The sequence below is a fragment of the Toxorhynchites rutilus genome, chromosome 3, assembly GCF_029784135.1.
Source record: "Toxorhynchites rutilus septentrionalis strain SRP chromosome 3, ASM2978413v1, whole genome shotgun sequence".
Taxonomy (NCBI): Eukaryota; Metazoa; Arthropoda; class Insecta; order Diptera; family Culicidae; genus Toxorhynchites; species Toxorhynchites rutilus.
Window position 1 is genome coordinate 215719762 of NC_073746.1, and position 144179 is coordinate 215863940.

A 144179-nucleotide genomic window follows, 5' to 3' on the forward strand; every position below is an offset into this window, starting at 1 on the left:
GTGGTTAATGCTAACTCGATAACCATCTGTTAATAGCACTTGATTGAAACATATTTGGTCACAGTGTTACATGGATAGAAAACATTCAAATAAACTCTTTCACATGAATGTATTTTTAAATTCCTAGAGGAACTGGCAGATTATTTTCCGGATCTTTCTCGATCCAAACGGAAAGAATTCCGTGCGTGTATGTGTGTGTGTACCGGCTGCTTCGAGATCTTCCCGGGGAACCATTTGTAGCATCACTCTCCTCCTGATGGATTCCCTTCTGGCCTAAGGTGCACAAACAGGCTCTTGGTGACACCGTTCATCCGCGCTTTCATGATAAATGAAGAGCTTCACCACAACAGCGACAACATGCTCCAATCGCTGTTCAATTAGAACTGAGTGGATTTCCGAGCGGCGCTCGCTTATATACCGATTGGTGATTTCAATAGCCTATTTTGAAAGCAAATTTAAGACTATTGAAACAAGTTTTTGGATCAGAAAGAAACAAATATAGAACGCGTAGACATTTTATCTTTCGAATGAAGTGTTTATCATACCATTTCGTTCAGTTGTTTAGGAGCCATCAACACTCAAAATCTCGGTCTCCGGCGTAACGCTTTCGTTTTCGAAACATTGATTTTACACCCCGGTATAGAAATGAAAGACGTAGTCCTACGTCAAAAAGTTTCCCCCAAGAAAATAACTCAAATCCACTCCATTCACCGTTCAATTTCCTTTTGTTTCCCTGCTTTGCGATGGGACACTTTTCCTTTCCAGTTATGCGTGGCTATTTTGTGCTTTTAGTTGCATGTCGAAACGTGTTGCTGTTAGAAATCATGTCATGCAAAAACTTAGAAAAACTTAGAGCATTTGATGAGAGGAGGGGAATGATTTCAGAAGTGGATAATTTAGACGCAAATATGCTTTTTTCGCACTGAAATGCATATGAACCATCGAAAATAACTAAATGAACGATAACTTCGTCAAATTTGCTTCAATTCATACACCGCACAAAAAAATAAACCGCACAAGAAAAGAAAATCGCACAAAAGAAATCGCACAAAAAAAAATTCGCACAAAAACAGGTTTTACTGTACAGGAACAATCCGATAGGTCTCGTTGGCTGTGAAAAGTCTTTCATCTCAAAGGTGAATATGAAAACGACTAAAGTTTATTGTATATGGATGAGACGAAAACCAATCTCTTTGAATCGACTGGAAAACAGATGGTGTGGAGGAAACCAGGATAGGTGCTTCTGGTTCAGAATTTGGTTCCCCCAGCGGCTTCTAGAACTGGAACCTGCAGTCTCACGTGCCGAAATTGGGTCTCCCTCGTGATTACTACTTTCAACAGGATAATGCCCCGAAGCAAACTGACCTCATCGTGAGGGAGTGCCTGCTCTATAATGTCCCAATCAACACAAAGCGCCTCCGTAATTACCGGACTTGAACACTATTGAGCATCTATGGTGGGTAATCAAGAACCGTATGAAATATAAAATCCAGAGAACTAAGAGGAACTCAAAACGACGATTAGTGAGATCTGGGAAAGCATTCCGCCTACAGTGATCAGAAATCTCGCCTCGGCACTTGCAGGTAGTGCTGGTCGCTAAAGAGGGCCACTAGGAGATTGGTTTTTGTCATTTGATAGCATTCCTGAAATGCTTTTAATTTTCTTTTCAAGAAGAACTTGAAGTGTACACTCAATTTTGCCACGTCTGAATTGGAGATTTTTTGTTTGTTTTTTAAACATGAAGTATGAATGTGATCATTTTATTTTTTTTCTTAGCACTACATGAGAGTAAAATGGATCGATTTTTTAGATGAATATAAGTCGCATTTATTTATTTACTTTTAAACCTCGAAAATCTCAAAAATAACAAACCAGCACGAGGTGTATATTCAATTTTGCGATTGACTGTATTACATACCAAATCAGTTTTATTGTAATCTTCGTTCGCGTTAAGAAGTGTAAGATACTCGCAATAGGTTTGTTAACACATTGTGGACCGCTCACGAGATTTCTCGTTTTCGCGTTCCTTCTTTACGAACTTGTGTGAAATTAGCGGATAATAGTTTTTATTGCGTGCAAGGTTCTTTTCAACGTCTTGTTGGATTTAATGAATAATGAATTATTTCAATTGAAATAAATTGATTGTTTATCAAGTAACAACCATCAAAATCATGCTCATTAGATAGAGAATTGAATCATTTGTCTTTCCACTTAATTCATTTTTTTTCTTGATCGTGACAGAGAAAAGTTATAGAAAGAAACGTGAGCATGGGTCAATATAGGAAAATTTACAGAATTTTGAAAATTAAAAAAACGTTGTTCGAATAGAGTTATCGAAGTTATTTCACCTATCTTCCAGCCACAACTTTATTAATCGAAAAAGGGTATGAGAAAAGTTATAAGCCAAGTTGTTTGGAACAAATTAATTATGTTAAAGAAAATTTAAAAAAATTGATTTGAAAAGACTCAAAACACATTCTCGAGATAGTAATTATTCGATATAGAATATTTTAATTTATCTTTAGCAAAATTATCATTGATCGGAAAAGGGTCTAAGAAAAGTTGTAAATTAATAAATTTATCAAAAATGGAAATAGAACTTTTTCACACTCAAAAAAAAAATTAAGGAACAGAGTGCAAAGTCGAATTTTTTAGGCGATTTTTGAAATACTTTAAAATCGCGAAATATCAACGCATGAAGATGGGATATAAATGCGCTTTCAGTATTTTTCTCAATTTTTTATCTCGAAGCTATTGAAAATTTCGCTAAAAATTGAAAGGTATGTTTTTCACCATAGATCCTATGGTGCACCCGTGGCCGAGTGGTTAGTTCTGGGCGGGGGATTTTTTCGTCAAAATTTCCTTCGACTTGCACTGTGGTCACGCGTATTCTAGAGCTTGCCCTTCGGAATACATTCGAGGCGTGTTATTTGGCTTAAGAAATATCAACTAAGTATTAATAAATGACGCTAATAATTGCATACGTTGAGACGGCAAAACTTCCACAGGGAACGTTAACGCCATTCAAGTAAGTCCTATGGTGAATTACATAGGGATTCGAAAAATAGTCAAAATTTCTATACAATAGAAATTTTTACTTCCTTACCCAGCCAGACCCTTTCCCCCGTACAACTCTTGAACGTTTTGGCCAATAACTTTTCTCATACCCTTTTCGGATCAATGAAAATTTGGCTAAAGATAAAAAAAAATATTCTATGGTGAATTATATAGGGATTCGAAAAATAGTCAATAACTTCGATAACTCTATTCGAACATTTATTTTTTGATTTTCAAAATTCTGTATATTTTCCTATATTGTCCCATGCTTACGTTTCAGTCTATAACTTTTCTCTGTCACGATCAAGAAAAAAAAAAGAATTATGTGGAAAGATGAATGATTCAATTCTCTATCTGATGAGTATGATTTTGAAAGTTGTTACTTGATAAACAATCAATTTATTTCAACTGAAATAATTCATTACTCATAAAATCCAGCAAGACGTTGAACAGAAACTTGCACGCAACAAAAACTTTTATCCGCTAACTTCACACATAGAGGCGAATGAACTGCAAAGTTTAAAGCCCCTTAAAAACTTGCAAGCAAAGCAAGCAACTTCACACAAGCCAAAACGTGCGGTCCCAGCCGTATGTCTTACAGATTTCTTTCCGGTCCTTAAAGAGTTAAGATAAAATGATGCATGATGGTAGCTACGGTTGTTTTCTCAATAGTATGAATCTAAGTGGTGCGGACTCAATCCACTTCATTTTCAAGCAAATTCATGCATTTTTTCAAGCGATTTCTTGCAATAAATTCTCAGACCACCAGAGATGCCAGATTTACATATATGTTTGTAAATTTACAGACATATCTGTAAAATACTTTTGACATGGGGCTATGTCTTTGATTTTTATATAGGGGGTTCACTCTACAAAAAATATAATGATTCATTAAGTGTTTTCAAACGCATAATACTCAAAATCGTTATTGTGACATATATTGTGTTATATACCATTAAACAGGAAATTTATCCAGTATTTTATTGCTTGAAATAAACAAATATAGCAAAACAATTTGACTATTAAAATGGTTATGTTTTTTCGATTGCACTAACCACTCGCTTTCCTCCCCGACGGCTACATTCGGGCGTTAGCTCACAATGTGAGTCGGGCGTATCACAAGCTATTCTCCATTTTCGAACAAACAGGCATTTATTGTTGGCAGAATCAATGAAAGTATAATCTTGGAAGATAGTTTTACTCTATTATCCTCAAAGTTCAATCAATTCGGGCTCAATTAACGTCTTTATCGTGTAGGTCTTGCTACTAACAATTTATGTGATTGTGGTCAAGGATTTCATAATATCGAGCATGTTGTTTGGTTACGTAAAAAATACAATAAATGAATTTAACTGGCTGATGATTCAGAAATTCGAAAGGGTACACTCACGCATATCAGATTATAACATCTTGAGTAGTCGCGATCGTAATATTATGTTCTCTATATATGTCTTCCTTAGAAGCTCGAATGCACTTGCCCATTCTCCTTTCCCTTTTCTATACTTAAGCAGAACTCAGCATCCAATGAGATCAGTTCACTACAGCAACTACACGAACTTCCCAAGAGAGCACCCAATAGGATACTCAATATACATCACCTGGCCATAATGTTATTACAACCCCCTACAAATAATGGTAACGTGACAACGAAGGAGTAAATGCTATTATTATCCTTAACACATTTTTGTAGTCATAGATTTACTTGGATTAGGCTTATATTTATGAAGATCTTAACTATTTAGACTTGTGTTTAAAAATGATAAATGATGATGTGCACATTATTGAATAGAATGTGGTTTTGGATTCTACCACGTTATCTCATCTAATCCGTAAAGGATACAAGTTCAGTTTCAGGGCTTCCATTTGGTGTATCCAAATAGAAAAAAATACAAATTTTGAACAATAAAAAAAATCAATTCAAATGCAATTACTACACACAAACACAGGCCTATGTCAAGATCCCGTCCGTGCCCCTAGGCTCAGACCCATCAATGTTTTATTTTTGTTGCAGACTTTTTGGATATAACAATATTTCACAGGTTTCTGAAAAATGAGAGGCTCTACCCAGCAAACATTAAATCGTATAATTATGCACGTGCCAAGTCTTACAAGAAATCCGAATAAATCATAATCGCATATAATATCAATCAAAGTATGCATCGTGTATATTTGAAATCGCATAAAATGTAAAAACTCGATTTTATATACCATTATCAAATTAAGTCGCAATTCGCAACATCAATTTTATGATGTACATTGTCGTAAAATATATTTAATCCGCATCATATGCGTATATTACGCTGATGCAGTTTGTGTGTCGTATAAGCGTATAATTTAAATCGATTCAGTACTGTAGTAAATCGTGTTGCATGCTGAAGAAAATCATGAAACAGTAAATCATATTAGATCCTAAGAAAGAACAGTTTACATCATATTGAAATGTCAATGAAATGCTGATGCACTCGAAAGTTTTAACCGCTGTTGAATTAAATTTCAGATAGCCGCGCGATACAGCTGGTGGATGATAATTCAGACGACCGGAGTTCGAACCCACATCGGAGCAGTTTTCACCAAACATCAATCTGTGCCATTTTAAACATTCATATTCTACTCCCAACACAAGTCAATCAAATAATTATTATTTCTACAAACATAAATACTCATATATAAAAATGGCGATTTGTGAGGCTATAATAAACATTTCACGAAAATATTTTGGGCCATTTGTTTTTGTTTCTATGTCTTTAATAAATCGTATATGAGTATGGCAAAAGTCGTATTTGGTGCTTTGACAATTCATGAATATATTCATACTAGATCGCAATTCAATTTCAACATAATCGCTATTATAGCCGGTCAAAGTTGCATATTCATCCAAACAAATTCGGTGAGCATTTGTCATGTATGTATATGGCCTTCACTTTTGCATGCATATGCCAACCAAATTTTAGGGCATATGATGTTATATATACGCTTGTTATGCGATTTAATGTTTGCTAGGTATTCATCAAATCACAATATTTTACTCACTGTATGACATTTTTCATAGTTTTAATACATAAAAAGTTTTTATATTCAGTTTATATCAATACACATGACGTTAGTCCTATTTTTTGAGTCATTCATTATCATTTTGCCGCCCGGCGTAACGACAGTGGTTATGTGCTCAAAATAGGTCGCACCGCAGTGATGTCGTGAGCATAGCATCGCTCAGTGGCCGATGACAGTACTTCGTATCTTTTGCATTCTGTTGGTGTTTTGTTCGGTAACAATAGCCTGTACACGTCCTTGTACACAAACCAAGTAAACCGAATTAGCGCTGCCGGCGCCCAGCAAATCATTTTCTAGCAAATATGCGGATGGCACATGTTGCTAATTTCCTTAAAAATGACTCTCCTAGAGGGGTATCTTTTGAGCAAACGACAATGAGTTGATTCTCAAAGCCCTAACTGAACATCTTTGAGAAATATTAAGATTGACTACATCCAAGCGATAACGGAGACCGTTTCTTTCCAGTCCTTAAGCATCCCTTCAACCTCGCACTGTTAGCCTATATCTATCTATATAAATAAAAATGGAGGCCAAATCTATTCGTAAGCGGAAAACCCGAAAAAGGGATGGTCCGATTTTAGCCTTTATTTTTTTGTATTCATCTCTTCCCGTAGATCAATATAGTGGAGAGCAAAATCGGAAAATTTTCGGAAAAATCTGAAGGAATGTCGGAAAATTGAATTCCCATATGACCGAAAATTACAGCGTGATAAGCGTTGTTAGTCCATTCGATATTTGCGCTAGCGAAGTTGATCTTTGTTCAAAAGTGGAAATGGTTTTTCAGGCAAAACAACGAATTCCCATATCTTCTATCTATCCATATATCTATATAAATAAAAATGGAAGGCCAAGTGTGTTGTTAATCGCCAATTCCGATTAAGGAAAGGTCCCTTTTGAGTCGTCCCGACATTTTGTTGTATTTGTTGTATTCTGCCCATAGAACAATGCTATGATAAGAAAAAGTTTAGGAATTCGTTTTAACGAATTCATATCAAAACAATAATGTTGTGTGGGACGAAGTTAGCCGGGTCAGCTAGTATATATACAGCCATTCCATGTCAAATCGATAAAGTGGTTCTCAATGGGAAACATGATTTTTCGGACCACCGGTTAACTTTGAAAAACTATATCTCAAAAATGAAAAAATATTGTCTCTGAAACCGAAATATGTCATGTAAAACATCCTCAGCTTTCTAGAAAAATATGAAAAAATATAGAACCCTCTAGTCCAAAGCCACGAAAACAGTAAAAAACAACTACAATCGATCATTACGAAAATAAAATCCATTTTTTTGCGAGTTCAATATTTTTTTAATAAAGAGCTAGCTAATTGGCTTCAATTAGATGTGTCGATAATCGGTTCAGTGGGGAAAAACAAAAGATTTTTCGGACCACCCTAAAATGGAAATGGTCATCCTAACGAAAAAATTAAAAAATACGGGTCTAATATTTTGCGATAAAGAACAAAACTACCACTTTTCATCATAATCTGAGAACCACTATATCGATTTGACATGGAATGGCTGTATATATGCAAAATACACATATACAAAGTATACAAGAATATACAAAAAACAATCTTACGTGCATTGCGATGTACAAAGTATTAATGAATCTGTGAGAATCAACGTTAAGAGACATTTCTACAGATCCGTAACTTTAACAGACATTTCCACATTTTTAACAGACTTTCACATATGTTTACAGATATTTTTTTAAAAATCATCTGGCAACTCTTCGTTCCACTTTTCATCGAATGTTTTCAAAACGCAGGAGTAAACATTTACGTGACTTTGACTTCGTTTGTTTTTATTTCGTTCGGAAAAATATTATACCTGGGAAAGTGGACATTAAAAATGCGTTACTCAGTGAAGGCTGCCTGAAAACGAGTGAAACGTTTTTACAAACGCGTTCAGAAACGTTTTTACAGACGCGCTGGGTCGATTTTTGCGGAGATGACAAACTAGTTCCGAATAATGGTTCCCGTATCTGTGGAGTAAGTACGATATTTGAATTATTGAAAACCAAAAGTGTAGCAAACCTTTCGTACATATTTTCAGGATTATTTTGATACAAATACATCGTTACATTTCAACCGGAAAGGAAACCTCGTGAGAAACCGTAATGCCTTCTCCACTATTAAGCCGGTAGTTGACTCAGAAGATTAAGTCCATCATCAACACGAAGCGCAGATTGCTTCACCGTTACATTAATCACCAGCACTAGCGGATCATAATTACGTGGATTTCATTTGGCCAGCTTCATTAGCAAAGCTGTTTTCACCGACGTTAGAAAAAAAACGTCCCCAAAACATTTCACTATTGATATGTATGTATGTATCAAAACTCGCCAATGTCGAATTTGGCTCCCACATTAAAATCTTGGAGTGAACTAAGCGTTATTCGTAGGTTATGATATTATGTCAAGTTCTGATGCCTTGCAATATGAGATGCTCTTTCAGAAATGCAATGGTCGATTAAACAATTGACGGAAAAATGTAATTCGTTCATCTTAAAAGTTTAATTATTTTTGCCTTTGATAACAATACCTTTTTTATAGTGTTGATTATCATAAGAAAAATAACACTCCTGATCGTTGGATCTTTTTTGACATTTCAATTGGATCTTTTTTGACAGCCGTTTTGATTCAGTCCGCACTACCTAGGTATGAATATATTCAAATTGTGCTTTGGTGCTACTACATGGGCTGAATAGTCCCGGGATTATTCAACAGCTGGCGCCACTAAAAATGAACAAAATTCATTTCGATTTCATCTGTCACTAGATGAAGTCGAAATGAATCTTGTTCATTTTTAGTGACGCCAGCTGTTGAAAAATCCCGGGACTATTCAGCCCATGTAGTAGCACCAAAGCACAATTTGAATACAGCTTATGTGTGAAATTTCATGACTTTCCGTTTATTTCTTCACATACTACAGTTGTTTCTACCTGAGCATTCGTACAAAAATGGAAGAAGAGGAATATCATATTTTGATCAAACATTGTTTTTCGATAGGAAAACTCATGAACAATCAATGCAGTGGTTGACGAACTGTTATTCCACTTCTATTCCTTCGTGTTGATACTGGTAGCACTTCGGGTAACGGCATGAAACGTACGGTCATCGATGGCAGCCAACATTAGCTAAAACAAACAAATATCTGTCATTAAATGCAATTTATTGTCCGAAAAATTATAAAAGGCTATACAATTTGAAGTACCATTGAAATTGAAAATTAAAATTATTGTTCCTGTTAACACTACACAAAGCAGAAAAACTGTCCTAAAATTACCTGCAAACCGATTTATGTAGGTATTAAATAAATTATAAAAATGAATTAAAATTGAAACAAAAATGAAATGAAAATTACAGCAAAAGCTAGGTTACACGGAAAAGCAAAAACGTCGTAACTCGCTGAAAGAAAATCGGGATTCACATCAACCCTCAAAAGTTTCGGGAACACTTCAAGAACAACAGTTTATCGTTGGTTTAGTGAATTCAAAATGAGCCGTTCACGCACCGCAGATGCACCTCGCTCAGGAAGGCCAAAAGAGGTTACGAATCGCTAGAAATCGTGAAACAAGTGCATCGACTCGTGAAGTTACGCGAGTTAGCTGAGGCCACAGGCATTTCAAAAGAACGATTGGGATACATTTTGCACGACATTTTGGATATGAAAGAGCTATCTGCGCAATGGATGCCGCGTTTGCTGACCGTCGACCAAAAACAGCGGCGTGTTTATGATTCAACAGCCGGTTTGGCGTTGTTAAAGCGTAATCGAGTAGACTTCTTTCGATGTTTTGTGACAATAGATGAAACGTGAATCCATTACCACACTCCAGTAGTACTGATGCATATTTCGAAGACTTAGACGTTTCGTACTACAGAGAGGAAATCGAAATGTTGGAAACTCCCTATACCAAAAGTATTGACCTCGAAGGAAACTATGTCGAGGAATAAATACACCTTTGCCCAAAAAACGTTTGTTTTCATTAAAAATTCCGGGACTTTTCAGCCCATGTAGTACTTTAATTGCTCTTTTTAGACGACAAAACTTGGGGAATTTGAATTGAAACAATCAAAACGTGGAATTTAGCGAGTTTGTTTAAAAAAATATAATTCTACATCAGAAGTAAAAGTTGATAGAACTGTAAAAACGGTGGTGAGACTCGATGAAATTAAAGTGTCGATAAAGCTGAAAGTTCCAAATTGGACTCAAAATACGGCACTAATAATAGGTTGAGAGGTGCTGAAGTGTAAGGATATTAAACCGGACCGGGTTTATCCGACGTACTCACAGTACTTGCGATATCCCCTTTCTTCGCAATGGGATGGAGCTCCCAGTACGCACAAAGCATGGAGCGCAGTTGCTTTACGATTTCCCCAATACCTTCAACTGATAGCGCTGTCAAACTTCGTTTGAAAACTCATAGATGGCTGTGATTGACGATGCACAAGTGGTCCCATCACCAGTTGTTAAGGGGAACGCATGAAAAATTGGTAAAATTTGTCCAACATTCGAAAAAAACATGAAAATCCGTTATTTTTCGACCATCCAGAGTGTGGTATTCCCTTAAGGTGACTCCGTTGATGGCTTATTGCAAGTGGGTGTGGTTTTCTTGCGGTGTAACCTGATGACGTGAAACTTTGAAACGCTGATGGTTATATCGTTTACACGGCACAACGATACAAAGTTATCCAGTAACTCCGGCGACAATCGTCTTCGTTAACCTAAATAGATTGCTTCCGTGCCTTGAAGGGTTACAGAACTATCCTGAAGCGGATTATCCAATTTGGCCACAAGAGCTCTATATTGCCAAGATACGACTCAAGCCATTGAATAAATTTTTCGATGCACTCTTTTTGCGAGAAGAATGAGATAAATACAATGCATTGTCGGTAAAAATGGATGTATCCACTTGTTTACGCTGACCGATATTACAAAGATAGATCGAAGTGAACTCATTGAGATTTGAGGTTACACTTCTGCCGGGATATAAACCATGCTGGTTTGTAGAAATGTGACCTTTCATTTCTCTGAATGACGATTCAGTTTCTCTAACGTGACTGTGTGGCAAAATGCACTATATTATTGACAGAGAATGTCATCACCATCAAATTTTGCTTCTTTCGAAGAAAAAGTCAGTCGACATTTAACGATAACGCTCACTATTACCGGTAAAATCTGTGAGCTGCAGCGTGTTTGGAAGAGCACAGACCAGATTACCAAACTTTTGGTTTAATGGTGATTATTAAAATATTTTAGCCAACGTCATGCGTCAATCCTGAACAGAGATTATGTCTGATAATATTAGGCTGTCAAAAAAGTCCTGCGGTATTTCCGCGAGGTGTCGTTATAAGCGCGTAGTTCTAGTTGTATTCATTGTATCGAGTCATACTATAGCTTTATTATTCCTCTAGCGATCGATAAACCTCTACGCTTCATATATTACAAAAATGTCCATATTACCCCCACTATATGTCCATATTACCCGCATCGAAATTATTTTGTACTTTACAGTCTGTTTTAATTTCAGTAAAAAACATTGAAAAAGACTTTTTTGTAAAATATTTGGAAAATTAGATAAAAAAAACAGTGTATGGAATTGCAAGAAACTGCATCAAAGTTTTGGGAAACATGAGTTTCCAAAGATATAATTGAAGTTCTCCTTAACATGCCCGTTTTACCCCCACATCTCACACATCTGTCGTCGCGGATGTGTTTAATTTAATTTGCCTGATCCTGCAAATTGTGCATATTTTATACGAAAACCATAGTTCAATTCGAGAAACTAGTCGTGATTTTCGCAGGATATTTAGTTCAGCGATGAAGCTTATTTTTAGTTGAATGGCTACGTTAATAAATAAATCTGTCACATTTAGAGTGGAAAGGATCCTGTTTTATCTTGTCGTTAGGAACACAATAACGAGGGAGTGATCATGATGGTAATGGTATCCACTGCCCCTTTGTTCTCGACCCCCTTTCATAACCTTATATTCCATAAACCAAACTTCACAGTCCTGTCCCTACAACAGCTTTCGTTGGTGAAATGGCTCTCCTCGGCGAATGACCTTAAACGGCATGGTGGGGTGAAAAGTCCTGTTGGATACGCCACGAGTGACTAGTTCTTCTGGATGGAACCGTGGGCAAGTCAACACCGTAATCGACAGCCTTCAATTTTAAGATTGTCGGAGTTTGCTTTCCTCTATTGTAGTAAAAAAATTGTTGTTTCACGAGTGCATCTGTGAAACAAAGGAGGGGCATCAACGTGCCAACCAGAAGAGGTCGTGGGTGGATAACGATGATAACTGCTGAGGAGCCATCCGGTATCCACAATACGAGGCAGCTTCCCCTAAGACACCTGAACCTGATTGTGGCTAGACTCAACGTTTACACTGAGCGTGCGAAGAGCGATAAGGTGTAGTCAGTATTTCTTCCTCTGTGACTGTCAGTCCCAGTGATCCTCGCAAGAGCCGGGTGGAGATATCAGGCAATTGTCAGACTTGGAGTGTTTCACTGCCCAAGACTAGATTGTTACTACAGTTCTTATACTAATTTGGCTTTGTTCCTTCGTTCGTTACAAAAACGATCTTAGATATTAGAGAACAAACTAAAAAAAAATCGACAGAATTGTAATACGCTAAACTGCCAAGAACCACGCAAATCAACGATATCGAAAAATTATGGGGCAACAGCTGAGCAAAAAAAAATCTACTGTGCGAAGATTGGAGGTAAGCATTAAAAGAAATGTAAATAGAAACCAAAATACTCTTTTACTCATTGTTCGCAGAACAATACTTCTATATCACAAACCACAATCCCTTACAATTTCCCTATATCACGATCCCAATGTATGTCATCGTTACGCACTTTTACATGCTCAATGTATGTTCTCCCTCTTTCAAATTGAGGTAGATAATAAATTTAATTCATTCGTTCAAGGTCCCCTATCAATTCAGAGTCGTTTTTCTCGTAGGACCAGCTTCAATTCGAAATTTCCAAATATGTGTACTCAAACTATAATATTGAAAAAGAACTAATCTACCTATGCAGACAAAAATATGACTGTGAGTTGTCGTTTACTTAGAATTGGTTACAAGGTTGACATTATGTTTTTTTCCTCAATTCACACTTATTCACTTAGCAGACACCTTATTACGCATCAAGAAAAAATGCAAAATTTGTTCCAAACATTGTTGTTTTATATTCGGTGGGAACAAATTTCAAGATCATGCGATGGCCCTCGGGTGTAACTGTTTCATCATAATGCAGATTCCATTCCGAGTGAATTGCGAGACCGAACCGTCAAACCCATGGACAACACAAAAACCAGAACGCAAACTATCGCCTTTTTGTTTCCACCCACGTGTTTGCGAATCGGTGCGAACGCAGGCAGGAGGGAACTGTCTGAAAGACTTTCGGATATTAGTGCCGGCTGCTACCCATTCACTGTATCTCCGGTCGGTCTGAAGAATCAGCCGCGATCCGGTCAGCCACAACCACAGGGCTTGGAGAGTTTCTTCTCGATTCGCGAGATACAACCGTGGAACGCAGAAGCGCATTACAACATGCATTGTGGCCAACAGTTATATATAAGAGAGATGTTTCTTGATAGTACCTGTTACAGTAAGAAATTGATCGTTGTCTGAAAAACAGTTGGCGCGAAAAAAGTTCCCATAATTGTTTGTTTTCTACAGCAAGAGTGTAGGAGAGAAAGAGCAGTCATGCGGACGTATGTAAGTGTCGTTTTGAAAGAGTCAATATGGATTTGTGAATATTATGAAGTGTTCAGATCATTCTGTGAATTGGAAGTGAAATAATATTTACAACCATGGAAGTGAATAGTTTAAATAATTAAGATAGGAAAAATAGCTGAGAGAAGTTTATTCGAGTATAAAACTAAGAAGTGCAAGTGAATTCTAAACAAACGAATTATGGAATGATTGTGTATAGTTTTTTTTATTTACATATTTCTTTGTAATGAAAAGGACCTGTCGTGGATTGAAATAAAGTGAAGTAAAATAAGTTGATTTGTCGTCGATGTTGTTAACTGTACCATTACAAGCGTTCAGGACAATTCTTAACTGTTGAAGAGATGAATTGCTTGATTTTTCTTGAATTCAGGACATGGTAGCTGCCTTCACCTCACCGTCTGAGGTTCATCAATTACCCTTTAGATCTTGAGCAAAGACGAAAAATATAACCGCAGGGAGCAATATCCGGGGAGTAAAGTTGTGTTGAATTGGCTCAAACGATACTTTTCCCAGAGCTCCTACATTTTTGCTATTTTAATCGCAGTGACATAACACCAGTGCACGTGTCTATGCCTCGGCGTTCAAAGGTACACTGGAGGAACGCAGCGAGTTCGAAAACCACGTGCGTAGTCATGAATAATGTTCTTTTTCCAAATGACAGTAGACACCAAGTTCGCGCTCTGCAAGCATATGTGCATTACCCGCAGTACCAACGCGCATGTTCTAATTCTGATCTGCAAATTCTACAATATTCATGTAGCAAATGTACAATATTCATGCACCCTAGATGCGAATGTTAGATATGTCCTATTCGATCATAATTCAATGTGTTTTCACTATAGTTCAAAGTTAGCTGAAACTTAATCCAAAATGCATCTGGAAACACATTAATTTGCAGAGAAACGAGGCAGGGTTTCCATCCGTTATAACTTAAGAACGAGAAGAAAACCTCTACGATCACCAGCTTAAGTGATTTATTCCATCGGCAATTAAGCCGTGTTTTAGTTGATAATTGAATCAGCAACATTCTCATCCAAAAGACAGTTGGAAACACGCCAGTTCTATCTGGAATATTGATCCTCATCCAACTATCGATGCAGTGACTGTTCACTGCGCTTGTTCAAAATTAAAAGTGTCATCAAACAATGGACCTGACGGAATTCCATCCATAATCTTGAAACACTGTCTGATCATCTTTCTCTGCCATTAACAACGATATTCAACAGCTCTATTTAATCCGAAATTCTCCCCAAAGCATGGAAACAATAATTTTTTTCCTGTGTATAAAAAGGCTACAAGAGAAATGTGAAAAATTATCGAAGACTTGCATGCTTATGTGCTATGTCCAAGCTATTTGAGGTAATTTTGCTCGATTTCATGCACTACGCATATTAACAATATTAACAACAAAGTTGTAGAGCAACATGGATTCGTTCCAAAACGTTCCACGTCTACGAATTTGTTGCTATAGATCATTTATTTCAAAAGCACTGCAATCCACATCCCAAGTAGATGTTACCTACACAGATTTCTCGGCTGCTTCCGACAGGACCAATAATCAAATCTCAATTGCTAAACTGCATCGCATCGGCTTCAATGGACCAATACTGCATTGGCTTAAATCAAACACGACTGGTCGAACAATAAGCGTCAAAATAAGTGACTTCCTCCCACATCAGGTGTTCCATAAAGAAGTCTTCTTGGACTTTTGATTTTTGTACTGAGCTTTTCGGAACGGTACTCAATAGAGTCACATGCATAAAAGACAGATGTCTAAGTCTTTTATGCATGTGACTCTATTGAGTACTGTTCCGAAAAGCTCAGTACAAAAATCAAAAGTCCAAGAAGACTTCTTTATGGAACACCTGATGTGGGAGGAAGTCACTTATTTATTAGACGACATCCGCGCGACGAGCTGTGTGTACGAGCGTCGTCTTTAGACGACATGAAATTCATACCGCTCTTCGATCACATCAGCGCTATGTGCATACTTTTCGGCGCAGTGCTCCGTACAGGGGTAGCACTTCGGCGGAGCACACTGCCGTAATGAAAGGGTTAAGGATAATCAAGCAGTTTTCCCATTATGAAGATCTGTGGAGCAATTAAACCGATCTAAACTGCTTACCATCAACAAAACGCATATCCGACCACTGGGAGTATTCCTATTGGCAAAACTAAGTGACCCATTTCTAAATACTCTGAACTTTATATTTGTAAAATTTGATTGACTAAAAGTTGTCCTGTACCTCTCATACACCTCCTGTCGGCGCTATCTACAGGGTGGGCCATTTAAAGTGGAAGCATCTGGCAACCCCATAACTTTTGACAGAGATGTCAGATTAACAAATGTCATACCGCGTTGGAAGCGTCAGTACAATTTTAACCATGGAACAATACACACCTAAACAAAGCGCTGAAATTGTTCAGCTGTACATTCAAAATAACTTCTCAATTGTGGCTTTTGGCAAAAAATCATAATGTCTGATGAGGCGCATTTCAACTTGAATGGAGGAGTGAATAAACAAAATTGTCGGTTTTATGCTACTGAAAACCCTCAATTCATCGAAACGCAACCTCTTTACGACCAAAAAGTTACTGTGTGGTGTGGCATTTATGCCGATAAAGTCATCGGCCCGTACTTCTTTGAAAACGAAAATGAATTGGACAATTACTGGTTCCAACAGGACGGCGCTACATGCCATACAGCGGCTGCCACGACCAAATTATTACGCGAAATGTTCCCCGGAAGATTAATATCGAAAAACGGCGATTATGACTGGCCACCGAGATCACCTGATTTGACGCCTCCTGACTTTTTTTATGGGGATATTTAAAATCCAAGGTATACACTGGTAAACCAAGGACCCTGGCTGCGCTGAAAGACAATATCCGACAAGAAATTGCTGCCATATCGGCCGAAACATTGGGCAAAGTGATGGAAAATGCCGAAAAAAAGGCACATTTTGCGGTCAAGGCCAGAGGCGGTCATTTACGAGATATCATAATCAAAAAGTAGTTAGAACAAATCTCCTTGGACCAAAATAAATGAATTTCAAAAAAATTTTTTTTAAATTCCACTTCTTTACTTTACTATTGCAAAAACAAATCCTTCCACTTTAAATGGCCCACCCTGTACGATGGGATTGTTTGAACCTCATCATTAAGTGTACACTTTTTGATGTTATCTGATTTGAAGATTGAAAAAATAGGAATATAATGAATAGTTTCAATTTTTTTTCTCCCGATATTTTGAAAAATAAAATAGTAAAGATTCAAAAAGAACATTTGTTTCCAACTTCCAGTTTCTTCTCACGGTATTAGCATCTATAGTTGCTGTTAGTTCCGGACTGGGCTACGGATTGCTAGGAGGATATGGAAACAGTGGCGGCTATGGTGGATATGGAGGGTATGGTGGATATGGTGGATACGGAGGATATGGACGATACGATGGATATGGTGGATATGGTGGTAATTATGAAAAGAAAATCTCATTTTAAATTTACGTTCCTTCTCTTATAAAAAATTCAAACGATAAACTACGTTCAGCAAGCTTGTGTTATTACGAGTGTCGTTGATAAAAACAAACATCAATTTCTTTCGCTCGTCTCATTGCCAAAATTATACAATCAAATAAATGCGCGCTGTGTCCTCGTGTTCAGTTGCAATGTGCAATGTATTCGTAAGATTCCAATATATCTTACATACCACAATGTAGATCAGAAGCCAACTTCACAGAAATCCGGAGTTCTCCTAAAATGCGACCAATTTACACGGGAGCAGAGCATCAACTGAACTCGTCATTCGCCGCAGCGAAGCTATTTAGCAATTTATAACTTTTTGCTCCATCCCTGTCATTTAACTTCTATAAAAATATATCATCCAAAAATTTGAATCTATCCCTCGTTTGTCATCTGGTTCATCTATTTTTTCAATTTTTTTCTCTCAATTTTGAAGGTTATGGCATCGGTCATGGAGGTTATAGTCCATGTGAGTAGATTCGATAATATCTGTGAAAATGTTTTCTAAAATTAAATGAAACTATTTGTTCAGGGAATGCATATCCCGGATATGGTGGTTATGGAGGCTACGGATATGGTGGCTATGGCGGTAAGTGAGCAGCCAAATTCGTATCAGTTCTCTTACTGATCGAATGACCGTGAGCTCAATATCAGAAGGTTCAATCTGAAATAAAGCTGGGATTGCGGTATATTTACATATCAGCTGGGTTTGTGACAATTGGAGAATTATATAAATACATACAGAATCGTACAGAATTTTTTATGCAAATTCCATTCTATCATTCATTGCTCACCAACGTGCACTACTTCCCATTCATCTTGCTTCAAATCTTCTGCAAATATATATCAAAACTGTGTGTTCTAGAAGTCATTCATTTCCAACATTCAGCATGTTTGTCGAATAAACTACATGATATTCAGTTTCGCCAGTCTTGCGATCATGATAAGTGTTGTACACGAATGACAATTACGGCATCAAAACAATTCTTAGTCTAAAAAAATCTCATTTCAGGTTATCCAGGAAAATACGGAGGATACTATAACGGATATAGCCCTTACCCCTACAAACCGTATTAGTAGGAACGATTAGATTTAATCAATCTTTTACAAATTGTGATACTTTGTTGTTGAAAAAAATACTTTTGTCGTTTAACAGTCGTTTGTTTTGCGTAAACCAATCCGAACTATACTAATAGTATGCTTCAGATGAAACTCATCATTTCGAAGGTGTTGATCAATTTTTGAATTCCATCATAAATATGGTATCCCTTGTTCATTGCAACTATGTTTAGCTGTCTTTGGGGTTATGACTTTTTTGGTATATTCGGAAGAAATATTTATCAATTTTTTCTTCAAGTAGTTTTTAAAATCGTTATTTTTAGAAATATAATGGTTTCTAAATTTCCTACACAGATAACTTTCTCAGTTTTTTACTGGGATTGATGTCAGAAGATTGTGGAGGAATATAAATAACTTTTGAGTAATTGTAATGTAACCATGTGCGAACTCTATAAGTCTTGAGCTCTGGGTCTTTATCTTGGCAAAACTTGAATTCTCGATTCCATCCCATTTTATTGACACTTTGCTTCATATTTTCCTTCTGGATGTTCAAGTAAACATTCTGATCCAATACACCATCGATGAAAGCCAAATTGCTCATAGTTCATCGTAGGCTTTCTCCATACGAAACGATAACAATCGGAGCCAAAAATATCAAATTATGACCCATCTACGGAAACAACATCTTACCAGTAGGATATTGATGTGTTTCATGTTGTTTGGAATAATCAAATTGGAGTTACTGGTTTTTTTTTTGCTGAGAAACGGTTTGTCCCTCTGTGCTTGGGCATTCAAGTTGCCCTTCCTAAGCATATTACAAACTTTTTGTTTGCTAAATTAGATTTTTATCGATGGTGTAATGGATCCGAATGTTTACTTGAACATCCTGAAGGAAAATATGAAGCAAAGTGTCAACACAATGAGATGGAATCGAGAATTCAAGTTTTGCCCAGACAATGACCCAAAGCTTACATTACAATTGCTCAAAAGTTATTGATATTCCTCCACAATCTTCCGACATCAATCCCAGTAAAAACTGAGGAAGTTATCTTTGTAGGAAATTTAGAAACAATTAAATTTCGAAAAATAACGAATGTAAAAACCACTTCATGAAATCATTGATAAATATTTCTTCCGAATACACCCAAAAACTCGTAGATAAGGCTAGAGACAGCTAAAGATAGTTGCAATGAACAAGGGATACCACACTAATGATGGAATTAGCAAATTGGCCAAACGCCTTCGAAATCGAGTTGAGATTTCAACCAGCGTACGATTATGGGTTTGAGTCAATTTTCATACATTAGCACATACATTCGCTATTTGTAGAGAAATAGAAACCATTACTCTGAAAACAGATAGCAAACCTTTTAACTCTCGTATGACACTATGATTTTATGTAAATAGAATGTTCCGAAAGCTTGTTTTCGATTTTCAAAAGAAGGAAATAGAGATCTGCATGGTGAAGTACGATTACGGGTTTGAGTCACTGTATATGTAAAAATGCGTATGGATATGTGTGAGTATCATCACTCCTTGCAATCCTAGTACCCACAAAAGCACCCCCCAACGTAATGCAATTTCCGATCTCTGATACACTGTAAATAGCGCAACCTCGACCCAGTTAGAACACACACACACACCTATAGATTACACATACATATGAATCCCTACACTGTATATCACACACATACATCTTTAGATTTGTATTTACAAATTATAATGTACCGAATATCAATATAACGCCACCCTACGGTAGCTAACATAAAAACATTACAAACATCCGCAATAGAACGGTCAGACCGAGATCGAAATACGATCTGTAACAATAACAAATGCGGAATCCGCGTTAGCATGCTATCTTTTGTTTAGCTTACTAAGATCAGCTGGGTGACGTCTTTAGAGAACCCTCATTGAACTGACAGGAGCCAACATATTGGGTATCCCACTGACATTTTCCCTTTGTTTTCATATGAATTGGGTATCCCACTGACAGTTCTGCTTGAGATTTTGCTAACGATCCTAGCATCAATCATAGCACCCGGCTGACTAAGATAAGCAACGATCGCTAACCATGGGTGCGCGAAGAAATAAATTGAACAATAAAATCAGTTGAAAAACGGTCACTCATGAAGTCTGGTTTGAATACTAGATAATTGGCGCCCGAAAGTGAAAGTGTGAAAATTTAAGTGCAATCTGGAGGTACTGCAATCCAGATACAGTGCAATTAAAAAAATACTGCATTGTTCTAATCCCAATCGGAAGCCGGGTGAAGGTCTCGTTAGTAGCAAGCCAGCGAAAGCGACAACGACATCACTCTGAGAGGAACAAGTAAGTTCAAAAAGAAAAAAAATGTCGACACCACCATCACTTGAAAGTTTGAACGCAGCAATCAGTGTCCTAGCACAACAAGTGACACAACTAAATAACCAAGTTAACCCAACGCCGGAAGCTAATTTCGCGCCATTCGAAATTAGAAACCTCACGACGGGGCACATTGCTCAGGTGTCGCACGAGGATCCGTTGGCTCTTCTAAAAACTATAAACGACTACGATGGAAACCCGAATCTCCTTAACCATTGGCTGAATAAAGCGAGGAGGATCAACCAAATTTTTTTTGCAACGGATTCGGATACTCAACAAAAACAGGGTCATTATTACACATTTCTGCTTAGACTAGAATCCAAAATTATTGGACCTGCACAGGAAGTGCTTGCAAAAAATAATTACGAAGCAAATTTCTCACTAATGGAGAAGTTACTTATTGAGGCGTTCGGTGAAAAAAAGAAAATTGAGCATTTATTATATGAGATTATTACAGCGGAGCAACATGGAAAAAGTAATCACGAATTTTATGAATACATTACGACTCGACTAAACCAACTTATATCTTCTACAATTCTGAAATACGGCAATCAAAATGCAAAGCCATTAATTGAACAATACAAAATGCAAGCTGTATCGGCATATCTTCGTGGATTAAATGGCATAAATGGATTAATTATTACTGGGTATGACCCAAAGACACTTGAAGAAGCATATCATCATGTAATTACAATGGAAGCTAACACAAGATTGAAGAACGAAATTACGAACGTTCCACAAGTACCAGCAAGAAATTATCAAAGAAGATCATCCAACCAACCGAATAACAATTTTCAACAACAAAGACAAGATCAAAGATTTCAGTATCAACAACAAGGTACTTTATACCAACAACGACAACACCAACGAGATTTCCAACCGTTTCAAAGACAACAACACAGTTTTGAGCTACGAGAATTTCAACCATTTCAAAGACAACAACGAAGTTTTGAGCAACGAGAATTTCAACCATTTCAAAGACAACGAGGTTTTGAACAACGAGAATTTCAACCATTTCAAAGACAACAACGAGGTTTTGAACAACGAGAATTTCAACCACATCAACTGCGAGATTTACAACAATTACAACAACAACGAGAAGTCCAACCATTCCAACAACAGCAACATGAGAACCAACAGTTCCAGCAACAACTTCAGCGTGATCGAGAGCTAAGTAATAATCCGAGAGGGGAGCCGATGGAAATCGATCGTTCAACACGATCACGACATGTGAATTATGAAAACAGAAACCAGCTAATAAATAATATAGAAGAATGCGAGGAACACGGAAATGAGGCAAGTTCATGTCAACTATTTACCCTAAATAAAAAAGGCCTTCCATATTTGGAAATTCAAGGAAAAATAAAAACAAGAAAATTTCTAATTGATACAGGATCAAAATATAATTTTATCAAACCAGGAATTGTTGATAAAACATTTCTACTACGATATAGATTTCATGTTGAATCCATAAATGATGTAAATGTTATAAATGAATTTGCAAATTTAAATATTATACCTTCTGTTAACGAGAATCAAAAATATTATATACTTCCGCTTTTAACTAAATATGACGGGATTATAGGAATTCAAACCTGGTGCAATTATTAACACCGTTAATAACACTATTATACTCCCCAAAACAAAATTATTCCTCAAATACGACGAAAATGACTCTGATGCAATACATATGATCCAAACTTCCCATTTAAATGAGGAAGAGAAGTATAAACTGCAAGAAGTAATTAGCGAAAATTTCAAATTATTTCAAGATAATAATGAACCTATGAAAACCATTCCAGCAAAAATTCGAACTAAGGACGATTTTCCTATCTATACGAGACCTTATAATCCACCACACAATATGAGAAACGAAGCTAAAGAACAAATTCAAGAACTATTAGACAAAGGAATCATTAGAAAATCTCAATCACCATATAATTCCCCGTTATGGATCGTTCCTAAGAAGATCGATACCAGTCAGATTCAAAAATATAGAATGGTCATCGACTATCGAAAGTTAAACGATAATACAATCGAATATAAATTTCCAATGCCAGATATAAATAGTATATTGTCTCAGTTGAAAGGACAAAAATATTTTACAGTTATTGATCTAAAAAATGGGTTTCATCAAATTAAACTAGATATAAGAGATATTGAAAAAACAGCATTTAGCACAGGAACTGAGAAATACGAATTTTTAAGATTGCCGTTCGGCTTGAAGAATGCGCCGGCGATCTTTCAACACGCAATAAACCAAATATTGGGCGAACATCTGAATAGAATATGCTTTGCATATATTGACGATATCATCATATATGGAAAAACATTGGAGGAACATATACAAAATATACGTAAAATATTCCAAACTTTGGTTGAGCACAAAGTTACTATTCAAATTGACAAATCTCAATTTTTACAGAAAGAAGTAAATTTCCTAGGACACATTATTTCTACTGACGGAATTAGACCGGACCCAAAGAAACTACAAGCATTAAATGAGTATCCCGAACCAAAGACAATTAAGGAACTCAGAACATTTTTAGGATTTAGTGGATATTACAGAAAATTCATCCACAGATATGCACATATTTGCAAACCACTAACCAATTACTTGAAAGGTATTGACAACAGAAGAGATAATAACACAAGAATAGATCTCACCCATGAAGCTAGACAAGCTATCGAAACAATTAAAAACGCTATCTCTAACGACGCTACATTAGAATATCCAGACTATACGAAAGAATTCTTATTAACGACAGACGCGAGCAACATTGCTATAGGCGCTGTACTTTCACAAAAAACAGAGCAAGGCGAAAAGCCCATAACATTTATCAGTAGAACATTGAGCTCTAGTGAACAAAATTATTCCACAATAGAGAAGGAGTTATTAGCAATAAAATGGAGTTTGAAAAATTTAAGGAATTATATTTATGGTCAAAATATTATTGTTTTCACTGACCATCAACCATTAACTTATACAATATCACAAAATAATGATAACAGTAAGTTAAGAAGATGGAAATCGACAATTGAAACATATAATATAGAAATAAAATACAAACCAGGCAATACTAACAAAGTCGCAGATGCATTGAGTAGAGTTTCTGTTAATACAATGACTGCTCATAGCGCAGAAGACTCAGACGAATATTTTTTTCCAAGTTCTACTGCTCCTATTAATGTCTACAAATTACAAATCGTGTATATTGAGGGTGAAAAAGCTACGTATACAACACAAGATGGCAGAACACGCATCTATGTGAATTTTGAAGGAAAAACAGATAAACAAATACAGGAAGAATTTTTAATGATCATACAAGACAGAATAAAAACTGGAATCAAAGCACCTACGAGAATTATTGGATTATTACTAGAAACTTACAAGGAACATCTCTCTAATAGCAAAACAAAAATATACTACGCACCATTGGAAGTAAAAGAAATATTTGATGAAGAAGACCAATTGAAAAAAATTAAAGAAATCCACGATTACGCTCATCGCAATGCAAGAGAAAATGTTCAACAGGCACTCGAGCACTATTACTTCCCAAAATTAGGACACTATTTGAAAAATATGTAAAAACATGTAAAATATGTGTACTACAAAAATATGATCGTAATCCAATACAGGAGAAACTTACAAATACACCAGTACCAATGAAAGGAACACATTTACATGCTGATTTAGTCTTCATTGACAACAACATTATAATGAATGTAATTGATAAATTGACAAAATATGTTACATTCAGATTTCTAAACACACGTAACACACAGGATGTTGAAGAAGCTTTCATAGAAATGTTAAATGAGTTTCCTCAAGCTGAACATATCATGACAGACAACGAATCATCTTTCTTAACACAAAAAGTTCAACTTCTATTCAGAGAGCTTGGAATTAATCATACAACAACACCAGTGCATAGAAGTGAAACCAACGTCCAAATAGAGAGAGTCCACTCTACAGTAAGGGAGATTCTACGCTGTACAAAGAAAGAAAATAAACCAAGTAAAATGGAAATTGCACAAGCTTATCGAAAATACAATCACACGATTCATAAAGTCACCGGACATAAACCGATCGAGTTATGGTTCAATAACATGACAAAAGAGGACTTAGAAAAACTACAAGAGCAGTACAAGAAAGTATTAGAAGAATATCCAAATTTAGATCAAGGACAAGAAATATGGGAAAAAACAAACGATATAGACAAAAATAAACCCAGATACAGGATTAATTATGTAAAGGAAAATCACCCCTCATATATAGTTGATACGAATAACCGTAAAATCCATAAACGACCAATAAATTCAAAATCTTTTCAGTGAAACTCACGTGGATATTCCTAATAACCGCCATCCTAGGAATAGAAATAATCGACGTCAAGGATAAGGCGTATCTACTTTATGAAGAAAAGGAATGTATCGTCTCAAATGGTGAAGTTATTCTAATCCATCAAATCAACATTACACAAATAAAACATGTAATCGGGGAATACGAATACGTAACAATGACACGAGGTATTAATTCAACATTTAGTTATGAACTACAGGATAAACTTTCAAAATTAAAAGATTTATTTTTCAAAATATACACCCCAAGATTCAAAAGATGGGAAATTTTAGGACAAGTTTGGAAATGGCTATCAGGTTCACCTGATGCCAATGACCTAAGAATCATCAATAATACAATGAACAACATAATAACAGAAGAAAATAAACAAGTTATAATCAACGATCAATTGACGATAAGAATAAATGGCTTACAGATACAAATAGATGAAGTTATACAAGAAAAAAACATGATATATTTTTATCTCAAGCTGAGCCACAATCTGGAATATTTGATACAGGAATTAGTTTATATAACACAAGCAATTTCATTCACAAAACAAGAAATAATATATCCAGACATATTTACAAAAAATGAATTATTGAAAATAGAAAATAAGAGTAATTTATCAATCTCAGAGATAATTCACTTTGGAACAGTCAAAATTACTTCTAACAACAGAAATATGCTCTTTATATACAAAGTTCCAAGGAAAATAAATAAAATTCAACTTTATAGAATTTTACCTATCGAAAATATGAAAAGAGAGTACAGATTGATTGACAAAAATGGTACACTATGGAATAGTTGTACACCACAGGAAAAATATGAATGTAACCAATATTTACTAGCCCCTAAATGTACTGAGGACGAAGAAATCAATGAAAATATTTATACTGACACATTGATTATTATAAGAAAACCTACAAACATTACAACCATTCAAGGTCAAATTACAATTTTTCCACCTAAAATACTGAAAATAACAGAAGAAATGTGTATTGAAAACAAGACATTTATCGTACTCGAGGCACAATATCAATTTAAAATAATACAATCGAACAAAAACACAACCTATAACAAAATAATCAATGAAAAAGAAATTGAAAGAGAGAAACTAAATTATATTAAACTTAAAACAGAGAGCCTTCATTTTAAATTTCACATCGTATCATTTAGTTTGACAACCATAATAATGTGTCTAATCGTCACAATTATTATAATTAAAATAAAATTTGGACGCACAAAAATAGAGACTACTATAAAACTGAAAGATCTAAATACACAAATTAGACGAATAAGAGGAATAGACGAATGCCAGGAGGATTCGCCAATCTAAATGGGGAGGAGTTAGAACACACACACACACACACACCTATAGATTACACATACATATGAATCCCTACACTGTATATCACACACATACATCTTTAGATTTGTATTTACAAATTATAATGTACCGAATATCAATATAACGCCACCCTACGGTAGCTAACATAAAAGCATTACAAACATCCGCAATAGAACGGTCAGACCGAGATCGAAATACGATCTGTAACAATAACAAATGCGGAATCCGCGTTAGCATGCTATCTTTTGTTTAGCTTACTAAGATAAGCAACGATCGCTAACCATGGGTGCGCGAAGAAATAAATTGAACAATAAAATCAGTTGAAAAATGGTCACTCATGAAGTCTGGTTTGAATACTAGATAATTACCCCTTCCCCCCCCAACACGAAAAATGTACGTATAAATTCAAATAAAAAAAATTTTGGCGTAGGACTACGTCTTTCATTTCTGTACTGTGGTGTAAATTCAAAATTTCGAAAATGAGGGAGTGACGCTGCAGTGCAAGGTTTTGAACGGTCATACCTCTGTACTGGCTGAATGAAGTGAAATAATAATTTTATTCGTAAAATAAAATGTCAAAGAGTTATATGACTGTCTCTTATTGGTCCAAAAACTCGTTTAAGAGCTTAAAAATTACTTTGAAAAAAGGCGATTGAAATCATGACAATCTAGCTCATTGATGATGATTACCTTTGTGGTGATCGGAACGTTTTCCCGAACATGAACGCAAAATCAAGGCACTTGGAGAAACCGTCATCGCGAATACATTCAGGCTGTACTTTATTTAACTCGTTTGCAAATGACTCATTCCATTCTAGTTTTCATGTATAAATGACACGATTTCCAAATAGTAAACGCTGTCAAAGTAAAATAGAGAACATTTTCAACAATAATATTCAGTTGGAGAATATTTTACAGTTGAATTCGCTTGTTCCCAGCCCAATACTTTTGTGACGTGACAACACCTGTCTTGTTGCGGTTTCCGATTTTCGAACATTAATGTTGTATTTTCAGTTCCGTTCAAAACATACAAATAAACTTTGTTCTATGATTTGTCAACAAAAGATGAACGTGGATTCCTGTATATTCAGTTTTTCAAAAAAAAACTCGCGAGATCGGCATGCATTTTGTGACGTGACAACGCGCTCTGTGAGAAAAAAAACAGTCTCCACAAAGCGTTGTCACGTCACCTAATCTGTAAGTTGTATTAAATAAGAATTTCGTCGTATTGTGGCAAGCTATATACTATTTTTTGTGATTTCTATTATTCTGAATACTTCTCACTTTCCTCTGAGATCTCCCCTTCCTCTTTCAAACGTCCATCCTAAAGGGTGGTCCTAACGCGACCGGTGGTACTGAATCTACCCCCTTTGTATCTCAGGAACGATGCTTCCTACCGAATTTTTCAGTAGTGTCAAATGGAAGGGGTGTCACAATGCTGACAATTTAATAATATGGTGAATGTTTTCTGGCTCTCTTCATTCTAGCGTTTTAGCGCCATTTTGCTTTTCCATTGCTTCAAAAACATGTTTGACCTGTATATAAAATGAGTTCAATGTTCTTTTAGATTGCGGAATATTACAAAATAAGGCAATTTTAATTTCTTATGGTATGTTTATCGAAATAAGCTATATAAATTGAAACTACCTGTTATACTTTATGTGGGAAAAGTCGGGGTGGTCCTAAACCGACCCCCAGATTTTACACTGTGATTGTTTACACGTTCTCTCTGGCGCTTGCCATCAATGGCTCGCACACGCTTGGTTCATCGAGCTGCTCTCACCACCGGGGGAACGCATCTGATTTTGCTGTCAGATACTTCTGATAACCTAATACCCAAATCGTACATCTCGCTGGAATGGATCGTATATTTTGCATGGCGTGACAACAACTTCTGAAGACAGTAATTTTTTCTCTATTTTAGGACCGATCTTAATCAAATATTGTGGGTTGTCGACCCTCATTGTTTGCTCAGAGAAACTCAAGTATAAAAATGTTTGAACTTAGATTCATCTGATAAACTAAAAAAAAAAAATTTTGTGACGTGACAACGCTTCAGAACACCTGTTTTTCAAATCCATGTTTCTCACAAATTACAAAATGAAACCTAGGTCTACAAACGGTTCTTCAAACGAGTATTTAATTATCCATTCAATGGTATATAGACATTGAATTCGTTTCAAAACACTTATGATATAACTAGTGCTTATTCAAATAATTGAGTTAGCGCGCAAAAATGTTTGTTTTGATTTCACGATCGAGGAAAAGAAGACAAAGGCGCGGATTGCGTTAAGACATTTCAATATTCTGATAATGGTTGTCATAAGGTGCGTTGTTAACTGAAAAAATATATCTCGTCAATCCATCATTCCTTGGAAAAGTTATGGCTTCCGTTTTAACATATCCCGTATTTCAACTTGCCCCGGTGTACCTTATTGAAATAATGGTACAGATGGGGTGAAACGGACAGTTGCCAGTGGGAGTGAGATGAAATTGGTCGCTTGAATTTAAAAAAAAAGTTATTTTTGAAAAAAAAAACAAAAATGATTTTCGGACCACTTGAAACTGGAAATAACTGGAAACTGGAAAATATATAAAATACGGGTCTAGTATTTTGCAACCCACCGATTTTCAGAACAAAACCACCGATTCTCACGGAAATCTGAGAAACTCTTTATCGATTTGGCATATAATGGCTGATCATAGATAACGTGCAGAGTGGATAATATTGACCGAGTGAAAGCTATCGGTGCAATTGTCATAATTTTTCGAGTTGTAAGATTTGTTTTGCACATTCCACTCCATTCAACTTCTGTAAAATCAGTTCCAGAATAATATCTAGCACTGTAGACATACCTAGATTTGTTTCTATAATTCTAATAAATTATTTATGTTATTTGGTAATGCGAGAAACAACAAAACAACACTATCTAATGTGACTCGGCAAAATAATTTATTTCTGTCATTTATGTGTATAGATAACTTACCTACAATTTTAAACGCAAATATGTACACACCAAAACAGAATTTCAAAAAAAAACTTTTAAATTCCATTAAACTTAACAAACATAACAGAACCGTTCAAGTTATAGATTGCATCTATCTTGATTAGTTGGGTTGGTATTTCAGCAATTTCAAAAATTGTAAAGTACTAGTGCATTAATCTGACTCGTAATTTCTTCGTCGTAATCACTAACGTGCAACTATATCGCGCAAATGTTGGTGGGAAACTGTGGATTTCTTATGTAGTTTCAATGGGATAGTAAGGACTTAAAAGCTGATGATCGGTCTCTCCTCGTTGCGAGCAGCGTATCGATGGAAATGGATATAACTACGCTTTGTGCTTATATCGTGTAATTTGTGGCTGGATTTTCGACTCTCTACCACAGCGATAGTTGAAAATGTGATAATTGACACTTGATGTACGATCGAGATACACTTGATGCTGTAGATATTGTTGCGAAAGATGCCTCCTTCCCGACGCGAAAGGGCCTCGCAATTTTTTTTTTCGAAAACGGAAAACAACGTGAAGCGAATCGTTTTCACTACCGTTTAAAAATTTCACGCGCTGAAATTATTCCAACAAACACGGGTTGATCTGTTTTAAAAAAGCCTCGTTATCCTGGGAAGAAATGGTTGAAATGATTACCCATCTGTGACCCCAAATTTTACATAACTGATATGAATACTCACGCTATTCGCCGGTAGTGATTCAGCCATTCCTCCAACATTTGGGCGACTAAAAGCGGACGTTTATGCAGTCTCTGTTGTGCAACTAGAAGTCCTCCCTCAGTTTCGCATACATCAAGCCATTGTCGCATAATTGCCTCTTCTCGGCCAATCTGAAAAAATGGAGTTATTAAACATTCGAACCCAGCTGCGTGCTGAAATTTATTTACTTCATTGTTATTCAGAAAATGAATAGGTAGCAGCTTCATCTCACAATCCATGAGCGGTAAAAATGTGATGTCTTCTCGCTCATCGCGAGCCGCATCGATTCGTGAGTACGGTTCAGTTGGTACTAGGGCGCTGAAATGGCCTCTCGTATATCCTAGAGCTATTGGTGACGTTATGCAGAAGCTGTTCTCCCATAACAACGGTAAATACACTCCTTCGAATCGTGCATAGCCAATGTCTTCGCCTCGAAAGCTCTTAACATATTTTACCCCGTAAACAATTATAGGCCTGCGTAGAATGTGGGCCAGAGCGAAAATGTGCAGTTGTTCCAGCGATGATCCAGGCTGACTAGCGAGTGCCAGAAGAGTACTCCAGTCTTCTTCGAGCTGCGTTTCGGATACAGTATAGTGTAACATAGCGGCTTGCATGTCTTCGTTTTCCTTCCAACGGGGATAGAAACTACGGAAGACAGACGTTAAATTCAAACAAATAAGAGAATCAGAATGAATTCTTACAAATTTCCACATTGGTGCAAACTATCTGCGAGAGCTCTTCTCAACGTGTTATCCCGATCGAATACACCCCACGTGGCTTGCATCGCGGAATCGAGTAGACAATCGCCGGCGCTTCGATTCCATAGCACCATCAATCGGGATCCCAAACGTTCCGTGATTTCCAATGACCAATTTAACGCAGGTGGTTTCATTTCCAACTGCTTCTGAGCATCTCGGTCGAGAAGTTCCTCGTAAAGTTGCTCTTGCAAAGCCAGCGAAAGATCTTCAATATCAGCTGGCAGGGAGAATGTGGCGTGTTCATTTACGTACTGACAATTGAACGAAGCTTTGCGGATACGAAGTGATTGGGCAAAATGTCGTCTAATATCACTGGCTAGATCGGGAGCAACATATGATGGTACCCGTTTGATGCCGGGCCCCGAACCAGAAATTTGCGCCAACAGAAGGGGTAACATTTCGTCACGGTGAAATCGAATAGCCAGGTGAATTAGGGTGTGACCAGCATCGAACTCCATACCATCGTGATTCAGCGCATTGACCTCCGCCAGCGTTAGTGCCCGACCCGGATCCCCACCACAATCCAGATAGGTTTCCACAGCTTGAAAATTGTTCTCCGCAATTCCAACACACGCGTTAAGCCACTGCCAATCAGGTTGGCGCCTAAGCTGACGCATGTGCCTCTCTTGCTGGTAATTATCGAGATTATTCATAGCTTCATGTTCACGGCCATGTTGTTGATTACGTTTGTTATTAACCACAATGTTACTTGCAACATTCTCGTCATGCTCGGGAGAATGTTTGGCCAGGGCCTGATTCGTGCGGCAACTAATTGTTTCGCGTGGATTCAAACACATTGAGCATTTTATCGATTTCGGCCAATTTTCATAAGTACAAACGGAACAGAACCATTTCCCCGCGTTCGCAACAGAACGTGTATTCAAGGGAGAGGCCGCAGTAGGTGATGGTTGCTTACCTCCACTACTACCCGAGCTGCATTCCTTTGCATTATCTAGGGTTCGCTCTGTTGTCGTCGAAGCATTTCTAGTAATGGGTGAGTTGTTCCGCCGCCTTCTGTCATTGCTGCCACCCACAGGAAACGGTTCCAATGACTCCTCATCCTTCGAGCTTCGACAAATGTTAATCGCGTTCAATTTATCACTCAAACAGTCGTACTCTGATATCACTTTAGGTGGCGAGGATTTCTGAGGCTGGGTTTTTTGACTGAACAACTTGACGGGGAAGTCATCTTCCCGTTTATTATTACATTGCAAACAACGGCGCGATTGCGGTAAATTTAGATAAGTACAAGCAATGCAGGGCCACTTTTGATTGCTGTCCATATCGCTGAAGGAATTTGTCAGTGGTCCACTGGCAAGATTGGAGGTAGACCTTTTCGTTGTACTTAGCTGCTGTGTGGGGCTAAGCCTGCATAAATGAAATGAAAAACAAACAAATGAAATATATCCATCTCAAATTGTCATTTAAATTCACAGAACAGAGTATTTTCAGTTTATGCTTAATATGACTCATAGTTTGATTAAATTGCCTATTATTACATCAAAGCTGTTCAAACTCAGTTGATGGAAGCCGGGCGAACGCGACGGTTATGTGGGTTAAGGTACTAGGATCGATATAATTGATTATATTTACATCAGACTATTTTGTCATAAACGTTAAAATTCTTGACAAAGAGCATTACCGTTTATAAATAACTAGCTGACCCGACAAACTTCGTCCCGCCAAAAATGTATTTTTCGTTATCACATCCACGATTTCTTAATAAGCGCATGTTCATGTTCAATCGCAGGATTATTCATTGATTGATCTTCTAATCTACCCTTTAAAATAACCTTTTACTATAAAATTCCTAATACTTCTACCAAAACTCGTCATTATAATATCAGATTTTTCTACCACTTGCAAATAACATGTTTCTCCGTTACGTTACATGCCAAATTTGGTTTTAGTTGCTTGATTAATTCTCGAGTAATGAAGAATTTGTGTTTCATTTGTATGGCAATCACCTCTTAGAGAGCGGGAGGGTGTCCAACCACCATCGAATCATTTACTGCACCCTTAAAACTCTATAATTTGGTTTCATTTGCCTGATTAATTCGCGAGTAATGCAGAAATTTGTGCTTCATTTGTATGGCCAACATTTGACTATGACACAAATATTGGAAAACTTAACCGTGGAAGATAAGAGTTTCTTCGACCAACAGGAGAGCCGGAAGAGCCGTTGGCTGCATATCAACCTTTTCACCTACATTGTAGGTCCTGCAACATCGAGTTTCACACCAGATGGGCCAATCAGAAGTTGGATATCGCTGTTCTAGCTGTTCTGTAAAGACACGAATTTCGTATGTTTTTTCGAGCATTGAACAATATAGTAATTAATATTTCTACTATCCATTATTTTCTTATTTGTTTGGTCATCTTTTCAAAATATTGAAATAATTAAACGAATAATAATATTCGAAATTAAAAAGGTTGCAAGCTTCAATGGAAAATGTTTTTAGAAAAAATGATGAGATGTCGTATTCATATCAAATATGAAATGTATCGGTTCAGTATTCGAGGCAAACGCGTTCAAAATTATACTGTATCTCAAAGGTATAATTCCAGGCGATTCTTTAAATATGTTTTTTTATCGTAGTGCCCAACTCCAAATGGCGCTTTTTATATATTTCTGATGTAGGACTACGTCTTTCATTTCTATACCGGGGTGTAAAATCAAAGTTTGGAAAACGAAAGCGTTACGCCGGAGACCGAGATTTTGAGCGTTAATAGCTCCTAAACAACTGAACGAAATGGTATGATAAACACTTCATTCGAAAGATAAAATGTCTACGCGTTATATACTTGTTACTTTTTGATCCAAAAACTTGTTTCAATAGTCTTAAAATTGCTTTCAAAACAGGCTATTGAAATCACCAATCGGTATATAAGCGAGCGCCGCTCGGAAATCCACTCAGTTAAAATTGAACAGCGATTGGAGCATGTTGTCGCTGTTGTGGTGAAGCTCTTCGTTTATCACGAAAGCGCGGATGAACGGTGTCACCAAGAGTCTGTTTGTGCACCTTAGGCCAGAAGGGAATCCATCAGGAGGAGAGTGATGCCACAAACGGTTCCCCGGGAAGATCTCGTAGCAGTCGCTACACACACACACACACACATACACGCGCGGAATTCTGTCCGTTTGGATGCCATTCAACATCGAGAAAGATCCGGAAAATAATCTGCCAGTTCCTCTGGGAATTTAAAAATACATTCATGTGAAAGAGTTTATTTGAATGTTTTCTATCCATGTAACACTGTGACCAAATATGTTTCAATCAAGTGCTATTAGCAGATGGTTATCGAATTAGCATTAACCACTGGTGGGCTTCCACTTTCGAGGAAAATGTGGAAATATCTAATCGTTACTGAAAATAATCTGCCAGTTCCTCTGGGAATTTAAAAATACATTCATGTGAAAGAGTTTATTTTAATGTTTTCTATCCATGTAACACTGTGACCAAATATGTTTCAATCAAGTGCTTCAAGGAAAATGTGGAAATATCTAATCGTTACTGAAAATAATCTGCCAGTTCCTCTGGGAATTTAAAAATACATTCATGTGAAAGAGTTTATTTTAATGTTTTCTATCCATGTAACACTGTGACCAAATATGATTCAATCAAAGGCTATTAACAGATGGTTATCGAGTTAGCATTAACCACTGGTGGGCTTCCAGTATCGAGGAAAATGTGGAAATATCTAATCGTTACTGAAAATAATCTGCCAGTTCCTCTGGGAATTTAAAATTACATTCATGTGAAAGAGTTTATTTTAATGTTTTCTATCCATGTAACACTGTGACCAAATACATTTGGTTTTGTGATTTTTCAATCAATCGCAATTAACAGGATAGCTTCTGAAGATTATTCTTCCCCATCAGTAGGATATTTCCGTATCCAATATTGGATGCATAAAACCTTGTGCCTCCAACGTAACGCTCTCGTTTTCGAAGTCCCCCAAATATTCATTCATTCAGAATGAATTCAGATTCAATTTCAAACAAATGATCTATAAATCAACGATAGTCCTACGTCACCCTTGCGGTTAAACCATAGATATAACCCACTTCCTGTTTTTTATATTTCAAAGTTACAGAAATACTTTTTTTTTCATTAATGAGATATCTATACAGCGAAGCTTCGATATAACGTACCCTCGTTATAAAGTACCCTCGATATAACGTACATTTTACCTCGATATAACGTACACATTTCCAAAGTGTAAAGGAAGAAAATTTTCAATATTTTTTTTCTGATAGAACAATGAATTATCTGTATTGTGATGCTAAAACAAGTTTTGTACCTTCAATCAATCCCGAAATACAGCTGGTTTTGTAATTCCGGATTCTAAACGAATCAAGCTTTAATCAACAGTACGAAGGGAAACATCATGAGAAAGGCTGGTTTCGTCTTCTGATTGAAGTTATTCATTAACTTTACTAAAACAGCAACACAATAATGTATTATAGACTACGTTTGTGAGTACTTTATTATGCTTCGATATAACGTACAATGTACGTTATATCGAAGTTTACCTGTATTAGGGTGGCAATAGAAGTAAGGAAAAAAATTTCATCATCGAATCTCAAAAACCGATCATGTACAATTTGTTTATTGGCCCAAAAAAAAGATCTGTGCAAAATTTCAGCTCAATCGGACATGATTTAGGGGTGCCTCAAAGCACTCAAAGTTTTGATGTTTTGACTACTCATGTTAAGTCCGTTAACGGTCGATTTTCAGGCAAAAATTTTTTTCGAGGTAACACCAGATATCAACGTTTTATGCATTTTAAAGTCATTTGACAAAAAAAAATGAGTGAGTTATATCTATGATATAACCGCAAGGTTGACGTGGAACTACCTTAGCTTAGCAATCATTCGTTTCTATTGATTAAATTCTTGATTGAATGAAACAGTTTCCAAATTCAATTGAGTTCAATATATTTGCTCTGTGAGTGAAAAAAATGAACAAATGCCGTGTAAAGTCAATTCATTTATTGTGATTGATTGTTCTTCGTTACAAGTAAATTTAATGACGGACCTTTTACGTTTCGTATGATGACTAGAACAAAATATATGTACGGAAGAATTATCAAACGTTTGATGAACCAGCCTAAGGCTGAAAATCTTTCCAATAAAGACAAAAAAAAATTATCAAACGATTATTTTATTTTACATTTCCCTCTGAAGTTTACATCCCAAAAGTGTACATACTTCTCGAATCTCGAATTTGCTTGAAACTGGGAAGTTCATTCGCTTCTAGTGTCTGCACGATTTTCCCAGGTTCCTAAGTTTAGAAGGTCATGTTAGGACAGACATATTCCACTCTGCACAAAGGCAAGCGAGGACAAAAGTACTCGCAGTTTGCATTTATTTGCAGAGCCGATTTCCCCAGAAACCTCGGTTTTGAAGTCTGTGTTAGGGAAACACATTTCAATCAGAACAAAAATACCCCCGATTTGTATGAATTCGCAACGCCGATTTCCCCACGCTCCATGGATTTGAAGTCTGTGTTAGGGAAACACATTCCAGTCGGAACAAAAATACCCCCGACTTGCATGAATTTGAAATACCGATTTTTCCAGGCACCTTGGTTTAGAAATCTCTTTTAGGGAACACATTTCGGTGGGAACAAAAGCTCCCCCTACTTTCGTGTGTTCTTCTTCTTTTTGGCTTTAAGAGGGTTTAAACTTTTCAGTTCACTCGCCTCTAGGCTCTTTCGTGTGTTTGCAATGCCGATTTCGCTGCTTGGTTTTAAAGTCTGTGTTAGGGAACATTTTTCGATGAGAACAAAAGTCCCCCTACTTTCATGTATTTGCAATGCCGATTTCCCCAAGGCTGCTTGATTTTGATGGCTGTGTTAGGGAAACCGTAAATCGGGCCAATCAAAACGATGCAGTTAGGGCGTTTAGATAACGCCTAATATTTTAAAGTTATTCAATTGTTTATCTAATGAAAAACAACATTTTGTTAGTTGCGATAGATGCGTAGAAATATTCCCTATCAAGTGATGCAAACATCTTTCCTATCCAGTACGAAATGTTCGAGCTATAAGCATTCGAAATCTTTCATTTTTTCCTCCATGTTCTGTGTTTAGGTTTTCATTTTACCCTCCATATATTCCGGTTAGACGTAGTCCCACGTCAAAAAATTCAAAAGACTCAAACTATGACGGCTGTGCGACACTAGTAAATGAAGTCCGATTGAGCTGATTTGTTGCATATGGTAGTTTTTCGTGGAAATCAACACGTTTCATCAAGTTCCCTTTGCAAATTCGAAGATCCCTTTTTTTTAATACATCCATTGGCACTCTAATGGACATATAGTGGGGGGATAGCGTAGAAGTTTATCGCTCGTGAATGGAATGATTTAATCCACCTAGAAGTGATATTGTGCTTTTCAGCAGTATAAACGGAGAGACCTCCAACTATTTTTCTTTTAGTTCCAGTCAGTTTCTAGAGTTCTAGACAGTCCTCCTTTGGCAATTTGATTTCCGTTTATAGAAGCAGGATATTACTTAGAAATAGAATAAACAGATTTTTCAAAGATTTCCATCTCACTCCTACTGGCAACTGTCCGTTCTACCCCACCAAGACAATTATTTCAATAATTTAAATTTTCCATTCACAAATGAGTTTACTTTTTTTACCAAATTTGGCATGTGAAGGTGGTTCGTGGAAAATTCATTTTTTAAACAAATCTGACGATTGATGAAAAATGCATTCTATAAAGTGCACTTAAGGCGTGGTACACAAATTACGTAACGCTAAAAATGCGGCTTTTGGACACCTAAGCACCACCCCAACTATGGGTGGTCTTCCATCCACATTAATTATGATCACTGGCTTGATTATTCATCGATACCGAATAATCTCGAATTCAGATAGCTCGCCAACCCTTTTCATGTGCGTGCAACTTTTGAGAAAATGCGTTCGAAGAACAGAGCCTTCTTGAACGAACTTCAACATCCATTAAACCACTGTATTGAACTGCTTCAGCATGACCAAGGTTATTTTGCATCCTGTGATAACAGATGGAATAAGCTTATGTTCAGCAGCCATGACAAAACCATGATCTGGTAGATTGACGCGATATTCGAGGTGCCTGTTTACAAGCCATTACAACACGTGGTTTATCATCTCGGCTCAGGAAACACACCTTATTCGGTCCCAGAATCGAATCTAGCTGCTCAAGATTTTTTATAGAACAATTCCACCCCAAATCAACCGGCTGCTGACCCGACCCTCTCCGATTTTTTTGAAACTTGGTACTTATGATGGAAACTACCTAAAATCACTATTTTGACGTAGGACTACGTCTAACCGGAAGATATAGGGGGTGAAATGGAAATCTAGGCACTGAACAAGTAGGAAAAAATGCAAGATTTGGAACGCTTATAACTCGAGCATTTCTCAATAGATCGCAAAGGTTTTTGCATCAATTGATAGGAAATATATCTACGCGTCTATCATAACGAATAACATTTCATTTTTCTTGAGATTAATAATTGAATAATTGTGAAATATCAAGCATTGTTCAAATGCACTATGTGCCCATTTTTGATTGGTCCATTTTGTGCTCCTCAAATCGTACCGACCAAAACGGGCAACCAGAGCAGCAGCGAAATAGAATGAAGCACGATTGGAAAGGAAAAAGAAAAAATATGAACGAAGCATTGGTCGCAGTCTCACACATGCGTAATTCTCGAGCCAGCCAGTCAGCTTAAAAATCCCCGATCCGCTGCTGTAACGATCATCCTTTGTGTGGATACCGACTGGACAACATCGTTGCTGGACGAGCTGGACGGCGAGGGATCGAGTGCCTTTCTCAAGGCAAGAGGGCGGAGGTGGTGGCGCTGGAGTAGAGTAGAGTAGAGTTTTCAAAGGGCCTTTCTCAAGGCTAGAGACGAATGAACTGCAAAAGTTTAAAGTCTCTATAATACAATACCTACCTACCTACCGTAACGATCATTCTCATTCAAACCGTACACCACATCGGTTCGCAACACAACACATCAACAAACCAACCCAAGCAGCCATGTCTGGACATGGTAAAGTAAGAAAAGTGAAGGGAAAGGCAAAATCTCGCTCGAACCGTGTTGATCTGGAGTTCCCCGCAAGGGTAGCTAGGCCGAGCGCGTTAGTACCAGTGCACCAGTCCACCTAGCCGGCGTTATATAGTTTCGGCCGCCGAAGAGATCGAGTTAGCTGGCAAAGCTGCTCGCGACGATAAGAAAACCCGCATTCGGAACAGAACACATTCGGTTCGGTGGACATCAAGACAACAGGCAGTTGCAGCGAGTGGCGAGTGGCAAACGCAATCGCAAAACGGCATCAGGTAGCAGAAGAAAAAAGTTTGTTCTTTATACAAACTGCTTTAGTGGCAAATCCAGAACAAGGCGGCATCAAGGGCGTTCGAAATGGTTTTTTTCAAAATCACGAGTACAAAGTTTTCTAAATTGGAACCATTCCATATAACAAGGCGCTTTTCAGGGCCATTAAACCTTCCAAAAAAGAGTTTACGAAATACAGTTCAATGCTTTCTAAAACATTATCCAAAATAATAATAAAACACAAATTGATTTTTTCATAATTTGTTTGCCAGGATCTGATGAGTATGTGAATTTGCCAGTTGTTCTGAACTTATTGATAGTTGGGGACTTTCCTGATTATTAAATTTTCACCAATTCTTAAATTGTTTCCAGATTGAAAGTACAGTAATTTACAATTAGTTCGACATTTAGCTAATTGGACGGACATGTAATGCGACTTATTTAGTTGGACATTTTTGTAAACATAGAGATCCAAATTATGACCCCACATTGAAAGTCGACACTGTACCACTGTCATCGCAAATGTTCAATTACAGGTTAAAATCGCCTCCAATGCGACACTGAGTGGCGATTCGGCACGTCGCATTGAATGTAATTTACTGTACAACATGTCACAAAGCTGAATGGGAAGAAATTTTCCAACTGTGAAAGCTGTGGCGAGTGGCAAACGCAATAGCTAAACAGGAAGGTTTAACCGAACAAGATGGGAATATCGAGTGATAACAAAAACACAACACCAATGGTTCTTTTCAGAACCATCAACATATTCATAAAGAGTAAACAATAAACTAATCCATTTTTCAGGTAGATAGGTAGGTATTCACGTAGGAGAAGAAAATAAAACAATATATTTAAAATATATATTTAACAAAAGCTGTCCCTTTGTATAGTCCTACGTCACTCCGGTTATGTCCCCGACATTACCCACCCGTCTTTTTATTATCATATGACCAATTTAAATTACTACTGATTTTTTGAAAGGGCGTAATTAAAATCATTGATTTTTCATTCAAAAAAGCGTAACTCAAAATCCAGATGTCTGATTAAAATATGATGTTTGACAAAGTTGTTTGAAAATAAATCATCTATTCAATTAAAACTTATATCTCAAAACACATGTCCCCCCTCGATATTTTTTATTGTATATTTTTATTTGAAAGCCCTTTTAATTTAACAAAGTTTGACGTACAGTGGCGCCGTGGTAAACTCACCAAAATGGTAACCATTTAAGAAAAGTAACATAAAAGACGAAATCTACAAGCGATTCTACATGAAAAACTATATACAACTTTTTATCCTAGGACCGAGATATAACCAATTTAATATAACTAAAATCATGTTCGTGAAATATTAGAAAATACATACTGCTGCTCAACATTACTACTAAGGTTTCGACATCGTATTCACTAACATTGTTTTCACTATGAAGAAATGGTTATATCTCGAGAGCGGTTAGTCATAGGATAAAAAGTTGTATATAGTTTTTCATGTAGAATCGCTCGTAGATTTCATGTTTTTATGTTACTTTTCTTAAATGGTTACCATTTTGATGAGTTTTCCACGGCACCACTGTACTTCAGAATTTGTTGAATTGGAAGGGCTTTCCAATAAAAAATACACAAAAAAATATCGAAGGGGGAGTGTTTTGAGATATAAAAATTTTCAGGATTGAATTAAATTTTTGAGAAGGATTTTTTAACAGTATATCAAAAAATTTATTTTTTTATAAATGGTGCATCTATTTTCTAACAATTTTGTCGAACATCACGATTTTTTAGAAAAAGCATTCAATGTTTCTGCATACGCCTCTATAAAAAATATATTATATACAAATATTTATTCCATGAAACGGAGAAAGATGTTATTTACAAGTGAACCAAGAATCTTGAGCGAACATTGTGTCTGAAAATATATTTATATTATAATGACGAGTTTTGGTAGAAGTAATAGGAAAATTATATTAAAGGAAATTGAAAAGGGCCAGTTAGAAGATTAATCAATGGCGAGTTCTGCGATAGAACCCACGAACGTTTGCTTAGTAAGAAAACCAAAGAATTCATATAAAAAAAAATTAGGCGGGACGAAGGCGGACGTTTGCCCGATTAATTTACGTATATACCATATACATATTTTTGTAGCATTAAAAGTAGTAAAACACTGCAAAAGACAAGGCAGCAATAATACAAAAGATAATGCGAAAAATTAAATGGCCATCTAATGAGTTTCGGCTCTGCTGACGCAAATACGTAAGTAGCATACTCTCTTAGATGCTCTCTATTTTCGATAAGTAAATAGAAATTGAGCAATGTGAAGGATCCTAGATGGAAGATATGACATAACAGCGTCTGGATAAAGCGTTCATTGTTGCCCATATTTTCTCAAGAGTATACAATTAAAATCAACGAAATTATATATCTTTAAGAGTCTTGTTGGTGGCTTTCGTGACGGAAGTGACGGAACAATCGTTTGACGTTTTTTTCTTCTTCAACGGCACGAAGAAGAAAAAAACTTCGTCTTGACATATCAAGTTTCCAAAACAGCATATATATCATATAAATATTCAAGTTCAGTATAGACAGTTTATGCGTAAGGACATAATGTAAACTACTTGCACAAATGCGGATGTGAAATCAATTATCACCCCATTATATCTTTTTCATACAAAAAATGACAAATGAATGCATGGTTAATATAATCCTAATACACAAATAAGTAAACAATAATAGTGAAATTGTGTTTGCCACCGTATCACAACAAAACAATCAGAACAGAAATAATCTACGAAAAAATAAAAGTAAACATTCCCATTCCCTTCTATATCACTCACCTGAAAATGTCTTCGTTTAACAGTGGTTTTTGGCCTTTGCACATGGTGCATTTAAGCGAAAGTGGAAAATTTTCATATGTGCAATATTCGCATACCCACTTCGCTTGTTGCTGATTCTGTGTGTTGTCTGGTTGCGATTGCCGATGCTGCTCATTCTCGGGTTTATTTTCATCGTCTCTTTGGCTCGAAATCGAAGGGAATTCTGACATAGTCTTTCTTTAGTGATTTACACTTATTCGATTCTCAGTGGGTTGCGGTTTCCAAACCAAATGATTCTAATTAGCTGATGAGTCAGTTTTCCATTACATTTATTCCTGCAGATAATTCCTGTAATACGACATTGGGAAATACACAAAAGTGAAAAATAAACTCTTGTTTAGAATTTTGTGACAGAGCATTATTCACGAGAAACAAAAGCAGGCTTCCAAATTTTGGCACAAATACAATACACTGAAAAAGCGGATGGACAAGGGTAAAATTTCGCAATTCTGCGATCGTGTTTCTTCTACAGCTGATTCGGGACTAGTTATAATCGAGAAAGGGCACAAACAATGCAAGCAATGATCCACGCAAATTAGCGAATATTACCATTTATTCTCACTAAATTGGAAATTTTGTGAACAGAAAATATATCCACCGAATCCAGAAGAAGGTAAATATTGTTATTTTACACTTTGGTTTGGATTTGGCAACCAATCCTAGCGGACAATTATCAGTTCTCCGATCGTGACGAAATCTAAAATGTAAATAATAACCCGGAAATACACCATAATCGCGGTTCAATTGTTGTTAGAAAACAATCACCATTTTGACACAAAATCTATTTCTGTGCGACGTTCACGAAACACAAAATTTTCATCGTCTGACAGCTTTACGTAAGTTTAGTACATACACAACAAAAAACAAACTTATCGCGGGGAAATTTATTATTGAGCAATGTTGCATGTTTGCGCTCTTTCGTATGACAGACAGGGTGCACTTCACTGCTGCATTTGTAAACTTTATTGAATGCATTGGTAGCTTGAATAATCAAGTCTTATTAAAAATTCAAACGCGTATCGATCAAAACACAGATTTTAAAAAATACAGTAACATTATCCGTAAATACTATTTGTTGGCATAAAACGTGACATATATATGTTTAGATAGGGTGTTCTCTGGTCTAGCCATCTCGTTTTCTGGTCTTCTTTTTTCTGGTTCCCACCAGATTTGATGCGAATGTTATTTTTTAAGGGCGGCTGATGTCCAACAATCTAGCAACCTGACCCGTCCATGTTCGCCGTAGCCACGTGAAACGAGACTCTTCTATGCTGATGATTCTAAGGTCTACGTTATTGTCGAAGACATAAATGATTGTCATCATCTTCAAAGCTTGCTGAACATTTTTGAGACGTGGTGTGTACGAAATTGTATGACGTTAAGCGTCGAGAAATGCCAAGTTATATCGTTCACCAGAAAGCGGAATCCCATCAATTTCTCCTACATGTTATCCGGCAAAGCCATCGAGCGGGTTCAACAAGTGCGCGACTTGGGTGTAATGCTTGACAAGGAGTTCACTTTCATCTACCACTACAACGACATCATCTCCAGGGCAAACAAGCAGCTCGGTTTTGTTCTGAAGGTAACCAATGGATTTAAGGATCCGCTTAGCTTGAAATCTCTATACTGTGCGCTGATTCGTTCTATCCTGGAATTTGCTTCTGTTGTATGGTGCCCTTTCCCCAGCATTTGGAAAGCGCGCATTGAATCTGTACAAAGAAAGTTCGTACGTCGTGCTTTGAGGAATCTTCCATGGCGGAATCCAAGGGAATTGCCTCCTTACGAGGAACGCTGTAATCTGCTGCGAATTGATACTCTGGAAAACAGGCGATCTGCAGCACAAGCCATGTTTGTTGCGAAGCTGCTGAGGAACGAGATTGACTCCCCTTTCTTGCTAGCTAATCTAAACATGTATGCTCCAGAACGCACCCTACGTCATCGTGATTTCCTTAGGCTCGATTTCCGGAATAGTTTGTATGGCCAGCATGATCCGATGGAGTTTATGTCTGCTACATTCAATAGGATTTTTCACATCTTCGACTTTAATCTCGCTAGCAATGCGCTTCGGATTAGATTAAATTATTATTTCAGAATAAGTTGACACTCGCAATGCGTGTATTTGATAGTGACTTGGTTAGGTCCATTAAGACAATTTGATGTCAGATGGATTAAATAAAATAAAGAAATAAACTGATTTTTTTATATTTATTATTGTTCATGATGCATTGAGCATTCTATTTTTTGAAGTTTTAATAATTTATTTTAAATATTAAAATACAACCCTATCAACTTAAACTAACTTTAACCTAAACCTTAATCTAGCTGTACAGATTTCGCACGGTTTGATAGTTCGAGGCTTGGCAGTAACCCCTAAATCTTTCTACTAATAGTCCATTTTTTTCATCCAACGGCAAGATATTAGCCAACTCGTGTATCTCAGTGTTTCGTGTCCTAGGTGGACTCCTTAAGATCATACGAAGAATTTTATTTTGGATTCTCTGTAATCTTAGTTTATGACTATTTGCACAGCTTGGCACGCCATATACAATCACTGGAAAGAATGATGTTTAGTTTGTAGACAGTAAGCTTGCTCTTCAGTGACAGAGTCGAATTGTGATTTATTGAGGGGTAAAATGACCTTATTAGTGCATTGCACTTTGTGTTAATTGTTGATAAAACGCGTGCCAAAGAGCAGCTTGCTGTCTCTGGTGAGGTCAACCCTTGTAAATGATCGCGGGGTCATCTGCGAACAGCGATAGAACGCTATCATCCGGAAGATGAGGAAGGTCTGATGTGAAGATGTTGAAGAGTATTGGCCCAAGAATACTTCCTTGGGGTACAACAGAGTTGATGTTAAAGGATTCTGAGTTCGTGCCATTCAGGAAGATCCGGAACATTCTATCGGAAAGATACATTTTGATTATCTTCGATAGACCTTTCGAAATACAAATTGCTATTCAAGAAAAACATTGTTCTCCTCAGTAATAGTGAGCAGTCTAGAAAGGATAGCTTTTTCAAAAAGCTTGGTTACTTTCCCTTAAGCTGGAAGATAGCTAAAGTCATACCAATCCTTAAACCTGGGAAAGATCTTTCTATGCCTTCTAGCTATCTTCCCATTGACCTACTGTCAGCTGTTTCTAAGTCGGAGGTATTGATTGGATATCAATGCTAAGTGATGGTACAATCTATTACTCAATGTCTTTAGTTCCATATTACAGGTATTGTCGAAACCTGGGGCCTTCATACTCTTGAAAATTTTCAGAGAGGCCAACAGCTCGTCAACTGTGATATCTTGATTAATTGAAACATTAAGCTGACTTTGATCAATGAGAAGATTTGTATTTGAAACGGAAATCTCAAAGGGATCATTAATGTTCAGCCCAACATTATGGGAGTTGATGAAGTGCAGGTCTATCTCATTAGCCTTCTCTGCAGGTGTCACCAAACGATCTGTTGTACTGCTAATCGAAATAAGAGGGATAAGCAGTGGAATAGGTCTAAGTTTGCTTTTCAAAACTTAAGCTAGTTTCCAAAATGAACGAGCACAATTCGGAAGAGACTGAAGCAAGCTCGAGAAGTTACTATTACGAAGCTCCACGAGTCAGGTTTGAATTATTTTGGAAAGATTGTTTGAATTTGTTTTGAAGAACCGAAGGCCAGTCCTCTGATACTGCCTCAGGTAGATGTTACGAATTTTAATATAATATTTAGAGCTTTCCCGCAAACGAGCCCACGCCCGCGTCGTATCGCGTTCACTATGTCCTCGACCTTAGTGATGAAATAATCGATGGTCGCATGGGCCTCGGATCGCGATAGCCAAATTGGGGAGTTAGGGCTCAAGCTATTGTAATGATCCTCCTGAAAATCGTTTCCCAAGATCATTCCGTGCCAGATTGATGATGTCAATGTCAGAGAAATTTCAAACAATTTCTCGGCTTTAAACGGTAAATCATCATTAAGCGTACTGGCAGCGGCACCAGCGTACGACAATCCTAGAACACGGACAGATCCTTGGTTTGGTTGAGTTGCTGCTATCCTGAGGCAACTTTGAACTAAGTGGCCAGGATTAACCACTTGCTTGTTTGTAGAGATCGAAGCTGAAGCTCGATGATTATTTAATAGGAAAATAGAAACTGACGTTTGTCAGGGCGACATTTATAATGCTTTCAGGACCATCCGACGACAGGCATCAACCGCTGACTAATCTTGACTTCGATGAACTTTCAAGATTTTTGTGATTTAACCAATATTTTATTTTTTTGATTTGAATAGTTTGGTTTGAAAGCAGTTTTTGAGCTATCAGAAAAAGTGTTTAGGCCAATAAGTAATAAACATCATTTTATCAATCAAAAATGCTTGTGATACCACTTCGTTCAGCCGGCAATGGTCCGCTAAAATCCTTACACCCTAAGCGTAACGCTTTCGTTTTCGGAATTTAAACTTACACCCCAGTACAGATACAGAAATGATGTGGTGCACAAATGCAGAATCACTCTCCATCAGACGGCATGAAAACCGACACGTAACTTCCATCGAACAAAATTGCACCATACTTATGGGCCCTTTTATAGAAATCGAGGCGATAAGAATTTTTCTCGTAAAATAGTAAAATAGAGCCCTATTTTACTATTATAGAAACCTAGCAATTCGATAGCATCGAGCGAGTGACAGCTATCGGTACAACTGTCATATTTTTTCGAGCAGTTTGTTCTGGTCTGATTGTTGCTTTTGTTGTATGTTTTGATTCGTTCGTTTGTTTTGATTAGTATTTGTTTCCCGGTGCTGCCAGAACAGTCTACACAAGGTAAGTGTTCAATCCAGAATCATTTATATCCATCATGTTAAAATTTACAATGCAGGAATTATTTCCAGCGCATATTTCATTGATTGGAAATGAGTGGAAAGAAGAAAAAAAACAAATCACTACCAGTTTGAACGGCTCGTAGACATTGCTCGAGGCTTTCAAATAGAATCCCGGTTAAGGAAAAGTGAGAGGAATTCAGTGAGAAGCTTAATGCACTGGGACATCCCATGCATCTTGGTTCAGAATGGCAGAAAGTATGTGTTTATCTATGATACAAACAGTAAGTTACCCCTATTAGATATACCGAGGTACTCAGTGTTGCATTAGAGGCGATTGTGACCTGAAATTGGACATTCGGGATGACAGTGAAATAGTGTCGGCCCCTCAATCTGGGGCCGTAAATTGGGTCCCAAACTCGATGTTTACAAAAATGTCCAATTAGAGGCAAAAATGTCCAATTATTCGTGTCGCGTTACAGGTCTGTCCAATTAGCTAGATGTCAATATATATTAGACTAATGTAATATTAAATATATATATTAAAAATTGATTGTCACGGTTTTTTCAAATAAAACAGATTTTCTCAACTCTGAACCTTTATACGGAATGTCGTTTGTACTTCAAATACTCTATTACCAATTTCCCAAACAATTTTACTACGCAAATTGACGTAATATATTATAGAGCAGTGAATTAAAATCTGATTGAACCTTGTTCACACATTCCCAGTTCTAAGCTCTAACCACTCGCTGTTTCATGCTAGAATGAATTAGAAGATTATATACAAAAAATTGTTTTGCTAAAAAAAGTGAAATTCATACGTGAATTTTGTTTTTATTACACATGAAACAATGCATACCATACGTCTAATAAACTTCATTCGAAAAGGGAATATTAGTACGTAGTAATATTACAACGATATTAACATATTTGAAAATACAGATATTTAAAATTTTCATAGCAGATGTCTCAAAAAAGATTTGGGATCCTTTCTGTAGTACTTTGTGAAACATTTCAAACCCGTTTCAAAATATTTCAACGCCACCCCTGAAGTTTGAGCAACAATAACGAATCGAGCTGTTTTCCTCGATTTCTATAATAGGACCCTATCTTAGGGTGGGTTTAGACTAGTGATATATTCATGTGAAGAAATATGATGAGATTTATAGAAATCGCATCAACCGTTTACACTAGCGTGAACTTCTATAATGAATGTATTCATATTTTCGGTGAATTTATTCACCTGAAGTAGAACTGCATCCAACTTTAGTGATTTCTCATCAGTGAGAAATTCACAAGCGTTTACATATGCTGAATTTATTCAAGTTATATATACCTCGAATAAGTATATCATATTTATTCTCACCCCTCACCCGTTTACACCTATTTTCACGTGAATAAATCCATCTATAGCTATAGATCTCCCTAATGTAAACCCGCCATTACACTCTTCCTTTGTATCGAGCAAAACAGCTGTGTCTGACGCAGTAGCGTAGTAAGCGGGTGGTAAACTCGGCATTTGCCGGGGCGCCAAAATCCAAGAATTTTGAATAGCATTTTTCCAAATTTTTATATTTCATCTTTCAATTGAGTAAAAAACACTCATCATGAGTAGTTTATTCTGTTTGGGCGCCCCTCCATGCAATGTAAAACAGATGCATGGAGCCAATACAAAGGAGCGGAGGTGCGCCGAAATAGGTCGTGAATGGCCGTGCGATTTATTGGTCCATTTCGCAAAATCAAGTCGACGTGGTAAGTCAGATGGGTTAAGTTGTTGAGCCATTTGAATTTTATACGGAAACATTTTCAAATCAACACGAATTATGCGTCGGAGAGTGGTTCGAGCGATGCCTAACTCTTGCGAACGATGGCGACCTGATGTCGATGGAGTCTCTGCAACACTGGCTCGAACGGCATCAATATTCTCGTCGAAACGTCTTGGTCGTTGTCTGGACAGATGACTGGCATTACCAACACCACCAGACGATATAAATTTGGCATATAATCGACGTATAGTGTTGTCTCCAGGCGATGTTTTAACTTTATTTTTATTTTTCCACGCACGTTCAGTTAACACAATTGAGAAGTTATTTTGAATGTACAGCTGAACAATTTCAGCGCGTTTTTTAGGTGTGTATTGTTCCATGGTTAAAATTGTACTGAAATGACGCTTCCAACGCGGTATGACATTTGTTAATCTGACATCTCTGTCAAAAGTTATGGGGTTGCCAGATGCTTCCACTTTAAATGGCCCACCCTGTACTTGGTCAACACTTGCTCGTACATCTTCCTTGCACAGGTTTTAGCAACCAGGTTTTATTTAAACGTCCAGCGTTTCAGTGTGATTTTTTTCGACAAATCTCGCAAGAAGAGCCCAGATTTTTTGTGGACTGCTCGAATCACTTTTGTTCGTAGATTCCGGTCATATGTTCCACCTCTACGCCTGATTGGTTTCGCCCTATCCTACGTAAGGGTCTCCCGGTAACTCCCGGTGATTTTTTTCGGATGTTATGGCGGGTTTACATTAGGGAGATCTATAGCTATAGATGGATTTATTCACGTGAAAATAGGTGTAAACGGGTGAGAATAAATATGATACACTTATTCGAGGTATATATAACTTGAATAAATTCAACATATGTAAACGCTGTTGAATTTCTCACTGGTGAGAAATCACTAAAGTGGATGCAGTTCTACTTCAGGTGAATAAATTCACCGAAGATATGAATATATTCATTATAGAATGTAAACGGTTTTTTTTTTTCCCAAAATATATTTTTTATTAAGGCACATGTGGCGTTAACCTGACGGGGCCGGGAGTCCAATATTTTGACATATTTTGTCTTACAACTATGTTAGTAATATGTAACCGATTACTCGCGGTTGGCTCGAGGTTAGTATTACAAGTGTTATTGGTATGTTGCAGTCTTCGATGCTCTATACGTGTGCCCGACACGGGCTACTTCCTATTGGGATGCAGCTGACCATTAATCAGCAACGCTCCCTAGTCTGTACCCCATATCTAGCGTGGTGCGTCTTTCTCGACTCGAGGAATCCAGGATAGAATGGTCACTAGCCGGCGCAATCATCAGTTCGTGTAGAGTTGTCATGAGCGGTACAACCTTTGGCTCTTGTTGAATGATCAGTGGACTGCACAACCTTTGGCCCGTGCATCTGTAAAGAGTGTGTGTATGTATTGCTGCGACTAAGTAAAAGTTTATCGATCGCTAGGAGGGATATGAAACGGGACACAACGAAGGAAACATCATTAAACGTTGACATCGGCGTTTCTGAGGAACAGGTATAGATGAAGCAGAAGATCAGGATCCCGGCTACCTAAGATATCCCGGACGGGGATATCCGATTGTCTGCCTTTTGCTCTTGAGAGCTGAGAGCGAGCAGCATGGAACCGGATACGGGTGTAAACGGTTGATGTGATTTCTATAAATCTCATCATATTTCTTCACATGAATATATCCCTAGTCTAAACCCACCCTTAGCAATAAAGTGAAGTGTTCGTATATAGCGATACTGAAGCAACGAGGTATCGCAGTGCGAATTCCAACGAATATTTTGAAACTTTAGGGCAATACCTAAAGCGTTACATAGGGGTTTTTGAAATTTTGAAAATTGCCAAAATGGTGGCCTTTTTTGTTGATAATGTGTTATTCTTCATGAAAAATCGCTGTTTAGAAGCTCGAAAAATCGAAATCGAAAAAATTAAATATCAAAAAACCGCTATGTAACCCTTCGATAATTCATTTTTATGTGCTGATAAAAAATTTCAGCCAAGTCGGTCGGGTGGATCCTGAGATATCGATACCACCAGATGAAAAAACATGGTTTCGAGAAAACAAAAAATAAAAAAAACTATATCCCTTGAGGTGACTTCATACTTTTGGTAACTGTAACTTTCCAACGAAATCAAATATCGAAGATTCCTTTTAGGACAACATTTCTGAGGGCATAAGCTTCCCAAACATGCAAAAAACAAAAAAACCTTAACACATTGCGGACCGCTGACGAGATTTCTCGTGTTTCGCGTTCCGTCTGTTACGGATGAATTACGAAATAACCCGTGTTTTCTACACTTGAAGATTAAATCCTCGCTGGCCGATGGCTCGCCTTCGTCTCATCTACATCGAAGGAAACGATCTCATTCGTGGAATACGACAATATATGACAATATATGAGTTATAGAAAGGTCTATTCTCTTTCCCCCGCACTATGGCCAGCCTGAGTAATTTTTGTACTGGATTGAAAGAGCCAGCTAGTCTGCTTTACACTAAAGTAAAAATGGCACAGATCGCGCATCGGCAAGCTTAAATTTTTTGAAAATGATCTGCGTACTAAAATGAACCAAGACCGACTGAATCAGATCTTCATTTAGGTGCAATTGTGGATCATTTTGCATCGATTAAAGCAGACAAGGCAAATATTTGACTAAAGAATGAGCGAGGCTGGTAATGAAATACGAATAAACTGCTCAAAGTGAACATCTAAATACGAATAAACTGCTCAAAGTGAACATTGTATGATATTGTATGTATGAGTAGTTTTCCCAAATATGACAATCTCAATGTTAGTGGGCCGCTGTGTTCCCTCACTATGCTGCTGGTCTGACATCAGCATTGAGAAAGACTGTTGGAGCGTGACTGTGATTTGAATAATGTTGATCATGGTTTGAATTATGTAGTTTAGAAATTTCTCAATACAATCATCTCTAGCCTTCGAAAACCAATTAAGAAAACTAAACTAAACTCTTGGTCTTGGATGGCTGATGAATCGTAAATGCTGTGAAATCGCGAAAAGCTTGTTTATACTCAAAAAATAAATGGAAACCGGTGGAGCTTCAATTTCAATTTCAATTTTCTCTATCCACATTATCCGTAGAACGAACACTGCATTTGCTGTTTCTATTTCATGAAAACGTGCCCTGTTTTCTGATTTGATACCATTACTGAAAGACGTAGCCCTACGTCACAAAAATATGTAATGATTTCTTATGGTTTTGTTGTTACGTATGCAAAATAGTTTAAAAGAAAGTAGTAACAGATGAGGCAACTTGCTATACCGCACATCGAGTATAACTGATCTAGGCGGTTGGCACAAAACGACGAGAACTCGAGGAAATTGGTGCTAACCGAGGGTCCTGGCATAAAGCCACGTTGTACTGGTGAGATATAGCTATATAAGTTGAAAGAAGACAACCTCGTTCACAATCATCTCAGAAAGTTTAGCTGCGGCAGATAAGTTGGTTATCACGCGATAGTTAGTCTCGTCACACTTGTCTCATTTCTGGAGGCGGAGCGACAAACACTGAAGCAACATATTTTGAAAACAAATCACACGCTTCAGGAACAGAGGAAAACTTTCAATCGCTCAAAAAACTCTCAGACGGATATCTGAAGTTTTCCGCTTAGATATGACCTTATCCTCAACCATACAAAGAAAAAAACGTTACTAACGCATTAACGCACTTTTATTATGAGTTGTTTTTTTTCGTAATAAAATTTATTCTGATATCAATGTAATAGACGCGAAGTCCTTATGTTACGAGGATAAAGAACAGAGGCGGCCCCAAAATGTCAATGTTAATACTTTGCGGACCGCTCACGAGATTTTTCGTGTTTCGTGTTCCATCTGTTATTTTCTACACTTGATGGTTAAATCCATGGTCTGCCAAGAATCTCGCAAGGCCTACCGTTGGTTCGCCTTCGTCTCATCCACACCGAAGGAAACGATCTCATTCGTAGCATCCGAACAAATGAAGCGTAAAGTTTGCCCCAAAACGTGCGGTCCTTAATGTGTTAAACAATCCGAGTCGGCTACCAGCCCACCGTTGGAAGCGTCGGGCTCTCACAAGCAAACCTGTGTTCCACCGATTGTTCGGTTAATTTGAAACATAGAAGACGATCGTTTGGTTAGGTCCGAACGAGCGTTAGCATGAATATGCAAAAGGCCACCGCATGCGACGGCGGGTCGGCGGCCGATTCGGAATAGTGTCACGTTGGCGGCTAGAAGTCGCCTCGGTTCCTTATCCACTATAATGGGGACTCCGCCTCCATTACATTTACATCAGGATAAATGTTATTAAGAAAAAATAAATTTATAATAAAAATCCCGTGGCGTTAATACGTAAGTACCGAAAACTCTTCCATATGATGGTCATTCGGATAAAACAAAGAAACACAGATATCACTCCGATTTATGGTTTATTTTCAGCAAAAACCGAATGACATTTCATATGCGATCTGAGAGTTGCCTTCAATGCAAACGCCTTGGAGCATATCAGGCATACGTGTTCTCTTTTTTGCGTATGCGTTAGATTATGTGTAGTCAAGTGGGATTTTTCCCGAAAACATGATCCGCAGGTTTCGCACTTGAAAGGTTTCACGCCTGTGTGAATACGCATATGTTTGTTGCGCTGAGAAGAACTTCGGAATCTTTTGTCGCATATTTGACAAGGGTAAGGCCTTTCATCCAAATGGTATCGCTCATGCACAACGTGTGTCATTTGATTGTTCGAAATTTTACCACAATAAGAACAAACATATTTCCTTGGTTTCTTTATTTGCGGGGGAGTTTGGAATATTAGTGTAGGATCCCTCTCTTCAAAGGGCAAGTGAAGCTGTTCGTGCCGTAACCAAAACCGTTTATCTTTGTATGTTGATGGACATTTTGAACACTTGTATGTTTTTCCGTTGTGAACAGATTGGTGAGTTTGAAGTCCACTTTTCTGGGCAAAACTTTTGCCGCAGAGCTTGCAAATAAAATCTCGACGCTTTTCATGCACCCCTGTAATGTGTCGAACCAATGCCGGACGACAGTTGAAATCCAGTGGACATTGCTCGCAAGGATATCGCTTTTGAATGCCCAAATGGGACAACTCATGAGCTGCACATTTATTTCGTCTTGAGAACCATTTAAAGCATGTTTTGCATTGAAACCGCTTGTTTCCGTGTACTCTGATATGTATGTGATACTCATGCCTTACCGAAAAAACCTCTCCGCAGGTTTCGCACTGGTATGATTTAGAGGACTCATTTTCAGATGTATCGTCGCAGTCTTTTGAGTCAAAACTTGTTTCATCCGGTTCTAGCAACTCAACATTCGGTTCAGCTTCAGGAGTCGATTGTTGTTCATTCTGGATTGGCTCGTGAACGTATCTTTCTTCCTCATAATCGTCGTTTTCTAGTACTTCTGTATAATCGATATTTCCTATTTCTTCTTTGTTATCGTTATTTTCTGATTCTTCTTCTAAATAATCGGCTTCAGTTGGGAAGTCTTCTGTTTTGAGTTCCGCAAAATGTCGAAACTCGTAATCTTTTTGTTCGCAACGTTTACGGAATGCATATGCAACTTCCAAATCAGAAAAACATCTTGAGCAAATATGCTGTGGCAGTCCATCGCTTTCGGATATCTGCAAAAAAAAATGTTTTTGATTTAAAATATAAAATAAATTAAACTTTTCGAGCACAAATAGCACATATCACTTGAAGATAAGAATTTTTACAGTGCATTTCTCCGCTCTGGTACTTCAAATTAATAGTAAACAAAACATTTTGATCCGCATATATTCTATGGGAAAATCTCACCTGTACTGAAGCGCAGAAACAAATCTTTTCAACTATTTGATGAGTTTCGTTTATAAAAATATTGATCAACAAATCCGGCGACTCGCAGACACGACACATAAAAAGTTCTTCTGTTTTACAAGCTGAATCCATCATATTCCCCCTAACGTTTTAAAATCAAAAACTTTATTGAAAATTTGTTTTGATTTTTCGATGCACTGACAGCTCGTATGAATTTTAAGGTGTGGTTACACGACCGTCTTACGCTCAGAGAAATAATCAGTACATATTACTTATTTTCGGATAAACAGTATTTGGAATTGATGAATCTACGTTAAATTTCCAATCAGATGGCGCAGCGAGTAAAATAATGATGTTTTGCTTTTTTGGTTTGAAATTCGTGAAATTATAAAGAAAAATCAAGTTTTTTCTTCTGATTACCCGGTTTCTAGTATTCTTTCTACGATAAAAACGTTAGAAAATCATAATTTTACATTGTTTCATTCATAACATGAAGAATAGATTGATATAAGTGTTGTAATATACCAAGATGCTGAAACGATAGGTGTTTCGTTCTTGACACTTTCATGACAAGACGTGAGATTAGTAGCGAGACGTAACTTTCAAAATTATTTACTTTTTGTTTGGTTGTGTGGTTATGGTTTCATATTAACTCGCTGCGGAAAATAACTGAAGGAAAAAATAAGCAATTATATATTCGTGAAAAATAGTGCACTCTCTTAATCTAATTTATATCTCAAATATTAGCAGTATTGCCACGGTGTTTACAAAACAACAAAAAACACAAAATTCAAGGCTCAGGATTTCTCTTGATTAAAACATCCAACGCAACTGGTTTCTTTCCTGTAATATATGGCAAATCAGCAACACAAAAGACAACTAATTTGAAAAGTAAACACGAACCAGTAGCAATCATTGTCAACCTCCTTTTGCTCTAGCCTTTATACAAAACCAATGTAACAGCCCTTTGCGGATCTTCTGGATATGGTAATCTCTTTCCTAGGATATGCATAGCATTCTCCTCCTCCCTCAACGAAATCAGTGTAGCTACACTCAGCGTTATTTCTTGTCATCATCGCCGTAAGCTGATAGTACTAGTGATCCCCGATAATCGTTCGATTAATCGATTAATCGAATACTTCCTACAGAAATCGAGTATTAATCGAACGAATACTGCACAACCAATAATCGAAGCGAACGATTAATTTACGTCGATTAATCGATCCAAACGCAGAGAGAAAAAAAACGTACGACCGCTGCAGTTTTATCCTGAAAATCAAACATTATCTTTGACGCTCTCTTTAGTTCGTAAACGAAGCTCAATGTCGTCAACGCGAATTGAGCTTCGTTTACGACTTCAGGGGAGTGTAAAAGATAATAATTGATTTTCAGGCGGAATGAATACTTTTTTGATTCCGTATGGCTTACTAACAAATGAGAAATATTAATCTAACTAATTATGTCTCTCAGTGTTGCGATTAATCGATTAATCGATTATTTGGGGCGATTATCGAATAACAAACTGCTGAAAACTATTCGATTAGCTGATGAACGATTAATTTCAAAAATCGGGGATCACTAGATAGTACTCTTTTCCCCGCCGATGGGAACCAAACAGAAGTACATCTTACTTGGAAAGAAAGGCATTGACTACGCGGCTAGAAGCAGAAAGATATACTAACAACGCCTTTCTGCACTGTTATGATTCGTCCGCTTATTGTAGATATCTGAAAAAAGAGAAGTATTTATGAGAAATTGTTATAATAGACATCCAGAAAATTACCTAGCTACAGTAAAGCGCGAGCAGCTATTTTGCCAACAAATGCATTTGTCACCAAAGGATACGATTCATTTTTTCACGAGCAATGGCCGAACAGCAATTTTGACATTGCGGTCCACCTATAGTGCAACGCCTTGGTAATATACATTTGTTTTACCAGGCAAACGATGGGTAGCATTTGTTGCGCTTGAAACACTGCAGATCCTTCTCGTATCGGCCAAACGTAACACTGCGTAATCAATGATAACAACCAACTTAATATGATATTGATTGCATCGCCATTATCCACAGCATTAGTTTCTGAAAATCGTCCGGAAGTTAGTACTCATAACCTATATGCATTATCATACATAAAAATTTCGAAGATTATCTATGATATTGGTTCAATCGCGTGTTTAAACAATTGTAAATGTACAAAAATCTAACTTTCTTACCATTTTCAGACGATATTTAGTAGTTGAAATGGGTTTCAATATAAATAAAAGGAATAATCACTAGCGAATCTTGCATTCAGGTGCGTAGAAGGAACAAACATAATCACTTTTGTGGTTCTGAAATCTAATGTAGGTGTCGCATGACCTGAAAGAGCTTTGCGTAGATTCGTCAATTAGAATTCGTTTTCTGTTTGTGAAATCTGACGACAAAAAATTAAAAAATGTCAATTATTTTAGATGCGTACTTATATTATAGCTATTACAGGGACTATAGTAATTTAGGGGTTATCACCAGCGTATGTACAAAATTTTGAAAAACTCGGAGAAGATCTTATTAGCGAACAGCTTGTTGAACTTGGAATGTCTCTACACTCTGTGCATATACCACCTTGAACATATTTCGTTGTAACACAAACAATTAGAATTTCAACAAATATTTTCATACATTATTGAATGCTTATAATGGAGTATATTCAACGTCAATTTCGTTCAAAAGTGTCATTTGTTTATTTATTGGGCTTAAATATGACAATTTCAGCTGTCTAGTTTCTATAAGACCATTTCAAAATTCATAAGTAATTTCAATGAAAAATTCAGAATAATCGGCAGATTTACATGTCAATAATTGATAACTTTGCCATTTTGGTTAAAAACCTGGAAAATTCGTGTTGAAGTACTACTTATCAAATTCAGTAGAACTAATTTCTCGATATTTTCCCATATCTCCGAAATTGCGGCATGAGTACATAAACCGTGGTGTACTGCTCTCCCTTAGCGTAGATTCTACGTACTAGGATCCCCCAAAGTTTTTGAACAGGATTCAAGTCTGGAGAGCGAGGCGGTCAGTCCTATAAGTCAAGATTTTGGTCCTTAATCAACTGCTTAGTTTGCTTGCTGGTATGAATAGCAGCATTGCCTTGCTGGAATGTGAATTTCTTACGAGGATATCTACGCAAAAACGATAGGAGTGGATTTGAAGATATGAAAGCTATCTTGAGTTTACCGGTTGCACATAATCCTGCTCAAACCATGCATGAGTCTCCACTAATGTTCCCGGTTGAAAAATACTGTACCAGTACCCGCACTAAAGATAACCTAGTAATGTAAAAAGTAAAAAATGTCGTCTAACATTGTAGAAATTTTCGTTATGATATATAGCAATTTTGAAAACATTTTTTGTCATAACATATCATCTCTCACTGTCCGTTCTTCTGAGCTTAGGCAAAACCATCTTTGGTTTTTAGTCTTCTTTATGTAAGGACTTTTTAGAAAAACTTGACCAATTGTCAAGTATCCTCCCGGGAAACTTTTAAATTCAAAGATTGCTTTATTTGCATAAGAGATTTTGAGGTATTTCAAGCTGTTCTAACTATTTCCCGCTTATCGGTTTACGTGAAGCTATCTTCTTCTTACCGTATCATCGAGGTTCGCCAAATAATTGAGCACTGCTTGATAGGATCGTTCAAACCGATGAACAGTTTCTCTGATACTAATATTTTCTTGATTAAATGCATTGATTTGTCCTTTTTCACTCTGTGAGAACATTTCCTTTCGATATTTTCCAGATTTATTGATCAAATAACTAAAACAACGAAAAATGTAACTGGTCTTATACAAACTTGATACTTGAAAATTGCAAAAACAGTTGTTTACGCTCAGCACTTGGACACACGCATATCAAAATCATACAGTGTATGGTAGTTATCAATACAAGTACACTAAGTGAATTGAAGCGCTGTTTGTTTACAATAACACAAAGCAGCAAGATCATCACCATCACAATTTTTTTTTCGCTTCATCGATGATAGTATCTGAATAAAAATTAAAATCAGTTCACTTTTATAGAAGTTATTAAAATTTGTTGCGTGAGCGTTTAATTTGAAATACCCTGTATAATGAACTGTACCAAGCAAATGAGCGATTAGGAAACAAGGCAACACGAGTGAAATTTGGATGGAACTGTAGAGCCATACAAAAAAATCTTCGGGCAATGTTGGTGAAAACAAAATTATAGGAGGTTGTGTCCAAGATACGACCGCATTGTTGACGTAGAACTAATCGCTTGTTTATACCTTCGGATATTATTCTATAGTGCTGTGAAACTTTAGAAACAACTGCTTAGTAGAATAACCTCTGATATGTTTTTCTCATTGTAGAATCAGTTGACGATAATTGATTGATGATTCATTCTTGCCCTCGCAAAACAATACACTAGCTGATCATAAGTCGCAATTGATTTCATGTCAATGCATTGAAAATTTACATCTATCGTTATTCTGGTGACCTTTTTCGCAATTGACATAGACTCGGCTACAGTCGATTATATACATGTTGTACCATCACCATTATTCCACATCTCATAACTACATCAATACATCTTTTGCACGGCGAGGAAACAACAACACATGCAAGTATCAAATATCATGCTACATGTTATTTAGCATTGCCTCGGTGGTATTGCACCTCTTGACATCGTTCATACAACGTAAACCAAGCGCCAAACAAGCGTTCGCCATATATTGGTGGCTTGAAAGCACTAGCAATATAAACACTTCTCATCATTTTGCGTTAATCTCAAAAAAAAAAAGATTCTGTTTATATTACTGGCCTCGAAAAAAGTTGCATTACTTTCTCATGCTCGAGATAAGCGCAGCTGCCACCCTTAGTGGAGGAAGTTTTTCTACTGGCAAGCGAAACCTAATCACATACAACATTCCAGAACGACATTTACTTTAATGGTGTCTAAACAAATGAAATAAACTCTTTTTGTTAATACAGGTAAACCTTTTTTTGTGCGGGGGATAGGGATCGCACAAAAAAATCGCATAAAAAAAATCCTGCAAAACTTCACCAGTAGCTTTAAAAAATCGTGTTCGGTACACATTTGAAAAAAAAAATTTGTGCGGTAGATAGGGACCGCATAAAAAAAATTTCCCCCAAGAAAATAACTCAAATCCACGCCGTTCACTGTGCAATTTTCTTTTGTTTCCTTTTCGGTTGCCCGTGGCTGGTTTGTGCTTTTAGTTGCATGTCGAAACTTGTTGCTGTTAGAAATCAAGCCATGCAAAAACTTAGAAAAACTTAGAGCATTTGATGGGAGGAGGGGAATGATTTCAGGTATGGACAATTGAGACTCAAATATGCTTTTTTGGCACTGAAATGAATATAAACCATCGAAAAAAACTAAATGGACGATAACTTCGTCAAATATACTTCGTTTAATATACCACACAAAAAAAAAATCGCAAAAAAAGTGTCTAGTTGCACCCCTCTCTCTTTGCTTTCTGTATATGGTGTATGCCGAATGGTGAAGTATTTGTTAAGGTAAGGGTATTTCTACACCTCTAAAATTGTTTACCTGGGGGTGGTTCACACCTTCGCACCTCCCAGTCGACGCCACTGCGTAGTACTTCAAACGGCCCCCTTCTCGACGTCAAACAGATTTCCATGTTCTTGTACTTTGTAAATAGAGTCTTTCTGAATTTATACGGCTACGTCTTTTTTTATTTTTTAGCTGACCCAAATTCTTTCCCTCAGGCCTGTCAGTTTTCGTATCACTACAAATTGTAGCTTTGTCGACAAATATATCGATTCTTTCTGAAAATGTCGCCAATTACGCCATTTTTTCTCTATATTTAATGTTTTCGCTTCAGACGGTTTCCTCAGACTAACAAATAATTGGAAGTAAGATGGGACCAAGTTGTAAAATTGAAAATTTCGAGTCATTGATTACATTATCAAATCACGCGTACAGCAGGAATAACGTATCGAAATGATTTCGAATGCACAATGAAAACCCCTCACAGCACCAAACTTCGAGCGCGTTTTTCGGGAAATCATAAAAATGTCACATGGTCCGGTCTAACCTCACACCGACCAGATGTTGCTGTTCCTACAAAATCACGGAAACCAACCAACAAAACTAAAATTACTAAAGATTTAACACTGAAATTTAGATTTTTTCTATAATATCCGAAGAACAAAATAAGTGAACCGTATGGAATAAGTTGATGCTCCTACGTCAACAATGGAGACGTATTCAACCTCCTATACATTTTTTCTCACGCTTCCCACGAGGATACCAATAGGGTCCAGTGAAATTACTCATGCCTATTAGTGATACACGTGACATATGGTTCGCTTTACGAAGATTGAAGATTGGATTAGATAATGTGTACATTCTACCAACTTTCCGACTATTAAGGGTTCAGTTAGAAACATTTTCTTCTAGTGTATGTTTTAGTACAGATGAATTTCAGGATTTGTTTTCAATGATAAACAAAAACTGCATACAAACAAACAGCTGAGCTCCATACATTGTTTTGGTTTAGTTAAAAAAAATGACTTCTGGATTGGAAACACTCCCAATTGAATCTATTATAGATTTATGTAGAATATGTGAAACATCCGATGTTTATATCGATATAATTGACGAAAACGAACAAAGATTGGCGTTCAAATACTTTATTATTACCGATATAGAGGTAAATATTGCTTTAAACAAATCTTGACTCAACGGTGTAATCCAAGATTCAAATTATAAGTAGCATAATTTTTGAATAACGCTCAGCTTCATTTATTCCTGCACAGATAGCAACCGATGATGGCCTTCCTACAACATTATGTAAAAATTGCGCGATCGAATTGAAAAACTGTTTTGATTTCAAAATAAAATGTCTACGGTCCGACAGCAAATGGCGAGGAATAATTTCTGGATCGTATCTTGTGGACGATAATTTCAACTCTGGAACAATAGATGATGATGGAGAAAATTCAGCCAATTTAAAGAACAGCAAATGCTACAAGGAATCAGAACCTGACAGTGATTCAGATTCCAAACAAGATGATGAACTAAATATACCACAGGAAAGAAAGCAATGGTACAGATCCAAATTCAGTTGCGAGACCTGCAAGACTGGGTTCAACGAAAGAGATGAATACAGTAAGCATATTAAAGTTCACGGCTTACGACGTTTCCAATGCAAAAATTGCACAAAATGGTTCAAGTATAAGTTTCATCTTGAGCTTCACCAGAGAGAACGATGTATAAAGCCCAGAAAATATCTCTGTGAGCTTTGCTCTCAGCCATATTCTAGCAGAGCTAATCTTCGTCGTCATATACAAGAGATTCATGAGGGAGTCAAACCATTTGAATGTGATATATGTGGCAAGCGTTTTGCTCAAAAAAGCGTTTTACAATCTCACTCATCCGTGCACAACTCGCATGTAAGATTTTCTTGTCGTAAATGTTCCAGGCAATACAAAACGGAGAAATCTTTAATCTTCCACGAGCAATCTCATCTTCCCCAAGAGTTGCGAGATCCAACGCTGAAACGACCCAAACGAGTACAGATGAAAATATGTGTTTGCACATTTTGTGGAAAGAAATCGAACAATCAAGCCGCTCACGATGGCCACTTGAGAACCCACACGAAGGAAACACCATATTCCTGTAAAATATGCCCTAAGAGGTTCAAGTTTTACTCTACGCTTAGAACACACAAGTTGATCCACTCGAATGAGAAACCCTATAAATGTGGAACATGCGGAGCGTGTTTCAGACAAGCAGCCCATTTGAAAACACACAATCTTCGTCACACAAAAGAGCGAAAGCACGTTTGTCTTATTTGCTCGAAAGCATTTACATTGCGCGGCAATCTTAACACACACCTCAAGATTCATGCTGCTCAGAGTGCTGCAGGTATTCAAACGAATAAGGAAGTCTAAATTTATTATTATTTATGTTACAGATAAAACAATGTTTAAAAAAAAATACAATATCAGATAAGTAATTTTTTTCGAAAGTACATTTTCTGACTCTTCTCCTCGCGACGTTATCGAGGACATAAATGAAGAACAGCTGATAACTTGATTTCATTTAAGAAGTTTCTACAAATACAGCATTATTTAGGATAGGTCTGAGCCTTCAATTAATACTACGAAGGGATTGTTATAGAATTATGGCGGGTTTACATTAGGGAGATCTATAGCTATAGATGGATTTATTCACGTGAAAATAGGTGTAAACGGGTGAGAATAAATATGATACACTTATTCGAGGTATATATAACTTGAATAAATTCAGCATATGTAAACGCTTGTGAATTTCTCACTGGTGAGAAATCACTAAAGTTGGATGCAGTTCTACTTTAGGTGAATAAATTCACCGAAAATATGAATATATTCATTATAGAAGTTCACGCTAGTGTAAACGGTTGATGCGATTTCTATAAATCTCATCATATTTCTTCACATGAATATATCACTAGTCTAAACCCACCCTTAGTGTGGTAATCCCGATTCGGATAAGGTATAATATTCGGAGATTTGGTTTCCCAATCACTGAACACGTCTTACACTTCCGGAACTATCTTTATTCTGCCTTTCTTTTTTACAATTCATCTCAAAGCCTACTAATATTTTATAATGAATAGCACATCTCCCTTTTCTTGAAATTTTATAAAATTAACAATGTTTGATCATTTAAAAAAGTTCGTCAACCACACCATTAGTATTCATTACTAGTCTAAAGCAAAGGAGCAAATCCAGTGTTGAAAGTTTCATTTTCTTCATCGCCAAATCCTGCAAAATCCTCTTCTTCGTCTATTGACTTTTCAGGATCGTTTTCATTTATTTGTTCCTCTGTCGAAGTTTCAGGCACGTTAACGATCTTCTTCAGGTGAGCGACATTTCTTTGATATGTTACTCCAGAATTCGGGTCTACAACAGTTGCTCTTGGTCCTGACCGATCCAATACGGTAAATTTGGTTTTATTGAATGCTGTTGTTAATTTGTTTCTTGGTGTTAGATTCTTCATGAGTACAGTATCCCCTTCGCTGATAATAGAAGTCTTCGCATGTCGTCGCATATCTTCTCGCTCCTTTCCTTTATGTTTGTTCAAAAAATCTTGATGTCGGTAGTCAGATGCAGGTGGAGTTGTCTCAATATCATCAATGGCTGGTAACTTGCTTCTGATAACACAATTCTGTTGGTGTTTTACCCGTTGTGGAATGAACTGTTGTGTAATACATGATTAAATAGTCTTTCAAATCTTTTCTCCAGTCTCTGCCAAGTCCGTAACTAATCTGCAATCGTTTTAGCAGTGACCTGTTTTGTCGTTCCACCAAACCGTTTTCCTGCGGCTGAATGGTTTAGAATAATACCATGAATCTTACAATATTCCTCAAATTCTTTGCCAATAAATTGTTTAGCATTATCCAGCGTGATGGTTTTTGGTTATCCTAAGCGGGTAAAAATCTTGCTTAGGCGCTCAACAGTTTCAGAAGCAGTGATGCGATTCATGATTTCAACTTCCTTGTATCTACTGAAATAGTCAATAATTACCAGTAGATGTTCACCTGAAGTAAGGGGACCCATGAAGTCAATGGCGATATCAACCCACGGCTTCGTGGGTAATTCTCTCCTGCTCATTGGTTCTGGTCGGCTCGGAAAACCAACCAACTGACAACCTTCGCATGCTTTGCAGTACTCCTTTGTTTCACGATCCATTGAAGGCCACCATGCTCGATCTCGCAACCGTCGCTTCATAACAGATTCTCCGGGATGACCTTCATGTGCCAGCTGTAACATCCGTTCCCTCAATTTCTTGGGAACCACCAGTTTATTACCTCGGATCATAATATCTCCTATAAAACCTAACTCATTTTGGAATGGTTCAAAGTGTTTTGTTACTGGGGTTTTCCAGATTCCAGCACGAAGACATTCTCTTACTGCAAAAATCTCTGGATCATCACGTGAAGCTTCCTCAATTTCGTTAACATCTATCGCCACAGATTCTTGAATTGCCAAAATCATGAACTTGTTGTCCTTTCCGAAGTCATCAGCACCATCCGAGCAAACCAACCGAGACAAAGAGTCTGCAATGTTTCCGCTTCCTTTACGGTACTTCACCGTGAATCTAAACGATTGTAATCTCAAGACCCATCGTTCGATTCTTGCGCACGGCGTGGATGATGGACTGAAAATTACTTCAAGTGGTTTATGATCAGTCTCCAGTTCGAATTTTCTGCCAATCAAATATTCTGAGAATTTTTCTACTGCCCATACCAAGGCCAAAGCCTCTTTCTCCGTTTGGCAGTAACGTTTTTCAGTATCAGTTAAGCTTTTACTAGCATAGCTGATTATACGTGGACAATCATCAGTGTGATCTGCAAATTGTACAAGAACTGCACCCAAAGCAACCGGGGAGGCATCAGCTACAACCCTTGTGCGGAAAGAATCATTAAAGAAAGCAAGAGTGCTAGCATTCGATATCAACTGTTTTAGCTTCTGAAAACTTCTTTGATGTTCATCCGTCCATTTAAATGGTTTGTTAACGCAGATTAGTTCTCGCAATGGAGCAGTGATTGTTGCTAAATCAGGTATGAATTTTCCAACATATGTAGCTAAACCAAGAAAGCTTCTCACTTCGTCTGAGGTACGAGGTTCACGAAACTTTTTTAAAGCTTGAATTTTCTGATCAGTTGGTCATATTCCTTCAGATGAAATAACATGACCAAGAAACTCGAGTTTTTGGACTTTGAATATACATTTATCTTGATTCAGCATAATGTTATTATCTTTTAATACGGATAGAACTTTGGCTAGAGCAATATTATGCTCTTCTTCCGTTTCTCCGAAAATGAAAATGTCGTCAATTAATGACATTTTTACACCCGGCCAAAATTTGCTCCATAGTTTTTTGGAACATTTCTGGAGCGCAAGAAATGCCAAACATAAGTCTTTTGTATCTATACAACCCTTTGTGACATATGAAGGTTGTAATAAAACGTGATTCTTCAGCTAACTCAATCTGGTGAAATGCATCCTTGATGTCAAGCCGACTAAAGTATTTGGCTGTCTTCAAACTTGGAAGGAAGCTTTCAAACGTGGGCATCATATGATGTTCTCTCATGATAGCCTGATTGGCACGCCGCATATCTACGCAAAGACGAAGATCTCCATTATCTTTGACAATGGTTACCAACGGTGAAACCCATGGCGCTGCTCCTGACATAGGTTCGATGATATCTGCTACGAGTAATTGGTCCAGCTTCTCTTCGATTCGACTCAGGAGTGCAATCGGAGGACGTCTGACTCGCTGAGCTATTGGAGCAACGTCTCTGTTGATTGGAATAATCAGCTGAACATTTTTTATCTTCGGAAAACGTCTCGCTCCAACTGACACAATGCTGTGAACATGTGAACATGTGACACAACTAAGGGTTTCGTGTTACGGCCATACGCACGCAGAATCGTATTTGGGACTTGTTTCGGTTTCAGCTTTTAACTCCTTGCTCAAGCATGCTTTGCCAAGTGCCTACCGGAATCAATTAGCATCTTAATAAGTACACCTCCAACGTTAACCCAAAGGAATTCATCTCCATCACCAATATTATAAATGAAGCTCGAACTATTTCCATTCTCTGTTGTTGATATCGCTCGTACATTATCTGTTTTAACTTTCTTACGAGCTGGATATGGAATTGGATCTTCATACCTACGTTTCGTCGTTGACCGACACACTCGAGCGAAATGTCCAAACTTACATAATTTTATTACGAGCTGGGCACTGTTGATCATTTCCGTAATGGTTCCTTTGTCCACATCGATAACAACATCCATTCGCTGGCTTGCCACTTACATATATACGATTCACATTATCTTGACTCATACGTTGAACTGTCATTACATCACCGTTACCATTTCCAGCAATTGCTTGAACTTGCTGTTTAATCGATTCAAACGAAGTCATAATCCTGGATACTTGTGACAACGTAAGCGTTTCTTCGTGGAGTAATCGTTCTCTCAACTCAGCCGGTGCGTGGTAAATAATTTTGTCGATAACACGCAAATCTCGACTTTCTGCTTCTGTTTTCCCAAAATCGCATCTTTTCGCTTTTTCGGTACATCGCATCAAAAACTTGGTCAATGGCTCACTTGTTCCCTCCGGAGTTATCGTTGGAACCATTTTACAAAACCCGTTCCGTTCGAACGAATCGTGCTGTTTCGGCGAGAAATGTCCATCTAGCTTTCCAATAGCTGTTTTAAAAGGGTCTATTCCCTTTTCAGCATCTCCTTCAACGTCTGCGCCATCGATCGAGTAAAACAAGTCCTGCAATTCGAGTCCGCCTTTCGCCAGTAAAAAGATTTTCAATTTGGTAGCATTTTTCTCTTCACTAGCAGCGACGATTACTTCGAAATTTAGTTTCCATCGCAACCATTCTTTACGAACTTGCGAATCTGGAAGATGACTGAATTTGAAGGGATTGATGTTCCAACTCTCCATCAGAAACGCTCAGTAGGCGACGGATTGTATGCTGAAAATTGTTTTTTTTATGTTCATTATGTGACCATAGCAACGCAAAAACAACCTCAACGGTTTTTTTTTACCTTTCCGTTCCAATTCAAATCGACGGCTTGAGCCTATTTCTACTTCAGGTAGCGGCTTCACGCCTTTCCTTGCTCACGTGCAACGGATTCTGTTCTTTTCTGCTCACATGCAGCGGCTAACACGCCTTTTTTCTGCCTTTACGCAGCGGCTAATGCCTTGATTTCAAGCAGCGGCTCGACGCCTGTCCCTGCTCTACAGCAGCGGAAATAACCTTTTTCTGCTTATTGCAGCGGCTGTTGCCTATTTTCTGTTACCACAAATTTTTAACAGAATCTTAGAAACTGTCACTTCGTCTTTTAATATGTGCTCGCTCTTACCTTTAAAGTGCGAAGAGTACGTTTCCGCTCCTCGTCGCCAGATGTGGTAATCCCGATTCGGATAAGGTATAATATTCGGAGATTTGGTTTCCCAATCACTGAACACGTCTTACACTTCCGGAACTATCTTTATTCTGCCTTTCTTTTTTACAATTCATCTCAAAGCCTACTAATATTTTATAATGAATAGCACACTTAGAATTAGAGTACTGGTCGGACTCGATTATCCGGAGTATTGTTTTTTTTTTTTCACACCGGATAATCGAGTCAAAAAAAAAACAAATTTCTCTCGGTAAACGTAATATAATTATGGTTTGCACTTATTTATTAAACGGTTTCATCTAGCTTGACCCGTTTGTATGTTTGAGACTTTATAACTTTGTAAATTTGTAATCTTGGCTGTAGAGCTGTACCATATTAATATAATTTTAACCCCCTTCCTGTTGACCGATTGATCTGAAACTTGGAACACATCTTTAAATTCCGGATAATCGCGGATAATCGAGTCCGACTTGTATATGAGTATTAGACGTCAATAGAGTAGAAATAATTCCAGATAACTCTGTTTTTTGAAAAAAAGTGCTGATTCAGCACAAGATGTTAGAGCTTTCATTAATGGTCTACAGTGAAATTGCAAAAGACATCTGTCTGCATTAAATTATGTTTTTAGTCCACTGTCATGTATTTTAGCTTTTCCATATTTCGAGATCAATTCGTCCTATTTCAACATTCTATGACTAGATCTGAATTATTAGTTTGATGGTGTAAAACTGAGGGTTATCATTATAAAACTGCGTATTCCATGATATTGGAAATCCGAGATGGCGGCCGGTACAAAATGGCGTATTACAAATTTTCTCAAAATTCTCTCAATATGGGTTTTTCCAAAACCCCATCAATACGGGTATCGAAAGAAATGGCTTGATCAGTAGAACACAGTTATTTATGAAAAATGTAAATAAAAGATGGAGGCCGCTACAAAATGGTGGATTACATATTTTCTCAGAACCCCATCAATATGTATATCAAATGAAAGTGATTGACTAGTAGAACACAGTTATTTATGAAAAATGCAAATCCAAAATGGTCGCTACCACAAGATGACGCCATATATATTTTTTCACAACCCAATCAATATGGGTATCAAATGAAAGGCCTTAACTATAAGAACGCAGTTATTTATGAAAAATACACATCCAAAATGGCCGCCACTAAACGGTCAACTATGTATTTTTTGCATCTCTTTCATTTGATATTCATATTGATGGGGTTCAGAGAAAATATGTTTTCCGCCATTTTGTAGTGGCCGCTATCTTGGATTTACATTTTTCACAAATAACTGTATTCTACTTGTCAAGCCATTTCATTTCATACCCGTATTGATAGGGTAGTGAAAAAAATATATATGACGCCATCTTGGATTCGCATTTTTCATAAATAACTGTATTCTACTAGTAAATCCCTTTCATTTGATATACATATTGATGGGGTTCTGAGAAAATATGTAATCCACCATTTTGTTGTGTCCGTCATCTTGGATTTACTTTTTTCATAAATAACTGTGTTCTACTAGTCAATTCCTTTCATTTGATACCCATATTGATTATTAAAAATTTCCGATCTAAAAATAAGAAAAATCAAAAAATGAAATACTCTGGATAATCGAGTCTAAAATTCCGGATAATCGAATCCCGGATAATCGAGTCCGACCTGTATATGAGTATTAGACGTCAATAGAGTAGAAATAATTCCACATAACTCTGTTTCTTGAAAAAAAGTGCTGATTCGGCACAAGATGTTAGAGCTTTCACTAATGTTCTACAGTAAAATTTCAAAAGACATATGTCTACTAGGGTGCCAATGAATGTATGGGAAGAAATCTACCCTAAAATTTCAAAAAAGTTACAAAATAGATTTTCAAAAAACTCAAACTTTGACCGCTTTGCGCCACTCTCCCTTAAGTCCGATTGAGCTGATATTTGGCATAGGGTGTTTTTTCGAGGTGGTAAACATTTTTTATGGGGTAACTTATTGAAACTCGAGATGACCATTTTCATTGGCACCCTAATGTCTACATTAAATTAGTTTTTTAGTCCACTGTCATGTATTTTAGCTTTTCGCATATTTCGAGATCAATTCGTCCTATTTCAACATTCTATGACTAGATCTGATTAATTATTTTGATGGTGCAAAACTAAGGGTTATTATTGGATTTGGACTATATCCTTTCTAATCCCATAAATTATTACTTTCATACATTCCCCCTCGTAAATTATTGAATCCATAGGGCCTATCTATATCTTTGTGTTTTGAAGGAATATCCGATTTCCTTGTTCGCCAATTGCATCAGATGTAAAGTTGCCGCAACGGATTTGAACTGACCACGTTGGCTGCGAAATAAATGTCTGGTTGTTTAGACTGCGCCAAGTACTGCAAACGAACACTCGGAATGGCACATTCTCCATTTGATTCTTCTCTTCCGTGTTCTTTTGTGTATATTTATTTATTTATTTATTTACAATGATGCTACATCCCTTGGATCTGATTCACAACATTGTTCCATCAATGCACTCACTTCACAGCTGCAGTTCTTCAACTCCCGACTGCACCGATACTTTCCAAGTTCTGCTCCACCTGGTCCATCTTCCGCTACTCTCAAGAACGATGAAGCCGCTCCGTCTCCTCACAATCTTTCTCGTCCAGGCTGCGTTTTTCCCGAAAGAGATGCTGTCTTCGCTTTAGTCTGTATCGCTTGTTGCAACATGGCTGCGCGTGCACTCCCAAAAATTTATCGTGTTGTAGAAATTTGCACAATGCATGTTTACAAAAATGTCCAATTAGAGGCGAAAATATCCAGTTATTCGTGATACATTACAGGTCTGTCCAACTAGCTAGATGTAGAATTAGAGGAGAATTCTTGTACATTCAAAATATAAGACAGCCAAAACCTCTTCCCATCTTCTATCCTTTATCTCGTCAGTACATGTTGATCAAATTTTATCCGTCAAAATAAGTCAAATATTTTGCTTCGGTTAAACCTGAGAGAGAGGAGCCAGCTGAATGACAGATAGTTTGTTTTCTTCTTATTCTTTTTACGAATTCTCATCAAGAAAATTCAAATCGGACAATTTCAATCAAGCAAGTTGTTGTCATTCATTTATAAGAAAAGTGTTGAAACTTGACGTGAACTTTTGTTTGTGAGATCATTTGTGCGTTTTTATCCGCGATTTTATTTTTGACTTAGGACTACGCCTAACAGGAATATATGGGGGATAAAAATTTGAGCACTTACATGATTAGGAAATAATAAAATATGTACCAGGTCAGCCCACATCATGACTTCCAGCAGCATCGGCTCATTCGAACAAGTTTTTTTTTTACTTTTGATAATTCCGATATAGTTGTCTAAAAGAACTATTTCGATGATTTCTAAAAAATATCCGAAATAAGAAGTAAACTGATTTTTATGATTTGCTTACCGGTGGAGTTCTTGTGTGAATTAATGGGTGTTTTGCGCTCATTTGTGACTTTTTCCGATCGTTCATTCAATTTTCGTGAATTCTTTCATTCTTTAACTGGTTCCAGTTTGATTTATTGCTGCAAGCTCGGTGAATCGATTTTTGCAATGTGAGCCATAATTGTATATTCTCCGATACAATTTGAATATACAGCGTATGTGGAATATACAAAATAAGCGCTAATCTCCCAATGAAAAGAGTCAACATTGATTTCTCCCAGGTGCATTTTGAGGGAATTTTGTTTGTGTCCGATGGAAATAAGAATAGGTTCCATCAAAATGATGCTGTGTCTGCATTCTTAATAAGCACTCTGCCCTTCCTCACAATACCCACTTCCCGTTTGTTTTTCTCAAGATTCATTGTACCCCTTATAAGTTCTCGAAAGATGTAATTTTACGTTGATCGCACTTGATCGAAGAAATTACGAAAAGAATGTATTTGAGCGCAGTATTTGATATACTCTTTCTGAAAAGAACTGGATTTGATTTGCTGAAAACACTCTCGTGTTGTGCGTTATGTGTGGCGACGGTAGTTTTTAACGAAGCTGCTTCTGATTTCTATGGCTTCGGCTTGTATGCAGCGATGCTCGAGGATTTGTTTGACTTTTGCTTCCGGGCAGCCACACCAGCTCGATGCTGACGCTTTCTTGGTCGCCTTCTTAGCGATACTATTCTTCTCTTCGGTGGACTCCTTTTTGGCCTTGCTTGAACGAACACGATGCTCCAGTGCCCTTCATTTGCACAAACATGCTCTTGGTGGTGACTCCATTCATCAGGATTTCGGAGCTGCTACCTGCTTAAATACAGATTTTTGTGATTTCAATAGCTTGCTTTCAAAGCAATTTTTGAGCTTTGGAAACAAATTTTTGGATCAATAAGTAACACACATATCACACGTAGATATTTTTTCTTTCGAATGAAGCGGTTATCATACTATTTCTTTCAACCGGCAGGTAATATTGCTCAAAATTCTGTTTCTCCAATGTAACACTCTCGTCCTCGAAGCTTTGAACTTACACCCCGGTATAGAAATGAAAGATGTAGTCCGACGTCAACATTATTTTCTTATAAAATGTCTTGCGAAAAAATATCATGTTAAAATTTTCTACATATTCCAATACTTCCCCTTGGTTCACCGTGACTGGTTCGCGCTGACATAAGGGCGATCACAACAAACGCGAGCTGGCTCCTCTCTCTCAGGGTTAAACCAAGGCGCTTGTATAAATGTATAACAGGTGAAGCAACATCATCACTTCAATAAGAAGGGGATTACGGTTTGTGGAGCGGGGGTTGTTTGTTTTGTTATTGCTAGGATACGACATTTTTGCATTTTCACATGCGAGAGTAGTGGATGAACTGGATGAGAATGAAATTCTACAAAATCATCCCGTCTTTTTCACATAAATTCGCGAAAGCCGGACAAAGTAGGCATCGTTCGAATAAGCGTCGCAGCAGTTTGTAGAGAGCCGCCGGTAGCGTTCTGATGCTATTTGTAAACAATACCGACAGCAATTCCAATATGGTTGAAAGTGCATTTCATATGATTGTTTCACCTGGTATATATAGAGGCGCCTTGGGTTAAACCAAGGTGCGTATACATATATGTGTAACAGCTGAAGCAACATCATCACTTCAATAGGAAGGGCATTGCGATTTGTGGAGCGGTTGTTTGTTCTATTATTGCTAGAATACGCCATTTTTGAATTCACATGCGAGAGTAGTGAATGAACTGGATGAGAATGAAATTCTACAATCCCTTCTTTTCACATAAATTCGAGAATGAAAATATGAGGCATCGTTCTAATAGGCGTTGTAGCAATTTACAAAGAGCCGCCGGCAGCAATCAAATGATTTTTCTGTTCTTCCGACCGGCAACAACTCTCGTCGTTTGTAGTTGTTGCTGACTAGCTGATCCATTGGGCTTAGTCGAAATAGTAACTGCCACCGATTGTAGCATTACCTGCTTATTCTAATCATTGCTATCCGCTCTTGTTCGACAATTTTATATCGCTTCCAAACGTTAAGTAGAAATTTCACCAGAGCTGTTTGTGAACAATATCGACAGTAATTCCAATATGGCCGAAAGTACATTTCTCATGATTGTTTCACCTGATATCTGACTTCCTGTGTGCGCTTTATTTTTGAGAGACGAGTATCGATTTTCTCTTCCTCACAACCCTTCCATGTGCAGGCGATGAGATCGGGCTTTAGCACGCGAGCTTGGGATTGGCTCTTTCTCTTTTCTTTCGTAAAATATTAAAAGGTTCAGACTTCATGTGCGCGCGGCTAAATTTCGAGATACGAGTATTGATTTTCTCCTCCTCACAACCCCTTCATGAGCAAGCGATGAGACCGGGATTTAGAACACGAGCCTGGGTTCGGCTCCTTCTCTTCTCTTTCCTAAAATATTGAGATGTGCTCATGAATACTTCGTTGCACCTCAACATGAGTGATGCACATTTATTGGTGCTCGCGAGACTTTCTCGTGTGCCTGCCTCAAAGTGACATTTGGTGCTGTCGGGGGAAGTTGTGCTTCTGGTGTTAAAATTTTAATCTTCGTAATATGACACGTAGAACAATTAGCGATGAAGAACTGTTTCACATAAATATAGCTGCTAAAGTCATCCAATCAATTCATTCATTTGTTGCACACAGCTCGCAATAGGGCTGAATAGGGCAAAGCACATTGTCTCTTCTATGTGCTGTGTGAGGTCTCAGAAGGGCTAACCAAATGTCACTTTGAGGTAGGCACACGAGAAAGTCTTGCGAGCACTGATGCACGAGCATCTCTTCGTGTACACAACACATGTGCATCGTTCGCATCGAAACGCGACGAGGCATTTCCTGAACACATCACAAAGTTTTACGTAAGAGAAGAGAAAGAGCCAATCTCAAGCTCGCGTGCTAAAGCCCGATCTCATCGCTTGCACATGGAAGGGTTGTGGGGAAGAGAAAATCGATACTCGTCTCTCGAAATGTCAGTTCGGGTTCGATTCCCGTTCTGGCCGGGGGATTTTTCGTCAAAAAAATTTCTTCCGACTTGCACTGTGGTCACGCGTATTCTAGAACTTGCCACTTCAGAATACATTCAAGGCGTGTTTTCGGCATAGAAATCTCAACTAAGTACTACTAATAAAAATGACGCAAGTTATACCTGCGTTGAGAAGGCAAAGTTCCACTGGAACGTTTGTGCCATCCAAGAAGAATATATACGCACCTTGGGTTAAACAATGTATAAGCTCCTTAATATGTTCTAAATGAGAACATGTTTTCATATCTGGCATCCCTGGTTTGGTTCCACCTATCAGAAAAAAAATGAATTGTTTGACATTTAAGCATACTAGATCTGCTTGAATACAATAAAACTTGCTGAGAAATCATTCCCGTTTGTTCCGTTTATAATAATCAGTTTTAAAGAGAAATAGTATGGCCGACAAGGAGAATAAAGAAAAATCTAAAGTAGATCTAGGTCTACTAGAAGAGGATGATGAATTCGAAGAATTCCCGGCAGAAGGTAACCTAAGAATATTACCATGATTCGACAGATTTTCATAGCTTCCCCTTTCAGACTGGACTGGCACTAAAGAGGATGAAGAGGAGCTAAGTGTATGGGAGGACAATTGGGATGATGATAATGTTGAAGATGATTTCAATCAACAGCTTAGGATGCAGTTAGAAAAACAAAAACCTAACTAAAATAAGACATTTAAACAATAATGCTACAATAAATACATTTTTTTTTATTTAAATGCGACTTTCAATTTCAGTTTCGTCGTCTTTAACAGCAATTTTGGTGCCTAGAAATCGAAAAGCTTCGAATTCGCCAAGTTTCTTCCCGTCTTTATAGTGATACGACTCGAAACATACCTGACAAATATAGGCTGGATCGAATATATGCTGATCACTATTCTTAACGATGAAGTTTGCTTCGCAGTGTCCGCATATGTTGCAAGGAATCGATCGCGGAAAGGCGTAAGAATTCAGGATCGGGTAACGTTTGCGTACTAGCACATCGGAAGCGGTCAACAATTGGCAATCAGATATAACAAATAGGTGCTCGCAGTTTCCGTGATGTTGATATACCTGACATTTTAAAAATAGTATTAGTTTTGTAATCGAAAACTTAATTAATCAATTTGCAATGCAACAAATGAAGACCTACCTGTGGATAGCCCAATCGGAAAACGAGATCCTCGAATTTGGCCTCTTCCATCTTTTTGGTTTTAAGTTGTCCGATGTATTTCTGTCTTTCCGCCCAGTTACAAATCACCTCGGAATAATCGGGATTTTCCTTGTTCCTCGTATCGTTGTAAAATGTATCGTGAACAAAAAAGAAACCAGGATTAGGTTTTGAATCGTCGCGCTCAGGAGACTTCATTGCATCATTCGGGATCGTGCTGATATCGTAAAACGGACCCAAATCACACTGACAATAGATTTTGTCTCTCAGCTCACATAAACCTTGTGATCCCAGCACGAAGAATTCTTGGTGAAATTTTGGATGACCAAGTCGGATACCCGGTTTGTACTTAAACGGCTCATAAAACCGAATTTTAAGTAACATCTCGGTATAAGGTTCAATATCAGATTCTTCCCGAGGCATTACAGAATATTTATGTTTGTTGTAACGAATTTTGGAATCAAGATTTTTTCTAAGTCTCCCAGTAATTTTGACGGCATTTTGCACACAATTGAATTTGAGCGCTTTCTCTGGGATATCAACCTGTTTTTGAAGATTCTGCACGCGAGCCGGATGAAATGGTACAACCCGCAAATCTTTAGTACTCGAAAGATTATGCTCTAAATCCACAGATTGCAACAGGTCGTTGAATTGACTATTCGTGCCGTCGAATTTTATACATCCTGCGATTTCCTCCTCTGTCGCTGGAATGCTATCCGATCCTGTCGGTAACAATTGCTGTTGAAATTCCTGTAGGCTCTTTTTGACAGATATTATATTGGTACATTTCGGTTTGTAAATTTGGTCCATTCTAGGTCTCTTTGCACAAAAACCAAGTAGAATAATACTTTTTTATTTAAATGCATCCACAATGCATTTGATAAGCAATGTTTATTTGCAGTAAAGAGAAACAAAGAGAATGGCGCTGATTTAAGTGCGATTCACATACAACATACACGTCACGTTCACGTCCCGGCACGTCACGATACGTCAATGATTCTACCATGCAATTCTCATGAAAACATTCACATACACCAGCAACGTAACGACCCGGCAGCATACGTTCAACGAAAACGACCGGCAGGATTTGTAGAAAAGAATAATTGACGGAGACGGACGGCTCGTTTGGTTTTTGTCTGGACTTTGTGTCTCGGCTTTTGTTTTGATTTGGTTGTACAGTAATTTACATCTGAATCAACATTAAGCTGATTGAACAGATCTGTGATGCAACATGTTTAATTAGACATGTTTACCTTTAATTGGACATTTTTGTAAATATTGAGTTCGGGGCCCAAATTATGGCCCCACATCGAAAGTCGCCACCAGTCGCTAATGTCCAATTACTGGTCAAAATCGACTCCAGTGCGACACTGAGTGGTGCCTCAGCATATCGCATTATAAGTAACTTACTGTACTTTTTATGCCAATATGTATATCTCTTACCTCCAAATTTCGGAGTGAAAATCATTCGCGACTAGTTGAGAGAATTATTCTATTTATTATTATTGTTGAATAAGGGTCGGACTAAGCGGTTCAAGCATTTTAATTCAATGATTTTCATTGAATTTTTCAAAATTTAGGACTGATTCTAGGCATGCTGATTCGAAAGAGGGCATTGCAATTTAAAATTGTTGTAGATGGCGACACCATGAATACATTAAATAAACCATTCGTTTGACATTTGACGTGACGGGCTGGTGGAAGTATTGACTGCATGTGTGAATTGGTGGAGACGTTGACGGAACGTAGACGTTCTTCTCCGTAACGTTCTATGTGAATCGCACATTAAGTGCGATTCACATACAACATACACGTCACGTTCACGTCCCATCACGTCATGATACGTCAATGATTCTACCATGCAATTCCCATGAAAACATTCACATACACCAGCAACGTAACAATCCGTCAGCATACGTTCAACGAAAACGACCGGCAGGATTTGTAGAAAAGAATAATTGACGGACGGCTCGTTTGGTTTTTGTCTGGGCTTTGTGTCTCGGCTTTTGTTTTGATTTGGTTGTACAGTAATTTACATCTAAATCGACATTAAGCTAATTTAACCGATCTGTGATGCAACACGTTTAATTAGACATTTTTACCTCTAATTGGACATTTTTGTAAATATTGATTTCGGGGCCCAAATTATGGCCCCACATTGAAAGTCACCACCAGTCGCGAATGTCCAATTACTGGTCAAAATCGACTCCAATGCGACACTGAGTGGTGCCTCAGCATATCGCATTATAAGTAACTTACTGTACTTTTTATGCCAACATATCTCTCAGCTCCAAATTTCGGAGTGAAAATCATTCGCGACTAGTTGAGAGAATTATTCTATTTATTATTACTGTTAAATAAGAATCGGGTGTGCTCCCGTGGCCGAGTGGTTAGCGTCATAACTAACATGCCGGGTGTTCGGGTTCGATTCCCGTTCTGGTCGGGGGAATTTTTCGTCAAAGAAATTTCCTCCGACTTGCACTGTGATCACGCGTATTCTAGAGCTTGCCATTCAGAATGCATTCAAGGCGTGTTATTTGGCATAGAAATCTCAACTAAGTACTAATAAAAAATGACGCAAGTAATACTACGCTGAGACGGCGAAGTTCCTCTAGGAACGTTAGTGCCATTGAAGAAGAAGAAGAAATAAGGGTCGGACTACGGGGTTTAAGCATTTAAACAATGGAATTCAATGATTCTCATTGAATTTTCCAAAATTCGAAACTAATTTTAGACATGCTGATTTGAAAGAGTGCATTGCAATTCAAAATTGTTGTAGGTGGCGACACCATGAATAAAATTAATTGAATCATTCGTTTGGCATTTGACGTGACGGTGCTGGTGGAAGCATTGACTGCATGTGTGAATTGGTGGAGACGTTGACGGAACGTAGACGTTCTTCTCCGTAACGTGCTATGTGAATCGCACATTAATGTTTTCATGAAATTAGGGATGTCGTTTTATATACATTTCTACACTTGGAAGAAAAACATGGAAATATGATTTCATTGTTTCGATTGTATACAGTGAGTTACCTCTAATTTGACATATAACTAATTGGATAGACCTGTAATGCGACACGAATAATAGGACATTTTCGGCAATATCCTAGGCAACTTTATAGATATACCTCAAAAAAGGCTTTTCGAAAATCCCATTATTTACCGAGTTTAGCCATTTTAGTTATGTGATATCGGACTGTCAAGTTCCAAGTATTGTTTTGTATTATTGTATTGCTTTTGTATTATTGGAATCGCAAACCAATTCGGATTCTGATTTTGAAGAGAATATTAGCGTAGACGGCATTAACCTTCGTGTGCTTTCATTGGCAAGCTAAAATAATTATGGTGGAATTTCAGGTGGAATAAAAATGCTTTTAAAATAAAAATTATGGGTAAAAATTTACTTTTACGTATCAAATATGTATTTTATGTGATGAAATAATAGGTTTTTTCGAAATTGCAAAAGCATATTAAACTTAGGTAGTGCGAACGGCTGTCAAAAAAGATCCAATGATCAGGAGTGTTATTTTTCTTATGATAATCTACACTAGACTTTCCGAGATCTCGCACAGCACGCAAAAGAGACAGTGTGCTTGGCGTTATCCAGTCTCACATCTCACAAAGTCACTGAGAGCTGTCTGCAACAAATGAGCGAGGTAGAAGGCAGCCGAGCGAGCAGACTTCCTGTGCGCGCTGAAATTCCCAGAGACGAGTATCGATTTTCTCTTCCTCACAAACCTTCCATATGCAAGCGATGAGATCGGGCTTTAGCACGCGAGCTTGGGATTGGCTCTTTCTCTTCTCTTACGTAAATTTTTGTAATGTGTTCAGGAAATGCCTCGTCGCGTTTCGATACGAACGATGCACATGTGTTGTGTACACGAAGAGATGCTCGTGCATTAGTGCTCGCGAGACTTTCTAGTGTACCTGCCTCAAAGTGACATTTGGTTAGGCCTTCTGAGATCTCGCACAGCACATAGAAGAAACAATGTGCTTTGCCCTATTCAGCATCATATCTCACACAATCATTGCGAGCTTTGTGCAACAAATGAATGAATTTATTGGATGACTTTAGCAGCGATATTTATGTGAAACAGTTCTTCATTACTAATTGTTCTACGTGCCATATTACGAAGATTAACATTTTAACACCAGAAGCACAACTTCCCCCGACAGCACCAATTTTCACTTTGAAGCAGGTACACGAGAAAGTCTCACGAGCACCAACACATGTGCATCACTCATGTTGAGGTGCAACGGAGTATTCTTGAGCACATCTCAATGTTTTACGAAAGAGAAGAGGAGGCAACGAATCCAGGCTCGTGTGCTAAAGCCCGGTCTCATCGCTTGCACATAAAGGGGTTGTGAGGAGGAGAAAATCAATACTCGTCTCTCGAAATTTAGCCGCGCGCACAGGAAGTCTGAAATTTTACTGATATTTTACGAAAAAAAAAGAGAAAGAGCCAATCCCAAGCTCGCGTGCTAAAGCCCGATCTCATCGTCTGCACATGGAAGGGTTGTGAGGAAGAGAAAATCGATACTCGTCTCTCGAAAATAAAGCGCGCGCACAGGAAATTTGATCAACACTATAAAAAAGGTATTGTTATCAAAGGCAAAAATAATTTAACTTATAAAATGAACAAACTGCATTTTTCCGCCAATTGTTTAAATGACAATTGCATCTCTGAAAGAGCATCTCATATTGCAAGGCATTAGAACCTGACGGGTTCTCCACTTACGAACTTATAGGTTAACAGTGTGAGTTTGAAGGGATGCTCAAGGGCCGGGATGAAAAGGTCTCCGTTATGGCTTGCATGTGAGGGGCTTAGAATGAAAGGGGTGTAAGTGATTTGATCGATTTCTCTACATCGTCTTTCTCTTTTGGTCATAATTTAGCTGCAAATACATTCCCAGCTGTATTTGACAATGTGGAAGATAGATCAGAACATCATCTATCGGATTCTATAGCAAACTTAAATTGGAACGTTGATGCAGTTGAGTTATTAACTAAATAAAAAGTTGATGAAGAGAAATCGATCAAGTCACTTACACCCCTTGTATTCTGAGCCCCTCATGTAGTCAATCTGGATATTATTCCAAGATGTTCAGTTAGGGATTTGAGATTCAGCTTATTGTCGTTTGCTGAAAAGATATCCCCCTAGAAGAGTCATTTTTAAGGAAATTAGCGTCGCACATGTTGCCATCCGCACGTTTGCTAAAAATGATTCGCTTGGCGCCGGCAACGCTAATTCGGTTTACTTGGTTTTTCGCCGGCCGTTCTTGACACTATCGGTAAATTAGAATCTGTTTAGTTTTACCAATCTCGATCGATAATTCTCATAGGTTCTCGACTCTGTTCCCTCACCGTCATGAAATTTCGAAGTATAGTAAATGTATAGTATGTATAGCAAATTAATGCAAATTTTGACGTAGGACTACGTCTTTCATTTCTATACCGGGGTGTAAAATCAAAGTTTCGAAAACGAAAGCGTTACGCCGCACACCGAGATTTTGAGCGTTAATAGCTCTTAAACAACTGAACGAAATGGAATGATAAACACTTCATTCAAAAGATAAAATGTCTACGCGTTATATACTTGTCACTTTTTCATCCAAAAATTTGTTGCAATAGCCTTAAAATTGCAATCACCAATCGGTATATAAGCGAGCGCCACTCGTAAACCCGCTCAGTTATAATTGAACAGCGATTCGAGCATGTTGTCGCTGTTGTGGTGAAACTTACTTCGATTATCTTGAAAGCGCTGATGAACGGTGTCACCAAGAGCCTGTTTGTGCATCTTAGGCCAGAAGAGAATCCATCGGGAGGAAAGTGATGCCACGGTTCCGCTTGAAACATCGGAGCAGCCGTCACACACACATACACGCGCGGAACACTCGTTACTATCATCGCAAAATAATCTACCAGTTCCCCTGGGAATTGAAAAATACATTCATGCAAAAGAGTTTATTTTAATGTTTTCTATCCATACAACACTGCAACCAAATACATTTGGTTTTGTGATTTTTCAATCAATCGCAATTAACAGGAAAGCTTCTGAATATTATTTTTCCCCATTAGTAGAAAATTTTCGTATCCAATATTGGATGCATAACATGAAAAACGGAAAATGTTTCACATCGCGGAAATCATGTAATTTTCGAGCGATTATTTGCTTCCTACTAATATAATGCTGCGACCAAATACATTTCGTTTTGGATTTTTCAATCAAGTGCGATCAACGTAAGACCACTTTCGGCAATTTATTAGAGATGCAAAGAATTTTTAGGAATTCCCGCTCTACGCGCACTGGAAAACGATGTTACTCAACAATTTCGCAAACGAGAAATGGGTGTTGTGAGAAAGGATTAGCGAACACAAGAACCACAAACTGGAGAAAGAGATGTTTGGAGGTTGAAGGAAATTGGCAGAAAACATCTTCATTTTATCTTTCGAATAATGTGATTCATACCACTTCGTTTTGCCAGAAAGAGATTATTAATGCTCAAAGGAGGAATCGAGTCCTCCGCGGAAATTACCCAGCGCAAATTAGAGTCGACTATCGATTGCGGTATTCGTACACAAATAATTTTATAATGCAGTTTCATCAAAGTGATTTTTTCGATATGGGGAAATATTCACTACATCATGTCATGTATTTCATATTCTTCACTATCAAATCCATATCCATGGCACCTATCGGTATCGAATTATTATCGACACCACGATTTTCGCTAAATGCTCCTTTCAGTTCGGCCTGCAAAAAAAGTTTCTAAACTCTAATCCATCAAATTTGGAGCCCTGAAAAGGGCCGTTGATTATATGCTGAACCAATATAGCACGCTCTCCTTGGATACGATGGGCTAGCTGGATATCCTTGGGCATGATGTGACGCGTTTTGCATGGAGATTGTTAGTCTTTCGGTGGTAAGGCACCACGAAAGCAGCTCGGATAAGCGCACCAACCGCAGAAAATGTGAAGAAGCCACATCGCTATCTACCGGGAACTTTGCGTGAAGTTCGAATTGCTGATCCGCAAGCTACCTTTGCAGCATTTGGTTCGTGGAATTGCTCAGGATTTAAAACCGACTTGCGTTCCGCTATTATGACGCTGCAGGAGGCCTATTCGAAGATACTAATTTGTGTGCTATCCATGCAAAACGCGTCACATCATGCCCAAGGATATCCAGCTAGCCCATCGTATCCAAGGAGAGCGTGCTATATTGGTTCAGCATATAATCAACGGCCCTTTTCAGGGCTCCAAATTTGATGGATTAGAGTTCAGAAAAGGTTTTTACAGGCCGAACTGAAAGGAGGAGCATTTAGCGAACATCGTGGTGTCGATGATAATTCGATACCGATAGGTGCCATGGATGTGGATTTCATAATAAAGAATATGAAATATATGACATGATGAAGTGAATATATCCCCATATCGAAGAAATCACTTTGATGAAACTGTTTACCGTTTGTCGTTTTTAATTGTTGGGAAAGGGCATTATTTTTGCTGAATAAATTCCAAGAAAAAATCCATTCTTTCTTTAAGCGTGATTCATTCTGCTTCGAGTCAACGGAACAGTATGATAATCATTTCATACAAAAGATAAAATGTCCAAGAGTTATACGATTGCTATTTATTGACTCGAAAAATTGTTTCAATAGCTTAATGATAGCTTCGAAAACAGGTTATTGAAATCATTCGTATCCGTATGTAACGCACCCACTTTGAAACCCATTAATCTTATTGGAATGTGAGATGGGAAAGCTCATACTCACGTTTATGCATTATGCTGTACTCTTTCAATTAATTTTGTTTTTGCAGGCCGAACTGAAAAATTTTCAGTCGAGTTAACTCTCTTTTACAGTAATGCTCTTGAATCCGGACGCTTTTTAATCCGGACACTTTGCATTACATTCAATATCATACCACAGCCATAACATTTTTTTCATGTTGAATTTATGCGATTAATAGTTACTAATACAGTTACTGATAGTTACTTGATAGCTACTAATTAATCGCATTAATTCAACATGCACAAAATGGTGTGGCTGCGGTATGATATTAAATGTAACGCAAAGTGTCCGGATTCAAATACATTACTGTATACTTACTTTAATGTTATTCGTTTCTCTCTCAGGGTAAGCTACGAATATAATAAGGGTGGGGTTTACATTCTATACTTTTATGGTTTATAAAATGATGCTTCCTTTGCTTTCGTTCATTTCTTACTCTACTCTCGCACCGTGAGGACTCGTTTGTTTGGGACCAAGCAGACAGCTCGTTAGTCTTGCGGTGGTAAGGCACCACGAAAGCAGCTCGGATAAGCGCACCAACTGCAGGAAGTCACATCGCTATAGACTTTGCGTGAAATTCATCGCTATAAGAAGTCGACCGAATTGCTGATCTGCAAGCTACATTTGGTTCGTGGAATTGCTCAAGACTTCAAAACCGACTTGCGCTTCCAAAGTTCCGCGGTTATGACGCTGCAGGAGGCCTATTCGAAGATACCAATTTGTGTGCTATCCACGCAAAACGCGTCACATCATGCCCGAAGACATTCAGCTGGCCCATCGTAACCGAGGAGAGCGTGCTATATTAGCTTAGCATATAATCAACGGTCCTTTTCAGGGCTCCAAATTTGATGGATTAGAGTTCAGAAAAGTTTTTTGCAGGCCAAACTGAAAGGAGTATTTTCGTTTGGATGCCATTCAGCATCGAGAGAATTCCTGAAAGATCTAATCGTTGCTGAAAAATAATCTGCCAGTTCCCTGGGAATTGAAAAATACATTCATGCGAAAGAGTTTATTTTAATGTTTTCTAACCATATAACACAGCGACCAAATATTTTTCAATCAAGTGCTATTAACAGGTGGTTCTCGAGTTAGTATCGAGGAGCATCGAGGAAAATCTGGAAAAATCTAATCGTTGCTGAAAATTAATCTGCCAGTTCCCGGGGGATTGAAAAATACATTCATGCGAGAGAGTTTTTTTTAATGTTTTCTAACCTATTACTTCGGGGGTCAGACGGACCTCCCGCAACACCTCGGTTCCTGGTCTGAGCCACGGGAACCTTTGAGGCTGGGCTCTCAAGGCCTCTTTTAATGCTGGCAAGCTCGAGCTTGAGGCTCGAGTATGTGGAGTATGGAAAAGCGTGTAGATATAATTTTTATGTTTTTTTATTACCTAACCTTACAGTTCTGTGTTGGTGTATGTCAGTTTGTGGTGTTTCCTTCGCTGGAATCGTAATCGTTGTTCGCTTGATGGGTTCTTCGCACGTTGCTCGTTCTCCTCTTCGAGGTTATAAGGATCCTTTTAAGGCTCTAAAACAACGGGTCCTGATTTTTCCACACTTGTGGACTCACTATATTTTAGGACTACTGATTCCTTTGTAGTGTAATCACTCCAAATCTTTCTCTTTTTAAAATTAAAATTTTGAAATCTTATTTTCCGTGTACTTATTTCCAGTCCGTGCGATAGTCGATGCTGCCAGGAAATGAATTCTTCTGGCAGTTCTTCTTTCATCTGCCCTGCACATTCTCTCTTTCTTTCGCTTTCCTCGGTCACTCCTCTCAACTTTTCCTTACTTTTCTCACTATTGTTTACTATTGTTCATTCTTATCCCCATCTCTATTTCCGCGTGACACTCATTCTCTTTTCCAGCTTTCATATGTTAGTGTAATGTTGTCTTAACCTAATCCCTAACACTGGGTAAGTATTTTTATGGCATATTTTCCTACACACTAAATACAAATAATACAAAAATAACGAATAAACGACGCTAACAGTAACACTACCCTACACTCCCCCTAGAAAATAAACCAGAATGGTTTATTTTTATTTAAACGGTTAGCTCTTCTAAATAACCCAGGTTTGAGTTAGCATCTTTATATGCAGATCTCGACTCTTGTGAAAAAGGCATTTCTGACATATTTTTTCTCAAATAGATGATTCATTCAACTAGCTGAATATATCAGTATTTTACGCGTTTACCCTTTCATTTCTCTCTTGGAGTTTGCAAATCTGCTATCTTGCAGATAAGAACTCATCTCTTCTTTAGCACTCACTGATAAATCTCTCTAGCATCACAAAAGGAATTTTTCTCGTAAATTCCATTGTAGCGAAAGTGGCGTTATCATCGTGAACAAGTTATCATCGTGAACAAGTCGTGGCTGATTAAATAATTAATGAAAAGGAAATACCGTACACTGTCGCATCCTATTAAAGTGCTTAGATTAACCGGTTTTGAAAAACATCTAATGGAATGTCTATCTTATCATTTGGCGGTTTTATTCAACCCTGATCAGCTCAAGACTAGACAAGAAGCTACTTTTCTAGGAAACAAGAGACGCACAGGACAAAAATATAATCTGACTTTAACCATTCACAAACACCGCGGACTCCAATCGACTCAATCTCTGTAATTATTAATCAATTTACATATAGAACTATACTATTAACGATGCATTTTCAGAACATGCGAAAAATACTATTATCAAGGATCGTCGACACCTGGATTCAGATCGGCTGCTGAAAATACACCTAAATTTTTCCCGTTGTCACCGACGAGCTCGTAAGAATTAGTGCCTCTTCTAGAAACCACTGTGCATGGAACATACGCTGGACCTAATTTGGCATTATAGGCGTTTCCTGCGGAAGATAGTGCAAAATTTCTACGGAACACATTCTGACCAACATGGTATACCGGAGCAGGTTTATGAAATCGTAAATTGTAATTTCGCTTAGAATGCTCATAGGCTTTCGCAAGATTTCGACGAACAATTTCGAAAATGGATTGGTCAATATTCCGTTTACGGTTTACTCGGTCTGAAGGCGATATTTCATCTGTATCCACCTCCCGAAGATGCTCGTCTCCATTCGAAACTATTTCATGCCCGAATAGTACCCGGTATGGAGTGAATCCGGTGGACGCATGAACGGTATTATTCATTACATACTCTACTTGTGATATTCGAGTATCCCACAGCTTCTGATCCAATTTTACATAGGTACGGATGCAAGCATTTATGCTTCGGTTCAGTCTCTCTACGGGATTAGCTTGGCTGTGGTGACGTGCATTGGTCCAATGTTTCACATGAAATCTCTCAAGGAAGGTTTGGAATTCTTTGCTAACGAAGCTTGATGCATTATCAGAAATCAAAATTTCTGGCACCGAAAATTTACGGAACCACTGCTCTTCGAGAAGTTTAGTGGTCAAACTGGCTGAAATTTTTCGAACAGGAATAAGGACTGTCCACTTCGAGAAGAGATCAAGCATCACCAAAAGATGAGCGTTTCCCGATTTGCTACGGGGCAAGGATTGTATAAAATCGATACAAATAATCTGAAACGGCTTTGTAACTAATCTCTGCTTCCCCATTTCAGGATGTTGTGATGTATTGGACGGCTTACTCACCTTACAGGTGACACAATTACGGACATATTTCTGGACTGTAGAAGACATTTTGGGCCAAAAATACAGTTTTTTAATTTTTTCTAATGTTTTATCGAAGCCAACGTGTAAGTTATCGTCGTGCTCCTGTTGTAAAATCTGTGATCTCATACTCAACGGAATACACAGTTTCCATTCATGGCACTTCATTTCTGGTCGGAACCAATTTGAATAATTTTCCCTGTTCTATTTTGTAATCGGGATTTTCTTCCGGATAGTCTCTCACGTTCGTTAAGAGCTTGGTATACCAAGAATCGTCATGGGTACACAAATCAATACTCTCTACAGCGCGAGATAATGCGTCGGGAATGATATTATCTTTACCTCGACGATGCTTTATCTCGAAGTCATAGCCTTGGAGCGCGATGCTCCATCTGCTTAAACGCGAAGATGTGCGCCATTTGCCTCGCATGATGTTGGTTAATGCTGAAGCATCTGTGATAACCATGAAATGAGTTCCCTCTATATACGGTCTGAACTTCTCGATGGCTGAAAGCACAGCCAAACCTTCTTTTGCAGATGCTGCGTAGGCCTGTTGTGCTGGTGTCAGCTTCTGAGAAAAGTAGGCAATAACCTTCTCTCCGTCGTCGTGATGCTGTGTTAGTATCGCCGCTATTGCTGTGTCGCTTGCGTCACTTTGTATTTGAAATGGTCGTATAAAATCGGGATTACAAAGGACTGGAGCAGCTATCAAACTCTCCTTGATTTTAATAAATGATTGCTCAGCTTCGTCATTCCAAACAATCGATTTCGGCTTTTTACGGAGTAAATTCGTAAGTGGAGCGGTGATCTCACTGAAGTGGCATATAAAGCGACGATAATAATTCGCCATGCCAAGATAACAACGCAAAGCTCGGATTGAAGATGGTCGCTCATAGTTGACAATGGCCTCTATTCGCTCCGGATTCGGTTTCAAGCCCTCTGGAGTAAGTAAATACCCTAAATAAGGGAGTTCGTTCAAACAATACTTCGACTTCTCCATATTAATATACAAGTTAGCAACTTCGAGTCGTTTTGCTATTTCTTCTAAACAATCAATATGTCGTTCAAAAGTCTCTGTGACGACGACAATATCGTCAAGATACACAAATACTTCTGGCTCGAGTTCTCCGTATCCTAAAACCTCGTCCATCAGCCTGGATAATGTTGCTGGGCTGTTCACGAGACCAAAGGGAAGTCTATTAAATTGAAAAAGCCCTCTACCGAGCACCGAGAAAGCCGTATACTTTCTCGAGTTGGGTTCGAGTGGTATCTGAAGGAAAGCTTTCGTGAGATGGATCGTCGACAAATACTTACTCGATCCCAACCGGCTAAGTATTCGGTAAACTGAATTGCCCACGTTTTTTTGACAAAACGGACACATACTGGTAAATACATCCATAAATCCGCAGCTCTGCCAGTGAACAAATGTATTGCAGACCGAAACAAAATCTTTCTCGCTTACGTATTCTGCTCGGGCTCTCATCTTAACCTCTTTCAGAAACTCTGCTATTTTCCGACCCTCATCTCTACCGTCATACTTAATTTTCCATTCCGCTATTGGTATACGTCTAACTGTTATACTGCTAGATCTCCTTACTTTTCTACTCCTACGAGTTCGCGATCTAGAAGAACTTCCTGAGCTGGTTTCTCGCGACCACTCACTATGAGATCCTTTCGAATCATTTGAGCTTTCCAATTCCGATTTCGCTTTCCTCGATTTCCTCTTAGTTTTAGAATTATGAATCGTGCGAGATTTATGTATATTAACCGATTTATTCACTCGGTGTTTCCACGTATCTTTCGTTAAATCTACCGAGCCATCAGATAGTGAGCTTTCAGTGTGAGAGCTTTCGTTTCTGTTTAAATGTTTCTTAATGCCCTGTCTCGTATTCATTTGATTCGGTATTTCATGTAAACAAACTTTCGGTTTAGGCGAATTCATCGCTTCGGTTTTCATACTTGTGCTTAAATTTGAAAGCAATTTCTCTAGCTTTTTCTTATTGTAAATACGTTTTTCTACGTCATTCACCCTTTGATGCTGTCTCTCTAATTCTTTCTGACGTCTTGTCTTCTCTTGTTCAGATGTTTGAATAACGAAATCTTTGAAAGCCCTGAACAGATCGGGTAAATTCTCGGCTTCACCCTTTTCATATTCTGACAATTTTTCCAATATTTCCTCTGTACGCTTCGTTGAATTTTCTAGTTCTTTCTCCTTTTCCTGAATCAATTTGACCGTTCTATTTGTCTCTTCTGATTCCTCAGAAACAAGGCCTACAGCTCCTACACTTTGATTTAGATCATCTATTTCCGTTCTCACTTCTTGTAACTGCTTCGAAATTTCCTCTTCCACATTACTCATTTCAGGGATTTCAGCTAACATTGGGAAATGGTTACAACAAATCTGATTAAATTCTTTTTCAAGTCTATTAATATCTGGGGCAAATTTCTGAGAGTCCGATGCTGAACTCAAACGTGCGATGCGGGATTTGTAATGAATCAGTTTTGTTTTAATTTTCTCTTTATTTCTAGTATCCATTTTAGGATTCTCTAGTAAAGAACCAACCGCTACGAGCTTCATCATTATTGTTTGTATTTCATCCTTGGTCGATCGCCAAGTTATCTGATAGAACGTGATTGGATTGCTATGCTCTCTCTCACGTTTCAACTGATCTTTCAGCTTACGCCGCTTGATACTCTCGTGTTCATTCGGGTCATATAATATGTTCCGGATTAACAGTTCATGCTCTACTTCATCTACGCCTAAATGAGAAACCTCTAACTTCCGGTATAATGAATCAAAATTCATCTTGAAAATGAATGTACGAATGAATTGCACTAATAAATATTCTAGCAGTGTTTTAATAATTGTTATCCGTGTCACGAACCACTTGGAGAAACTCTATCAATGAACAAATTCGTCGATAATCGAATCAAGACCCGTTTACAATTCTTCTTCTAACCTATCAGCGAATTCGCGCTTATGAATGAATCACTATTTATGCAAATTTGGTGCTTTAAATTTCTTCTTCACAAACGTACGCGCACTAGTAAGTCACTTATCGGAACCATAGTTGATTAATTTTTTTTTAGAAGGATTTCAGGCAAATGCCGCCACGTGTACTACCAACAATGTTCGCTATTCAACCTCTCCTACACTCCGGTGTAAAAAAATAATGCCAATTATTTTTTTCGAGTCTTGATTAGCTTTTCTCTTAGTTAGTTGGGCGCCAATTATTACTTCGGGGGTCAGACGGACCTCCCGCAACACCTCGGTTCCTGGTCTGAGCCACGGGAACCTTTGAGGTTGGGCTCTCAAGGCCTCTTTTAATGCTGGCAAGCTCGAGCTTGAGGCCAATCGCTCTCAGGGTCGGCTTCTTCGGGGAAAAAGCTGATCAAGGCTCGGATGTGGAGTATGGAAAAGCGTGTAGATATAATTTTTATGTTTTTTTATTACCTAACCTTACAGTTCTGTGTTGGTGTATGTCAGTTTGTGGTGTTTCCTTCGCTGGAATCGTAATCGTTGTTCGCTTGATGGGTTCTTCGCACGTTGCTCGTTCTCCTCTTCGAGGTTATAAGGATCCTTTTAAGGCTCTAAAACAACGGGTCCTGATTTTTCCACACTTGTGGACTCACTTTATTTTAGGACTACTGATTCCTTTGTAGTGTAATCACTCCAAATCTTTCTCTTTTTAAAATTAAAATTTTGAAATCTTATTTTCCGTGTACTTATTTCCAGTCCGTGCGATAGTCGATGCTGCCAGGAAATGAATTCTTCTGGCAGTTCTTCTTTCATCTGCCCTGCACATTCTCTCTTTCTTTCGCTTTCCTCGGTCACTCCTCTCAACTTTTCCTTACTTTTCTCACTATTGTTTACTATTGTTCATTCTTATCCCCATCTCTATTTCCGCGTGACACTCATTCTCTTTTCCAGCTTTCATATGTTAGTGTAATGTTGTCTTAACCTAATCCCTAACACTGGGTAAGTATTTTTATGGCATATTTTCCTACACACTAAATACAAATAATACAAAAATAACGAATAAACGACGCTAACAGTAACAAACCATATAACACAGTGACCAAATACATTTGATTTTGTAATTTTTCAATCAAGTGTAATTAGCAGGAACTCTTTTCGTTTGCTGGTTATCGAGAAGAAATCTGGAAAGAAGTGATCGTTGCTGAAAAATAATCTGCCAGTTCCCCTTGGAATTAAAAATTACATTCAAGCGAGTTTTTTTTATGTTTTCTATCTATATAATACTGCGACCACATACATTTGGTTTTGTGATTTGTCAATCAAGTGCAGTTAGCAGGAAAGCTTCTGAATATTATTCTTCAGAACAAGGTTTTTTGTATCCAATATTGGATGCATAAAACCTTGAGCCTCCAACGTAACGCTCTCGTTTTCGAAGTCCCCTAAATATTCATTTATTCATTCATTCAGAATGGATTTAGATTCAACTTCAAACAAATGATCTCTAAATCAACTATAGTCCTACGTCACCCTTGCGGTTACACCATAGATATAACCCACTTCCTGTTTTTATTCATCGTGAATAATCGTATCATCTCTTTCGTCTGCAATGATGTCAGGGCAAAAGTACTTATGAAATCATAAAAATGGTTGACATGTACAAGTTATTGTTACCAAACAAAAAACCAACAAAATGCAAAAGATACTGAAGTACTGTCGTGGGCCACTGAGCAATACTATGCTCACGACATCACTGCGTCCTGTTTTGTGCACGTAACCACTGTGGTGACAACGCCATTAAGGCGCTAGTTTGCTCACGTAACCACTGTGGTTACGCCGGATGGCAACGTGTTAATGAATGACTCAAAAAATAGGTCTAACTTCATGTGTATGGATATAAACTAAATATCCAAAAAGTCTGCAACAAAAATAAAAAGTATTTTACAGATATGTCTGTAAATTTACAAACATATCTGTAAATCTGGCATCTCTGGTGGTCTGAAACATTATTGCAAGAAATGCATGAATTTGCATGAAAATAAAGGGGATTGAATCCGCACTTAGTATTAAACGAAAACTGTGTCAGATGATGATTTTATATTATAATGGTAATTATTTGTGGAACAAAAAGACGGGTAGGTAATGTCGGGGACATAACCGGAAAGACGTAGGACTACACCAAGGGGTGTCCATTATTCGAATATCATGGAGCACAGATCCCAGAATGACCAACTTTTCATGTACAAAATTACAGAAAAAAATCAAATGATTGAATAAAACTTCAGCACTCAAAAAACACTTAAACGTCTAGATTCAAATACGAAAAAATCAAAATTTGTCGTGCAAATGTCGTGCGATGCAAATGTTATAGGGGTTATTGTTCAGCCGGCAACGAATACACACTTGATGGCAAGCATATCGTAACAGGAATTTACCGTCTGGTATCGTGATATACAGGGAAACTTCGATATAACGTACCCTCGATATAACGTCACTCGATATAACGTACACATTTCCAAAGTGTAAAGGAAAATTTTTTTCAATATTTTTTTTCTGATAGAACAATGAATTATCTGTATTGTGATGCTAAAACAAGTTTTGTACCTTCAATCAATCCCGAAATACAGCTGGTTTTGTGATTCCGGATTCTAAATGAATCAAGCTTTAATCAACAGTACGAAGGAAAACATCATGAGAAAGGCTGGCTTCGTCTTCTGATCGAAGTTATTCATTAACTGTACTAAAACAGCAACACAATAATGTATTATAGACTACGTTTGTGTAAACTGACCAGACAAAATGTCCCGCGTAAGATTCCGTCCCGCGAAACGTCCCGCATTTGGCAAAAGAAACGAAAATGTTCCGCGATATCAATATATTTCAATATCACAATTTGATCATGTTGATTTTCTTAAATGGTTGAACCTCAAAAAAAAAACTTTTATTTGGCAGACTGTTCAAGAGCGCTTCTAATGCATCCAAAGATTCATACGTTGAGCTGGTTTCATCGCAACGACATTGGGCTTTTTGTTTAGAGAGTGTCAACAGGAAGCGACAGCAACAAAATTGTAACATGACTTTTATCAAAGTACCCTATTGATCCGCAGGGACCAACGTGAGTCAGACGAAAAGTTAATCTTTGGTCCCCTAGCTCGGTCAGGGCTTAACGTTTTAAATAAACCGGAAGAACTAGTGTATACTCGACAGGAAGAAACAGAGTTGTTTGATGAAGTATCGTTAATGAAGCGAAGGGTGGTCTTACGGAAGTTGGCCGGAACCTGAACCATGGCCGATGAAAAGATGTATATCGGCTTGTTATTTTACGTTTTCGTGGCTCTGTTCTTATTTTAGCCATTCGTCCAAAAGTTTTCTATCGGGCGCAGCTGGGAATGTTGGGAAGGCTGGTGGTCTTCACGACAATGTTTATCTCCAGCCGATCCATCTTCCAGTGATCTTTTGGCATAATGGGCTGATCCCAGGTTCGGCATAAAGACCCACACACTTTCCCAACTCCGGCAAGCACTTCGTACTATATATCTCCCCGTTCACCATATGACTCGAAAGAAGAGCGGCTTGGACATTTCCTTCACGTCTGTCAGAGAAGGACCTTCTTCGAGAGCTTGATGTGAATGATATATTCGACGTCATCGCTTACCTGGGGAACCTAAAGTACCCGGTCCCCTGTCATTCGTTGAATTCTAGCATCAAGTACGTCTCGTCTCTCATTATGAGTACGAAAAGAAGTTTTTTACTTCTTTCGCCGGAAATAAGTTTTTCACTAGCACCTCAAGCTACTCCTTCTGGGTGATTGCTTGCTGCTCAGATACGGCCGGTCTCGTCTGACGCTTCCGCATAAATATGTCCATTTTGGTCAGATTCTTCTCCACCGTTTGGCCGGTTGCTTCGATCTCCCGGCTTAAGGGGCGGCAAAGAGATGATATTGTAAATACCAGATCGGCTATATATGGTGGACACAAAGTGCCTCAAGATGTCCAACTCCTTCGCTGTGGGGTGGAGCTTGCAGCATGGAAAAATCATCAAGTTGCTTGACAGTGCTGTGCTGCGAATCAACAGCCTTGAATCATGTTTGTTGTAGACTTGATAAACGTAAGATTTAAAGAAAATTTGTTCCTATAAATTATCTTTCATCGCCATCTGAAATTAGTCCTTTTTTTTAACGCATACGTTAACACTAAAATCGATGAAAAATGAATTGGAATTTTCGAGCATTCAATTCGGTAATTTGAAGAAAATTGTAGAATTTGAATCGTGCTTGCCAGGCGTAAATGCTCTGATTGAGCGAGTGATTTTCGGGCGTAAACAAAATCTAAATCACCGAAAAATCCCAACTGAGTGCCGATACTCAGAAAGAAATAATACCGATCAGTTTAGACTCGCTAAAGTATGGTTTATGTTCACATAACGTTTTGTTTTTTGTGTCCCGCGTTAGACCTCTGGTCACTTTACGTTTGTGAGTACTTATTATGCTTCGATATAACGTACAATTCGATACAACGTACAATTTTGAAAGTGAAATGTACGTTATATCGAAGTTTACCTGTAATTGGACTTTGCACTCCTCATGAATAACTGTGTTCTACTAGTCAAGTCCATCATTTGATACCCATATTGATGGGGCTTTGAGAAAATATGTAATCCTCCATTTTGTAGCGGTCGCCATCTTGGATTCTCGAGATCATGAAATACGCAGTTTTTTAATGACTGCAGACCGGTCAACAGGAAAGGGGTCAAATTTCAATTAATGTTGTACAGCGCCATAGACAAACATGTTACATACAAACATACAAGAGGGGGTCTTCGTAGTCTAATTGGTTGCGTGTCCGCTACTAAGCGAACGATCATGAGCTAATAACTCAGGGCCCCTCAACTGACCATCTTTGTGTGTTATTCTAGCTACTACGTCCACGCAACAATCATCATGTGTTGGTAATCCCAGTCCCTTACCGCTCACATTACGATCTGCTGCATCGGTAATTGGTGCTAATTCTAACACAGCAATGGAAGCCTCATATCAGCAGTCCCGTTGTGAACAGTCCAACTGTGAACATTCGAACAATAGGAATATTCTAACGCCGAAAAAGGCGGCATGTGTTGTGTATCGATAGAAATGGAATACTCGGCATGTGTTGTGTATCGATAGAATTGGAATATTCTTAGGCCTAAACAGCTACTGTGTTATACATAAAAAAAAACAAATGTTTATCGATGGATAGGAATCTTAAGCCTAAATAATATACTATAATAGTTATAATATAATAGTTATCTTAACATAAAAATGTATACGAATAAATTCGGCTCTGTGACAGCTGAATTGCTAAATGAGCCTAATAAACGGATGGGATAAAAAAAAAGACGGGTGGGTAATGTCGGGGACATAACCGGAGTGACGTAGGACTATACAAAGGGGACAGCTTTTGTTAAATATATATTTTAAATATATTGTTTTATTTTCTTCTCCTACGTGAATACCTACCTATCTACCTGAAAAATGGATTAGTTTACTGTTTACTCTTTATGAATATGTTGATGGTTCTGAAAAGAACCTTTGGTGTTGTGTTTTTGTTATCACTCGATATTCCCATCTTGTTCGGTTAAACCTTCCTGTTTAGCTATTGCGTTTGCCACTCGCCACAGCTTTCACAGTTGGAAAATTTCTTCCCATCCAGCTTGTGACATGTTGTTCAGTAAATTACATTTAATACGACGTGTCGGAGAAACACTTTGCCACTCACTGAAACTAATTGTTGCCTTGATGAGCGCCGAACCGAAGCTGCTCTGTTCTTGATGCGGGTTTTCTGATTGTCGTGAGTAGCTTTGCAAGCCAACTCGAGCACTCCGACGGCCGAAACTCTATAATCGTTGTTAGGTATACTGGTGCTCCGGCACCAATCCGTTCGGCCTAGTTACCCTTGCGGAGCAATCAGTGAATGCGACCAACAGGGAACTGGAGACCTGCACGGTTCGAGTGAGACTTTGCCTTTCCTTTAACTTGTCCTCCTTTGTTACGTCCACGATGCCGATTTACGGGTTTACGGTTTCAAAGAAAATAAGATATTTTTTTGGGGTCCGCGTGTTTTATACTCTAGCGGTACACACTCACAGGATAGAGACAAATCTGCAGACTCAGCCAGAGGGGCGAGTCCAACGAGACGAACGAATGAGCGTTAAAAGGGAGCGATGGCAAAAAAATACATTCATTACGATTTGTTCGCTCGTTGGATTCACATGCAGGCTAAAAAGGGTCCTTTTCAGGATCACAAAATTATCTTCAATCTAAAGAGTTTATTGTTTTGTTATCACTCGATATCCCCATCTTGTTCGGCTAAACCTTTCTGTTTAGCAATTGCATTTGCCACTCGCCACAGCTTTCACAGTTGGAAAATTTCTTTCCATCCAGCTTGTGACATATTTTACAGTAAATTACATTCAATGGCACGTCGCATTACCACCACTCAGTATCGGATTGGAGGTAACTCTATTGAACTCTATTGTTCTGGATTTACCACCAAAGCAGTTTGTATAAAGAACAAACGTTTTTCTTCTGCTACATGCTGCCGTTTTGCGATTGCGTTTGCCACTCGCTGCAACTGCCTGTTGTTGTCTTGATGTCCACCGAACCGAATGTGGTCTGTTCTGAATGCAGGTTATCTTATCGTCGCGAGCAGCTTTGTCAGTCAACTCGATCACTTCAGCGGCCGAAACTATATAACGCCGGCTAGGTGGACTGGTGCACTGGTACTAACGCGCTCGGCCTAGCTACCCTTGCGGGGAACTCCAGATCAACACGGTTCAAGCGGGATTTTGCCTTTCCCTTCACTTTTCCTCCTTTACCATGTCCAGACATGGCTGCTTGGGTTGGTTTGTTGATGTGTTGTGATGCGAACCGATGTGGTGTACGGTTTGAATGAGAATGATCGTTACGGCAGCGGAGCGGGGATTTTTAAGCTGACTGGCTGGCTCGAGAATTACACATGTGTGAGACTGCGACCAATGTTTCGTTCATTTTTTCTTTTTCCTTTACAATCGTGCTTCATTCTTTTTCGTTGCTGCTCTGGTTGCCCGGTTTGGTCGGTACGATTTGAGGAGCACAAAATGGACCAATAAAAAATGGGCACATAGTGCATTTTGACAATGCTTCATATTTCACATTTATTCAATTATTTATCTCAAGAAAAATGAAATGTTATTTGTAATGATAGATGCGTAGATATATTTCCTATCAATTGATGCAAAAACCTTTGCGATCTATTGAGAAATGCTCGAGTTATAAGCGTTCCAAATCTTGCATTTTTTCCTACTTGTTCAGTGCCTAGATTTCCATTTCACCCCCTATATCTTCCGGTTAGACGTAGTCCTACGTCAAAAACATACAAATATGTCACAGCTAAATAAAACCGTTTAAAAACTCCAGCTTTCTATCAAATCGAGCGCAATTAGCCACTCATTCACCCGGCGCGACGCTCCCACCGCTTTTAACACACTTCGATAGGCTCTCCTGCTCCTGCTCCTGCGGTATCGCACCTCATACATCCCCGGCAAATGCAGCGATATCTCTTATGCTGAAAATCAATTTCAAGATAGCGTCTTTTCTGCTTGGCGTCCGATGATAGAATGTGGCCAAGCCCCACCATCACTCACTTTATATAGCCATAAAGTTAACGTTGAAGCGACCGCCTATATTTATTTATAATCTCTTTCTTGTCTCCCTCCTTCATCTTCTCCGTACGTTTCGCATGTAGCCGTGGTTGCTTGTAATGAATAGCTGTTCGCTGCGGGAGCGCAGACAAAATGTATGGGACAGTAGGGAATTCTTTCTTCCAACTTTTCATCAATTTGAACTTTATATGAGCTGAAAAACCGTAATGTGTAGCATATAAACAATTGATGGGGATATATCCTATCAATGTGTGTATTTGGAACCAAAATCCATTCATTAATTGAGGAGGTATTAGCGTTCAAAAGCTGAACACTTTTTCACACCGAAATATTGAAATGGGCCCCTATATTAAAAGGTTAGACGTAGTCCTACGTCAAAGAGGAAAGGTATCGACAAATGGTTAAGTGGGTGTCAGGACTACATGTGTTAGGTAATCAACATGAAGTAGAAATTTTCATTCAAACTTTTATAATTTTACACAGCACTTGGTCATTGCAAATATAAACAAAATCAGACTATATAACGCACACCAACAAACCGTCTCATTCGTAAACCCGAAAAAGTTTTTTTTATTACAAAGTCAGTTTGGAACTAACCCAGTTTCAAAAACGAGTTCGCTATAACTTGTACCAGTGGGGAACATCACCGGGCTGGTTGAAGTGTGCTAGACATACAACGTCCCGTCAACGCAAATTCAACGCAAATGAATGAAACGTCAAATATTTTCCCATGGAAATTGTATTTGAGCATTCACATACACCAGCAACGGCAACATCGACGTCGGCAAAATAAGTCCAAGGGAATGAAATCTGTATTCTTTTTTTCTTCAAAATATATATTTTTATCAAGGCTCATATGGCGTTAGCCTCACGGGGCCGGGAGTTCAATACTTTGACAATTTTTCTTATTATCTATGTTAGTAATATGTAACCGATTACTCGCGGTTGGCTCGAGGTTAGTATTACAAGTGTTTTCGTAATTCGGATGTTGCTGTCTCCAATGCTCTGTACGTGTGCCCGACACGGGATACTTCCTATTGGGATGCAGCTGACCCTTAATCAGCAACGCCCCCCTAGTCTGTACCTCATATCTAGCGTGGTGCGTCTTTCTCGACTCGAGGAATCCAGGATAGAATGGTCACTAACCGGCGCAATCATCAGTTCATGTAGAGTTGTCATGAGCGGTACAACCTTTTGCTCTTGTTGAATGATCAGTGGACTGCACAATCTTTGATCCGTGTATCTGTAAAGAGCGTGTGTATGTATTGCCGCGATTAAGTAAAAGTTTATCGATCGGATAGGAGGGATATAAAACGGGGACACAACGAAGGAAACATCATTAAACGTTGACATCGGCGTTTCTGAGGAACAGGTATAGATGAAGCAGAAGATCAGGATCACGGCTACCTAAGATATCCCGGACGGGGATCTCCGATTGTCTTCCTTGTGCTCTCAGTGCTCTAGAGAGCTGAGAGCGAGCAGCATGGTACCGGATACACGACCAGACAACATGCTCGATGTCGTGGTAGCCATCGCCACAATCACAAAGATTGTTTGCTGCGAGCCCAATGCGATAGAGATGCTCGTTTAGGTTGTAGTGATTGGACATAAGCCGAGATATCACGCGGATGAAATCACGACCTACATTCAATCCCTTGAACCATGCACTCGTCGAGACCTTAGGGATAATCGTGTGTAACCAACGACCGAACTCATCTCCACTCCACATGCGCTGCCAACTTACGAGCGTGTACTGACGAGGAATGTGGAAAAATTCATTATAAGCAATTTGCCTTTCAAAAAGAGTGCCTTCTAAAGCGCCCACCTTAGCTAGCGAGTCCGCTTTCTCATTCCCCGGAATCGAACAATGAGAGGTAACCCATGCTAAGGTAATCTTGAATAATTTTTCGACCAAAGCACTCAATAGTTGTCTTATTCTTGTTAGGAAATAAGAGGAGCGTTTATCAACCTTCATTGAGCGGATTGCCTCTATTGAGCTGAGACTGTCTGAAAAAATAAAATAGTGGTCGATGGGCAATGTTTCAATGATCCCCAGTGCGTAGTATATCGCACCCAGTTCAGCGACATACACGGAACAAGGATCTTTGAGTTTGAAAGAGGCACTGGAATTTTCATTGAAGATGCCGAAGCCAGTGGACCCGTTTATGAATGAACCGTCAGTAAAGAACATTTTATCAGATCTAACTATGCCCCCATATTCTGCCGAAAATATCGGCGGAATAGAATATGAGCGTAGATGATCTGGGATTCCATGGATTTTTTGTCGCATGGACAGATAAAAAATGACAGAGGAATTGCAAAAGTATGGGAAGCAAACTTGGTTGGAGATGCCTGGTGAAGGGTGCACGTCGTGGGTAAGGTACTCATGGTATGAAGACATAAAACTTGACTGAGGAGTCAGCTGGAGTAGATTTTCGAAGTTATCAATCACCAATGGATTCATGATCTTGCAACGGATGAGAAATCTGTAGGATAATTCTGAGAACCGAAGAGTAAGCGGGGGTACTCCTGCCAAAACTTCGAGACTCATCGTATGTGTCGAATGCAAACACCCCATTGCTATACGCAGGCAACGATATTGTATTCTCTCCAGCTTGAGAATATGAATCCTGGCAGCTGATAGGAAGCAAAAACTGCCATATTCTAACACTGATAATATCGTTGTTTTGTATAACTGAATGAGGTCTCCTGGATGGGCACCCCACCATGTTCCGGTTATTGTTTGGAGAAAATTGATTCTTTGCTGGCATTTCTGTTTCAAATACGCAATGTGTATTCCCCAGGTACATTTAGAGTCAAAATATACTCCAAGGTATTTGAAAAACATCGAGTGCTTGATCGTTTTGCCGGATAGGTGAAGCTGGAATTGGGCGGGTTCGTGCTTCCTAGAAAAAACGACCATTTCAGTTTTCTCCGTAGAGAATTCGATACCCAGCTTGAGGGCCCACGTGAACAGATTATTCAGGGTATCTTGCAACGACTTTTGCAGAACGACGGGATTAGCACCCGTGATGGAAATAACTCCATCGTCTGCAAGTTGTCTCAGCGTGCAGTCTCTAGTTAGACAATCATCTATATCATTGACGTAAAAACTGTACAAGAGGGGGCTTAGGCAGGAGCCTTGTGGTAGGCCCATAAAACTGTATCGAGAAGATTTCAAGCTGCCATGATTGAAAAACATGTGCTTTTCTGACAGTAAATTGTACAGGAAATTATTCAGAATTGGTGAAAGTCCACGAGAATTGAGAGAATTTCCATTGAGACTGAATCAAATGCCCCTTTGATATCGAGGAAAACAAGCCATTTGTTCTTTGCGAGCAAATGCGATTTGGATTTCAGAAGATAGCAGCGCGAGACAATCATTTGTCCCTTTACCTCGGCGGAAGCCAAACTGCGTATTTGACAGCAAATTGTTCGCTTCAACCCACTTGTCCAAACGAAGTAGAATCATTTTCTCTAACAATTTACGAATACAGGATAACATTGCAATCGGCCTATACGAGTTGTGATCGCAAGCCGGCTTGTTGGGTTTTCGTATGGCTATCACTCTCACTTGTCTCCAGTCATGTGGGACAATATTCAGCTCCAGAAACTTGTTGAACAAGTTCAGCAAACGCTGTTTAGCTAAGTCGGGAAGATTCTTCAACAAGTTGAATTTAATCTTGTCCGACCCCGGAGCTGAATTGTTACATGAGAGGAGGGCAATTGAGAATTCTACCATCGAAAAATTCTCAAAGTCGCATTGGAGCGGAATGTCGCGTACGACGCTTTGTGCAGGAACGGAATCGGGACAAACCTTTCATGCAAATTTGAAAATCCAACGGTCAGAGTATTCCTCACTTTCATTTGTATGGTTCCAGTCACGCATTCTCCTAGCCGTATTCCAAAGAGTGCTCATAGCGGTCTCCCTTGACAAACCATTGACGAACTTTCGCCAATATCCACGCTTTTTTGCTTTAATCAGACCTTTTAGTTTGGCTTCTAGAGCTTGGTACTTTCGAAACCATTCCTCTGATCCAGTTTTCCTGAATTTTTTGAAAGCGGATGATTTTTCAAGGTAGACCTTTGAACACTCCTTGTCCCACCAAAGTGATGGAGGACAACGTCGGAAAGTGGTAGCAGGAACACGTTTCTTTTGAGCTTGAAGTACGCTTTCGTAAATCAAACTCGATATAAAGTTATACTCTTCGAGTGGAGGAAGTTCATGCATTGAAACAAGTGCTTCAGATATTATTTCTGCAAATTTTCTCCAGTCAATATTTTTCGTGAGGTCATAAGCAATATCGACTGACTCACGAGAACCTGATTCATTGGCGATCGATAAAATTATTGGCAGGTGGTCACTACCGTGGGGATCTTGGATTACCTTCCACGTGCAATCCAGGGATAACGAAGAAGAGCAAAGTGATATGTCTAGCATACTTGCCCGTGTAGGAGGGTTGGCTATTCTAGTTGCTTCCCCAGTATTCAAAACTGTCAATTTGAAGTTGTCGCACAGATCATAAATCAAAGTGGCACGGTTGTCATCGTAGAGTGAACCCCATGCTGTTCCATGGGAGTTGAGGTCACCTAAGATTAGCCGCGGCTTCGGCAGTGCCTCGATGATATCAAAAAACTGATGGCGGCCAACCATAGTTCTTGGAGGAATATATATCGAGGCAATGCAGAGGTCTTTGCCATTGGTTTGTGTCTGGCAAGCGACAACTTCAATGCCTGTCATCGATGGGAGAGTGACTCTATAGAAGGAGTGACATTTTTTGATCCCCAATAGTACGCCACCTGTAAAAGTTGCCCAATACGCAAACTCGGTTGAGCGAAGGAATCAACCTTTCTGAGTCTGGATTGGCAATTTACAAAGTTGAAGTAGAAGAAAAGCGTCACGAGAAATAACCTATTCCTGGAATAAACTGAATTTTCTGCCTTCGCACTAATTCCCTACGGAACGAGCCACGAACGGAAGCTAATCAGACTTATTCCTTTCAATAAATTGAACTGACTGCCTTCGCACTAATTCCGTACGGAACGAGCAACGAACGGGAGCTGATCAAAATATCGAACATCAACTAAGCGGGAGGATCAACGAGTACAAGATCTTCACGAACTCCGAGCGCAAATTATACAACTATTGCTGCGAACGTTGGAAGACTTGAATCTGAAGAACTCTCGTCAGTCGATTCAATGGAGGTGGTTTCGGACTACTTAATCGTAAGACACGATTCCAAAGACTACTTGCTTTATTCAGAGAACCTTGGGTTTTTATACAATTTTAGTTTATCCTAAATCTACCCTAAATTTAAGTCTAACGTGCGAAAGAAAGAGAAGACTATAAACGTCCTTGCTTCTTTTCATACAAGTCCTTTACCTATCGCTATCTGTATTTCAAAACATACGATATCCATAACTGCATTCTAAGAGCAACGGAGCCTAACGCGATAAGAAATGTGTGCGATTGTTTTCGGTTCCTTTCCTTTCTACTAGGTTTTATTGCACCAGGTTTTATTGCACCCGCTCCCGATAGGATTGTTATTTTAGGATCTTACACACGGTTCGCTCTTATCGTATAGTGTTTTTCTTCTGTCCTTCTTTCGATCGTTTACGATATTGAAATTAAATTGCTAAATTCTTTCGATTTCTTACATTTCCCCTTCCGTAAATCTACCTGCTCGAATTTACACTTCAAAGAATTAGCAATTGTATAAGTATTCAGTTGTTTTTTTTTTTATAAATTTTTGTTAGCTATTATCTAATTCACTTTTAATTATTTTAATTCACTAATTCACATTATTTATACTCTTGGTAAAATTCGTCCACAAATGGGTTGTGTTGTCGTATCTTCCATAGGTATTGCCGTCTCCCTAGTCGTAGCAATATTGATGTCATCAGATGGTTCAGTCTTCCTTGAATTGATTGATGTTTCACGTAAATGTCGTACTGCATTCCGGTGAGAAAGAAACGTTGTGAGTGAATCCCAGCAAGATGCCATCAATTGCCAGCCGAATCCATATATGTCGTATAGAATTCTGCCGTGCATGATTGTATCGACGATAAACTTTATCATCCTGCCCATCATATATAGACCAATCGCCGTTGATGTGATGTTTCCGAGCCATGTAGACCAAGACATAAGCCGCATCCAATACCTTGTTATTGCATCGTCGATTACATCTCCAGATACTAAGGCTCCGAAGTTGAATCCTTGATCATTGGGTCGTTGTCCAATCAGCACCTTGTGTATTACATTCGTTGCCACTTTACGATCTCCTTGTTCATAAATCATATCCCTCATCTTTTTAAGATTGTCTGCATCATAGACACCACTTTGCATTAGATTTGGAAGAGGTGTGTAGGACCATGTTGTAACTATGTCCGACACTAATTTCTCTGGTGGAGTTGTTTCACGTAATCGTCCATCAGTTGTATACCATTTTCCTCCGAACATGAATTTTGCTGGTATTAAAGGTGTGCAATCTATTTCAATCCCGCGGTTCTGGAGTATTCTTGTCACAGGTGCCAAAAACATCGACCTGTTGTTAAATTCAACTGGAATTTCTTGGAAGCATCGCGCTTCGGATCTTGGCGTAACAAATACTGGTTTGCATTCAATAACATGAAGCACTTCCCCAGCAACAACTGCTGTATATCCTGACCTCTTCATTATGCTCGATACAAACTCCGTTGGATTGATTCTTGCTAATGTCAATTTAGTTTCCAGTAGAGCCTTATCTAGTTTGCACATCTCTGTCATAACCGAATTGTATACGTCGTCTAATTTCTGACCAATGTAGTTTTCGACGAATGTTATTTTCGAATTGAAGTAAGTAAATAGATCATTATTTGAACCTGACGTAGGTTTTCTAACAAATGGCGATCTCATGTTGGATAACTCCAAAACTAATATTCTGGGATGGTCTGTTTTAAACCCAACGTGTCCACATATATATGTCCTTGCTGTAGTTTTTATCGAAAATAAATGTCGTTCCGATATTGTGCTGTACACTACAACCTCTCCAATGGTTTTCATTTGGTTATTCGTTGTTTTGTTGACAACTCCTTCAAAAATAACTTCAAACTCGCTTTCTTCACATCTACGGTTCATGTCGATGTCCCAAGTTAGATAGCCTTCTTCAGCGTCCAAACAACGTCCATGTGTGTATGTACACGTTAAACCTCCTTTCAACATTATCTGGCTACTTTCAATGTCTACAGAGGCGACATAATCTTGAAGTGTAATCGTATATTCATAATATACTAAGGCGTTTGTCCACGTGTATAACGGCGTTTTGTACACTCCTCCACTGCAGGAACTGCCAGTTATTGATCCTACCACCAATACTTGACCTCTATTTGTGCTGTTGAGATTCAATTCCTGAATAACAGTGTTATCGGCTAGTGTAACTGCTCCACTATAGTGAGCTTTTCGACATTCCTCGGATGAAAACTCCTTCACGATGTAGGCAAAGCCGTGTTGATAATCAGAAGTGTGGGAGTGCATACCACAGTGTCGAATCGACCTCTTGATGATGACTTTACATTGAAATACCTTTGTTTGAATTTTCGAATTTCTTTGTAACATTTGTATCCGAAGTTCCGTTGTTGTCAGGTTAGTTGTTGGCGGTAAGCAAGATGCCACATCCAACAAAGAATATGAAGTCATATTTACATCTGCATTGGCACAGTCGTATGCGATCAATCCATGAGATGTTGAGCCTAGTACACTGCATCCCACGAATAACATTGCAGCAATCAACAGTTGCATGAGCGTTAACCGGTTAACTGTATCTGATTTCCATCTTATTTTCCTTCTAGATTCGCCTTTTTGAGAGTAATCCGATTGTACCAAAACTTTTGAAGTTTCCGCTGTTAATACAGTTGTAGTACAAGGATTGATTCGTCGTTTCTTTTTCTTCGGCTCAAATTTCTCACAATTCACACTGCTGTTTCTTTCAATAACTTGATGGAGTGCGGTAAATGAGGTGTTCATTTTGTTTACTTCTTTAGACGTTATGTCTTTCAGAGCGGCATCCTTGCGTATATTCAATACTGCTAGCTTATGTGCTGCTCGTTTAAAGGTCCCTTTGGGTGTTTTAACGAACGCTGTACGTACTTGGCCGTCTTTTCCTTTTATAACTCCAGTTACTCGTCCTCTCAACCATAGGCCCCAACGTATAGTACTGTCTGTTATCAATACTATGTCGTCTATTTCAATGGGCTGAACTTTATGCGTCCATTTTTGTCGCGATATTAATGTTGGTATATATTGTTTCTTGAATCGATCCCAAAACTGTTGACTGTAGTGGTTCACTAGTTCCCATTGAACTCGAGTGAGGTTGTTGCTGTCCAAATTTTGAGGTGGAACGTATTCACCTGCCCGTCCAATTAGGAAATGGAACGGTGTTAGAGCCTCTTCCACATCATTATTGCACGGTATGTGTGTTAGTGGGCGACAGTTTAAGATAAACTCTACTTGTATTAGAGCTGCTCGTAATGTTTCAGGATAAGGTGTCCGACTACAACCTATCATATAATATAAATTGTCTTTAATAGTTCTGATGAGTCGCTCCCAAACTCCTCCAAAGTGCGGTGATGCTGGTGGGTTAAAGGTCCATTCTATCTTCAGTTTTACAGCTTCAGATTTCGACATCCTTTCGTCGATTTCGTGGATTAGTTTGTTTAGTTGTTTTTCAGCTCCAACAAAATTTGTGCCATTATCGCTGTATACATGTTTGATCTTTCCACGGCGGTTTTGAAAGTTTTTAAAACACATTAGGAAGTGATCTGTATCTAACTTCTCAGCCATTTCAATATGCACGGCTCTCGTAGTCATGCATGTAAAGAGCACGCCCCATCTTTTCTCTATTGATCGTCTTACCAATACTTCAAAAGGACCGAAGTAGTCCACTCCAGTATTCGTGAATGGATGAGCATACAAATCTACTCTAGCTGCCGGTAATGGTGCCATTTGAGGTGGCAAAGGTTTAGCTTTCATTATAATGCATTTAGAGCAGTCCGTTTTTATTTTGTTGAGAACTGTACGCATGTGTGGTATATAATACCGTAATTGTAATGCTCCAAGTACTACGTTATCCGAACGATGAAAGTATTTTTGATGATATTCAGCAACGATCAAACGTGTTCCATGGTCTTCAGCAGGTAAAATCACAGGATGTATTGTATTCATTTGCAATTTAGTTGCATTTTCGAGACGACCTCCAACTCTCATTACGTTATATTCATCTAGTATTGGAGTAACCGCTGATAACTGTTTATTTCTAATATCAACATAACCGTTTAATTCAATGTCATGAATTTCCTTAGCGAAATGTGTCATTTGTATTTTACGAAACACAACTCTTTCTGCAATTTTTCGATCCTCATATGTTATATTGCGATTAAAATTAGATTGTATATTCAATCGTTGGTTTTTCTTGTATTGCAGCCAATCAACATATTTTTTCACAACACATACATGGTGTATCAACACATTCCAACTGGAGTATCGTTTGATTCCGATGAATATAGAACTTGTTTGGTGCAATCCCACTACTTGTCTCAACTCTTCCGTTGACTCCTTAATCTTCCTGTTAGGATATTCGATCACTGGCTTCTTAAGGAATTGAGGTCCTTTTGTCCATATAGATTGCCCTTTGAAATCTTTTGTAGCTTCGTCGGCGGGATTTAATTCAGACGGTATATAACGCCATTGCTGTATATTGGTTGTATCTAAAACCTCAGCAACTCGATGAGTGACGAATATTTTATATCTTCTATTCTTCGGTTGTAACCATGACAAAACATTTTCCGAGTCTGTCCAGTAGGTAATACTATCTATTTTAATTCGTTGCTCGTTCTGAATGGTATTTGTCAATCTGGTTCCTAGTAAGGCTGCTTGTAGTTCCATTTTTGGAATAGACAACTGATGAATAGGTCCGACTTTTGCCTTTGCTGCCAATAATCGTATATAAACCGAGCCGTTTGCAATACAACGTAAGTATATAACTGCAGCGTATGCTCGTTCAGATGCATCTACGAATGTATGTAGCTCCAATTTTCCTGCTCCATCCGGTATTATACACCTGGGTATTTTTACGTTAGAGGCTTGTTGAATTTTCGCAAGCCAATTTTGCCACTGTTTGCTCAAATGTTTGGGTACTTCATCATCCCAGTCTAACTCGTCTTTGTGCAGCTCTTGAAGCAAAATCTTTCCCATTATCGTATAATTTGATATCAATCCTAATGGATCATACAAACTCATAACAAATGCTAACACCTCTCTTTTCGTGGGTAATCGTAGCGTTTGTCTTACTTCATTGCTCAGCTTCTTCAACGATAATCGATACCCGATCAAATCCAGTTTCGTGTTCCAATAGACACCAAGAACTTTTTCAGCACATGAATCCTTATCCTCTATTACCTTAATGTCGGTAGATTGGATCCGATCGCTGGATAAATTGCTCAGTAATTCCTTACTGTTCGATATAAAGTTTCGAATGAAGAATCCGCCATGTTGGTGTATATCGATGACGTCTTTGGTAATAGCGGTTGCCTCTCGAATGTTTGTAAAACTATCCAGATAGTCATCCACATAGTGTTGTTTTTCAATTGCCAGGGCTGCTTTCGGTTTCGATTCCATAAATGCTGCAGCGTTTTTATTTTTCACTGCTTGCGCGCATGATGGTGAACATGTCGATCCAAAAATCATTACCTCCATAATGTATACATCAGGTTCTCGATTGTTTTCACAATCTCGCCATAAAAATCGTTGAGCATGCTGATCCTCCGGTTTTATTTTGACTTGGTGGAACATCTCTTGAATATCTCCACAAACTGCAATACGTCCCTCTCTGAATCGCAGCAATACTCCAACGAGTGATGTAGTAGCATCAGGTCCAGACAAAAGATTAGAGTTAAACGATACGCCATTTATTTTTGAAGCTGCATCAAATACCAATCTTGGTTTTGGAGGTATTTTATTCTGGTTGTGAACTATAAAATGCGGGAGATAGTATGTTCTCGGAACCGCGTTAATTAGCTCTGAATGTGCTAGTTTTCTAGCATATCCCTTTTTCACATAATCAGCGAAGGTATTGATAGCCCAATCCTTCAATTTTTCATCTTGTTTCAATTTATTCTCCATAATCACCAATCTCCGTAAGGCTGTATGATAGCTGTCCGGAAATTGTACATCTTTGGTTTTCCATAGCAGACCGACCTCGTAACGGTTGTCTTTTAGCTTGATGGTGTTGTCGAGAATCTGTTGTGCTCTTTCTTCCTCTGGTGATCTTGGCAGTTTTTCCACTAATTTCACTCCAAAATCGTCGATTGAGAAGTATCGCTGCATCATTTTGCTCATCTCCTGTTCTTCCTGGATGACCATTGTATAATCTTGACGGTTTATGTTATACTCCTTTCCGTATATCACCCATCCGAGTCGCGTTTTTACTGCCATAGGACCATTTCCTTTTACCGTTTTGATGGCACTCAGTAATTCGCTGTTGTCCAATCCAATTAACAATGTAGGCTGAGCTTCCTTATAATCTTGAAGCGGAATGTCCTTCAAGTAGGGATAATTCTTGGCAATTTGTTCCATGTCAACTGTTTGGATAGGAAGATTTAGATCATGCATAGTCCGGGCCATCACTGGTTTTCCTATGCCCTTTATCCAGAATTTTACCCTCTTGCTTGAGCAGGATTTTAAACAATCCTGTGTCCATTTTAATGTAAGCGGGTCAACTTTTCCTTCCAACTCTAACATGTTAGCCATTCTCTCGTCCAATAGTGTTACTGATGATCCTGTGTCCAGGAAGGCGTAGGTGTCTATCATTCTTTCGCCGTTTTGGACTGTTATAGGAACTATTTGATAGTAAAGGTGTTCCTTGCGTTGTCGATGAATATTCGTGGTTTCTTCGGGACCTCGTCGTACGTCAGCAGCCGTATCCTGATTTCTTTTATACTCCGATCTTTGATGAAGTAAGCGATTGTGCTCCTTGTTGCACCCATCGATTCCACATATTCCTTTCATGCTACAATTTCTCATAATGTGGTCATTGGAGTTTAGGCACTTGAAACAAATTCCTTTTTTAGCCAAAAACTCTCTACGTTCCAATGTTTTCATTTGTTTGAAATTCTTACATTGGAATAGCCTATGACTGGCTGAACAAAGTGCACATTTCATAGTTTGATGAACATTAACTCGAGGTTTCCTTTCCGTAGTCGACACACTGTTATTAGACTTTTGCATCATACGGGCTATTCTTGAATGTGGCAATAACCACTTATTCAAATCGTTGAGTGTTGGGATCGAAGTGTTGCTTTGGATCACTTCAACCCATTTCACTTGTATCGTGTATGGCAGCTTCTCTATGATTTCCTCTATTAAACGATGATCACGTAGATATTCCTTTTGGCCCAGCGCCTCCATATTCACCACCATGTTATCTAGTGCGTCTGATATATCCGGAACTACGGTTCGGCTGTCCTTTTTGATACGTCTCAGGTCGTTCAGAAGTTCTTTATATACAAGATCCTTCCTTCCAAAGCATTCTTCCAGCTTTTCGATTATTTTCGGAACATTCTCTGAGTTAATCATCAATTGTTGGACGGTTTTATACGCGTCCCCTTTCAGAACTTGTTCCAGGCGGTTGAGGTTCTCTAAATTTGAGAAACCTCCCTCTGCCGTTGTATCATGGAATGTTTTCTTAAATTTTGGCCAATCCTTTGATGCGCCAGAAAATCTGGGTAGGGTCGTCAATGATTGCCTCTTTAAATATATAGTCCAGTCACTAGACATACTCACTGTTTGGGTAAATGATCGATCCGTGGGCTGATTTGTTACTTGGCCCGAGGATGACGTTGAGCATTGGCCTTTCATAGTCGCCATTAATTTGTCCATTGCATCCAGTTGTTGTTTTATCTGCTCATTTTTCCTTCGAGCAGATATTTCCAATGATGCTAATCTTTGTTGGATCTGCACGCATTTCGGGCAGATCCATTTTTCTTCCGCTGTCGGCGCGACCGTTAAGTTAACACAACCGATGTGGAACCATCGGTCACAATCGTCGCATTCAACCATATCCTGTTTATGGTCTGGTTCCGAGCACAAACGGCAATTTCCGTTTTGATTTTCCACGAAACGTATCATGGTGTTGCTTTCAAGATACTCAGCCGTTGAAATAATGTATAATTCTCAGGATCCGTTTCCAGTTGTTTGTAATTACACTTTGCTCACTTTTCAAGGCGTTGAGCCTTTTTAAGCTTTCTTAAGCTTGAGAGATTTATTTTCTCGCTTTCAGGTTAGCACACTTTCAGAAAGCTTTTTAAACTTTTAGTCCTGTTGGAATTGTTTATCCAACTTGCTCACTCTTATGGCGTTGAGCACGCGCATAAGCTTCTATTAAGCTTTTAATCCTGTTGGGTTCTCTATCCAACTGGCCCTTTGCTCATTCTTATGGCGATGAGCACGCACTTATGAGTTCGTTGGTAATGAAAGGCTCCTCCTCTCTGGAGCCACCAAATGTAAAAGTTGCCCAATACGCAAACTCGGTTGAGCGAAGGAATCAACCTTTCTGAGTCTGGATTGGCAATTTACAAAGTTGAAGTAGAAGAAAAGCGTCACGAGAAATAACCTATTCCTGGAATAAACTGAATTTTCTGCCTTCGCACTAATTCCCTACGGAACGAGCCACGAACGGAAGCTAATCAGACTTATTCCTTTCAATAAATTGAACTGACTGCCTTCGCACTAATTCCGTACGGAACGAGCAACGAACGGGAGCTGATCAAAATATCGAACATCAACTAAGCGGGAGGATCAACGAGTACAAGATCTTCACGAACTCCGAGCGCAAATTATACAACTATTGCTGCGAACGTTGGAAGACTTGAATCTGAAGAACTCTCGTCAGTCGATTCAATGGAGGTGGTTTCGGACTACTTAATCGTAAGACACGATTCCAAAGACTACTTGCTTTATTCAGAGAACCTTGGGTTTTTATACAATTTTAGTTTATCCTAAATCTACCCTAAATTTAAGTCTAACGTGCGAAAGAAAGAGAAGACTATAAACGTCCTTGCTTCTTTTCATACAAGTCCTTTACCTATCGCTATCTGTATTTCAAAACATACGATATCCATAACTGCATTCTAAGAGCAACGGAGCCTAACGCGATAAGAAATGTGTGCGATTGTTTTCGGTTCCTTTCCTTTCTACTAGGTTTTATTGCACCAGGTTTTATTGCACCCGCTCCCGATAGGATTGTTATTTTAGGATCTTACACACGGTTCGCTCTTATCGTATAGTGTTTTTCTTCTGTCCTTCTTTCGATCGTTTACGATATTGAAATTAAATTGCTAAATTCTTTCGATTTCTTACACCACCAAACGAGTCATTTCGATCGAGGCGAATAATGTTGAAATCGTGGGAATTCAGCTCGTCGGCTGAAGAAAGCCATGTTTCACAGAGGGAAAATACATCACAGTTAGAACTATGAATTAAAAATTTAAATTGATCTAGTTTAGGGATGATGCTTCTGCAATTCCACTGTATTACAGTGGTCAAATCCTTGACCTCTTGCACTGAATCAGGCATCGAGGGAAATGAACGCTGCTAAAAAACCACATTTTTCTTTCAAAAATGTTCTCACAATCGGGAGCAAACATAATACTATGCTTTTAAGAGGGTCATTTATATATATATATATATTTTTTTTTTAATACGTTTATTTTTACAGGCTCAGTTACTTAAGTTTAAAGGAGCCGAATTCTTAAAAAAAAAATTTTAAAACTATATATATATAAACAATTTTCTTACATCTATGGTTAGTAAGGTGGAAAACCGATTACTCGCGGTGTACTCGAGTTTAGGAGGGTGACATATTTTTAGGAGAAGGATGGGATATAAGAAAATTGTAACAATGTTGATGAACACTTAATTTATAAATCTATTCGTGTATCTATAGTGTATTTACATTTCAACTTATTCTACTATTTATAGCAAGGGGACGAATTACCCGCAAAGGAAGGAAATGAGGGTATAAGGATGTAGGGGCAATCACACACGAAGATCTATAGCTTTAAGGAAAACATATATATGGGACATGTAATCAAGGTCTAACCGAGCCAACACATCTCTCACCGGCACATTGGGCTGTCTTCCTCGGGCCCGAAGGGTGACTACTAAATTCGATCTGGCGACCAGATACAGCTCGCACGACCAAACAACGTGCTCGATGTCGTGGTAACCTTGGCCACAAACACAAAGATTGTTGTCGGCAAGATTAATACGAAAGAGTGGCGCATCTAACGAACAGTGATTGGACATGAGTCGGGAGAAAGTGCGAATAAAGTCCCGACTCAAGTCCAGACTTTTGAACTATGGTTTGAGGCTAACCTTAGGGATAATCGAGTGGAGCCACCGGCCCAATTCATCTTCGTTCCATTTGCGTTGCCAGTTAACTATGGTATTTTTGCGGACTAAAGAATAAAATTCATTGAAGGCGATTTGACGCTGATAAATATCGCCTTCAATTGCACCTACCTTTGCTAATGAGTCAGCCCTCTCATTACCCGGAATTGAGCAATGTGAAGGGACCCAGACAAAGGTAATGACATAACAGCGTCTGGATAAAGCACTCAAAATTTCTCGTATTCTCTCAAGGAAGTACGGCGAGTGCTTTTCCGACCTCACTGAACGGATAGCTTCGACAGAGCTAAGACTATCCGTTACAATGTAATAGTGTTCAACAGGTCGTGAGGCGACGCTGTCCAGCGCCCAATGAATTGCTGCCAATTCAGCAATATACACTGAGCAAAGATTCTGAAGACTGTGTGAGGTGCTAAAAAATTCGTTGAACACTCCAAATCCTGTGGACTCGTTTATAGTGGACCCATCAGTAAAGTACATATTATCACAATTGATACCCCCATACTTTTCATCGAAGATCGTTGGAGCGATCCTCGATCGTTGGTAATCTGAATATCCATGGATATCTTTCTTCATGGACAGATCAAAATGCACAGAGGAATTGATGTAGTCAGGGAAACAAACACGGTTGGGAATATACGAAGAAGGATCAACCTGCATGGAGATGAATTCATGATATGAACTCATGAATCCGGAGTGAAAATTTAGCTCGATCAGCTGCTCAAAATTTCCGATCACCAATGGGTTCATGACCTTACACCAGATGAAGAACCGAAGAGATAATAAATTGAAGCGATCTTTTAGTGGGAGTAGGCCTGCCAAAACCTCGAGACTCATGGTATGCGTTGAGGGCATACATCCCAACGCGATACGGAGACAAAGATACTGAATTCGCTCGAGTTTAATGAGGTGTGTTTTGGCAGCTGATTGAAAACAGAAACTGCCATACTCCATCACTGAGAGAATAGTTGTTCGATACAACATTATAAGATCTTCTGGGTGGGCTCCCCACCAGGTGCCGGTAATTGTACGGAGAAAGTTTATTCTTTGTTGGCATTTTTTACTCAGATACCTAATATGGGCCCCCCAAGTACATTTGGAGTCGAACCAGACCCCAAGATACTTGAATGACATAGCATGAGTGATCGGTTTACCCAAAAGTTGAAGCTTTGGTTTTGCTGGTCTATGCTTCCTAGAAAAAACCACCATCTCTGTTTTCTCTGTGGAGAATTCGATCCCCAGCCCAATGGCCCAGGTTGAAAAATTGTTCAAAGTATCTTGTAAGGGTCCTTGCAGGTCGGGTTCGTTTGATCCTACGATAGACACCACTCCATCATCTGCAAGTTGTCTTAGGCTGCAATTTTGTGTAAGGCAATTGTCGATGTCGCTTACATAGAAGTTGTACAAAAGGGGGCTTAAACATGAGCCCTGGGGGAGGCCCATGTAAGAGACCCGACTTACTGCCGAATCTCCGTGAGAAAAGTTCAAATGTTTCTCACAAAGCAAGTTATATAACATATTATTCAATAGAGGCGGCAGACCCCGAGAGTGTAATTTGTCCGACAAAACCTCTATTGAAACAGAATCGAAGGCCCCCTTTATGTTCAAGAATACTGAAGCCATTTGTTTTTTTTCGGCGTAAGCCATTTGAATTTCTGAAGAAAGCAACGCAAGACAATCATTCGTCCCCTTGCCCCTGCGGAACCCATATTGTGTATCTGAGAGTAGGCCATTCGTTTCAACCCATCGATCAAGGCGAAACAAGATCTTATACTCCAACAATTTCCGAATACAAGACAGCATTGCTATTGGGCGGTACGAATTGAAGTCGGACGCGGGTTTTCCGGGTTTTTGAATAGCTATAACTCGTACTTGTCTTCAATCATCTGGAACAATATTATGCTCCAGAAACCGATTGAATAAGTTCAACAAGCGATGTTTCGCCACATCAGGGAGGTTTTTCAGCAAGTTGAACTTAATTCTATCCGATCCCGGAGCAGAATTGTTACATGAGAGCAGAGCAAGAGAGAATTCTACCATCGAAAACTCGGAATCAAGATCGCACCTACCTTGTGGTATATCTCGAACAATTTTTTGCACAGGAGCGGAATCAGGACAAACCTTCCGTGCAAAATTAAAAATCCATCGATGTGAATATTCTTCGCTTTCATTCGTTGAAGAGCGATTTCTCATGTTTCGAGCCACTTTCCATAATTTTTTCATTGACGTTTCTCGTGACAAACCTCCCACGAAATTTCTCCAATAAGCACGTTTTTTCCCTTTGATCAAATTTTTGAACTGATTCTCAAGGGCTAAATACATTTGAAAATTATCAGGGGTTCCACGTTTCCGAAAAGCTTTAAATGCATTCGATTTTTCTACATAAAGCTTGGAACATTGGCTATCCCACCATAGATTGGGAGGCCTTCGGGAAATGGTGGAACCTGGGATGGGTTTCGTTTGAGCGCGAACCGCGCTGTCATAGATCAAACGAGAAAGGAAGTTATACTCCTCCAATGGAGGTAAACCATCTCTGGAATTGATGGCTAGAGCAATCGCGTCCGCATATTTTTTCCAGTCAATGTGTCTTGTGAGGTCATATGCCATGTTTATAGATTCAGAAGAATTCGACCCAATGGTGATGGAAATTTTAATTGGCAAGTGATCACTACCGTTGGGGTTCTGGATTACATTCCACTTGCAATCTAACGATAGTGAATTCGAGCAAAGCGAGAGGTCAAGAGCACTTGGGTTAGCAGGAGGTTTAGGTACACGTGTTGTTTCCCCAGTGTTCAAAACGGTCATATTGAAGCTGTTACAAAGGTCATATATCAACAATGAACGATTGTCGTCGTACTGTAATTGTAGTTATGAATTAAAATTTTGAATGTATCCAATTTAGGGATAAGACTACGACAATTCCACTGTAAAACAGTGATATCTCCGACCTCTCTATTTGAATTAGACATCAAGAGAGATAATCATTGCAAGGAGGGGCCATGTTTGCATCAATTGTTGCAAAATTGTCTTTAATACTGGAAGCATTGAGATGACAAGGGTTCTGATGGAGTCGGAAACATTAAAACACTTGAAGATTTGGTCCAAAAGGTCAGACAACTTTATAAATCTCGATTGGGAAGTTGAACTGGACGGAATAACAGGGACAGTTGGGGTTTTTGATGTCCCCTCGAGTGCTGGGCCATTCGAAGGTGAATTATTCCCACGGAAACCAGGAGGAACTTGATTTTGCTTGTCCGCTGCACTCGATTTTTTAGGCATGCTAACAGGGGGTATCACCAGAGGGGCTTGTCCTTGAACTTTGGGAGTGGTCACATTTTTGCGCCGGGGATTCCCTTGGAAAATGAACGGTGTGCCCCCGTTAGCTGTGTCCGCTTCTATTTCGTCAACAGGCAACGTGGCGAAGACATTTTGTGTGTTGATTGGTTGTTGTTGTTGGGCCAGTGGAGAAGCGCCCTTTAAAATATCCGCAAAAGTGCGTTTCGAGCGTTCCTTCAAAGAGCGCTTCTGTTTCTCCCAGCGACTCTTGTAATTTTCACAAACTGAGAGCTCGTGTGGGGATCCCCCGCAATATGGACATTTATGCTCAGTCGCACTGCAGGATTTCCCCTCATGTTGCTCTCCGCAAGTGGCACAGCGCTCCTTGTTGGCACAATAATCCGAAGTGTGACCAACTGACTTGCATTTGTTGCAAGTCATGGGCTTTGGCACGAAGAGTTGCACAGGTAGTCTCAATTTGTCCACCATAACGTAGTCAGGGAGGGCGGCACCAGCAAAGGTGACTCGAAACGAGTCGGACGGCGTAAATTTAGTTTGGTCCTCATCATGGGAAAGTTTCCCGAGTTGGCGACAGTCCAAGATTTTCACTTCCATTGAGGGGAGCTTCTTGAACTTGCCTTTTCCTTCTGCTTTTATTTGTTCGCTCGTCAGACCCGTTTCAGTTATCACCCCCTCAATTTCTACGTTATGGGAGGGTATAAATGTTCGATATTCGAGAGTGAAATGTTGATCAACAATCTCGTTTGCGTGTTTCCGTTCATTCACGACAACTCGCAATTTGTTCGGTCTAACCCTGCGAATTTCAGATACAGAAGTGTATCTGGCCAGATCTTTCATGATCTGAATCACGTTAAGGTTTTTTCCTTTCGGTTTTGGCCGGAGGAAAACAACCCAAGGGCCAGTTCCAGGTGCATCTTCTGGATAAACTCTGACACGTGGAGCGGTGACAACAGAGGGGGAAGACGAGGACGAGGACGAGGACGAGCATGAGGATGAGGACGAGGACGAGGACGAGCATGAGGATGAGGACGAGGACGAGGATTGGGTTGGATCGGAAGCATCAGAAGGGGGAAGCGAAATCGATGATGGGAGAGGGGGAGTGGAAGTAACAGTGGGTTGAGAAGGGAGGCTTGCAATTTTCTTAGAGGGGGGCTTGGTAGGATGAGCGGATTCGTCTCCAGAAGAATTATCTTCCTTATGAGGGACTCGTTTATGTTTTTTCCCAGATCTTGTATGAGATTCATTATCGGAGATCTCCATCTCTGGAGATCCTCCACTATTCTCCATTTTACAAAAAATTCTGTCTTATTTCTAAATTATTATTGATTTTAACAATAATCTTAAAAAAAATAGCAAAAAAAAAATTATGATAATAATATCAAACAATGAACAAATGAATTGAATAATAATATTAATAATAAATATGTGTACCTTAATATATAAGTTGTTCCAATAATGCGCTCTACTGCCCTAATCAGGGAGAGACAGAGGCTACGCGCTACGGAGACAACACAATAGCGCAAGAATAGCTTACGCAGCCACGTGATGATGAATCCCGTTTGCGACAGTCACGCGATGGCGATCCCGTTATGCCGAATCAGTTCAACAGCCGTAATCCGGCTCGCTGCAAGAGCGCTGCTTCCTTTGTTCCTTCGTTCCACTTCACAAAAGGTCAGGTCGAAAGCGGACAGCAATGACCTTCACTCGTACATGATTCACTCGTACCAATAGCACAATAGCAAAAGTGGCAACGCACAATACCGACACTGAACTTTACTCGTCAAGAGTTGGATAGCGCATGTCATTTATATTTAAAGCATTTAAAATATTGTCCACCAGGTCAGAATGTGCAAGCAAGCCAGATTGTGGCTGTTGCCTCGACCGCGAAAAAGGAACAGACGTGTTGGGCTCTGCTCCGGGAAGTGCTGAGGAACCCTGGTGCGTAGAAGAACCGCTTAAACCAGGAGGTACTTGCTTCGGTCTATTCTCAGCACGTTCGATACGAGGTTTCATTCCAACTTGGGAAGTTTCGGTCTTCTTTCTGGGGAGTGATGGAAAAGAAGTAATTTTTCTTTTCCTAATGGCACCCTGCGATGTACCGGAACTTCCTGCATTGGGAGCGTCAGCAACAGGCTCGTCGTTCTGCAGAATGGAGTAGGGATTGTATTCTTGAAGTAACTCATATGTATTCTTGAAGTAACTCACATAAACTGTGAGTGATCGAATTATAAATTGGTAGTATAGGAGTATTCATTCCCATTTCACACCAAATTAATCGACCACACAATTAAATGGCTGGCTCTGAATCTTAGCCGTAATGTAATGTTGCATTGTCCATCTTCTATTATTTATTATGAAATAAATCAATTATCCTCACACATCAAAGCTCTCAGACATACTTATCCGTTTTACTTGTAACTGAATTTTCTTATGACGACATTCTTAAATATTTTCCCTTATTCTAGGATCAAGTCGAATCAAAATTACTCGCACGAAACGTAATTTTGCATGCGAGGCGTCGTTTCCTTCAATGCCAATCAAAGTATTCGACAAAGTATTCATCATTCAGTTGTTTTCTTGCTTGAAAATTGTTTCGGAAAAGAATCAGATTAGTTCGCGTGAAATAAACATTTCAACCTTTATTTCAATTGTAAAACACAGATGAGTACCAGCGCACGGTAGATTAGAGAAAGGAGGATATCGGATCTTGAATCATTTCTATGAACAGTTCCTTGAATAAATATGAATATATTCAAGTATTCAGAACATCAAATTTGATGTATTGATGATATTGATCAACAATTTTTTTCTACAATGGTATCGGAAGGATTTTACTGGCAACGGCCGTACTTAAAATGTTTTTAAGTAAAGGGCCTTTGGGAAATTCCTAAAAGGCGTTTCCGAAGGTTTTTGTAGAGGGAGAAAATAAATGAAGTTTTCAAATTTAACGAAAAACAAACGAACATATAAAGAAAATATATCAGTTAAAATACACCATAATATTTGGATCGTATGAAAATTTGCAGAATTGAAATTTCGTAGTGGTATGAAAGAGATCGCAATTCTTTTTTTTTATTTTGATTGCATTTTGACATTGGATTACGTCTTTCAGGAACATATTGTGGTACAAATTGAAAATCGGAAATCGAGCACACCGTGAAAGTTGTCCATTTTCAAACGCTCAGTCATTTCATGATGGATTGATGAAATTTTGGCGTCAATCGATTTCGATACTCCATAACAATTTTTTATATTGAAGAAAATAATATATGTCATGAAACTAACTATCGAACTATTGAAAAATCTCAACCCCTATCCTAACGGAAATACCCACTTCTGATTGGTCGACTTTTGTTCGACTATGCAAATACATAATAGTAGGGGGTAAAAATACATAATAGTAGTGAAAAAATATTCGAAAAAGTGATTTTCCATATGCTCTACATATAGTATTAGTTGTTGTTGGTCCAATTAAAATTCGCATTGGGTTGAATAAACACTCAGAAAGTCAAAATTATAAAAGAAAATAACCTTTTCCATCCCAAATATGTTTTCTCAATATTAAAGTAAGATGTTTTTACTGATGAGAAAAATTGATTATTGTGTTCGGTATTGGTAATTATCTTATATATTATCTTATATTATATTGGTGAGTTTTCTTTATTTCATCCATACATTACACAAGAGGTATCTCGTCTAGGATCACAGAGGGCGGTTTTCATCATATCTCGCTTCACTTCGGTATCTTTTAACTGATACGCACCATCCAACGACTGTTTACCATCCTTCTGTAAACACAGATGGAGTGAACAAACAATAACCAACAACCAAACAAAACGCCCTCTTCAGGAAAACCAAATCATTATCAAAAAGTTTAACGATATAATTCTTCCAAACATATCCAAAATCAACAGATAGCCTAACAGAATCCTACGTCAACTATGTGGTCGTGTCTCGGCTACCATACGAATGAAACATAAATTTCTACATTACTCGAGAATTAATCAAGCAAATGAAACGAAATTTGGCACCCTCCTCTCTTAGAGGGGGCTGCCATACAAATTTCTGCATTACTCGAGAATTAACCTTTTCACGTACAATATCGAGTCTATGAAATGATTGTGCCAAAACGTACAATATCGAGTCTCTCTCGTGGCGCGCTTGCATATCACAAAGCGCTAAGACGCTCAGCAGAGTAGTGAAATTACTCGATGCGTGACCCATCGAAGCGTTTGCATTTGGTCCGCTCCATTGAGAATTAAATCATACAGGAAGGGGTTAATCAAGCAAATGAAACCAAATTAGGCATATAGAGGTTTTAGGGCGCAATAAATGTTTTCACGGTGGTTAGACATTCCACCCCCTCTCTAAGGGGGAGCTGCCATACAAATGAAAGACAATGCATGACTCGAAAACTAATCAAGAAAATACCAAATTTGGCATGCGAAGGTTTTAGGGGACACAAAATGTTCCGATGGCAAATAGACACTCCTCCCGTCTCTCTGAGGGCGGATGGGGGTTGCCACAGAAATGAAGCATATATTTCTGCATAATTCAAGAACTAATCAAGCATACGGAATTAAATTTGCTATGTGGAGGTTTTATGGGGAAGAAACATTTCTAAGGTAGTTCGACACTCCTCCCCGGGGGGTCTCCCATACAAATGAAACATAAATTTCAGCATAACTAATCAAGCGAACGAAACCAAATTTGGCATGTGGAGGCTTTAGGATGCAATAAATGTTTCTATGGTGGTTCGACACTCCTTCCCTCCCTCTTAGGGTGGGCTGCCATACAAATGAAAAACAAATTTCTGCATAACTCCAAAACTAATCAAGCAAATGGAGCCAAATTTAGCATGTGAAGATTTTAGGGGGCACGAAACGTTTCTATGGTGAATGGATACTCCTCCCCCTCTCTAAGGGGTGAAGAGGGGAGGGGTATGTCTTTATTCTATCATATTTTGACGTAGGATTACATCTTTCGGGAACATATTGGGGTACAAATTGAAAATCAAGAATCGAGCGCACCGTGAAAATTGTCCAATTTCAAATGCTTATTGCTCAGTCATTTCATGATGGATTGATGAGATTTTTGCGTCAATCAATTTCGACACTCCATAACACTTTTTTACATTGAATAAAATAATAAAATAATAAAATATGTCATGAAACTAACTATCGAACAATTGAAAAATCTCAACCCCTATCCAAAAGGAAATACCCACTTCTGATTGGTCGAAATTGACGACACATGCGGCGGGTCCCTAACAGAGACATCAAAACCAAGCTGCCTGAGGGAAATCGGCATTGCAAACACATGAAAGTAGGATGAGATTTTGTTCCCATCGAAATGTGTTCCCTAACAGAGACATCAAAACCAAGCTGCCTGGGGGAAATCGGCATTGCAGATACATGAAAGAAGGGGGAATTTTATCCCCACCGACATGTATTCCGTAACAGAGATTTCAAATCCAAGGTGTCTGGGGGAAATCAGCATGTAAATACCCTCGAGTTTAACTAAAGACGCGCAAAAAAGGATAATGGTCATTGTAACTAGTGTGGACATTGCTGATTGCATACGTGCTGACGAATAAGTTGGGAGTGATGAACGAGTGTGTTTTTGTTATTTTCGTTCCAATACGAATCTTTCGATGGGTTGATTGAAGAATGATGTTTCAATGAACTGAATAGAACTTATGCTTGATAAAATATAAATAAAATTTAAATTTGGAATTTTTATGTTGGTTTCTTCGTAAAATTTTATATCAATGACCGATCATGTATTGTGTAACTTTTAGCACAACTGTAAGTGTAAAATTGTATATGGTAGCTATTGTGTTAACATGACTTGAAATATGAAACGATTTTTCCCCCAAGGAAAGTTCATGCGACGAACAAAATTGGAAAAATGAAGGAGTATTCAAAAAAGTGATTTCACATATGCACATATGCTCATACTTGAAATTCGCATTGAGGTATGTAGCATCGTGTTCCGTTGGATTTAAAGCAAAAAGGAAATGGGTTGAATAAACTTTCAGAAAATAAAAAATTATAATACATAACAGGAGCCATCTAGTCCAGGACCACAGAGGGCGGCTTTGGTACGTGATACGCACCATCTAATGACTATTCACCATCCTTCTATCATTGTCACTCGGTTATGGACACTGGTGGAGTGAACCAACAATACCTAACAACCAGACAAAACAGAGCCAAATCATTATCGTAGAGTTTAACAATGTTATTCTTCAAACATATCCAAAATCACCATGCAGCAGATAGCCTAACGGAATCCTACGTCAACGATACGGTCGTGTCTTGGACACAACCCTTCTGTGACTTTTTTTAGTATCAAACATTTATTCCATGTAACGGAGAAAAATGTTATTTGCAAGTGGTTGAAAAATCTTGAACGAGAATTGTGTCGAAAAATAATCTGATATTATAATGATGAGTTTTGGTAGAAGTACTGGGAATTTTTTAGTAAAAGGTGAATTCAACGGGGTCGATGAGAAGATCAATCAATGAACAGTTCTGCGATTGGACTAATGAACTTGTGCTTAGTAAGAAAACGTGAAAATTTGAAGGTGTTGATCACAAAACACAAATTTTGGGTGGGACGAAGTTTGCCAGGTCAGATAGTATAAAATAAATCGTTCGTTTGAAATTCGACGCGACGGCGTTGCTGCAAGCATAGTCCGCATGTGTGAATTGATGGAGACGTTGACGGAACGTGGACGTTCTTTTCCTATGTGTTCTATGTGGATCGCACATAAGGGGCTGTCCACATACCACGTGGACAGAAAAAGCACGGTTTTAAACTCCCCCCTCCCCCTCCGTGGACAAGCGTGGACATTTTCGTATCCCTACCCCCCTTTGTCCACGTGGACATTTTTCCTTTTTAAATTAAAATAATTAAGGAAATAACTGATTTGCGCCTAAATTCCATTTTAATTCCATTTAAGTTGTTTTTATTCCAAATTTTACTTGCTGTACCCTGTACCTGCTTTGTTGTGGCCCATTGTTCTTGTATGGTAGCGAAATGAGTGGTATAACAAAGCACATGCTTCTTGTGAGTTTAATTTTGAAACACTTGTGAGTATACAATATTTTTTGTTTTTCCATTATCAGCGAAGATATAAAGGCTATCTGGTTTGCTAACCCGAAAACACGCAATGTACGGTTAACTGTGAGGAACAATCCGCATCTGAATATAAGCTACACAACTACAAAGATTTATCTTGAGCTTTGCTAATTGAGATTGCAAGCTCCAATCAAATAGAAATAAATGAAATTAAAATCATTCTCAAATACATTTTTAGTTTACGATTTTCTAAACACTTGCAAAAAAAAATTAGTTGATATCACATAGACGCCAGTAATAATCCAGTCAACTTGATTATTTCGCCTTCATTTGATTCATATTGAATTCCAGTAGAATTCCAGAAGATATTCTCGATCGAATGAATAGTTATCATTTCATTTTGGATTATGAATATTTTATGACATAACGATCGCACAGCAAATCGAAGGACAATTGTGGCAACTTGAAAATGTTCTATACAAGATCCAGTTATTGCTTTAACAAATGCATTGTTACAGTGTTACAGTGTTACTCAAAATTTTAGATGAAACAAATCTTTGCCCACTCCGGAATATAATCGATCACAGTAAATTCCGATTCATCTTCACTCTGGATTTCCGATTCACCTTTAGTCGGTTGCGCAAGTCAAACCTTTTTCCGCCATAGTTCGGAGAATTTTCAGAGGGTATTGAAGGCGTTTTAGAAAATTTTTTTCGAATCCTTATGGGCCATTCTGCATTGAGTGTCTAGATGACTTTCAAAGTGCTTGCGGGGAAAAATGACATCAGACAACTTACGATAGATTGATTCCCAACAATGGAATTAAGTCTCAACTGCGAAAGTTGAATTTTTCTTGAGACTAATTTTTTGCTCCAAATTGACCCCAATTCAAAATTACGCAACTTAGAAGAATTTAATTGCATTCATTTGAAAGATGAGAAAATGTTCTGTTATGACAACATTTTAAATAGTGAAATATAACAATAGGAATAACATTGTGGTGTCGAGGAAGGAATTGTAGAAGGGTTGGAGAGCTTTAATTTTGTTGATAGAAACAATCAATTTTATTTTTATAATATTTATAAAAAAAAGTATAAAAACCCTTGAAAAACGACAAATTTTAAGCATTTTTTAACTTCTGAAAGGTACTTCAATCCATCAATTCAAATGTTTTACAACTGCATTATATGCGAAATTTTCTGAAAAAAACAGAATACTGGGTCAACTGATTCAAGTTTGACGACTAGTGGTGCATGGATCATTTCACGCAAATGTAAATATTCATTACTAGAAATTTACGGAATTCAAATACTTTGAAAAATTCTACCTGTTCGAGAAAAGTAATGCGAGAAAATAATTTTACACAAAATTCTGCATGATAAATTATTTATATTTATATTTATTATTAACAAAATCATCTGACAACATGGTCTACATGATAAAATGTTACATGATTAGGTACTAAACTACACTAAATCTCGATTACGCAAGCGATTCTTGAAAGTTTCACAACTAATATTGAAGTCGAACAAATGAAAAACAGAATTAAACATATAGCACATAGCACAAATTGGTTCGTTTTGTCCGTAAACTGTCCGGTGGAAAGGAATACGAAGAAAAGTGGTAGAACGGAGAAATCTCGAAGTCACATTCACGTTTAGTTCAGCTAGAATTTTAGGAGCGTCGATTGTCCCAAGAAGCAGTTTTCCAACGAAGATCGCGCGCATATCGTCTCTTCTTTTAGCCAGTGTGTCCATGTTCAGCAGCTTGCATCGACTTTCGTATGGAGGAAGCGCCATCGGGTCCCTCCAAGGAAGATTCCGAAGCGCAAACCTGATAAATTTCTTCTGAACAGACTCAATCCGTACGGACCAAATATCAGTGTAAGGACTCCAGACAACCACTGCCGTTTCAAGGATTGAGCGGACGAATGCATAGAAAAGTGCTCTTAAGCAGTACGGATCACGAAAGTTCTTAGCGATTCTCATTATGAATCCCAGATTTTTGTTTGCTTTAGCGATGATATTACTGTAGTGATTCTGGAAGGTAAGTCCAAAAAGGACACCTAAATCTTTGACTACTTTCACTCGTTGAATTTTTTGCTGGTTAATAGAATAGTCATATTGTATCGGAGTTTTATATACAGACATAATTATCCTAAGACTTACTGTTCTGGAGATAAATAGAACAAAATCTATAGAAAATTATATTTGATGAAAAAACCATATGTGTAATATCATGAAAACATAACCATTATGGAATCGTTTATTTTTTATAGGTTTGAGCTATGAACGTCTATGCATAGCCCGCAACTATAAAATTATAGGATCATACAAAATAGCTCTGTCGTTCACAGTTTACATGAGTTATTTTCAGAATATAGATTTCAGTGAAGAAGTTCAATGATATTAGTAAAAATATATGAAGCACTCTCAGGCAGCTCAATCCGTTTATGGATAAATACGGAATACTCAGGATGGGCGGAAAGTTTTAAAATTCTTGAATATGGATCAGTTTTTATTCAATTTAGAATGTATCGGTGATTATATTTGAAAAAATATTTATTTTTCGTGTCCACGTGGACATAGTCTATACCCCCACCCCCCTCTCCGTGGACAAGCGTGGACATTTTCATACCCCCTACCCGCCCTAAAAATGTCCACGTGGTATGTGGACAGCCCCTAATTCGTATCACAAAAATTGACTTATCATTGGTAGTATTCACCAAAAAATTCGTCATATATACCAATACTTTGGGAGAGTGTAGAGAATGATTTGCCTCTCTAAATGGATACCGCCACCAGATGTCGACTCTGTACATCTTCAATCGCGGATAGAGGATGGCTTCGCTTCAAACCAGTACAAAAATATAATACATGTCGACATTATATCTTCAATATCGAGAGTTGACCTAAATAAAGTGATATACGTTGTACTAATAATTCAGGTTTTCGATTGAAACGAGCACCATCTATAATGCGATTTGTTTCCGTACAAGTAACATAACTTGCATACAATCTTGTAACTAAGGTTGTGGACAGAAAGAGATAAAATGTAAATTTACTCGAAATAACATTTGATATTATTGCGATGATTATATATTCATATCGCTATCTTCATATCTTGAGGATTATGACTATGAAACCATACAACTATTAGGACTTCAAACTGCATAGACGTTAACACATCACATTCCCAGCACTATCGTACTTTGAATGAGAATCACATCAAACTCTCTATGGCTATCGAATCTCTCATGTATTATAACTTCTTTTGATAATTATACTCTAACCGTTAACCGTTTTTTAGTTCAATTTGGTTTTCATCGTTGGTGTAATGGATCAGGATGGATGGATGTTTACTTGAACATCCTGAAGGGAAATATGGAGCAGAGTGTCAACGAAATGGGATTGAATCGAGGGTTCAAGTTATACCAAAACAACAACAATCACCACCACAATCTTCCGACATCAATCCCATTGAAAAATTATAGGAGAGTGCGGGTAGATAAACTTAGAACCAACCAAAAACATATTAAAAACCTCTTGATGGATGAAATAATATTACTACCGAATATACTAAAATTTCGAAAACAGCCTTCTGAAAAGGCTGAAGGGAGATGCAATGCACAAGGATTACCATACAAATTATTGAATTATAAAAATGATCAACACTTTTGGAATCGAATTTAAATCATTTGAAATACCGTACGAATATGAGTTTGAGTCAATTTACATACATTCGCACATACAAACACCATTTTTAGAGTAATAAAAACCATTATACTGAAAACAGATAGCAAACCTTTTCACCCACATATGAAACATAATGTTCCGAAAGCATGTTTTCTACTTTCAACTGAATGGAAAAACAGATCTACATGGTGGCGTACGGATTCTAGTGTGTATCACTGTATAGTGGTGCGGTGTCGGTCTCTAAAAACAGTTATTAAACAAATATGTTTCATTTCAATACACGCATACCTCGCTTTACGGCCTAGATACGTTCCACGAAATTTGGCCGCAAAGCGAAAAGCCGTATAAGGAATCAATTATTCTAATACAAATTCATACAAATTCAATCAGATCGGTTTAAATTTTTTTAAATATGTAGCATGGTTTATCATTCAAAATGTATGTTGTCTTTCAAATGTTTTATTTATTTCATTTGAATCAAAAATGAAATTCATTTAAATTTATTTCATTTAAATCAAAAAAACATACATAACATAAACATAAAACAAATAATACAAACAACATACATACATAAAAACCAATAATAATCTATAAACAAAAATGAAACAACTTCATGTTACATGGAATATGTGTATACATACCTATTTTTTTGTTGCTTAAGTTATTGTCTCGCAAATATTTTTTCACTCCTGTAAAAAAGTGATTTTTGAACCAATCCGCAATTTTTTTCGCCGTTATAACGAAACATTTTAGGCCGTAAATCAAAAACGTGCCTGAATTGCAGAGGGCCGTTATAACGAAATGCCGTATAAAGAGCGGCCGTATAGCGAGGTATGGGTGTACATAAAAAATTCAAAGTTTCTACATACGTTCTTACATAAAATCAGTCGTAATTAAAAAGGGCATTAAATAATAAAAATTGTGATTCTGGGTAGCTGCCATCTTATGTTCAAGATTTAAAAATATCGTTTATAATCGAGTCTGACCCGTGATTATCATTATAAGATTGTGCTTTAGTAATTAAATATCTCATTGAGAAGCTGATGATATACCACAAGCTGAAACCTGTTGACGATGTCATCACGCTGTTATTTCTTGGAAGATTCAATGAGGAAGTTCTGACATGTTTGAAAATGTTGTATAATTCAACTTGTTAGCAGATTTTCTCCATTTATAGCTCTACTGCATTCCAATTTCAATTTGGTTACCTAAATTTTCCCATCAGGCATGATACAAATTTCAATTGTACAGCGCGAACTTTTTCCATCAAACAAGGCAGGATTGCTCGCGTACTCTACTTGGGGTTTTGATTTGAATAATGAGCTGAACCTTGACTTAGCCTTCGTGATCCCCATCGAGAGCGGTCAAGGCATTTGGTTCGTGGCACAAATTGAGCGAATTTTCGCGCCATATATTTGGGCACCGACGGGGAGCCAAACGAATGATTGCAACTTTCTCGCGGACCAATTGTTTTGATATCGTTAGGGAAGCGAACGAAGAAATGTTAAGAAAGGAGAGGAGCATAATTTGTGATTTATTTCCATTTTATGTAAATTGGGGTCCGCTGGAAGCGCATATTTCGCTCGGCGCTCGGCGATGAGCTTTTCATGTAGCAATTTTTCAATGTAAATGTTTGTTGTCGAGTTTTACTGATGGGATACGACATTCGCGGTCGTCTGAGGGCCCACTGCGCTTCATACATCGGTCACAAGAATGTTGATTGCCTCAGTGGCAGTATCGGGAGACGGAATAATTGATTTTTTTTGCGCTTCATGATTATTGACGTAGAACTACGTCTTTCATTAAGTGTGCCAAATCAGGAAACAGGTCACGTTTTTATGAAAAAAAGTTAACATTAATAACTATTTTTGCCGCAAATGGATTTTGACGATTTGCATACCAAACGAATCGGGAATTCCCTAAAGATTTGTTTGATATGCTACACAATACGATCCCCTGGTGTGTAAATGGTTAACGAGCAACTTATCGACGAGTAACAAAGGGTAAGTCGTAAGATTTAAAGTCTCCGTGAACAAAGGAAAAGAAGAAGAATGAAGGGGAATATTTGCCTAGAGTATAAACAGTGGATCTTTCTGAGGCAAACTTTCGATCACTAAAAAAAAATCGCTCGGTTCGGACGTCTCGGTTAATAGCCCCTGCGTTAGATAGCTTCTTTCCATCGACTATTAGAAGAAAAAGTGGCGCGTTGTATTAATAATGAAAAATAGAAAAGAGTGATGCGATATGCACACAGTGATAGACTACATCACATTGGTTAAAAGTGTATTTCGAAAACTGTCATCCGATCAATTGAAAAAGTGGCGGAATACTGAAATGGTATGCTTTATGGAAGCAATATCAAAGTTCAATAGAATCTTGACTTTCCCGTATCGTTGAAATGGGGGAAAAGCGAAACAGAAGATCGGACGATAGCTTGAATGATAATCGTCATTCTACGAGTCCTCAGCAGAGGCAAAACAAGCGTCAATGCCAACCTGGTCTGTTCTCTCTGATAATATTTACGAAGTGCTTAGTGAACAGAATAATACAGCCCCGGTTGTTATCGAATTACACGAAACTGGTGAAGAAGTCATTGATAAATATGAAACCACACATGAAGTGAATCCCAAAAGTTCCTCCTATTATGGTGAAATCTGTTCCTCTCAACAGCTCATTAGTGAACTAAAGCGAAACAAATCACAGCCGAATACAAACTCTGCCGAGTTGGAATTAAGGTGATGACCAGAACCAAAGATGATCACGACAGATCCAAAGCGCGTTTGAAACAAACACAGGTCGATTTTTACACTCACGATGTTCAATATGAAAAACCGTTTGCAGTGGTCATCCGTGGCTTGCCGGACACTGCAAAAACTGCAGCATGAAGCCTCGTTACTGCGGTGGGGCTCACACATTGGATGGATGCTTGATATGGCACCCTCCTTACTTATACCGTTGTGCAAACTGTGCGAGTAGACATCAGAGAAGCGACAGGCAGTGTCCCAAGTGCACTAGGTACAAAAAAATCAAGAAGCAAGCATCGTCAACAAATCATCCGGGAAGAAAGAGAGAGAAAGTTCCAGTTTTCACAAATGATAATTTTCCGCATCTAAATAAACCAACCAATTCCCAATACCAACCGATTCTTCAAACACACAGAATGAAACACGGAGTCCAAGTACATAAACAGCTATGGACAACCTAATCTCACCAGGTCTTGCAGGAACGATACAACAGATTCAAGTCTTCCAGCCTCTGAAGAACAGATTCCACTGCCTATAACGTTGGAAGATTCAATGTTCATTCAATGTTTACAGATGTATGTGTGAAACTTCAACAGTGCCAGGCGCAAATGCTCAAACTAGCCCAAGCGTTTGTTCAGTATGGTCGACAGACCACTACGCATTATCCAATGAAACGCCCCCTCTGGGCATCGCAAGCGCGAGGAGCTGTCTTACGTCCTCTAACGTGAGGTCGTTGATATCGTAGCATTGTGTGAAACCCACCTCTAACCAGAGAAAAGCTTTCATCTTCCCGGATACACTGTAATTCGCCTAGACCGTACTGCAAGGAGAGAAGGAGGTGTTGCAGTTGCAATCAAGAGTGACATCAAATTTCGATGTTACCCATGTTATCGCACAGTTGCACAGTTGGAAGTTGAACATGAAGCCGGCAAGACATCATCTCAGCATACTTTCAACGACAGTGTTCCCGTGACAAGAGAAGGTTATTCCTAAATGACATCATCAAGTAGACCAGAATAAATAAGAACTACATCATCGCCGGGGATTTCAACGCAAGGCATTGTAGCTGGGGGAACCAGAACAACAATGTCAATGGAGGACTACTGTTTAGTGATTCACAGGCAGGGCACTATACCATTCGTGTACCGTGTGTACCCATTTACGTATCGAGTTCAGGAATTCATTCAACCTTAGACATTTTTAAAAGCAACTATACTATTCTCTCTGAACCGGTAACAATCACCGAACTCAGTTCTGATCACTATCTAGTGGTGTTGGAAGCAGGCTGTAGATCTGAAACCCGACAGAGACGAATTGTTGATGAACATCTCAACACTGGAGGAGTATTTACATTAGTCGAAGACATTGATCGTGAGATTGTGTGTTTTATCGAGGCGATCCGATCTGCAGAAGAGGCGTGCGCCCGGGAGGTAGAATGTGTAAGTGCACCATTTGTTTTAGACAGTGTAACTTTGAACATTATTAGGCTTAGGAATATACAGGGTTTTCCAACTTTAAATTTCGAAAGTAAATTGAAATAAAACACACTTAGAATTCGAATTTCGATGAAATTTTTATTTCAATCTAAAGTTTGGTTTATGCCATTATGTGTGAAATACAACATCATTCAAATGTCCACCTAAGGGCTTTCTCGCACACCTTGATCCGGAACAGGTAATTTTCGATGACTTTTTGGCACATATGGGGCGGTATCTCGGTCATAACTTCACGAATGTTGTCTTGTTCAAGAGTTTGCGGAGAGTTGGCATAGACACGGTCATTCGCATAACCCCACAAAAAAAAGTCTAGCGGGTTCAAATCGCATGATCTGGACGGCCAATTGGCATCACCAAAACACGAAATTATGCGTCCCTCAAATTTCGTTCGCAATATGGCCATGTTCGGTCGTGTTGTGTGGCACGTGGCACCGTCCTGCTGAAACCACATGTCATCCGTATCCATATCTTCAATTTGTGGCAAAAAAAAATCGGTTAACATGCGGCCATAGCGCTCACCATTCACAGTTACCGTCTCGCCGTCCTCATTTTCAAAGAAATACGGCCCGATGACTCCACCAGACCATAATCCGCACCATACAGTGACTTTTGGTGGATGCAATGGCCTCTCAACAATCACGTGTGGATTTTCTGAGCCCCATATACGGAAATTTTCGGTGTTCACATAGCCACCGAGCTCGAAATGTGCCTCATCGCTGAAGAAAATTTGATGCCACGCTCTAATTTTTGTACCAGTTGGATTTTATATGGATGTAGGCGCAAGTCCAAATGCAAAATTCGCCACAATGATGGGTTTGACAAGCCCAATTGCTGAGCACGCCGTGGAATCGAAACATTCGGGTCATCCTCCACACTGGCAGCAACAGCAGCAATATTTTCGGCCGAACGCACATTACGATGGTGCACAGGTTTCACAATATCCGCTACGGATCCAGTTTGTTCGAATTTACGCACTACATTAGCGAGTGTGTGCTCTGTAGACCGTCCATGACGACCAAAATCCGTCCGTGATGCTCGAAAAACATTTGCCGGTTTTTCATTATTTTTATAGTATAATTTAACAAAATTAACACGTTGTGCGATGCTAAAACGATCCATATTGTAAAATGGCAGACATTCACTAACGATATGACGCTTTGGTTGACAGCTATGTCAAACGGATGTCAGCGCAGGGCTGTATACTTTCGGAAGCCCGAAATGGAAAACCCTGTAGTTGTTGGAATCGTACCGGACGTATAGTTGTTTGCGTCCAAGTTACCGTTAATCCAATACTGTTATTGGGTAAGTGAAGTGATTCTTTCGCCCTAACGGTTTTTTTCAATTGTGTGTTATTCATACCGCGGAAGTGAAGTTCACAAAGTACCACCGAAATGCACCAGGAAGTATGAATCACTATTATTACAGCGGACGCTGTGATCTTATGTCTGTTCATCGGAATCGAACCATGAACAAATCATACGAAATGTGTGCGAACTGCGGTATGAATGAAAAAAAAAATTGTAAGATTTGTAAGGGTGGGGGTTCTCTTGATTTCGATTTCGAAACGAATGGCAACCCCTCTCGTACGAAAAAAGGACCAGGAAAAAGTTAAACGTGTTCCTACATTAGAAGATAGTTCTTCCGGGGACAAGTCAGCTCACCCTACCAAGCCCCCCTCGAAAAAATCGCAAGCCTCCCTCCCCACCCACAATTCTTCCACTTCCAATTCTGATGTACCTGTTACAATTCAACCCTCGCCATCCCTCTCTGTTGTCTTCGCTCCCCGTGTCAGAATCTATCCAGAAAATGCACCTGGAACTGTCCCATGGGATGTTGGACCGAACAAATTACAAGTTGTCGTGACTAACCGGAAGCACGCTGATGTGATTGTTACTGATAATCACTTCACTCTCGAATATCGCGTATTTTTCCCTTTCATAACGAATGATTGAACGGGGAGGAGGGGGAGCGTTGTTAACTGAAACGGGTTTGACGTGCAAAAAATAATAAATAAAGGAAGGGACAACGTTCAAGAAGCACCCTTCTATGGAAGGCAAAGTCTTGGACTGTCGCCAACTCGGAAACTCACGCCGTCCGACTCGCTTTCGAGTCACTTTCGCTGGCCCGCTCTTCCGGCCTGCATCAAAACTGAGGCTACCGGTGCAACTCTACAATGCCAAAGCCCATGACTTGCCACAAGTGCAATTCAGTTGGTCACACAGTAGCTTAGGCGTGGTACACAAATTATGTAACTCTAAGAATGCGGATTTTGAACCCCACCAACCTATTTAACAATAAGTAACGCAAGACAAACCCCCTCCCTCTTGTGTTTCGTAACGCCAACATAATCTTTTTGCACAAAGTTGAAGTCTTTTGGAAATTTTTCATAATATGTTCCATTAAGTATTGAACATATCAATGTACAGAAATAAGACATCTTCCCAGGTCGGAATCAAATGTTCTTAGACCGAAATTATTGGAAATGTACTAGAAGCATCCTTATCTAGCAAATTGTAATTCTGTATCCGAGTCTTCGTCCGCCCAAATAGACTCATTACTTTCTACCACTAACACCTCGTTTCCTCGTTTTGAAATTACCAAGTACTCCGTTCTCGTGAAGCTGTTAGTGTTCCTTGAGCATCACTAGTGATTTTTGTTTGACAAATCCTGGTCAATCCTGGATGAACTTTCGACAAGTTCATAGAATTTCGAACAAAGATAAAATACAGAGAAAATTAGTACTCACATCTGTTAGGATTGGGACTTTCAAACCATCTGGCTGAGAGGAACAGTAGCTTGTATACATTGATGAGGATTTACACAAAAGTGTCCACTACTTGGTCCAACGCAGCATATCCTGTCGTTCTATTAAACTATTTGAAAAACAGTACTGTGATGTTCTTACGAGACGAGTAAACCACTCGGCAGAATATTGTTGACTACGGCTTTAGCCGTACTGCTCGGCTCAGCTCACCTCGTTAAATAATTTCTCTCAGGGTCGGACACAAGAAGTTGTCTATGGATGAATGGACTGGCTTTGGTGATAGTTGTAGATGGAAAAGTTAGTTGATTTTTCATTAAAGTAGTATTTTTTGGCTAATGGGGTTAGTATGGTACCATAATCGTTGGGGCCTTCGCTGTTCTTCGTGGTCATCGACGCCGCACTTCATCGCTATTCGTCGCTGCTACTGAGGGGATGGGGGATTCCGGTTCTGACAGTCATCTCAATTCGATGGTAAGGATATCGAACGTGGTAGTTGTCCGAAGACTCCGACATCCGACATATTTTACAGTACTACTATGACAAAGGCAAAAATGCATCTCAAGCTGCCAATAAAATTTGTGCAGTTTATGGTCCATTTCCGCCGCACAACGATGGTTTCAACGTTTTCGTTCTGGTGTAGAGGTCGTCGAAGATGCGCCACGCTCCGGAAGGCCTGTCATCGAAAATTGCGACAAAATCGCTGAATTAGCCGAGAAAGACCGGCATTGTAGCAGCCGTAGCATCGGCCAAGAGCTGGGGATAAGTCATCAAACCGTTATTAACCATTTGAAGATTGGATTCACAAAGAAGCTCGATGTATGGGTGCCACACACGTTGACGCAAAAAAACATCTTTGACCGTATCGACGCATGTGGATCGCTGCTGAATCGCAATAAAATCGACCCGTTTCTGAAGCGGATGGTGACTGCCGATGAAAAGTGGGTCACTTACGACAACGTGAAGCGCAAACGGTCGTGGTCGAAGCCCGCTGAAGCGGCTAAGACGGTGGCCAAGCCCTCATTAATGGCCAGGAAGGTTCTGCTGTGTGTTTGGTGGGATTGTCAAGGAATAATCTATTATGAGCTGCTTCCCTATGGCCAAACGCTCAATTCGGACCTGTACTGCCAACAACTGGACCGCTTGAAGGTAGCACTCATGAAGAAGAGGCCATCTTTGATAAACAGAGGCCGCATTGTCTTCCATCAGGACAACGCCAGGCCACACACTTCTTTGGTGACGCGCCAGAAGCTCCGGGAGCTCGGAGGTTCTTTTGCATCCGCCGTATAGTCCGGACCTTGCACCAAGTGACTACCACCTGTTTTTGTCCATGGCGAACGAGCTAGGTAGTCAGAACTTAGCCACAAAAGAGGCCTGTGAAAATTGGCTATCCGAGTTTTTGACGTAGGACTACGTCTAACCGGAAGATATAGGGGGTGAAATGGAAATCTAGGCACTGAACAAGTAGGAAAAAATGCAAGATTTGGAACGCTTATAACTCGAGCATTTCTCAATAGATCGCAAAGATTTTTGCATCAATTGATAGGAAATATATCTACGCATCTATCATAACGAATAACATTTCATTTTTCTTGAGATAAATAATTGAATAATTGTGAAATATCAAGCATTGTCCAAATGCACTATGTGCCCATTTTTGATTGGTCCATTTTGTGCTCCTCAAATCGTACCGACCAAAACGGGCAACCAGAGCAGCAGCGAAATAGAATGAAGCACGATTGGAAAGGAAAAAGAAAAAAAATAAACGAAACATTCGTCGCAGTCTCACATATGCGTAATTCTCGAGCCAGCCAGTCAGCTTAAAAATCCCCGCTCCGCTGCCGTAACGATCCATTCTTTGTGTGGACACCGACTGGACAACATCGTTGCTGGACGAGCTGGACGGCGAGGGATAGAGTGCCTTTCTCAAGGCAAGAGGGTGGAGCGCTGGAGTAGAGTAGAGTAGAGTTTTCAAAGGGCCTTTCTCAAGGCTAGAGACGAATGAACTGAAAAAGTTTAAAGTCTCTATAATACAATACCTTCCTTCCTTCCAAAAGTTGCCCGGCGTTGATAAGTACAAAGGTTTCAGAAAAAAATAAAAAATCAACTAAAAGATAGCGAGAAAAAATTGAGAAAGTGTGTAAAAAACGCTAAAACATAACGCCAAAGGTTCTTTTCAGAACCACAAAACATGTTCATAAAGAGTAAACAGTAAACTAATCCATTTTTCAGGAAGATAGGTAGATATTCACGTAGGAGAAGAAAATAAAACAATATATTTAAAATATATATTTAACAAAAGCTGTCCCCTTTTTATAGTCCTACGTCACTCCGGTTATGTCCCTGACATTACCCACCTGTCTTTTTTTGCCAATAATGAAGCGAGCTTCTATAACAGGGGTATTATGAAGTTGGCATCTCGTTGGGAACAAGTCATCGAACAAAACGGCGCATATTTGACTTAAAACAGATGATTGTAACTAATTTTATGAACGAATGAAAATTCAAAAAAAAAAATACCGCAGAACTTTTTTGACAGCCTAATAATAAACAGTTCATCACAGCACGTGATGCCAATGCCCACCATACGGTCTGGGGTAGAAGCGACATCAATGTTTGAGGTGAATGTTTGCTTGAATGTTTAATGTCAAATAATATCAACATCTGCAACCAAGGAAATCACCCAACATTTGTTAACTCTATTAGATAAGGAGTTCTTGATCTAACACTCTGCAGTTCTAAACTGCCAGATATGATAAAAAATTGTCATGTGTCAAATGAAGAATCTCTATCTGATCATAAACATATAATGTTTGATTATAATTCTGGTGATTTTTTGATCGAACAATTTAGAGATCAAAGAAAAATAAATTGGGATAGTTATAAAACTTTAGGAGAAAAATCAGTGGAAAGTAATTCTTTCGCTGAACAGCTTGAAATGGTTTCATCAGAATTTGCAACCAATATTAAATCCACCTTTGAAGAAAATTGTTCATTGAAGCAGAAAACTACAGGTAAGGATGCATCTTGGTGGAACAAAAAACTTGAAAAGCTTAGAAAATTTTCTAGAAAACTCTTCAACAAAGCAAAAATTACCTCTGATTGGACGGAATACAAAAACTGTCTAACAGAATATAACAAAGAAATTCGTAAATATAAGAAAAGATATTGGAAGTTCACCTGTGAACAGGTAGAAAGTTTACCTGTTGTAGCAAGACTTCAAAAAGCCCTTTCTAAGGATCACCCATTGGGCTAGTCTACAAAATAAAGCGGGCATGATGGAAACACACTTCCCAGGCTCAGTTCAATTGACCTCCGAACACGCACAGGCCTGCATCCGAGACAAGAATAGAACTAATGAAATGACTAGGGCGATCTTTATGAAGTCAAGGGTTGAGTGTCCGATGGATTCCTTAATAGCCTTTAATATCCAGGACCAGACGGAATTTAACCAGTGCTATTACAAAAAGCTAGGATATCACTGTCCCTCTTCTGACGGAGATGTTAAGAGCTAGTATGGTACTAAGCTACATACCAAGCAAATGTCGAGAGGTTCGGGTTATATTTATTACTAAGGCTGGTAAAGAGACAGAACGACTCCCAAAGCGTATAGACCAATTAGTCTAACATCTGTCATCTGTCATCTGTCAAATGATGGAAAAGATCATTGATCTCCAAATCAACATCATATTTGAACAGGAGACCATTGAACAAATTTCGATTTGCCTACCAAGTAAGGCGTCGTGCACAAATTACGTAATGCTAAAACGTAACGCAGGTTTTGGACCCCTTCCCCCCTACATAACCCAATTTCCTATCTCTAATACACAGTAAGTAACGAAACCTCGATCCCCTTCATGCGTTACGTAATTTGTGCACGACGCCCAAATAAATGAACTGAAACAGCGCTTAATTTCAAAAATAGAGAAGTCTTTTGATGGTAAGGAAATCTCACTTACAGCTTTTCTTGGGTTCCCGGAATAAAACGATGCAGAAAACGACTGCAACAGAATTTTTTTTATTCTTTATTATACAGCCATTCCATGTCAAACCTATATAGTGGTTCTCAGATTTTCGTGGGAAGTGGAAATTTTGTTCTTTGTCGCAAACCATTAGACCTGTATATTTTTTTATTTTTTTGTTAGGGTGACCATTTCCATTTTAAGGTGGTCCGAAAGATCAAATGTTTTACACTTTTTTCAAAAAATTACTTTTTTCAAAAATTAATAACGTTTGAACTACTGAGACATTAATGATTGTATTTGTTTTTTATAGTTTTCATGGTCTCGGGACTAAAGGCGCTATATTATTTTATATTTTTTTTTCGGAAAGCTGAGAATTTTTTACATAACATATCTCGAAACCAGAGAGGCGGTTTTTTTCGTTTTTGAGTTATTATTTTTCAAAGATGACCGATGGTCTGAAAAATTATTTTTTCCCATTTTTTCTACTACAAAAAATCATAACTTTTGATCTACTGAACCAATTCAGATGATCGACATATCAAATTAAAGCCAATAACCTAGTCTTGTTTGAAAAAAATATTACACTGTGAATAGAAATGGATTTTGTTTTCGTAATTATTGATTATATTTGTTTTCTAAGCTTACATCGTTTCGAGACCAAGAGCGCCATATTTTTTATATTTTTTCCTGAAAGCTGAGGTTTTTTTACATAATATATTCGAATACCAGAGAGGTGTTATTTTTTGTTTTTAAGTTATGATTTTTCAAAGTTAACATGTTTTCAGTTTTCGTTCAATATTTCTATGCGACTAGACTGGATGCATGTGACTATAATCCAATTAATTGGCAAGTGTGTTATTTTTTTTTTCAAGAAAGGGTAGCTAGTAGGCTTTAATTTGATATGTCGATCATCTGAATCGGTCCAGTAGTTCCAAAGTAATAATTTTTTGAAAAAAGTGATTTTTGGGAAAAAAGAGAAAAATGATTTTTTGAACCATCGGGTAACTTTGAAAAATCATAACTCAAAAACGAAAAAAAACGCCTCGCTGGTTCCGAGATATGTTATGTGAAAAATTCTCAGCTTTCCATAAAAAATACTAAATATAGCGCTCTTGCTCCCGAGACCATGAAAACTATAAAAAACAAATACATTCAATAATGACAAATCCAAAACCTGAAATTTTTGCAAGCCTGGCATTTTTCCAAGAATGACTAGCTTATAAGCTTTAATTTGATATGTTGACCGTCTAAATCGGTTTAGCAGTTCACAAGTTACGAATTTTTGAAAAATATCATTTTTGGGAAAAAGGGGAAAAAGATATTTCGGATCACCCTAAAACAAAAATGTGCACCCTAACAAAACAATAAAAAAATACGGATTTAATAGTTTGCGATAAAAAACGAAACTACCACTTTTGACGAAAATCTGAGAACCACTATATCGGTTTGGCATGGAATGGCTGTATAGAGACTTTCAGTCGTAGGCTGGTACATCTCTTAACAGACTGCAACAGAAGCAACCACTCAGAAAAAAGTGTAGTAGGTATTGTATTCCAAAACAAAAATTAACAAAAAATTAATATATAAACGTTTCTGTTGCAGTTGCTTACTGCGCCGATTTATTCCGGTCACACTTTTCTCGATATTGAGGGAGCATTTGACAAAGCATCTCACAACTCTATAATTAAAGCTATCAAAAAATTTAGTTCTGACATGTGCAACTGGATACATGCTAACCAACTGACTGATAACAGCCAAATTAGCAACAGTGTCTTACAATATCAACAAATATTCATGAGTAACGAATATGATTTATTTCAGTGTAAATAACTTTTTTCAGCCCTCATTATTTTGATGACAATAAAAAACGAGTTCATTTCGTTCATATCGCTGATGCAAGAATAAAATTGCTGTAATAAATGAATGCGGCATTGAGTGGGGTTCATAACTTCGTTGTCATTTATACTTTGATAATCAAAAACAACAAATTGATATTCGTCACAATCGAAACGATATTCGTTCTGGCAGTGAGTTTGAGTCAAAATTCAAGAATAAAACAATTAGTCAGGCTGGACCATTTAGAGAACAAAAACGCCAGAGTTCGATGAAACGAATTTTTGAAGAAATCGCGCAGGATTTTATTTGGAGAGACGGAAACAATGCATAAAACATTTGGATAGTGACAAGCAAAAAACCGCGAACAATCCCTAAACGCCGTATTGTAAATGATAATCAGTTGCTTCTAGACTCGATGGTCAAATGGATTACATATCATAATCTTCCTGTTGCCTGCGTTGATTGAAAAGGACTTAAGCAGCAGTACAATCCGAACTAAATAATAACCAACCGCACACAGTTGCTTCAGATTAAAAGAAAACAACAGCTGATATTAATTTGGCTAAAATGTAATTCAATTCTGACATCTTCAATAATCAAGATGAATACGATACAGGGTGAAAACATAAGCTTAATCACATATTGAAGAATAAAAGTTCATTTGTCCATATTCCCTGATTGTCTGGATCTTCTTCTTCTTGACTTCTTGGCACTAACGTTTCCAGTGGAACTTTGGCCTTCTCAACGTAAGTATTACTTGCGTCATTTTTATTAGTAGTACTTAGTACAGATTTCTATGCCGAAAAACACGTCTCAAATGTATTTTGGAGTGGCAAGCTCTAGAATACGCGTGACAGTGCAAGTCGGAAGAAATCCCCCGGCCAGAACGGGAATCTAACCCGAACCCCCGGCGTGATAATGTGGGACGCTAACCACTCGGCCACGAGAGCACATTATCTGGATCTATCATTTTGATTTTCGTTTGGAATACATAGGTTTTCGATGAAACCTAGCCCGAAAATCTAAGCATTTGAGCTTAGCGAAGAAGATTTTTTTCAACGCTGATTACGACGATCTACTCTCACAACGAAATCAAATAGAGGTTGCCCTCAAGGAAAGTTCTGTCTCCGTTATTGTTGTCCCTATTTGTCGACGAACTTTTCAATAACCTAGCCAATTTAGGATACGAAGTCATTGGTTCTGCTGATAACATAATAATATTTGTGGGAGGTAAATGTGAGTATACTATTTCCTATAGAATGCAAACAGCCTTTAAATACACACTCAAATGGTGCAACTTGAAGGGACTTGGTGTTAATCCTTCAAAAACAGTAATAATCCTATTTACCAGAAAAATAAAGTATAAGATTCCAACTCTTAGATTGGGTGGTGTACAATTGAAGCATTGAAAACGAACCAAATATTTAGGTGTCATGCTTGACAAAAAGCTAAATTGAAACGACCAACTGGAGTATGCAATATCTAAAGCCCAGACTGCGCTTTGGACTTGTAGTAGTTTATTGGGAACTGGCGGGGGCTAAAACCGAAAATGATTCACTGGATTTACTCGGCAATTGTGAGTCCCATACTTACATATGCTTCGCTAGTGTGGAGTCCTAAAACTACACAAGAAGCTCGAGAAACTACAACGTCTGGTATGCTTATCAATAACTGGAGCAATGCCCATTACACCCTCCATAGGCCTAGATGCTTTTTTATACCTTCAATCCTTGCACTAATATGTGCAACTTGAAGCGGAAAAAGGTTCTCTTAATTCCAATGGGACAGTGGCCTACATTTTTTTAAGCAGAAATACAAGCTTGTCTAACATGTAAAAATATTTGTTTGCCTAGAAAATACAGGTATACTAATATCTGTATCTTCTCAGAAAGCCGAGCAGTTTTTCTATCTTTAAAATAACTAGCTGCTACTAACGAAGTTTATCTATACTGGGTGCCTGGTCACTGCGGTGTAGAAGGTAATGAAAAAGTCGATCTCTTAGCAAAATTAGGACCTTCAACTAAATTCGACGGGCCTGAGCCATTTTGTGGATTATCTACATCATGCAAGAAATCAGAGCTCAAAACCTGGAAAATATCGATGATTGAAGACAACTGAAGGGCTCTATCAACACCAAGATAATCCAAATTATCCATTACACCTTGTAACAGAATAGCACGCAGTCTACTCAGCTTAAATAAGGCAGATTTGAGTACATTAACAGGCCTATTGACTGGACACTGTCCGAGAAGGTATAACTCTAGAAAAATCGAAAAACTGACAGATGATAACTGTCGTTCCTTTCGTTCCCTCTCATTGCTCGATACCGGGGAATGAGAAAGCGGACTCGCTAGCTAAGGTGGGCGCTTCAGAAGGCACACTTTTTGAAAGGCAAATTGCTTATAATGATTTTTTCCACATTCCTCGTCAGAATACGCTCGTAAGTTGGCAGCGCATGTGGAGTGAAGATGAGTTCGGTCGTTGGTTACACACGATTATCCCTAAGGTCTCGACGAGGGCATGGTTCAAGGGATTGAATGTAGGTCGTGATTTCATTCGCGTGATATCTCGGCTTATGTCCAATCACTACAACCTAAACGCGCATCTCTATCGCATTGGGCTCGCAGCAAACAATCTTTGTGATTGTGGCGATGGCTACCACGACATCGAGCATGTTGTCTGGTCGTGTATCCGGTTCCATGCTGCTCGCTCTCAGCTCTCTAGAGTACTGAGAGCACAAGGCAGACAATCGGATATCCCCGTCCGGGATATCTTAGGTAGCCGTGATCCTGATCTTCTGCTTCATCTATACCTGTTCCTCAGAAACGCCGATGTCAACGTTTAATGATGTTTCCTTCGTTGTGTCCCCGTTTCATATCCCTCCTATCCAAACGATAAACTTTTACTTAGTCGCGGCAATACATACACACACTCTTTACAGATACACGGGCCAAAGGTTGTGCAGTCCACTGATCATTCAACAAGAGCCAAAGGTTGTACCGCTTATGACAACTCTACACGAGCTGATGATTGCGCCGGCTAGTGACCATTCTATCCTGGATTCCTCGAGTCGAGAAAGACGCACCAAGCTAGATATGAGGTACAGACTAGGGGGGCGTTGCTGATTAATGGTCAGCTGCATCCCAATAACAGGTATCTCGTGTCGGGCACACGTACAGAGCATCGAAGACTGCAACATACCATTTATGAGAACACTTGTAATACTAACCTCGAGCCAACCGCGAGTAATCGGTTACATATTACTAACATAGTTGTAAGCAAACATTGTAGAAAAATTGAACTCCCGGCCCCGTTAGGCTGACGCCATATGAGCCTTAATAAAAATATATATTTTGGATAAAAAAAAAAAAAAACTGTCGTTCCTGCAATTTCGAAGCTGAAACCTCGGAACATTTACTGTGTCAATGCAGTACACTATTTCAGCTAAGACTGCGGATTTTTGGAAAGGACATTCTTATGCCTAACGAGATTTGGTCTGCTGGACCAAAAAATGTAAGGAAGTGTGACTGCTTATTCCCTGAGTGATGGAACAAACTGACACTGCATACATAACAAACTGGAGTGCACTACAATAGATCAAACTAATGGTTGCAATGGTTCAAGGCCCCCTACTGAAGAAGGACGATGAATGCTTATATATCGCATGTGGTTGCATCGAAAAGAAGAATAGAACATTTCAGTACCTCTAGAAACGGCTCTATCCAAAAGATCCTCAGTACATAAAATGGTTAGTTTCTCTACATCTTCGAGAATTACACATCACAAGAAAAACAATCCATCCAAACGTGTATAGATTACGAATCTATCGGTTGAGTAAAAAGATAAAAAAATGATCCCATCCTACGTGTACGCATGTCGTTCGTTACAACGACTACAAACCGCAGACTCCGTGTCGGGCGGAAAAAATTCTGATTTTACATTCCCTACGCCAGTTCAAATGAATCACCGCAAACTCAAAATCTTTTCCGCCGGCATCCGGGGAAAAGGCGAACGTGAGGAAGCTAATTTATTTCTCAAATATTAAGTTTCACGTCTCACTTACTTTGCCATAACTTTTTCCTTCAATCCACCCGGTTTTACAGCAGCAACATTTCGTATTTTTTCCTATTTAATTCCTCGGCGCCGTGGGTTGTAAACGAATCCGTTTCTCTTATTTCGCACGGTTCATCTGAAATACGTGATATGACCTGGGGTGCAATAATCTGGATGGTTTTAGAAGCCGTGCTCTCACCAGCTCAATTCAGTTACCGTTTGAATACTGCCCTGGTACATAATTTACTCCTACAGCACTCAAGTGTGCTACTCGATTAACTTGAGTTTACTTTATTAGCTGAAAATGTTCGACATGTTACATTAAAGAGATTGCACTGCTTTTTTAGGGATTTGAATGATTATATTGGGGAAACGAATGGAAAAAGTGAAAGTTTCCAACTCCACCATATAATATCAAAACGATAACGCAATTTTAATGATCCGGAAGAAATCCTTGAAAAGTGAAAATGAAGATATTTCTATATCATTTTCCATCAATTAAATACGTCTCCGAAAACACTCCAACACTATGTAG

The 144179-nt window shown here is 38.5% G+C and overlaps 6 protein-coding genes and 2 long non-coding RNA genes across 15 annotated transcripts; 4 read left to right on the forward strand and 4 right to left on the reverse strand.

Annotated features, from left to right (window-relative positions):
• The first annotated feature begins 12472 nt into the window (after positions 1 to 12472).
• On the forward strand, positions 12473 to 18511 carry LOC129779505 (neuropeptide-like protein 31). Of its 4 annotated transcripts, none has more exons than XM_055787012.1 (6): positions 13071 to 13176; positions 13257 to 13845; positions 17166 to 17331; positions 17818 to 17850; positions 17914 to 17970; positions 18394 to 18495. In XM_055787012.1, the coding sequence occupies exons 2-6, from the start codon at positions 13834 to 13836 to the stop codon at positions 18456 to 18458; spliced, it is 333 nt and encodes a 110-aa protein (XP_055642987.1). In that variant the 5' UTR covers positions 13071 to 13176; positions 13257 to 13833; the 3' UTR covers positions 18459 to 18495. The 4 variants fall into 4 exon arrangements, 2 of the variants coding, with proteins under 2 accessions (XP_055642986.1, XP_055642987.1); XR_008743686.1 differs by having other exon boundaries at positions 13092 to 13176; positions 13254 to 13845; positions 18394 to 18502; XR_008743685.1 differs by lacking the exons at positions 13071 to 13176; positions 13257 to 13845 and adding an exon at positions 12473 to 12840 and having other exon boundaries at positions 17914 to 18088; positions 18394 to 18463.
• A 2281-nt stretch (positions 18512 to 20792) lies between these two features.
• Positions 20793 to 22062, forward strand: LOC129773927 (uncharacterized). Its single transcript, XM_055777594.1, has 3 exons — positions 20793 to 21792; positions 21838 to 21978; positions 22052 to 22062. Exons 1-3 carry the CDS (start codon positions 20793 to 20795, stop codon positions 22060 to 22062), a joined length of 1152 nt encoding a protein of 383 aa, XP_055633569.1.
• Positions 22063 to 29426: 7364 nt separating this feature from the next.
• LOC129779224 (ubiquitin thioesterase trabid) lies at positions 29427 to 43011 on the reverse strand. Of its 5 annotated transcripts, XM_055786579.1 has the most exons (7): positions 42931 to 43011; positions 42715 to 42862; positions 42127 to 42453; positions 30910 to 32334; positions 30397 to 30853; positions 30191 to 30339; positions 29427 to 30119 (listed from the first exon to the last, which is right to left on the reverse strand). In XM_055786579.1, the coding sequence occupies exons 3-7, from the start codon at positions 42333 to 42335 to the stop codon at positions 30101 to 30103; spliced, it is 2259 nt and encodes a 752-aa protein (XP_055642554.1). In that variant the 5' UTR covers positions 42336 to 42453; positions 42715 to 42862; positions 42931 to 43011; the 3' UTR covers positions 29427 to 30100. The 5 variants fall into 5 exon arrangements, with proteins under 5 accessions (XP_055642554.1, XP_055642553.1, XP_055642555.1 ...); XM_055786578.1 differs by lacking the exon at positions 42931 to 43011 and having other exon boundaries at positions 42715 to 42924; XM_055786580.1 differs by lacking the exon at positions 42931 to 43011 and having other exon boundaries at positions 42798 to 42847.
• A 10164-nt stretch (positions 43012 to 53175) lies between these two features.
• On the reverse strand, positions 53176 to 54741 carry LOC129775045 (zinc finger protein OZF-like). Its single transcript, XM_055779228.1, has 2 exons — positions 54567 to 54741; positions 53176 to 54391 (listed from the first exon to the last, which is right to left on the reverse strand). Exons 1-2 carry the CDS (start codon positions 54699 to 54701, stop codon positions 53177 to 53179), a joined length of 1350 nt encoding a protein of 449 aa, XP_055635203.1. The 5' UTR covers positions 54702 to 54741; the 3' UTR covers position 53176.
• A 6326-nt stretch (positions 54742 to 61067) lies between these two features.
• On the forward strand, positions 61068 to 63054 carry LOC129775046 (zinc finger protein OZF-like). Its single transcript, XM_055779230.1, has 2 exons — positions 61068 to 61264; positions 61371 to 63054. Exons 1-2 carry the CDS (start codon positions 61121 to 61123, stop codon positions 62505 to 62507), a joined length of 1281 nt encoding a protein of 426 aa, XP_055635205.1. The 5' UTR covers positions 61068 to 61120; the 3' UTR covers positions 62508 to 63054.
• An 84-nt stretch (positions 63055 to 63138) lies between these two features.
• LOC129775049 (uncharacterized) lies at positions 63139 to 70534 on the reverse strand. Its single transcript, XR_008742842.1, has 3 exons — positions 67491 to 70534; positions 67173 to 67420; positions 63139 to 67099 (listed from the first exon to the last, which is right to left on the reverse strand). It is a non-coding gene; the product is annotated as an uncharacterized LOC129775049 (long non-coding RNA).
• Positions 70535 to 74727: 4193 nt separating this feature from the next.
• On the reverse strand, positions 74728 to 76565 carry LOC129775047 (snRNA-activating protein complex subunit 3). The gene is made up of 2 exons (XM_055779231.1): positions 75170 to 76565; positions 74728 to 75090 (listed from the first exon to the last, which is right to left on the reverse strand). Exons 1-2 carry the CDS (start codon positions 75995 to 75997, stop codon positions 74752 to 74754), a joined length of 1167 nt encoding a protein of 388 aa, XP_055635206.1. The 5' UTR covers positions 75998 to 76565; the 3' UTR covers positions 74728 to 74751.
• Positions 76566 to 85396: 8831 nt separating this feature from the next.
• Positions 85397 to 86678, forward strand: LOC129775050 (uncharacterized). Its single transcript, XR_008742844.1, has 5 exons — positions 85397 to 85604; positions 85659 to 85883; positions 85942 to 86124; positions 86194 to 86506; positions 86570 to 86678. It is a non-coding gene; the product is annotated as an uncharacterized LOC129775050 (long non-coding RNA).
• The last annotated feature ends 57501 nt before the right edge of the window (positions 86679 to 144179 follow it).

Coding starts and splice junctions, on each gene's coding strand:
- LOC129779505 (XM_055787011.1), top strand. CDS start 12,793: ATGGGGCAACAGCTGAGCAAAAAAAAATCTACTGTGCGAAGATTGGAG. Junction 12,841..17,165: donor CTACTGTGCGAAGATTGGAG/GTAAGCATTAAA, acceptor TCCAACTTCCAG/TTTCTTCTCACGGTATTAGC. Junction 17,971..18,393: donor CGGATATGGTGGCTATGGCG/GTAAGTGAGCAG, acceptor ATCTCATTTCAG/GTTATCCAGGAAAATACGGA.
- LOC129773927 (XM_055777594.1), top strand. CDS start 20,793: ATGTCGACACCACCATCACTTGAAAGTTTGAACGCAGCAATCAGTGTC. Junction 21,793..21,837: donor ACCATTTCAAAGACAACGAG/GTTTTGAACAAC, acceptor GACAACAACGAG/GTTTTGAACAACGAGAATTT.
- LOC129779224 (XM_055786579.1), bottom strand. CDS start 42,335: ATGTCAGAATTCCCTTCGATTTCGAGCCAAAGAGACGATGAAAATAAA. Junction 30,854..30,909: donor TTGCACCAATGTGGAAATTT/GTAAGAATTCAT, acceptor TGTCTTCCGTAG/TTTCTATCCCCGTTGGAAGG. Junction 30,340..30,396: donor ATTTTCTGAATAACAATGAA/GTAAATAAATTT, acceptor CCATTTTTTCAG/ATTGGCCGAGAAGAGGCAAT.
- LOC129775045 (XM_055779228.1), bottom strand. CDS start 54,701: ATGATGGATTCAGCTTGTAAAACAGAAGAACTTTTTATGTGTCGTGTC. Junction 54,392..54,566: donor GTTTCTGCGCTTCAGTACAG/GTGAGATTTTCC, acceptor TTTTTTTTGCAG/ATATCCGAAAGCGATGGACT.
- LOC129775046 (XM_055779230.1), top strand. CDS start 61,121: ATGACTTCTGGATTGGAAACACTCCCAATTGAATCTATTATAGATTTA. Junction 61,265..61,370: donor TTATTATTACCGATATAGAG/GTAAATATTGCT, acceptor ATTCCTGCACAG/ATAGCAACCGATGATGGCCT.
- LOC129775047 (XM_055779231.1), bottom strand. CDS start 75,997: ATGGACCAAATTTACAAACCGAAATGTACCAATATAATATCTGTCAAA. Junction 75,091..75,169: donor TCCGATTGGGCTATCCACAG/GTAGGTCTTCAT, acceptor TTAAAATGTCAG/GTATATCAACATCACGGAAA.